This window comes from Nicotiana sylvestris, chromosome 3, assembly GCF_000393655.2.
Source record: "Nicotiana sylvestris chromosome 3, ASM39365v2, whole genome shotgun sequence".
NCBI lineage: Eukaryota > Viridiplantae > Streptophyta > Magnoliopsida > Solanales > Solanaceae > Nicotiana > Nicotiana sylvestris.
This window is the reverse complement of record NC_091059.1, coordinates 54,593,339-54,737,517: the sequence shown is the minus strand read 5'-3', so window position 1 is coordinate 54,737,517 and position 144,179 is coordinate 54,593,339. Positions and strand designations below refer to the sequence as shown.

General features: G+C 39.8%; 5 protein-coding genes across 5 annotated transcripts; all 5 read right to left on the bottom strand.

The window, feature by feature from the left end:
- Window positions 1-65,269: 65,269 nt before the first annotated feature.
- On the bottom strand, window positions 65,270-67,854 carry LOC104213710 (uncharacterized). The gene is made up of 3 exons (XM_070169127.1): window positions 66,532-67,854; window positions 65,668-65,913; window positions 65,270-65,551 (listed from the first exon to the last, which is right to left on the bottom strand). The coding sequence occupies exons 1-3, from the start codon at window positions 67,852-67,854 to the stop codon at window positions 65,270-65,272; spliced, it is 1,851 nt and encodes a 616-aa protein (XP_070025228.1).
- Window positions 67,855-72,809: 4,955 nt separating this feature from the next.
- Window positions 72,810-98,835, bottom strand: LOC104213705 (probable E3 ubiquitin ligase SUD1). The gene is made up of 9 exons (XM_070170770.1): window positions 98,386-98,835; window positions 77,760-78,452; window positions 76,648-77,415; window positions 76,348-76,559; window positions 75,864-76,217; window positions 75,132-75,304; window positions 74,880-75,043; window positions 74,651-74,797; window positions 72,810-74,065 (listed from the first exon to the last, which is right to left on the bottom strand). Exons 1-9 carry the CDS (start codon window positions 98,659-98,661, stop codon window positions 73,967-73,969), a joined length of 2,886 nt encoding a protein of 961 aa, XP_070026871.1. The 5' UTR covers window positions 98,662-98,835; the 3' UTR covers window positions 72,810-73,966.
- On the bottom strand, window positions 73,577-73,936 carry LOC138887382 (probable E3 ubiquitin ligase SUD1). Its single transcript, XM_070169126.1, has one exon. The coding sequence runs from the start codon at window positions 73,934-73,936 to the stop codon at window positions 73,577-73,579; it is 360 nt and encodes a 119-aa protein (XP_070025227.1).
- A 6,960-nt stretch (window positions 98,836-105,795) lies between the features above and the next one.
- LOC138887381 (uncharacterized) lies at window positions 105,796-109,269 on the bottom strand. Its single transcript, XM_070169124.1, has 3 exons — window positions 107,330-109,269; window positions 106,465-106,692; window positions 105,796-106,399 (listed from the first exon to the last, which is right to left on the bottom strand). The coding sequence occupies exons 1-3, from the start codon at window positions 109,267-109,269 to the stop codon at window positions 105,796-105,798; spliced, it is 2,772 nt and encodes a 923-aa protein (XP_070025225.1).
- Window positions 109,270-128,189: 18,920 nt separating this feature from the next.
- On the bottom strand, window positions 128,190-130,427 carry LOC138887380 (structural maintenance of chromosomes protein 3-like). The gene is made up of 5 exons (XM_070169123.1): window positions 130,024-130,427; window positions 129,667-129,918; window positions 129,524-129,569; window positions 128,779-129,435; window positions 128,190-128,327 (listed from the first exon to the last, which is right to left on the bottom strand). The coding sequence occupies exons 1-5, from the start codon at window positions 130,425-130,427 to the stop codon at window positions 128,190-128,192; spliced, it is 1,497 nt and encodes a 498-aa protein (XP_070025224.1).
- Between the last annotated feature and the right edge of the window lie 13,752 nt (window positions 130,428-144,179).

Below are 144,179 nucleotides of genomic sequence, written 5' to 3'. Positions count from 1 at the left end.
AGCCAGTGGATTCCACATCAATATTGTCAAGACCATTAACAACTTCAATATCATTAACTTCAGTCAGCAAGTTCCCAAGAGGATTCGCATGCTCCTTATCACTGTCATTGATCACAATTACCCCTTCCTGAATCATTCTTTCTATTTCCCTTTTCAAAGCATAACAATCTTCAATGCTATGCCCTAGGACATTAGAATGGTACATGCATCGTATAGTAGGATCAAAACCTTTTGCATATGGGTCTACAATATAGCCGAGGAGTGGCTCAATCAGGCCAGAATACTTTAACTTTTCAAACAAGCTTGTGTAGAACTCCCCGATTGGCGTGAAACTATTTCTTTGACTTTTTTCCCCTCCCTGCCCCTGTTTTCTAGGGTTGTTGGGTTCTCGAAAATGTTGTGAAGGCAAGAATGCATTATGCGGTGCTGGCGCTCGCCATAGGGAGTGACCTGGTGGTTGGACGGATGATCGGACATTGTTCGGAGGATAATACTGAGGTGGATTATGTGGAGCTCGGGGATAGGTTTGGGGTTGGTATTGAGGCTGGGTATATTGGTGAGGCGGACCCTTTGGACCATGTCCTGATTCTGAAACAACTATGGCAACATCATTGTGTTCCTTCTGACCCAGCAAACTTCCAGTGTCGTTCTGAATTGTTTGCGTTGTTGCTTTTAAAGCAGAATGACTCATGATCTTGCTCGACTTCAACCCATCTTCTACCATTTCTCCCACTTTTACCACATCATTAAAGGACTACCCACAGCCGTGATCAAATGCCCAAAGTAAGTTGGCTCTTGAGCTTGAAGAAAGTACTCGACCATCTCTTTTTCTTCCATCGGGGGATTGACTCTGGCAGCTTGCTCTCTCCATCTGAGCCCATATTCCCTAAAGCTTTCATTAGGCTTCTTTTCCATCTTGGTAAGGGACATGCGATCGGGGACGATCTATATTGTACTGAAAGTGTTGGGCATATCATCCCATATGTACCACTTGCTAACGTCTTGGTGGGTGTACCACTCCAGAGTTAATCTACTCAGACTCTGACTGAAATACGCCATCAATAATTTGTCTTTCCCACTGGCGTCTCTTATCTTACTGCAGTAACCTCTCAAATGGGCTACGGGATCTCCGTGCCCGTCATACAAATCAAACTTTGGCATCTTAAACCCAGCAGGCAGTTGGACGTCAGGAAACAAACACAAGTTTTTGTAAGACATGCTCATTTGGCTCCCTATCCCTTGCATGTTTCTTAAAGATTGCTCTAAGATTTTCACCTTCTTGGATATCTCATCTTGCTCCACTGTCTTAGCAGGCTCTTCAGTTTCACCGGGAGGCTCAAAATAAGGAGCGAGAGAGTATGGATCCGAGACTTTAAAAGTTGGTTCTGCAGCATAGTGTTTGGCATCGGGGACTTTGAACACAACCTCGTTAGAAGATCGAGGAAAGGTAGCAGGTGGATAAGCTACCAAAACATGAGTGGTCAAATGAGCGAGATATGAGGTGGTTCTGGGGGGTGAAGTGTGAAAAGGTTGTGGGGAGATATCAGCAGCAGTAGGAATCTGGATTTGTGATAGTGGTGGGATAGTTGCAGGGTTTTCAGTGTAGTTATTGGGGAATGAAGATGGAGGATGCCCCCTGATCCAAGACTGATATATTTCTGCCATCTACTGTTTCAACATTTGGACCTCCCCTTTCAGTTTAGACTCCGACTCCACAAACTCCCTCGACGGGTCAACAACTCTTGTGTCCAGGACTTTGCTAGTCATGGCTTCCTTGCTCTTTGACCTTGTGTTGTATGGATGAGTTACCTTAAGAACCACAAACCAACCACCCATCTTTCAATGAAGATAACAAAAGGAACAAAATGGGACATCCTGTAGAATTAGGGCATTTAACAATTAAAAATATCACATTGCGTGCAATGCACCTAGCAACACTTAACAGTTTTAGAATAACTTTTAGGGTCACAAGGTCATTTGGCATCATCCCAATTTGTTCACTTCAATCTTCTCTTTTCTTTTCTTTTCCTTTCTGGCACTTCTTGGCTTGCTCATTTTCCTTCCTCTCTTTTTTTTCTCTAATTGCCACTCTTTTCTTTCCTTTCATTTCATTTCTCACATCCCATAATTTCACCTCTTTTTTTCCTTCTTTTTTCCTTTTTTTTAATAATACAAAAAATGATTCGATCGAACCCTATGTAGGTTGCCTACGTATCATGACGCCGCATGAATCAGATCTTTGCGTAGTTCGAAAAAATCGAGAATAAAGGAAACAAACTAACGCTCTCTTTTTCTTTTTTTCTTTTTCTTTTTTATTACCTTAATGACTATTCTGATGAGAAAAGAGAAATAAAAGAAGCAAAACTTTTTTTTTTTGAATTTTCTAGCCTTAATGTTCTATATCCTATTCTAAACTCAAGCTTAAACGAGCAAATATTTTTTTTTGAAACAGATACTCTATGACAAATTATTAAGGAGAAAAAAACCCAGAAGAGAAAAATGTTTTTGATTCTTTTGTTTTTAGGAAGGAAATCTAAAGAATGAACCAAAGAAAAATATTTTGAATTTTCACTTGATATCCTGGAAAAAAAATCGGAACAAGTAATGAAAAAGGTAAAAAAATATTTTTTGGATTTCTGTTTTGGTTACCTAAGGGAGAAAATCTAAAGATAAATCAAAGATAAAGTATGTTTTTTTTCTTCTATATACAATTTCCTAAAGTTCTAGTAAATTTTGTTTTTTTTGTTAAATCATGTTCATTAATTTCTCAAAGAAGAACCTCAAAAGAAAATCATTTTGGATTTTTGAAATTAATATCTTAAAGAAAACTTTTAAAGAGGTACTAAAAGGAAATTCCTTTTTTTTTTTTTTTGAATTTTTAGTCTTAATGTACTAAAAGGAAATATAAAAGCAATTTATTTTGAGTTCTAGATATTAATTTCTTAAGGAAAAACACAAAGATTTTTTTTGAACTTCCAGAGTTAGTATTCTAAAGAAAACATCTAACCGAAATATAAAAAAGCAAAATCTTTTGTTTTTTTTTTGGATTTTTGACTTATTACACATCTTTTTTCAATACAAAATAGGAAATACAATAACAAAAGACTCGACATTACTGTACAAACTAGAAGGTAAAAGACGACATAAAAAGAAAAACAGACTCAAAACATAAAAAGAAAGATCTCCTTAAGCAACTCCTGAATGAGCAATCATGACTCGATGGTCCTAAGACGTCTGTCATGCCCAAACACCGGTAAATAGATTCACGACTGTATGAGAAAATTAAGAAAAAATAAATTTAAAGATCTAGAATGCTAGGTGAGACAATAACCTTTCCTGCTGGACACATGCAAGACGCGATTGTGACTATTTTTTAAAATTAACCTATGTGGCTAAAAGTAGCTAAAATGCAAGATTTGGCTAAGACCCTGCGAAGCCAAGCTCACTCACTAGGAAGACCGGACCATATGTGGGTTGCCTACGTATCACGCCCCGAAAGACGAGAATCAGGTATGTGTAGTTCAGGCAAATTGGATACGGGTGAGAATTAAAAAAAAATAATTGATTTGGAGAAAATATATTTTTTGTCTTTTCTTTTCAAAAATGATTAAACATGTAAACTCTTTTTGGATTTTCTTTTTCTTTTTCTTTTTATTTTTTTTTATTTTTGGAAAATGATAGGAAAATGCAAAATCTTTTTGAATTTTTCATGCTTTTTTTTCTTAACAAAAATGTGACAGAAAATATAATCGGGCCCTACTTACTTTATTTTTCACATTTCACCCTCTTTTTTCTTTTTTCTCTTTTTCATTTGCCCTCAAGTATCATTGGTCCGCCAAATGACCATTTTACCCTTGAAGAAATGCAACATGTAGCACATAGGATGCATCAAGATGGTCTGTTATTTTGGGCACACCTGTCCTAGACGGACCCAACCCATGTGTTGAGTCCCCAAAATCAAATGCACGAGATGCAACAAACGTTCCTACTAGGGATTCGGCATGAGTCTATGTTATACTATGTTTAAAACCTGGGTTTATTTGTTCTAAACCTGGCTTACCCGAGCGGACAGCTCTAGCCGAGGAGGGCAGCGTACCGGAAATACAGAAGCTCCACCGGCTTTGCAACTTGTCCGAACCTCGTTCTAAAATTGGGATATGACTCTAACAGAAGAGAAGTCACACGAAGTACACACTTCCCAAATGATTTAGAAGACTCAGAGAGAGGAGGGTTTCGTAATAATTTATATACAGTTCAACAATATCAAAGCGGTAAAACGCAACATTTAGCACATTAGGCCCAAGCATGTAAATAAAATCAGATAATAAATAAAGCCAAATATAACAATTATTCTAGGCTCGAATTCTTGAACCCTAAACCAGAAGTTCTGGGTTCTTGTCCCCAGCAGAGTCGGCAGAGCTGTCACACCTCCTTTTTCACACCCCCGGAAGGGTATATAAGGGAGTTTTTTCCAATTTAAGTGACAATTGAAACAGAATTATTTTTATTTATTCAGAGTCGCCACTTGGGATAATTTATGGTGTCCCAAGTCACTGGTTTAGAATACCGAATCGAGGAAAGATTGACTCTGTTTTACAGTCCGCGAACAGAGAAATCCAGATAAGGAATTCTGTTAACCCGGGAGAAGGTATTAGGCATTCCCGGATTCCGTGGTTCTAGCACGGTCGCTCATCTATTATTATTGGCCTATTTATCTGATTTTGAAACACTTTTAAACTTATGTGCATTATTTTAACCTTTTAGCTGCTTTTAATATTTCGGGAAAATTCAAGGTTATTTAAAAACATCGTAAGCCACGCTACATGAAATGCACTCGTGGTTCACGACACGTTCTATTTAACCTTGTTGAAAATTAGAATCGGATCACATAAAATGCACACGCGAATTTTAGAATTGTGTATCACAACTATGTCACGAAAACCGTACCCGTAGCTATGATACTTTATTTGATTAAAGTGACTAAAGCATACTACGATATCCAAATATTATTCAATTGAAGCTAGCATCGATTAACAACCCCATTTCTCTATTAACCCTTCGCAAAATACATTTTAAGCAATCTTATAATACTTTATCTTCTAAATCAATTGCACCACCCAATACAATACTACTTTCATATGCACCAAATAAGTCTAACACAGCAGTAGCATAACATGAATAACTAAACTTAGCATGGGAAGACAGAATATTCACAGGATTAGAGATCTACGCACCTCAAGCTTATTCAAACAGAAATCTACTAGGAAATAAGACTTAAAGGAAACATAAACAACATAACAGAAAACTAAGTTAAGAAGAAATTAAACAAACTCGGAGATCATTAATGGCGCAATCTAAACAACAATCGACTTGTTCTGAGTGTAATCAAATAAAGAGGAGAAAAGTGGAAAGGGAAACTGTACGGCCAGAACGTTTCTTAACAACTGAATATAAAACACTCGGCTACAACGTTTAACTCCGGAATCCAACTAAAATCAGCCACAAGAGTCAAACAAGACCGCGAATCGCAGCGGACTCGAACGAACACCACTCCGATCTCAAGAACCCCATCACATTTACGAAACCCTTTGAAAGAGCATCGACTGACAGTGTTTTCGTCTGTTGACAAATAACAGAACCATAAACGACCAAAGTTAAAAAAATCAGAAATGACTGGATTGAGCTACTGTTTGCGTGTAGAAAGAGCTGGAGACAGGGGTGGTTGATTTCTGGCAGATCTCGGAGAAAAAAGGGCGGCTCTTCGAAGTTCAGAGGTTGCTGATGGCTTAGGGCGTGGATGAGATGGCTCCTTCTCTTTTGTATGTTAGCTTGAAGAAGGAGATGATTAGGGTGTGTTTTTACGTTTGAAAATGGCTGCTTCTCTTATGTCTTCATGAAGAAGACGGTGACGCTTGGCTGGGGTTGTTTTGGGTGTAACAGCGAGTCTGTTTTGGCTGAAGAAGCGAAATGACTCGATGGGGGTGGGGTTATTGATTTTTGCTGAGAACGGCGCTGATTGTCCCTATCCTAGGTCTCCTTTTCTTTGCATTTTTCAACTTTTTTATTTTTAGGTCTAAGTTTCTTGTCTTCTATATTTTTTTTGCTTAGGCATTAGCCTAGGTCTTTGTCTATTATTTTCTATGTATCTGCTGAAGCCCCTAGCGTGCATATATAGCTCTTAGGTCTTAGGCTCTTTTTTATTCATTTTTTTTTTCCAAAAAAGAGTCTATAAGAGTCCATAGGGTTAACTTGATGGGTATTGGGTATTGAGCTTAATGGGTTAATCTGAATTGGGCCCAAAATTGGGCTCTAAAGCTCCTAAAATTGTAGTCCAACACCCTAATTGAGTCATTTTAAAATAAGACAAAAATACTACACAATACAAATGCTAATACTAATTAATTAAACTAAACTATATTAAAACATGAAACTATTATATATATTGTAATTTCAAAATTATATAAAGATAAAAATAAGGTAATGTTTTTGTATTTTTTTTTTAAATTTTTGAAAGACACATAAATTAAAATCTTTTTGTAATTTTCATTTTTCTTGTAATAAAATAAAGTAAAAGCGTCAAAATTAGTTGAAATAGCGATATTAGGCCTAAATTAATATTTACATGCTAAAATATAAAAAAATTTGGGGAGGGTCAAAAATCACATGTCTACAATCATCTTACTGGAAACCATGATTGATGTGTTGGACAAAAAGGGTCGAGGACACGGGGTTCCTTCCTCACATTGGTCTGCGACCACAATTTCAAAAGCTTGGTAGACTATGTGCTCGCTACCTTCTTTAGCCTCCAAACATGAGACTGACGGGTCCTTGTAAATTGATTTCTCATCTTCTCCATGAACCACAATTTCTTGGTCTTCATGCTCAAACTTAACCATCTGGTGGAGAGTAGAAGGTACGGCCCCCTCCGCGTGGATCCAAGGCCTTCCTAGGAGAAATTTGTAGGAGGTGTCCATGTCCAAAACCTGAAATGTCACTTCAAAATCTACAGGGCCGATGGTTAGGGTCAAATCAATCTCCCCTATTGTGTCTCTCTTGACGCCATCAAAAGCGCGTACACAAACATTATTAGGCCTATCTTTTCAAAGTTGAGAGAGGGCAGATGTCAACCCCAGATCCGCCATCCAGCATGACTCTTTTCACGTAGCATCCTTCACACTTAACAGTCAAATGAAGATCTTTGTTGTGGGCATCCCCTTTCGGAGGCAAGTCATTTCGGCTGAATGAAATCCGGTTAACTTCAAAAAATCGTTGCGCCATTCTTTCCAATTGTTCAACAGTGGTCTCGACCAGAACATATGCCTCATTAAGGGTTTTTATCAGCACTTTCTGATGTTCACTCGAGCTTATGAGTAGAGACAAAAGTGAGACCTGGAAAGGAGACTTCCAGAGTTGGTCAATTACATCGTAGTCCACAGTTTTCATCTTTCAAAAAAATTCCTCTGCCTCTTCGGCACTGACTGTTTTTTTAAGCGGAAAACGCTTCTGTTTGGCATTGTTTACTTCTTCCAGATTGAGGTATTTCCCAGACGGGTTTGTTTCATTCACTTCCCCCATGATTTCTTTTCCCTTGTATGTTACTAACGCTTTGTTGTAGTTCCAGGGGATGGCAGTGGGATCCTTCATGGGCTTCTGTAGTGCGCGGCTAATAACCACGGGCTCAGTTAGCCTGGGTAAAATTACCGGCCCCGCTCCACATAAATCCCCTTTGGTATGTACATCGTTGGTACCATCAGCGTGACCTTGTTTTGCTCAAACCTTTTGTGGGGACTCAACACAAATTGTTCTTTCCTGGGTGCCCTGGGAACATATAGAATGGTATCTTTAGGAGGTACTGCCCCGGTCTTGGTTTCCACAACCTTTTCTACGCTTTGAGGAATGGGATTGTTTTTCTTCTCATCCTTAGCTTGCTTTGATATTGTTTTAGGCTTCTTTTCAACATCGGTAATAGCAATGATAGCTTTCAAAACCTGGTCAAACTCTTTATCTTTACAGATCATCCCAATAACCAGCCCGTTATTATGAGCTGGTAATGGGTTGTTGGTTACACTGGGGACCTCTTCATCCCTTAGCACTACTCGTTTTTGTTCTATCAGGTTTTCAACCACCCTTTTTAAGGTCCAACAATCCTCAGTGTCGTGCCCTTGTACCCCTGAATGATAAGCACATCGAGTACCATGTCAGTAGGAGGGTGACTCTGGATTTTGCCTATTTAGAGGTACGGGCAGCAACAGACCCATTTGGACAAACTTTGGGAAGAGGCTGGAATATGACTCCCCAATGGGTATGAAGTTGTTCTTTCTGGGTGGCTCAGGGGCACGAGCGTTATATGTAAAGTTATTCTCTGGGAGACGAGGATTATATGGAGCTTGGTGAGGAGGGTTATTTTTGGGAGGTGGAGCTCGATTCTGGTTATACTGTTGTTATGGCCCAGCGTATGGCTGGGCATTCATCACTGCATAGAGATGAGGGGTCATGGCGTATGTTGCATCTTGGTGAGGGTAATAATGTTTCAGGGTGCTTGAGGAGGAACCAAAGTAACCTCGGGGTTGATGGGGGTTTCTCAGACCTGAGGCCATCATTGCCACTTCTTCTTTCTTTTTCCGGTTTGTTGCTCCCCCTGACCCGCTCTGGATTGTTTGAGAAGTAGCTCTTATAGCCGACTGACTCAGGATGTGACCCGTTTTCAAACCATTCTCTACCATTTCCCTAATCTTTATGGCTTCGGCAAACGACTTGCCCATAGCGAACATCATGTTTTAGAAGTAATCATCCTCTTGGGCTTGCAGGAAGACACTGACCATCTCGGTCTCATCCATTGGGGGTTTCACCCTGGCAGATTGTTCACGCCACATGACAGCATACTCTCGGAAGCTCTCCGTAGACTTTTTCTTTAAATTAGACAAAGAGTTTCTATCTGCAGCTATGTCCACGTTGTACTAGAACTGTCTGACAAAGTCTCAGGCCAAGTCATCCCATATGTGCCAGCGGGAGATGTCATGGTCCAGATACCATCCGAACACAATTCCAACTAGACTTTCCCTGAAGTAAGCCATTAGGAGCTCTTCTTTTCCGCCCGCTCCCCTCAACTGATTGCAATACCTCTTCAGGTGAGCTATGGGTCCCCATGTCTGTCATACTTTTCAAACTTGGGAGTCTTAAAATTGATGGGTAGATGAACATGCGGGAAGATACATAAGTCAGCATAGGAGACATTTTTCTGACCACTCAGGCCTTGTATATTCTTGAGGCTTTGTTCCATTCTTTTCATTTTTCGAGTGATATCCTCTTGCTCGGGATTTTTGTAGCTCTCTCTTGTCCCACGGTAAACTCATACTGACGTTGTTAAGGGTAAGAATTGGGGGTGAAATGAGCCGTGTCTGATGGAAATGGTGGTATTTGGAAAGTAAAAGGATGACGGCCCAAAGCTTGGCCTGGCAATGCTGGTTGTGCCGTAGCTGAGGTTGGTGGTGCAGTGAATATGTTAAAAGCCACTTCCGAAATCAATGCCTGGGGGCGAACCTCAAAAGGCATTCCAGGGATATAGGCTGAGATGGTGGGATATCCGAGCGGGGTGTTCGGGTAATTTATAAGGATGTTGGAGGTTCCACTTGTTCTGGGAATCAGCTCAGGAAAACCCAATATTGCGTTAGGCAGCTCTTTACCGTTAGACCAAGTGTCCCACATTTCCAACATGTGGAGGCGCAGTGCCCTATTCTCTTCAGTAGCTGCTGACTCTGACGTCGGAATAACCGACAATGGGCTGTCATCTGAGGGGGTAATTGTTGGTAGCTGAATTTCTGACGTTATTTCGATACTTCCTTTGGACCTTGTAAAGTACGGGTGCGAAGCCAGGTTACCACAAAACCAACCACCTTAAAAATAAAACCTGGTCTCAAAGCATACACAACAACGATTAGTTTGAGACAATTAACACATAGGGTATCACATGTTAGGGAGTGCAATGCACCTAAATAGTTAAATGTGTTTCTACATGTTTTGCAATGGTTGCGTGTCTCATCCCGGCTTTTTTTTATCTCTTAGGTCTTTGCATCCTTCTTTTCTTTTTAGCGCTTTTATTATTTGCTCTCTTTTCTTTGTACTCTCTCATTGTTTTCTCTCCTATTCTTGTTTCCTTTCTTATTTTGTTTTCTCTCTTTTTCTTGTTTCCTCTTTTATTTGAGTTATTTAAAACCATGACCGGATCCAATGGGTATTTCCTACATATCACGACGCCGCGTGAATCAGATCATCACGTAGTTCAAGGGATAAATGCGAAATAAATAAACACATTTTTTTGGTTTTTCTTCAAATTTTCATTTAAAATAAAAACTCCTAATTTTCTCTATTACACTCGACTCCATCATACCTACCTAAGAATTGAAAAACTAAAACAGACTCAAAACAGACTCTAGGAATGAAAATACAGACTCGAAAAGAAAAAAGAAAATAATCAAGAGTATATAAGTGCCTTCAATCCTACTCTAGGGACACCAGTTGGTCTTGCCGCGGGCCTACGTGCCATGTGTTCCTGGAGGCGATAGAGGTCATCCATTATCTGGCGAACAAAGATCATTACTGTGGCAAATAACATGGACTTGGTCATGTCCACGCATTCTTTGCACTTCATCACAATATAGTCGGTGATTCTTCTAACCCTTTCCCTGATGATGCCCTTCTCTTGTAACAACCGCCTAATTTGCTGAGATCTGGCCTCCAAAACCTCGGTGGCCGTATGATTCTGCTCTTGCAAATGCTGTAGGTCTTCCTCTAGTTATTCCATCAAAGCATAGCAATGTTCTCTTTCGGCTTTGAAGCTCTTGGCTTGTTTAGTCATTTCACCCTCAAGGATATTAAGCTTTTTTTTCCAGCCCATGACTCCTCTGTCATATCTTTCCTTCAACTGTTGAACGAAACTTGCCCGTTCTTCTGCATTTCTTTCCAACTTTGTTCGGGCTTTTGCCAGCTCAACCTCAGTCTTTTGCAAATCATCCTCATAGTCACGTACTTTCTGCGTAATGCTGTAAATGAGCTTTTCATCTTTTTTGCTTCTGACTGGGTTCTCAACTGCTATTTTCATCTTCCGGATTTGGGCTCGGAGAGCTTCATTTTCTTGGGCCAACCTTCTCCTTTTACCTTTAGCTTCTTGCTCTTGTATATCATTATTGAATATGATGTTTCTCAATTTTTCTTCCAAAGTGTGAATGGTGACTTGATATTTTTTCTCCTTTCTCTCCCCAGGCCAACCTTTCCCGGACCTTATCATCAAAAGCTTGAACATGAGATCTTTTGGCGGGCCTTTCAAGCTCGGGCTCGGGCTATGGCTCATTATTCGCATTAGACCTTCTCACAAACCACGCAGCATAACCTGGATCCACTTCTCCTCTCGTAAGATCTAGTACCTGGGTGTCACTTTTCAAATATCGGAAACCATTCCAATCCCATTGGACTAAAGCCTCAGGTAGTGTTGCTTCTGGGTGTAGCTCACTGACTTGGGTACTCAAATCTACATCTTCAAGTACCACTTGATATCTTCTCAGTTGCCTTAGAACTCTTTGCAGTGTGTATGGTTGGATACTCCTTAGACCCATCATCAATAGGTAGCCTTTTGAAGCCATCATGTGTATGACTTCCGTTACCGGAAGCCATCCTAGGGTCCATTCAATCTGACTTGCCTTTAGAGTTCTTAAGTGGGATACCCAAGCTTCAAACCCTTATGGAGAATTGTAGTCTTTCACCCTTTCCTCATAACTCTTGATGAATTTGTCCTTGCTCGAACCATAACTCATGAACTTGGGGTGACGGTGGAGATGCTCGATCAACCACATTTGAAGAAGAAAATTACAACCTTCAAAGAATTGAGCCCCATATTTACACAAGGTTAATGCTCGATAAATGTCTGTCAGCACTAACGGAACCAATGTGTGATCTTTTTTAGTAGTGAGGATTTGTGCAGTTCTGGCCATATGAGTATCTATTGTCCCTTCTGCATTCGGAAAGACCATAATTCCAAAAACGCTACAATGAAAGTGAACCGATGATGAATTTTCCAGACGTTCTTATCTTGTCTGTTGTTTAATCCCTTTTCATGTGTTTCAAACCCAGCTGAGTGCCCGAACTTGAAGTACAAGAAGTAGAAAGAACAACATCCTTTGTTTATATGGGATTTCTTCATTTGCTTACTGATATTTGAAAGATCAAAGAACTTGTGCACAGAGGGAGCCCTTGGGAATATAAGTTGTTGTTTTCTCAAGTCCCCGTCAAAGTGAATATATCCGGCCATTTCCTCCAGAGTGGGAGTGAGCTCAAAATTCGAGAAATGGAACACATTGTGGACAGGATCCCAAAAGGTTACCAAAGCCTTGATTAGATCCTCCCGGGGTTTATTTTCATAATTTATATAAGGGCACCCAACTGCTCTTTTACCCAAATCCTGACCATCTTCATCTAAATTATTCCACCACATACGAAGCTGGAGCTGAGCCTGCTCTATGACCAATTGTGACAGGTTCTGGACAGTGTTCATTTGAACCTGTGGATGGTTAAGGTTAGGGTTGACTCTGGTGGACTCCTTTGTGAAACAAGTTTTCGATTTCCAAAAAGAGAGAAAAAAATGGCCCCCTATGCTATTTTAGCAAAAGTGGTGGTTTTTGTAAACGTGGCCCCTTCACAATTCCAAATAAATTTTGAGGTCGGGGGAAGGTACTTTGTGGAAAAAATGACATCTTATTGACCGACTTGCCCGTTCTTCACGAAAATAGCCTTTCGACAATTGAAAGATAATCTAAGGCTATCCCGGTAAGAACGGCTTAAGACATAACCGAAGTTGGGCTAGCTTGTTCTTTTGACCAAACCCCCAAACTACATTTATTTGGTTATTTTTTGCAAAAATGAGGCCGAACCTTATGTAGGTTGCCTACGTATCCCACATCCGGTGAGAATCAGACCTGTGTAGTTCAGTCAATTTTGACATAATTGGAAAACATGATATTGACTCACTTTTATTTTTTGAAATACATTTTCCTTTCTTCTTTTTTTTTTCCAAAAATTTTGGTAGAGTTTCGAGGCATTTTCAAATAGGGGAATTTTCAGAACCAGGTGAATTCTCTATCCTACCTCACTCTTGATTTTCTTTTCCTAGCCGGTCAACATGCAAGCCGAAACAAATAAATATTCACATAGCACGTAGAATGCATCAGGATGGTCAGTTGTTTTGGGTATACCTGTCCTAGACGGACTCAACCCCTGTGTTGAGTTCCCAAGGTCAAATGCACGTGATGCAAATAAACGTTCCTACTAGGGATCCGACATGAGGTTACATTATTTTAAGTTTAAACCTGGAGTTGTGTTCTAGATATGGCTTACTCGAGCGAACATACTTGAGCCGAAGAGGGGGCAATATACCGAGAGCACAAAAGTCTGCCCGGCCTTATTGCTTGCCCATCCTCGTTCTATTTGGTATAACTTCTAACAGAAAAAGTGGGCCACGCGAACGTGTGCACCATTTTTAGAAGACTCAGAAGGGAGGCGTAAGAAGACATTTAAATACAGTAATATCAACAATAAATAAAGCCAAATAAAATCACATTAACAAGCTCGAATTCTTGAATCCTGAACCAAAGATTCTGGGTTTTGTATCCCCAGTAGAGTCACCAGAGCTGTCACGCCTCCTTTTTACCACCCACGATGGGTCTATAAGGGAGTCTTAATTCAATTAAAGTGACATAATTCGAAATGGAAATATTTTATTTAATTTCAGAGTCGCCACTTGAAATTATTTAAGGTGTCCTCATTGGTTTATTTTTTAAAATTCCAAATCAAGGAAATTTTTGACTTTATTTAAAAGTCTGCGAAACCAGAAATTCTAGATAAGGAATTTTGTTAACTCGGGAGAAGGTGTTAGGCATTTCAGGGTTCCGTGATTCTAGCATGGTCATTTAGCGATTTATACTTGGCTTAAATTGTCTAATTACTCATTTTAGAACCTATGTGCATTTACCTTTTACCGCTTTTAATTGCTTGATTATTCGTAATTAAAGAATTGAGTCGCGCGTACGTGTACCCATTTCGTTTGGCGCATCAAATATCATGTCACATGAACGTGTCCACAATTAATAACACTTTGTTATTATTAAGAAAGTTTGATCAAATTTGCGTGAACGCATACTCCGATTTTATTTTTAGAATCGTAATTATGCCACGCGAACTTGTCCACAATCACGACGATATATTAAACGTGCCTAAAGTAAACTACAAGCATTCATTTTTAATATCTAAGTTATAATACTAATAAGAGGTCCATAGGCGATTCAATTAGGATGGCACACCTCAATCCATTTAAAAGAATTACACTTAATTAGGCCTAATGATATTCTTACTTACAAAAGGTTTGAACTTAATAAATAACTATTAGTTGTAAGAAAGTTTGGGGTACATGTGTTGGGCCTTTAATTTTTAAGCAAATCCTGGTTTAAGCTTAACCCAAAACTATTTAGAAGGAAACTGGGCTCAAAATTGATCCTAGAAGTGAAGCCAGACAGACGGTCAATGAGTTCCAAATGGGTCAGCAAACGCCAGGCCCAATTCTGCACAACCATACCTTGGGCACTAAGGCCCACATCCGTTATACCAAGCATACAGTTTAGATATAGAAAAAAAACTAAATACAACAAAAGCTTGAAATTGAGCCCATAATATGAATCAAATAATAATCAAAACTCTAAATCGGACTTAGGCCATGCTGCCTCATCTGGGCCGCTGTCAAGCCCAAACGAAGCTTCAGCTCTTTCGAGTCAGATGTAACCCAAATACTTTAACAGACCAGTAAAGATCCAGAAACTGAATTTATTTACCAATGCATCTGAAGCCCAAAAAGTGAAAAGAAAAACAATGAAACACATTTGAATCTAATCCCAAGCGGACCACCTGATATGGGCCAAGGTTAGGCCCAATAGCCTCTAACAAAAGATGGCCTTCAACATTAAGGTCCTTTTAGGCTTAATTCCCCTCACTTATGACAAAACAATACAGCAATTTTGGAGCATTAGAGGTATATGAATGTCCAGATAATAAACTAACTTTAAATGACTTGTTGTTAATAATAATAGTGTGGGCAATTTACATATACCAACTAATTTTAACCAAACCTAAAATGATTCAGCACCATGAATACTAATATGAACTTATCATACATTGTCCTAGCCTTAAATAATATTAACACTTATCATGACTTAATTGAAGACATTTATCCATACCAGCGTGTACAAATAACATACAATCACAAGTCTAACACAGTCCCCAAATATTACAGTTCTCAAGCAGTAACAAAATTATTCAAATACATATGAAACACTAAACCAACTTAAACTTTTAACCTAAACATTAAGACTGACTGAAAAGAAGTAAACATCAAATTTAAAGAAAAACAGCTTAAACAAATGGAAAGAAAACTCCAAACAAATGAAGAAAAATAAAGAAAAACATTAAACAAGAAATGGATCTGGAGTTTTCATTCTCCAGCCAGCATATTATAGCTTCATGTTTTTGCATTTCATTGTCTGTGAAGGTACCTGGATACAACAATAACAAAAATAAAAGAAAGCTCTGGAATCAGCCAAGATGAACAATTAACAAAAAACTAACAGCAAGGAGCAATAGTGATAATCAAAACCACAGCTTTAATAACCAGCCATACTTCAGCTTAGAAAACAAGAAATTGCCATGAAAACTTTTTAAGTTCTTAATGAAAGAAAAATCAGAGAATAATTCGAGCTAAATTTCAGTGAATGTAATGCAGAAGCTCTTTGTATTTTTCTAGGGTTCTAAAAATCTGATTGTGTGTTTTCAGAAACTTTTTATGCTAAAAATGCTGATGAATCTCTATGTGTGAGTATGAATGAATACTTTTCTTTTTATAGAGTGCACAAAGGAGGCATCAAAATAGAATATTCTAACCTAAATTCTGAAATTTCAGAATAGTACAACATCTTTTTACAGCTGTCTGTCCCTTTTCCCACCCATTATCAACATTTTCATGCTAAGGATAGGGACAACTGCCAAGACCTAGAACCTTCTGATATTTACCCTATGTAAAACCCAATTTTAACCTTTCAATTACTGATTATTGTAATTTTAATCAATTTGACCTAAATTTTGATTGTTTGATTACCCCTTAACCCCCTCTAGAACCATCTAGGCCATTCTAGCCTTGGATTCCCTGAATTGGTTTCCAATTAACCCTTTAAGGTTTTCAATATTACCCTTTCAAACCCCCTTCCATTCCACTTGGAATTCAAACCTCTAAACTAAAACAATTAAGGCCAAATCAGAGATAGACCAAAACAAAACAATCTGAAATAGAAGCAATCCCTTAATTAATCTACCAAGCTGAACAGGACTGATTTAACTAACCTAAGCACATGTAACTACACTTAATCAATGCAATTAACTAAATAAGCCTATTTTATTAAAATTTAAACGAATCAACAAACAAAACAAACAAGATTAAAACCTAAATGAAAAAGAAAAATGAAGAAACAGAAACAAAGAGATATGAGGAGGAAAATATACTATTTTGGCCATGAATGTGACGACGAACGAGGCAAGCCAATGAACGACGAAGACGATAAAGTTTGGTCGGCCAGTGGTGAATTGGTCAAAAACTATTGACTTCGAAATGAACTAAAACTAATGTCAATTGATTGCTCTTATTGAAAGCAATCGATTAACGTCAGTTCTAGGTCAAAACGAGTTGAAATCGCGCAAAAATCAGAAAAGGAAAAATTAGGTTTCTTTGGAATTTTTAGATTCAAAATTTGGGGAAATCTATTGGGATTCTTGAGAAATTAATGGTAGGGCATTGATTAGGAGGAGCTAGGGATTATAGGGCTAAATTTTGGGGTGGTTTGGAGTATCGCCGCCGCCGTGGGGTGATTTTCGACGGCGGCCAACGGCGGTGGTTCAGAGGGGTAAGAGAGAGAGTGAGAGAGACGAAGTGAGGGGGTTCTTTGGGGTTGGGGGGGGGTATTTCAGACACTAATATAGCAAGGGGCTAATCAGTTCCCAGCCGTTAGATCTAAAGTGATCAATGGCTGGGATAAAAAAAAGTGATACGATGCCGTTTTGGGGAGGTAGGGGTGGACCGGATAGGTTGATTATTTGGGCCTAGGTGGTTTGGACCAATTTTGGGTATTAAAAGGGGCCTAAATTCAAATTAAAACCCTTTTCTTCAATTTCTTTTCTTTGTTTTTTTCTTTTTCTTTTTCTTTAATTAAAAAATCCTAAATTAAATTCCTAAATTAATCTAAATTATAAAATTAAGCTAATTATCTAACTATAATATTTATATAAATTAGTTGATCTTAAAAAAAGAAAAACAATTAATAATCCCAAATTAACAGCTAAGAATGTGAAAATGAGTTTTTTTGTGATTTTTAATTAATAAAGTAATTAATTAATTAATTAATTAATCCTAAAATGCGAACACAAAAAATGCAATGCATGATATTTTTGGTATTTTTCATGATTTTAATAAAAGTAAACATGCACAGAAATGCAAACAATTAACAAAAAATCCTACAAAAATCCTATAAAAATGGCAAATAATTGGAAAAAAATCTATTTTCTTTGATTTTATAGGAGTATTTCATATAGGGCAAAAATTACAAGCTCACACCACCGAGCTATAATCGATAGGCAGGCCCCTAATGGGCAACCTCTGATAAGACGGTAAGTTAAATACCGAGCCTGCTGTGGACGAGTGCCTATGAGCGATCCCAGTTGGTCGAGATACAGAGCCTAGTATGGTCGAGCACCTATGAGCAAGCCTACTACGACAAAACAGTTATATATATATATATATATATATATATATATATATATATATGTATGTATGTATATACCGAGCCTTATAAGACCGGACAACTATTTTACTTACTATATTGAGAGAGTTGAGTCAGTATTAGCAGGTTAGCATATATTCAGATTATCTTTGACTCCCAGTTGCTTTCAGTTATTATATTATTAGTTCAGTTTCAGCTTCCAGTATATTACCTTACATACTCGGTACATTATTTCGTATTGACGTCCCTTTTCTGGGGGCGCTGCATTTCATGCATGCAGGTTCAGACAGATAAACGGGTAGATCCCATCATTACGTGTTGCCCTAGTCAGCTTGATCGGTAAGCTCCATGCCTTTTAGAGTTGTCGGGTCTAGAACCTTATGTACATCTTGTATAAATATGTATATATGTTATGAGTAGGTCGGGGAGCTGTTCCGATCATAATATATCCATCGGTAGAGGCTTGTAGATATATCCTGTTAGTTAATGCAGTATGTTGGGCTTGCAGACCTTGTATGCATATTTGGTTGGTTTTTCAACTGTAACTATTATGACAGCCTTGTCGGCCCAATTTTATATTGATACCTAGTCAGCATTCGCAGTTGTCTTGCAATGTGGCCCATGGCCAAAGTATGATATTATATGTTTAGAGTCCCTTAGTTGCAAGTTGATACACAAGGATAGGTGAGGCACTGGGTGCCGGTCTCGCCCCCAGGTTCGGGGCGTGACATGTATCATACCAAATGGTGTAACACTTTGAGCAAGATACGAATGAATCTATAACAAGAGTCCATATGGGATTGCATTATGTAATAGCAACGTGATTTGTAATTCTAAGGGAGTACAGTACAATCTTCCTCAAGAATATCATATGTATTTTACCCTACTTCGATCTGCCGTTACGTGTTGTCACAATTGACGTGTGTTAGAGGGATTGTCAAGAGAATCAACTCAGATATGTTAAGGCTATCCCTTCATTCTTTTGGCGTGATCCACACGATACAAACAAAATGAACAAATGCACAACTTCCATAAATGACTCTATTCACAGAAATGCTAGAGATGCTTATGTTCTTGATTCCCCATGTGTCCTATTATTCTATCATCTGTTCATGGGTCTCAGAAAATACATAAGTTGATAAAGTTTACTTCATGATATTAATCAAAGGCAAAATGGTCTTATGACACTCCAAAAGATTTTATTGATGTACTTCTCATGCATTGCATTCATTTATACATGCACATTGACCCATGACCAGATAGCGTTATATACGCGTATATATGTATGTATATGTATATGGGAAAATGGTACAGCATTATATATGCACCATCACCTGATCAGCTGGTATACATTGATGATTTTTCCTACAGTGGTCGAGATGATATGCTGGGATGCCCTCAGAGGCTTGATAATGTTATGAACACATGTACCTATGCACGACATGACATTCATATGCATATGCATAATACTATAAGTATTTCAAGATTTACATGGTTATCCAGATATACATGTCGAGTCTCTTACTCCGTGTTTCTCTCATGTCTATTATTTACTGATTTTCATTCCTTACATACTCGGTACATTTTTTGTACTGACGTCCCTTTGCCTGGGGATGCTGCATTTCATGCTCGCAAGTCCCGATAAATAGGTTATGAGCCCTCCAAATAAGCTATCAGCTCAGCGAAAGGTGGTGGTGCGCTCTATTTGCTCCGGAGTTGCCTATTTGGTCAGTATGCATTGGACACGTATAGATTGGTATGTCAGGGCCCTGTCCCGACCTTATGACGTTTATGTACTCTTAGAGGCTTGTAGACATATGTCATATATATACAATTGACATATATACAATCTTCCATATATATGACAGAGATATATGATATACAATCTTTCATATACATACAATATGGGTTGGTGAACAAGATAAACTAAATATGAATTAGGGACTGAGTGTTCTGATAATAGTCGGTATCATGAGAATTTCATATCGTGTTCCAGCGATAATGGAATGGACGACCGAAGAATAATCTTTAAAGGTCATTCAGGAAGACGTTTCCCTAAAGCAAGCAATGTGAGCAAAGTTAAGCTTAAGGGACTGTATGTGCCAATTATGCTAAGTGTCACCCTCGTGAGCAAGGAATTTTGTTATCCTTGGTACAGGAGGATTACTGTCAGGCGAGTAATGGTCATCGACGATGTGAAAAGACGCTAAAGATAAAGAGGTAAAACATCTATAGGTAGATCATCGTGGCTCCAAATCTTAGTACTTCCCTAAAGGAGGAATATGGATTGGTATGGCATTAAGTCATAGTTAAGTGGTTCTAGTAACTATGGAATGGTAAAGGAAGAATGCGATAAAAATGAGAAAGGGATGAGATTACACTTATTCAGATCCTACAAATATGCTATGATAACAGAACATTATGCAAACACGACGCCAAAGAGAGGAAGTAAGGGTTCCTGCAGAAATGTTATTGATAAATAAGGAGTCAGTGCAAGACATAAGTTAAGACAAAGGAAATAACCCAAGAAAGATTACGGGAATATTGATATGAGAATAGGCCAACGAGTAGGTAATAGTTGATTCAGGAAGAGCCTAGTTATGGCTAGATAAGAGGATACAAACAAATCAACAGATCGTGCAAGATAAACATAGTGAACCCGAACATGGGGAATTCAGTCTCGCAGATATGACATCGTGACCCTTGAGAAATATTCATATAGGAGTTGGGGTAGATAAAGATACTATATGAGTGTTATAGAAACAAAAGAGAGTACTACTGGGAAGATAGTCAAAATTTAAGTTCAAAAGTAACCCTACAAGCACAAGGCATGGAGATAAGTAACTACGGATAATTATAGGCGAGGAAGAACATCAAAAATTCCGAAGAGTATACAACATAATAAGCTCACACCTTTACAAGAGTCAGAGGGTCTTACCTAAGTACTACAACGAAAGACTAGCTGAGTAAATAAGGAAGAAGGCTTCAACCTAAGCACATTGACCTAAAGAGGAAATGGTCTTGTAACAATAGTTTCACAACAACATTGTAAGCACTCCAAAATAAAGTGGCACCTACCGTGGAAAATAAACGGGAAGTAAAATCAGAAGTGATATTCAAGAACATATGAATTGTATAGAATTCCAATATGTGTGGGCACTAAGGTAAGCTAAGTATGCACGTAACAAGGGGCAGAAAGACCAGGAAAAGTAATTGCTTACATTTAAAGAAAGCTGAGAAGGAACGAAAAGAATTATTCAATTAATAACCTAGAGTACGTTATGAATGCACTTAAGAGTTCGGAGTTTTATACATGCAGCATATACGTTAACAATCATACAGATGTAGAAGACCCATGTATAAGTTAAAAGAAAGAATTGAGCCGAGGGCATAGACAAAGGATTGAGTTGTTAGAAGATTGTATCATGGATATTCCATAACGCCCATGAAAGGCTAAAGTAATAACTAATACCAGGAGCCGCAGATCGGAAGATAGCTTAAGCCTACATAAAGGCTGATCAGAAGGAAGAAGAAACTAAAGAGTTACATCAATTAAGTAAATCAGGAATCTGATTATTGGACCCAAAAAAAATTATAGACATCATGATTGAGAATATTGCAGAATCACTCTTAATATCAAAGGTATACGAGAGATAGTACAGTAGCCATATTTAATAATGGCTCTACGATAAAGCATGTTAGAAGAGTATCAGCCTCATAAGAAGTCAGTATGAAACTCCCACCGGATTGTATGCACCAGAGGTGCAAGTATTATAATAGAGCTTCAAGTTATAGATGTAAATTATACCTATGTGGAAGGGAGGTTATGAAAGAAATAAAAGATGTGATGCAAGATTTCAAGGCAAGTAAGGTAAAGGTGAACAAAGTACGAGATACGCAAGTGCAAAAGGTTGTGAATGGTCCATACTTCAAATAGAAGGTTAGAAGCTCCACGATTCAGTATCCAGGAATGATAGCGGCATCGTCAGTGGCATATCTTCCAACCTATGGTTTCTAAGCATTGAGAGGTCTAGCTAAGAGAGTAAAGGGGAGTTAGAGACGATGCGATGTCTCACTTGATGTTCCAGAATAACACAAGGAAATCTATGGTGAAAGCAAGTTAAATGAAGATTGCAAGTAGTATAAATAGATATGTATAGGTCGCAAGCTAAAGTATGGTAAAAAGACAAGGTTTTAGGAAGACATGAGTAAAAATAAGAAAAAGGCAAGTGTGAAGATGGTAAAAATGGATAAGTCCTCGAGTTTAAGCCCGTGAAAACAAGAGAGCTGATAGTTTCTCTAAGTTATGGAAAGTTTAGAATAGCCTGAATGAACTCAAAGGAGTTTAAGACTAATAACATTTAGAAGAGATGGAATGATGCCCTGGTGGTAGAATAAGGGTGTAATTGTGATAAATAAAGGATGACGTTTGGGCCTTCGATTGAGTAATGAGTTCATGAATTGTACAAGATTAAAATACCCACGTAAGGCGAATCACATTAGGATGACTATGATATGAAATAGGGTTATGGAAGTACAGTATTGCCCCTAGGTGGATCAGGAAAATCACTTCAAATATTCCACGATGCAACGTAAGCCCTAGTAGAAATATATTACTTAAGAAGTTTCAAGTTATCAATGGAAGATTGTAGATCAACATTGAGGTAAATCAACAATGGATGGGTAAAAGTTGCAAGGTACGAGATGAGATTAGGCCTGTAACGAACCGATCAGTCGTTTTGAGCTCTAGCACGTCGTTCAGCAGTTTGAAGCCATGAGCAGCTTCACTTCAGGTATTATGACTTGTACATGGGGTCAGAATTGAATTTCGGGAAGTTCAGAGTCGATTTGGAAAGAGAATTCTCATTTCGAAAGCTTTAAGTTGAAAGAATCGACTAAGATTGGATTTTTTAGTAAACCACCTCGGAATAAGGATTTGAAGGTTTTAGCAGGTTCGTATGATAATTTCAAACTTGGGCGTATGTCCGAATCGGGTTTTGGAAGACCCGGGAATATTTCGGCACCTATGGTGGGAGTTAGCATTTTTGGAAGAATTTTATAAGTTTGGGTTGAAGTGCATTTCTGTGTTATTAATGTCCGTTTGGGATTTCGAGTCTGGGAATAGCTCCGTATGGTGATTCTGGTGTTGGGAGCACGATCGGAAGTGAATTCGGAGGTTCGTGGGTCATTTTGGAGTCATTTGGCTAAAGATAGAAATTTGAAGGTTTTTGAGGAGTTTAATCGGAAGTGGACCTTTTGATATCGGGGTTGGAATCCAATTCCGGAAATTGGAGTAGGTCCGTAATGTCGAATACGACTTATGTCCAAAATTTGAGATCAATCGGACGTGTAGCATCGAATTAGAAGTTCGAAGTTCTAAAGTTCATTAAGCTTGAATTGGAGTGCAAATCATGTTTTAGTGATGTTCAATGTAATTTGAGGTATCGACTAAGTTCGTGTCATGTTATGGGACTTGTTGGTATACTTGGTTGGGATCCCATGGGGCTCGGATGAGTTTTGGAGGAGTTTTTGGAAGAGTTTGGCATTTTGAGCATACGCATGTAATGACCCAAAGGTCCATTTTTAGTTCTAGAGATTGAAACTCGATTTCGAGACTTTCGGGATTTTGATAATGAATTATAGGAGTGATCTGGAAGTTTGGTTTAATTTCATCAAGTCGCAATTGAGTTTTTCGCGCAAAACATGAGTTAATTGTTTAACGAGCGAAATTGATATCGCATTGAGTAAATGAGCTCTGAGTTGAATTTCGATTGAAGGATAGGTTCGTATTATTATTTGTGACCCATAGGAATAAGAATCGTCGAATTCCGAGTTCGTATGATGGAGTTAGGGAATTTTTAGTGAAATTAAAAGTTGCTAAAATTTCTGGGCAGCTGCCGTGTTTTTCGCAGGTGCATGAACAGTAACCGAAGGTGTGTGAATAGTACCGCACCTACGTGAACAGTAACCGCAGGTGCGAAACTGCTGGACAGTGTATAAATCGAGCAGTCCAAGATTTTTACTCATTTTTGGAGCTCTGGAGCTCGGATTAAAGCGATATTTGAGGCGATTTTCACCATATGGATTGGGGTAAGTGTTCTATATCCAAAAGTAATTATATTTAATGATTCCATGGTTATTTTCATCAAATGTTAGTGAATCAAATGGAATAAATTGGAGAAAATTTGTAAACTTTTCAAAAACGAAAATTCTCGATTTGGAGGTCGATTCGTTATCGGAATTTGATAAAGTTGGTATGGTTGAACTCGTATTGGAATGGGTCGTTGGATTTTGTGAGTTTTTTGGAATCCGGGCACGTGGGCCGAAGGGCAATTTTGTCAACTCTTCGAGCGGAGTTAGAAATTTATCTAAATTGAATTGTTGTGAATATTAGAGCCTATATTTATGGATTTTCTCATTTCTTGGCTAGTTTTGGAGCGTTGCGCATCAATTTGAGTCGTCGGAAGGGCTTGAAAGCCAGTTATGGAACCTCGGAGCGAGGTGAGTCTCCTTTCTAACCTTGTAAGAGGGAATTGTCCCCATAGGCGATATAATTGGTTATGTGCTCCTATTTGTGGGGGCTACGTACGCACGAGGTGATGAGAGTCCGTGCGTAGCTACTACTATGTGTAAGTCCGGGTAGTCTAGGACCCAAAAGCATGCTATACTTGGAATATCTGTAATCTTGTTGGCAGTTGAATTGCTTCAATCTTATCGAATTGGTTAATGAATTTCTAAAAGGATTAAACTTCATTTTCTTAAATCTCTAAAAGAGAATTGGCTTTTATTTGGATAAACATTCCCCGATAAAATTCTTAATTTGTTGTTTGAGCATGTATTTCTATGTGTACCTGCGTCGCATGTATGCTTCACGAGCAGGGTGTTTGTTTATTTATGTTGACCGAGTCGCATGTATGATTCGCGAGCGGGGTAATAGATTCATCTATGGTTTGCACCGTTCGACCCTCGATAGTGCACATTTTACATTTATGTTGGATCGGGCCGTACGACCCCGACATGATTTGCGCATGCTTGTATTGCTTGCCTTGAAAGTTATTGATATTGATATTTACTCTCCCTGACTTGAGATAATTGTTAATTAATGGATTATGAATCCGGAGACATTTAATAAAAGAACTCTTACCTGTTTTAAGATTTTCGAAAGAAATTCCAGGTGATTTCTCTCTATTTATCAGTTTTTGCAAGTGATGGGCGGCTATAATTCCATAGTTTTGTACATTATTTGCCTTGCATTTTATATGCTTTAATGATAAATTACACTTTATTTGAGTGTAATAGAGTCTATTTTATGTGTAGGTAAATTGGAGATGAAAGTAAAGCAAAAAGGATACTTAAACGTTGAAAGTGTGCTCGAGAACAGTGAAAAGGAGAGGCCAGGCAAAGGCCAGCTCAACCAGGCTTTAGCCTAGCGAGGCTAGCCAAAGGCCAGGATAAGGAAGGCGTTAGGTTAGTGACGCCAGGCCTAGGGCGAGCTCCATTCTGAGTTTTGAAGATTTATTTCGTTTCCTGGTTTGACTAGGACTTGACCTACACATTTAGGTCTGTTCCTACACATATAAATAGACCTAAAAACATCACTTTGGAGACAATTTTTAGACCGAGACAGAGGGAGACGGTCGAGGGATATCGAGATTGGACAGATTTGAGAGGGGATTCAACCTAAGGAGGCAAAAACACACTAGGAGCAAGGCGGAGAATTCTTCTACGAGTTTTTCACTTCCTTCTTCATATTTTCATTATTGGTTATGAATTCTAGTATTATAGTTATGCATACTACTATGAATAGCTAATTTGTTATCTAGCATTTTGATAGAACCTATTAGAGGATGATTTTCCTATTACGTTAATATAGATTTGCTGTAGCTTTTTGTCTAATTGTTCAACTACGTTTATATTGAAGTTGGTTGAAGAGCTCTCAATCGACTGTGCCTTTTTAGTGTGTATTACTCGGGAGAGAGTTCATATTTAGGTAGTTGCTGAATAATATCACTCCTAACGTATATAAGAGATCAATACAGAGAGTTTAAAGGTAGGATTAGGGATAACGAAACCTTGGTGCGATCCGAGTGAGTCGTACTTAATGTCAGCTAGCGTAATTTGGGAGAATATGTCTAGTAAATTGTGGTGGTTACTTGGGAGAGAATTACAACACTCAGAGCTCTCATGATCGATAGAGAAAACTTAGGCAAATTTATAGAAAACATAGCGAAAAGGATTCCGACAATAGAGGAAATCATAACTCGACCTCCTTAATCTTGTCTCCAATCCTTATCCTTGTTAATTGATAGTTTTACTGATTTCTAGTATTTATTATTTAATTATATAAAAATAATAATTATAATCTTTATAATTAGGAAATTGTTTGGACTTGTGTTTGTTAGCGATATTGAACAACTATAGCTGAGCCTTAGTTCTTCGTGGGATTCGGCTCCGGACTTGTAAACCGGATTATATTTGCAACGACCGCTTAGTCCTTTTTATAAGGAATAGTTGGGCGTGATCAAATTTTTGCGCCCTTGCCGGGGAACTAACGGTGTAGCTGTAGGTGTGCATATTTCTAGGTTGCGAGTTTGAACTTTTATTTTTGTTTTCTTGTATTTGATTTTTTTTAAATATTTCTGATTTGAGAGACATGGACTCGTGGAATTTTGAGAGTTTCGATGTTGGTAATTCTACTTTTGATCCTCCTTATGCATATTGTGGAGGAAACCACCCATTGCAAAATTGTCAAAATAATTCCGAGAGCGAGTTATGTGCACCAACTCAATCTTATGTGTGGAATGTGTGTGATATGTGTGGTGGTCAAGATGGTCACTTTCATGGTTGTGATTATATGTATTATCCTCCCCCAACCTCTTATTATGATGGTTCTACTTTCTCTTGTAAAGTTAATAGGAACAAAGAACCCAGGGAAGCTGATCTGAAGAAGATCGAAGATATGTTAAAGCTGACCATGGATATGTTACAGTGCCTTGTGGAATAAAATAGTAAAATACAACTACAGATAGAAAGGCAAGAGGAAACTATTCACAACTTGAAAGTTCAAGTGAGTCAACTGGTTGAAGATTTTAATGATCAACAAGCCAATTTTGTGAATAGTATCCAAGAAGAGCGTGAATTAGATACAGAAATTGAGCTGCTAGTGGAGAAGGCTATAGTAGAACACCAACAATCAATCGAACTAGATTTTGAGGATGTTGATGTTGTAGAAGAGATATTAGAGTCAACCAAGGACATTGATGATACGTATTTAGTTGACTCTAGTATCATTGGTGTTGAGGATGTTGACAGTCCCAATGTTCATGCAGTTGAGCGCATTGGTCCACACTCCAAGCATTTTTCCACATTGTATTAAGATGATGATATAGAAATAGAGTCATTCGAGCCACTTGAGGAGTCAAGGAATGAGGAACAAGGTGCCTACATTCTGAAATTCTTCTTGCCAGAAAGTCGGGATTACACACCTCATCTAAAGGCCGAGAACTGCAGAATATTACATTGTTTTATTGGGATAGTTAGATTCATTCCACAACCCCAGGATCATGATCATAGAGCAGAATCAAAACTTGGGGTCCAATTCATAAGTTCGAAGTGGAGGCAGAAAGTGATTCGCGTCGTGCCGCGACGCTAAATCAAGCGCTTGTTGGGAGGCAACCCAATTTTACTACTTTATTTTATTATTATTATTATTTTTGTAGTGTCAATTTTTAATTTTCTAGGAGCATGAAAAGAAAAGCTATTTGAAGGATGCAACAACAAACCAGATGGTTGGAACTAAGTGTGAGGTACCCGCACGAAGGACCAAGCCTGGGAGAAGTCTGAGTACCCCATGAGTTGCTAGTGCTTTGGCCTTTGGCCAACCAGGGAGTTTCTTTTACCCTCTTATTAGTTATGGTGTGCATTGAGGACTACACATAATTTTAAGTGTGGGGTAAGGAGATTGTCTGGGTAACTTTCTATGCTATTTTAGTTGTGTTAGTTTAATTAATTATTTTTTTCCCTTGAGGGATTTAAGTCTAAAAAAAAGATTTTCTTTGTAGATAGTGTAGTAATTTTCCCTTGATTTTTCTTTGTACCGCAGTTCTTTTCCAAGGGTTTTGCTTGAACCGGGTAGTAGTTTTTCCTATTACTATTATTTTTTATTTTTAGAGTAGATTATAATTAGGAAATAAATGGATGAAGAAAGATGAGATTCCTAGGCGCCCTTAAATTGTTTGATAGTAGCATATTTAGGCTTTGGCATCCGTAGTATCTTCCCTATGAACTAAAATTGCTTATGATGCCTTGGTTATTTAGATAGCATGTTTTGTGCCGCCTACATCTCATTTTCTTGACTTATGTTCTCTTTGTGCTTAATGCTTAATATCTTGTGGCTCTGCGAATACTTGCATTAGTTTGATAATAGGAATGAAACCGTCCTTAGTGAATCATGCGCCACGTGTGGTGAGATTTTGTATAGTTCATGTATTATAATTGTCTAGAACTTGCCCGGTATGTGAGTTGAACCGAAATTTTAGGTGAAGCTCGGTGTGAAAAATGATTTTAGTCTTTCTTTGATGTCTTTTCGAGTGTTATCACTATCACAAATAAAATTTGTCCCTAGATAACCCTTTTGAGCCTATAGACTTTTATTTGGCACTCATATTACAAGACTATACCCTTTTTGTTCTTAATTGATATTTTTTTTATCCTTTTACCTCTTAAAGCATGTTAATTCTGAAAGCGCTAGAAGAAGTAAGGACTAAGTGTGGGGTGGCTTTCGAGTGGAACCAATGAAAGGAAGAAAGGTGCACTTGTTCTGTAAAGTAATACATCACTAGCGAAAACTGCAAAGGAAATTGAAAAAAAAAATGTTAGGAAAAAAGAGAAAAAAATTTGGAAAAAAAGAAGGAAAAATGGAGATGAATAAATTGTTGTCTTGTTCTTGCTAGTGGGTATGAATTAAAGTAGTGCTTAAAGAAGAAGAGAATATTTTTGGGGGATGATCTTGTTTGTGAAATTGAAGGGGATTGAGGAATTTGTGTATAAAGATTATTAAGTGATGTGTAAAGTGCTTAGGAGGGTGAACCGCTATTCCTAAATATATCCTACCCGTTCCTTAGCCCACATTACAACCTGGAAAAAGTTCTAAGTGATTTTAGATCGAGCGAGCTTACATTAGTAGAGATTTACATTATGGGCAAGCCTATGGTACCAATTGCATGCATGTGGTTTCTTTTGTGAGAGTGATTGATATTCTTTGATATATATGAGTCCTTAAAATATATTTGAGCATTTGATTTGAATATGTGGATTAAACTTACTCTCTTATTATTGTGGTGATGGCACATGGTTTCACGAGGGATAGGTAACGTTATTAGACTTCTCTATATGATGTTGGGTGTTCAAGCCATGAGTGCATTGTGACATTGAGTTGGCTTTTGAGGTTAAGATTATTAGGAGCATGTTGTCTTTGTTGTGAATATATGTGAAGTATGGCATAAGAAAAGGGAAGTGTATGTGATTGCATATGCTAGAGTTTAATTGTTGCTATAAACCATGGTCATTGGTGTGGTGTGCCTCAATTGTGTAAAAACAAAGTGCTCAAGGTTGTGTCTATAAGTGTAGTTTGATTGCTCGAGGACGAGCAATGTTTAAAAGTGGGGTAGTTATGGGTGGCTATAATTCCATAGTTTCGTACATTATTTGCCTTGCCTTTTATATGATTTAATGATAAATTATATTTTATTTGCGTGTAATGGAGTTTATTTTATGTGTAGGTGAATTGGAAATGAAAGTAGAGCAAAAGGGATACTTAAACATTGAAAGTGTGCTTGAGAACAGTGAAAGGAGAGGCCAAACAAAGGACAGCTCAACTAGGCTTTAGCTTGGCGAGGCCAACCAAAGGCCAGGCTGAGGCAGGCGTTAGGCTGGCAACGCCAGGCCTAGGGCGAGCTCCATTCCAAGTTTTGAAGATTTATTTCGTTTCCTGGTTTGACTAGGACTTGACCTACACATTTATGTCTTTTCTTACACATATAAATAGACCTAAAAACGTCAATTTGGAGACAAAATTTAGACCGAGATAGAGGGAGACAGTCAAGGGAGATCGAGATTGGACAGATTTGAGAGGGGATTCGACCTAAGGTGGCAAGAACACACTAGGAGCAAGGCTGAGAATTCTTCTACGAGTTTTTCACTTCCTTCTTTCTATTTTTATTATTGGTTATGAATTCTAGTATTATAGTTATACATACTATTATGAATAGCTTATTTGTTATTTAGGGTTTTGATAGAACCTATTGGAGGATGATTTTCCTGCTACGTTAATATAGATTTGCTATAGCTTTTTCTCTAATTGTTCAACTACATTTATATTGTAGTTGGTTGAAGAGCTCTCAATCGACTGTGCCTATTTAGTGTGTATTACTCGGGAGAGAGTGCATATTTAGGTAGTTATTGAGCAACATCACTTCGAACGTACATGAGGGATCAATATTGAGGGTTTAAAGGTGGGATTAGGGATAACGAAAACTTGGTGCGATCCGAATGAGCCGTACTTAATGTCAGCTAGCGTAATTCAGGAGAATATGTCTAGTAAATTGTGGTAGTTACTTGGGAGAGAATTACAACACTTAGAGTGCTCATGATCGGTAGAGAAAACTTAGGCAAATTTGTAGAAAACGTAGCGAAAAGGATTCCAACAATAGGGGAAATCATAACTCTAGACCTCCTTAATCTTGTCTCCAATCCTTATCCTTGTTAATTGATAGTTTTACTGATTTCTAGTATTTATTAGTTAATTATATAAAAATAAACATTATAATCTTTACAATTAGGAAATTGTTTGGACTTGTGTTTCTTAGCGATATTGAACAACTGTAGCTGAGCCTTAATTCTCTGTGGGATTCGATTCCGGACTTGTAAACCGGATTATATTTGCAACGACCGCTTAGTCCTTTTTATAAGGCATAGTTGGACATGATCAACAACCATTTTTCCAACTGTGGACCGTATGGAATCACTTCCTTGGAAGAGGATCATATTATACACCAGAGAGATTAAACATGTTACCTACAAACAAGTGAGAAAATGAATATAAGAAAATAAAATTGGTTTCTTAATGAGCACCAAAAGCTAATTTGAACATTATTGATTTCCAATTTCCCGACTACGACGACAAAATAAACACAACACGAAAATTAATGCTCGCTAACTAAAAAAAGTATAGTTTATTATCATCTCCACAGGGATTGAATTTAAATAGTATTCAAGTGATTTCTAGTTAACTGCTATCTATAATGATTAACAATTTTATTGTAATGATTAAGGGCTAAAATTAAACTAATTAATGATCGATCACGGAAAGAAAAGAGTTGGACAGCACATAAGTAATCAATGGGAGAAAGAAGGGCTATTAACTAGACATGTGCAAGATTACCATCTCGCGATAAATTTTTTATTTTAGTCCACTTATAAAATACTAATGATTCTCACGAATTTACTAGATAGTCAGTTTATACTCGAAGTTAAAGTTCCTCTTCCGATTATATTTCAATTCCCAAAAAATAGCCCAATTGAAATCACTGTGAACAGTTGCTACGAATGTAATAATGGTTTTAGTCTAAAGGGTAAGTTATCACGAATATTTTTTTATTTTCTAGTTCAATTAATAATTTAAGAGGCTCTTTATATTACCTAGAAGAATCACAAATTTAACTAGAGCATAAGATACAAATAAATTCAATAGTAATACTCCTATTTCAATTAAGCAAAATATTGAATAATTGTACAATACAAATTAAAATCCCATCATTAATTCATGCAAGTACTAATATTTGAATCCCTAATATATAATCAATACACCATATTTATAAAAACACTATGGGAAAATGACTCCATAACAGTAGAAGAAATCATCACAAAGAGAGGGAACAAGAAATATTAAAATCCAAACTTGAGTGTGAATTGATGAATGGATGATGAATTTATGTGCCTTAGAGTATTCAATGTTGTTCTAATTTTCTGTAGATCAGAAGTCCCCTAAAAATGTGCCTTTGATATATTTATATTGTGTATCCACGAACTAGGACCAAACTGCCCTTAATGAGACATATCGAAAAAACCTGGTAGTGTTTTGCATTGATGTGTCGCACAATGCTATGTCGGGCGCGGTATATTAATGCAATTCCCCAGTTGTCAACTTTCTGAACTGCTGAAATCTCTGACAATTTTTTGTGCAAGTGCATTGTCTGGTGCTACATACCATGCACTTGTCTAGTGACCCTTTCAACTTTTGATAATGTTTCCTACTAATGTATCACATTGTTTGACGCCAAGTGCGTAGCTCCAGTTCATTTGCTTTGTTACTCACTTTTTTTGGTTCCAACTTCCATATGAAGTGTTAGTCCACAAACCCCGAACATGATCCCAGCTGATTATTTGGGATTTTACTTAGACTTCAAAGTTCCATACTCGGTTTTAGATCAAATTCAAGTTCATCACACACAAATCAAGTATTAAGTACAAAATCTTCACAATTAAGGTCAAACATGGTTGAAATATAGTCAACAATAGATGAAAGGAAGACCAAAATTTTTCTAGCCTAAAAAACTATCTCCATGGAAAATTAGCCTTGGAATCCCAAGATTGCTTACTACTTCAGTGGCCCAGGAAAAGAAAAAGTCAACAACAATGCAATTAGAATTATGTTCTTCAAGGAGCTGTTGAAGTGGTTTGTGAAGCAGGTACAGGGCCTTGCAAAATTTTGAATATTCATCTGATAAAGAAATGGAAGCAAGGTCATCGTGACCGTCTAGAAGTCCAACTTCCATAGAAGGAAATTTTATGGTCCGTAAACTAATTTTGGCTCCTTGTTCTATCAGCAAGTGAAGTATGAGCATCAGAGACCGGGTGGGTTACTTCAGAGGCTAGATATTCCCGAGCGAAAGAGGGAGCGTATCACTATGGATTTTGTAGTTAGGCTTCCACGGACCTTGAGGAGACTCAATGTAGTGTGGGTCATTATAGACAGACTAATCAAGTCTGCTCATTTCATTCCAATCATAACTACCTACTCTACAGAGCGGCTGGCTCATATTTATCTTCATGAGATTGTTTGCCTTCATGGTGTGCCCATGTCTATTATCTCCTATCGAGGCATGTAGTTTAAATTGCATTCTGGAGAGTAGTGGAGTGTGAGTTGGGCAAACAGGTCTAGCAGAGTACGGCATTCCATACCCAAACGAATGGGCAGTCCAAACTATTCAGATATTGGAGGACATGTTACGAGCTCGTTTCATTAATTTTGGGGGTTCATGGGATCATTTTCTATCGTTAGTAGAGTTTGTCTACAACAACAACTATCTGTCAAGTATCCATATGGATCCTTATAAGGTTGTATATGGGAGGCGATGTCGTTCTCCGGTTGGTTGATTTGAGCCTGGAGAGTCTAGGCTGTTAGACACTGATTTGGTCCTTTATGCTTTGGAGAAGGTGAAGTTGATCCAGGAGAAACTTCGTACAGCGCAGCCAAGCAAAAGAGTTATTTTGAGTGGAAGGCGCGTGATATGGCATATATGGTGGGTGAGAAGGTTCTAGTCAGATTTTCTCCCATGAAGGGTGTGGTGAGGTTTGGGAAGAAGGTCAAATTGAACCCTAGGCATATTGGTACTTTTGAGGTGCTAGAGAGAGTTGGGGAGGTGGATTACAGACTTGCCTTGCCACTTGGTCTATCAAGAGTTCACCCAATGTTTCATGTTTCTATGCTCCGGACGTACTATAGGAATCCATCACATGTATTAGACTTCAACAAGGTGTAGTTGTACGAGGATTTGACTTATGATGTGTAGTCGGTGCCTATTTTGGACCGACATGTACAAAAGCTGAGGTCGAAGAATATAACATCGGTGAAGGTTCATTGGAGAGGTCAGTCGGTTGAGATAGCTACTTGGGAGACCAAGCAAGAGATGCGGAGCAGATATCCTCAGCTTTTTGAGACTCCAAGTATGATTCTAGAGTCCCTCGAGGACGAATGTTTGTTCAAGGGGGAGAATGTAATGACCTGGCTGATCGTTTTGAGTATTTTTACCACGTTTCCCCTACTTGATGTTTTTCATATGTGTATGTATTGTTATGTGACTTGTGAGAATGTTTGGTTCGTGTTCGGGGAGGTTTTGGAGTGAATAGGGACACTTAGCCCCAAGGTCGGAAGCTTGAGTTGTAAGAGTTGACTGGAGTTTGACTTTCTTATAGATGACCCTGGAATGGTATTTTGATGATTCTAATAGGTTCGTAAGGTGATATGGGACTTAGGAGTATGTACGGATTAGGATTTGGAGGTTCCTACGTTGATTTGGTTCTATTTAGCGAAAGGTTGAAACTTGAAGGTTTGGAAGGTTGATAGGTTTGACCGATAGTTGACTTTGATAATATTCAGTTCGGATCATGGTTCCGAGAGTTAGAATAGGTTCATTGTGTCATTTGAGACTTGCATACAAAATTTGATATCATTCCGAGTTATTTAGGCTAGTTCGGCGTAAGTTTTGAAATTGAAAATTTGGATTAGTTTCTTAGGCTTGAATTGAGGTGTGATTCGTGATTTTGATATTATTTTGTGAGATTTGAGGCCTCGAGTAGGTTCATGTTATGCTTTGGTATTTGTTGGTGTGATTGGACGGGGTCCCAGGGGTCTCAAGTGTGCTTGAGATTGATTTCAGATCATTTTGAGTTATGTTGGCTTTGCTGAAGAGTGTTGAGTCTAGTTCTTTTGCATCTATGGAATTTTAGTTGTAGATGCAAGTCCACAAATGCGGGCTTAGGTCCGTAGAAACAGATTGGGTTGGATGCTAGGGAAGATTTGGGTCGCAGAAGAGGTCATGCAGATTCGGATGAGGGACTACAGATGCGGGAGGTCGAGGTTGAGTGAAATGCACAGATACATTATTGTGACTGCAGAAGCGACACCGCTGATGCAATTAAGTGTATGTAAATGTGGAAATGCTGGAACTTATATTTTGAAAGGTTTGGCTATTTCCTCATCTTTGGAGTTGTGGAGCTCGGCTAGGGGCGATATGTGGATGGCTTTTCATCATAATTGAAGGTGTAAGTAATCCTTAATTGATTTTGGTGCTAGATATTGATTACCCATAGATTTGGGAGTTTTGGACTATGATTTTGGAGAGTGAAAATTGATAATTTGAGGATCCATTTAAGGTTGGAATTGGAGGAAACACATATATTTGGACTCGTATCGGAATGGATGTTGGGGATTTGTGAGTATTGTCGGGTTCTGGGGTGCAGACTAGGGGTTGAATTTTGGTTTGACTTTGCATACTTGATTAAAGATCTTATATTTATTGTTTCGAATTGTTTCCTATGGCTTTTATTGATGATATGGAATTATTTTGGCTACATTCGAGTCGTCCAGAGGTTGTTTCATGCGGGAAGGGCTTCTTAGAGTACTGAGTTAGCTTTCTTGAGGTAAGTATCTACCTAAACTTGGTTGAGGCACTAATTTCCTGAGTCATTTGTGATGGCTTTGTGCAATGGGTGGCGCACATATACGGGGTTGAGCCTATATGCGTGCACCAGGGTATTATTCATGCTCGGGATGGTGCTTAGGTTATGATATGCCTTGAATAGATTGATAAGCTTTATGATGTAATGGTTCTTATATTTGTACCCTTGTTGTAAGCTAACCATGTTTGAGGTTACATAAAGGTTAATCTCCTGATTTGAACCTGATGATTGCTACTTTTGTGATGAAATTGCATGATTTGAGCTATGATAGCACACTTTGCACATGCATATATCTTAGCATGTCACACATACTAGTCTAGGGGTATGAAATTTTATATACATTAATCATGTACATGTAACCTTGTATATCAGCCTTCTGTGTGTTATGGGTTGGACAGGTAGCACATGCATTGGTCGTACGGTTGTGATTATTAGCACATGAATTGGCCGTGCGGATGTGATTACTAGCACGTGAATATGTTGTGCGGATGTGATTATTAGCATGGGAATACCCAGTGCGATTGTGATTATTAGCACATGACAACACCATGCGATCGTGATTATTAGGGTCACCCTCTCATGCAGTGGATGGATAAGGATCCATCCCCCTAGGGTCACCCTCTCATGTTTCTCTCTTGGTGGTGTACATGTAGTATGAGGAAAGACTAGCCAGTTTATGATTCAGATATTGCATTCCTTCTTTAATTGCAATTTCCTTGGTTGTTTACCTATTTCATTGCATATCTTCTTTATATGCGATATTTTCAACTGAGCAGAGTATGTTATGTTATCTTGTGCGTCAAGTGGCTTTATCTCTGGTTCATGACTTAATCATATTATTGTTCTATACTTATTACATTTATGAATTGTACAAGTAAATAGCGAGTATGTTTGATAATTTTTGTTGATATTACCTCGCCGAGGTTAGTTATGATACTTGGTGAGTATATGGGGTCGGTTGTACTCATACTACACTCTGCACTTAATTGTGCAGAGCAAGGTGTTGGACCGATTTGTGGCTAGTTGTAGGTTGTTGCTGTAGGCATATTCGAGAGACTAGGTAGAGTTGCATCTTGATCGCAGTCTTGGCGTCTCTTTTCATTTTAGTATTGTCTTCATAAGGCTTTGGCTCAGATCATGAGTGTATACACGAGCTTGGCTCAGGCAGGTATGATACCAGTTGCACCAGCCACCTCACAGGCTGGGGGAGGAGTCCAAACTCCCATCGCCCGTACACCAGAGCAGGTAGCTCAGGGTTATCAGAATTTAATGCATTCTTGTCGTGCGGATCGGGCAGGCAGGCACCTGTACCACCAGTCAGGGCCGTGGGAGGCCGGTCTGCGGTAGATGCCGAGTTGGGGCTCACATTGCAGCTAGAGCAGCACCTATGGGGTCACCAGTTAATCCAGTGGAGGAGCAGGTTCCGGATATTGTTGAGCCGGTGGGACCAGCTCACACACCAGCGGTACCTAAGTGTGCACACAAGCTTGGCTCAAGCAATTATGATACTAGTTGCACCAGCCACATCACAGATTGGGGGAGGAGTCTATACTCCCACCGCCCGTACACCAGAGCAGCTGGCTCAAGGTCATCAAACACCATAGGTGTTACCAGTTCAGCTAGTTATTACTGCTCAGGCCAAGGTTGGATTATCTATGACTGATGAGAAGCAGAAGAGATTAGAGCAATTTCAGATACTATGGCCTCCCCAGTTCAATGGAGGAAAGTTAGAGGATGCTCAAGGTTTTCTTGATCAGTGTCATTGGATTTTTTGCACAACGGATATGTTGGACACCTGTGGAGTTGACTTTACTACTTTTTAGTTGACAGGGCTAGCCAACAGGTGGTGGCAGACCTATGAGTCAGGTAGATCAGTTGTCGCAACACCACTTACATGGCATAAGTCTTAGTTCTCTTCCTAGAAAAGTTTATTCCACAAACTCGTTGAGAAGAGTTGTGCAGGGAGTTTGAGCAACTATGCCAGAAAGGCATGTTTGTGACCCAGTATGAGATGAGATTCACGAATTTGGAACGTTATGCAGTATGGTTGGTTCCCACTAAGAGGGAGAAGATCAGGAGGTTTATTGATGGCCTCAACTATGGGCTACGATATTGTTTGGCTGGGGAAGTCGAGACGGATGCTAGGTTTGACCAGGTGGTTGAGATTGCTTGGCATTTGGAGCATGTTTGTAGGCTTGAGAAAGAAGAGATGGAGGCCAAAAGGCCCCATGGTTCAGGTGGTTTTGGTGGTGCCTCGTCTAGAGGCCAGTCACATTACAGTAGAGGCCATCCTTTTAGACCCACTCAGGCAGCTCATTAGATTCCTCGTGTATCATCAATTAGCTACAGTTCATATAGTCCAATTCAGTATTCATGAAGTGTATTATTGGCATAGGGTTCTTACCATGCTCCATCTACTCAGGTTTCCACAGACAGCTTTTTGGGTTATTAGGGTCAGTAGCTTCGTAGGAAGGGTTGTTTCAAGTGTGGAGGCTTGAGCCATCTCAAGACAGATTGCCCTAGACTTTTGAGTAGAGTCCCATAGTAGAGCACGCAGCCTATGATTTTAGCACCATTAGCTACACCACTAGCATAGCCATCCAGGGGTGGGGCTTAGTCAGTTCGAGGTCACCCCAGAGATAGAGGTTAGTCAGGTGGTGGTCAGACCCAATTTTATGCATTTCTAACTAGGACAAAGGCAATTGCTTCTGATTGTGTGATCGCAGGTATTGTTTTAGTGTGCCACGAGGATGCCTCAGTGTTAATTGACCTTGTTACCACTTACTCCTACGTGTCATCCTATTTTTCTCATTATTTGGATATGCCTCGTGATTCTTTAGATATGTATTTTTATGTATCTACACCGATAGGTGATTCTATTGTGGTGGATCATATATATCGGTCGTGTATGGTTAACGTTGGGGGTCATGAGTGTAAAGTTGATCTTTTATTGCTTAGTATGGTTGATTTTGAGGTAATTTTGGGAATGGATTGGCTATCTCTATACCATGCTATTCTTGATTGTCATGCTAAGACTATGACGTTGGTAATGTCGGGGTTGCTTAGGTTGGAGTAGAGAGGTTCTCTTGGTCACACTCCTAGTAGAGTGATTTCATATTTGAAGGCTCAACAGATGGTTAAGAAGGGATGTTTGTCGTGTTTGTCCTTCGTGAGAGATGTTAGTGCTGAGACTCCTACTGTTGAGCCAGTTCTAGTAGTGAGGAGGTGTTCTCAAATGTGATTCTGCAGACTTGCCGGGCATGCACCCGATAGGATATTGATTTGGTCTCGAGCACCCAGCCCATCTCTATTCCACCATATCGCATGGCAATAGTAGAGTTGAAGGAGCAGTTACAGGAATTATTTGGTAAGGGTTTCATCATACCTAGTGTGTGAAGAAGAAAGACTGTTCTACGAGGATATGCATTGACTATAGATAGTTGAACTAGGTTACTCTCAAGAACAAATATCCACTACTGCGTATTGATAATTTATTTGGTCAACTTTAGGGTGCTAGGGTATTCTCAAAGATTTATTTGAGATCAAGGTACCATCAATTAAAGATTCGAGCTTTAGATATTTCGTTGACAGCCTTCAAGACCCTCTATAACCACTATGATGTCTTTAGGTTGACCAATGCCCCAGCAGCTTTTATGCACTTAATAAATATCATGCTTCAGCCTTATGTTAATCCCTTCATCATTGTGTTCATTGATGATATATTGGTGTACTCTCACAGTTGAGATGAGCATGACCAGCACTTGAGGTTCGTGCTCCAAACGTTGAGGGAGAAGAAGCTATATGCTAAATTCTCCAAGTGCGACTTTTGATTATACTCGATGGCACTCTTGGGCCACGTGGTGTCTAGTGAGGGGATTAAGGTGGATCTGAAGAAGATTGAGACAGTTTAAAGTTGGCCCAGAACTTCTGCCACTACTGAGATCAGGAGTTTTCTATCTTGCCTAGGTATTAATGTTGCTTCATGGAGGTTCTCTCGTCGATTGCATCTCATTTGACTAGATTGACCCAGAAGGGTGCCCATTCAGGTGGTCCAACGAGTGTGAAGAGATATTTTGGAAGCTCAAAACTGCCTTGACTACTACTCCAGTTCTGGTTTCGCCTTCAGCATCAGGTTCCTGTACAGTCTATTGTGATGCTTCATGGGTTGGCACTGGGTATGTGTTGATGTAGGAGGGTATAGTCATTGCTTAAGCTTCATGTCAATTGAAGCCTCATGAGAAGAACTACCCAGTACACAATTTGGTGTTAGCAACCATTGTTTACATGCTCAATATTTGGAGGCATTATCTTTATGGTGTGTCTTTTGAGGTGTTCACGGATAAGATGAGTCTCCAACAATTATTCAAGAAAATGGATTTTAACTTGAGGCAATGGAGGTGGTTAGAGCTACTAAAGGACTATGATATCACCATATTTTATCACCCGGGGAAGTCCAATGTGGTAACCGACACTTTGAGTAGGAAGGCTGAGAGAATGGGGAGTATTGCTTATATCCCAGTTGGGGAGAGACCATTAGCATTGGATGTTCAGGATTTGGCCAATAGGTCTGTGAGGTTGGATATTTTGGATCCTAGCAGGGTACTTGATTGTGTTGTATCTTGGTTGTCCTTGTTTGATTGCATCAAGGTGCGTCAGTATGATGATCTACATGTTTTTCCTAAGGGGCACGATACGCAATGGTGATGCTAAGGAGGTTACTATTGGTGATGATGGCGTGTAGAGGCTTCAGAGTCATATTTGTGTGCCTAGTGTGGATGGGTTGCGAGAGTTGATACTTGAGAAGGCCCATAGTTTGCAGTATTCAATTCATTCGGGTGTCGCAAAGATGTATCATGATTTGAGGCAGCACTATTAGTGGAAGAGGATGAGGAAGGATATTGTTGAGTATGTTGCTCGGTGTTTGAACTGTCAATATGTGAAGTATGAGCATCAGAGACCGGGTGGGTTGCTTTAGAGGCTAGATATTCCAAAGTGGAAGTGGGAGTGTATTACTATGGATTTTGTAGTTGGGCTTCCACGGATGTAGTCTGGGTCATTGTGGACAAACTGACCAAGTCTACACACTTCATTCCGGTCATGGCTCCTTATGAGGCCTTATATGGGAGGCAATGTTGTTATCTGATTGGTTGGTTTGAGCTTGGGGAGGCTAGGTTGTTGGGCACTAATTTGGTCCAAAATGCTTTGGTGAAGGTGAAGTTTATCCAGGAGAGACTTCATATAGTGTAGTACAGGCCTAAGAGTTATACTGACCGGAAGGTGTGTGATGTGGAATAAATGGTGGGTGAGAAGGTTTTACTTAAAGTTTCACCCGTGAAGGCTGTGATGAGGTTCGGGAAGAAGGGCAAGTTGAGCCCTTGGTATATTGGTCCTTTTGAGGTACTAGAGAAAGTTGAGGTGGCCTACAGACTTGTCTTGCCACCTAGTCTATCAAGAGTTCACCCAGTGTTTCATGTTTTTATGCTCCAGAAGTACTACTGGGATCCGTCATATGTACTAGACTTCAGCACAATGTAGTTGTATGAGGATTTCACTTATAATGTGGAGCCACTAGCCACTTTTGGCCGGTAGGCTTGAAAGCTGAGGGAGAAGAATATAGCATCAGTGAAGGTTCATTGGAGAGGTCAGACAGAGGAAGCTACTTGGGAGACCGAACAAGAGATGCGAAGTAGATATCCTCACCTTTTTGAAACTCTAGGTATGATTCTAGACTCGTTCGAGGATGAAATGTTTAAGAGAGGGAGAATGTAACAAACCGGCCGGTCGTTTTGAGTATTTTTGCCACGTTTCCCCTACTTGATAATTTTCATATGTGTATTTGTTATTATGTGACTTGTGGAGATGGTTGTTTCGGGTTCGGGGAGGTTTTGGAGTGAATTGGATAATCAGTCCAAGGTTGGAAGCTTGAGTTGTATGAGTTTACCTGAGTTTGACTTCTATGTAAATGACCCATGAATGGTATTTTGATGATTCCAATAGGTTTGTATGGTGATTTTGGACTTACGTGTATGTCAGGATTAGGATTTGGAGGTTCCTATGTTGATTTCATTCTATTTGGCGAAAGTTGGAAAGTTGAAGGTTTGGAAGGCTGATAGGTTTGACCGAGAGTTGACTTTGATGATATCAAGTTCGGATTGTGGTTCTGGGAGTTGGAATAGGTCTGTTGTGTCATTTGGGATTTGCATGCAAAAGTTAAGGTCATTTCGAGTTCTTTAGGCAAGTTCGACGAATTTATTGAATTTGAAAATTTGGATTAGTTCCTTAGGCTTGAATTGAGGTGCGATTTGTTGTTTTGATATTATTTTGTGTGATTTTCCTCGAGTAGGTTCGTACTATATCTTGGGATTGGTTGGTGAGATTGGACGGGGTTCCGGGGGCCTCGCGCGTATTACTGATCATTTTGAGTTATGTTGGCATTGATGGAGACTGTTGAGTCTGATTTTTTATATCTACAGAATTAGTCGCAGATGTGGGCTGGGAGCCACAGAAGCAGATTGGGTTGGAGGATAGGGAAGACTGCAAATGCATAACTTGGGTAGCAGAAGCGGTCTCGCAGATGCAGATAAGGGGCCACCGCAGATACGGGAGGTCAAGGTTGAGTGAAATGTGTAGATGCGTTATTGTGATCGTAGATACAGTTAAGTGTCCGAATATGAGGAAATATTGGACATATTTATATTTCGAAGGGTTTGGCTATTTTCTCATTTTTAGAGTTGTGGAGCTTGGCTAGGGGAAATGTTTTGAGGGATTTTCATCACAATTGAAGGGGGAAAGTCGGCCTTACTTGATTATAGTGTTAGATGTTGATTACCCATTGATTATTACACCAATTTATGTGGATTAAAGGTGGAATTTTGGAGGTTTTTGGAATATAATTTTGGAGAGTGAAAATTGATAATTTGAGTGTCGACTTGAGGTTGGAATTGGAGGAAACACATATATTTGGACTCGTATCGAAATGGGTGTTCAGGATGCGAGCTCGAGATTGACTTGGCATAACAGATTCAAGATCTTAGTTTTATTGTTTGGAATTGTTTGCTACGGCTTTTATTGATGATATTTAGTTATTTTGACTAGATATCAGCCGTCCGAAAGTTGTTTCACGCGGGAAGGGCTTCTTAGTGTACTGATTTACCTTGCTTGAGGAAAGCATCTTACCTAAACATGGTTGAGGCACTAGTTTCCTGAGTTAATTGTGATGGCTTTGTGCTATGGGTGGCGCACATGTGTGGGATTGAGCCCATATGCGTGCACCAGGGTATTATTCATGCTCGGGGTAGTGCTTAGGCTATGATATGCCTTGACATGATTGCAAAGCTTCATGTTGTGATGGTTCTTATATTTGTACCCATGTGTGTGACCTATTTGAACAATAATTGAGGTTATGTAGAGTTTAATCTCCTGATTTGAACCTGATGATTACTACTCTTGTACTAACTGGTTTCTCAGCAGCACCTGTATTCTGCCTCTGAGCCTGAGCAGCTACCAAGCTAGTCAATAACTGTAAAGCACTCCGCATATCCTGGTCTGGAGTGCCAGATGGAGGAACTGGAGGCGCTGGGTGCCTTCTAATATCCTCTGGAGGAGATGGAGTAGATAAGGTATGAGAGGCCATCTCACTCTAAGCCTCACTTTGTCCTGTTCTGACTTGGGGCACCTGACTGGTACCCTATCCCGTTGCTGTATCAAGTCGTCTACTAATCGTGTGCTTCCTAGTCGAAGGCATCACTGAAAAAAATAAGGTGAATATTAGAGACGAACACTTACGACTCAACTCTACGCACGATCTAGATTCAGGAAGAAGGTAACAACCCTAGATGTCATGTAGCCTCCTGATTATGAATGTGGCGCGCTACACATCCATAATCAAGACTCTACTAGACATGGCTCATAGACAACCCCTAGGACAGACTTGCTCTGATACCAAGTTTGTCACGACCCAAACTAGAGGGCCATGACTAGCATCGGACCACACTTGCCGAGCACCAACGTACATTTCATCTAACCTTCATTATTATCTTTTAGGGCTGACGAGATCAATATAAATGGTAGACCTGGATCATGGACAATCAACAATAAAATATGACGGCATGAACATACAAAGTAGGGGATGACTAGACAATCAAGAAACTACATATAAGGTATGAGCTACCACGCTACTATGAAAGACTATACAACAAAAACTAGCCGACCAGGCATACCAAACTATACATGAGTCGACACCTGTCTATGAGCCTCTAAAGGAACGTAAGTGCTGCAACATAGCCGGAATAGAGCCCCGATATACCCATAATGTCTATAACAAAAATGCATACCAAGACTAAGGCAAGTCCGGAGAAGTGATCTCGCCAATCACCGCTGAACTGGACAACCTACTGTGGTGGGGGAGCTGCACCTGCCTGTCTATCAGGACCTGCAGCACGACATGCAGCGTCCACAAATAAAAGGACGTCAGTACGATTAAAGTACTGAGTATGTAAGGCAGGGAACCATGAATTCGATCAGTAATGTAAGCAAGGATAGAGAATATACAACCTGTAACATCTTAGTACCTCTGAGGGATACTTACATGAAATGCATGATACATATGTATAAATACATAAACCTTTAAAACATTCGCCTCTGTGGGCATCATCATCATCATATCGTACCCGGCCATAATAGGCTCGGTAAAAAAACGTACCCGGCCATCATAAGGCTTGGTAGAATCGTACCCGGCCACGTGGAGCTCGGTAAAACCTAACTGATCAGTGGTTGCACAATAGGTGTCGTACCCGGCCAACTATAGCGTGGCTCGGTAGAGTAAAATAGATACATATATATAATGCATGCTCGACTCATGGAATCACATTCTAAACCTTTCGGAGTGACGTAAGGTCGGTATCCTCTGTACACGTTATTAGGACTAACTCTTCACTATGAACCTTATAAGATTTAGGAAGTACGAACAACATTGATAACATAAGAATAAGAGAAGCAACATTAACATCAATCGTTCCATAAGAGGGAAAACAATGTAAGTACTGCTAGCTTCTAAGAGTAGAGTATCTTGGAAGCTCGTTCATTACATTATGTACAATCGGAGTCGTGCAAAAGAAGGAAAGGGATAGCCTCACATACCTTGTATATACTTCCCCAATCTCAAGCTATGCAATTGTCAAAACTCCTTAGTCTACAATAAGAGAAACGATACTATCGTTATCATTTAAGCGTCATAACTATTATGTATCGACCACAACCTATTTTACGATGAAACGGACAGCACCTCCCCTATATATATGACCTCACACCATTCAAAACAGTCACCAAACAGCCCAAACAACATCAATAATAAACATATTGAGCCTCCCAAAATAGTCCACACACAGCCTAATCACTCCATACATACGACGACCACCGTAGTCGTGTCAAACAACCTGGAAATGTTACGAATAACTATCAGCCCATAACCCTACATATATATGGTGTTTCTCCACACCCTTCCTCCTCCAAAACTCCACAAGATAGTAGTAAAATACGCAGCCCAACAACAACGCAAAACAGTCCACAAAACAATAACATTACTACCAAGCCTTTCGATATATATTTCACAAGTTCTAGCTTCAATGGCTTAGCCGCAACTTGGATAATCTTAAATACATATAGAGTAAGAGGTTCCTTACCTTTATACAGAAATAACAACTCCAATTTGACCTTAAATTTCCATGAAATATCCCTCCAATGCTGCCACAACAACAAAAAAGCGAAACTAGCGATCAATTAGTGTTTTTCGGCACTAGAATCACTTTAGAAGGCTTGAAATCACCTAGGATTGATATTAAGAATATGAGGGAGTATTTACAGAACATAAACCCTTTAAAACAACCTCCCACACGAGCTGGAACGACACAAAAATGAGCAACAACAAGAAGAACAAGAGACTTACTAGCGCCACGGAATTCCCGACACTTGATTTGTGTTGTTTGCCCCTTTTTTGGGTCTTGAATCTTGAGAGAACCTTGAGAGGATGTTCCTAGGGTTCTAAGGTCTGAAAATAGTGAGAAGAAATGACTTAAAACGGGTTGGAGGCATCCTATATAGGTCCAAATATCTTAAACCGCCTTAGTGGGCCCCATAGAGAGGTGCTTGGCGCAGTCTCGCGAAAACGCGAATATCTCTCTACTCCGAGATCGTATCGATGAACGGTTTAATGAATTGGAAACTAGACTCATAGATCTTTAATATGGTTGGTAGATCACCCCGTAATTCCTTGTAAATTATGAGAAAAGATTAGAAACATTTGACCTAATGTTTAAGTAAAATTATGAACCTAAGTTGCGACAACTTTTGTCGACTTTTGTTTCATAACTCGTTTGACTTCAAGACTTATGATACGGATATTATATGATTAAAATACCTTAATAAATGACCTCTTGAGTGTATTAAGCACCGCTAGATTACCTGAAAATACGAGTTACAACATCCTTGATTCGTTTAACTTCTAATACTGGTTAATCACCCTTATACACTCTTGTATCACTTAAGACCAATAGGATTGACTTCTTATCATCTCAAAGATAATTCCTTCTTGGATTTATGTTAACTAATATATGGCATGAACTAACACATGTGGATATGGGTTGTAACACCCTCCCCCCTTAGGAACATTCGTCCTCGAATGTAAGGGTTTATGGGGAGTTTAAATCATCGTGGATTCCAATGGAAATTTCCGATCAATTTTCCCCTATAAAATGGTCACTAGCAAAACTTGCAAGTAATTAAGCCCAACATATGGCTTCACAAGGCTACACAAAGCATTATGCGTATTTACATTATCTACATATCACCATTTTGTATTAAGGAGGAGTATTCTCAAATTATTGCTTACCTCATAGAGCCGTTTCACCTTCCAATGTATCCTGTCTTCCACCAGCATCCTTGTTATCTTCATTCTGGAATAAGTAAGGGTATTTAGACTTCATCTCCTCTTCTGCTTCCCATGTCATTTCTTCCATATTTTTGTTCCTCCACAATACTTTGACGGAAGCTACATCTTTTGTTCTCAGCTTGCGGACTTGCCGATCTAATATCGCCACTGGCACTTCTTCATATGATAGGTCCTCTGTAACTTGTACATCTTTGATAGGGACGACTCGAGAAGGGTCTCCAATACATTTTCTCAACATAGATACATGGAATACCGGGTGGACAAATTCCAATTCGGATGGCAATTCTAACTCATAAGCAACCTGTCCAATTCGTCGAAGAATTTTATACGGCCCGATATACCTTGGACTCAGCTTACCTTTCTTCCCAAAACGCATAATACCCTTCATTGGTGAGATCCTCAGGAAAACCCAATCACCAACCTCAAACTCTAGATCACGACGTCGGACATCAGAATAAGATTTTTGCCTGCTTTGTGCCGTCCTCAATCGCTCCTGTATCACTTTCACCTTCTCAATAGCTTGGTGAATCAAATCTGGCCCATATAATTCTGTTTCACCGACTTCGAACCATCCAACTGGTGATCTACATCTCCTCCCGTATAGTGCCTCGTATGGGGCCATTTTAATACTGGAATGGTAGCTATTGTTATAGGCGAATTCTATGAGTGGAAGATGATCATCCCAATTCCCCTTAAAATCTAGAACACATGCTCATAGCATATCTTAGTGTCTGAATGGTACGTTCAGCCTGTCCGTCAGTCTGCAGATGAAATGCAGTGCTGAGATTTACTTGTGTGCCTAAACCCTTCTGGAAAGACCTCCAAAAGTTAGCCGTAAATTGAGCTCCTCGGTCTGATATAATAGATACGGGCACACCATGAAGCCTAACAATCTCCTTGATATACAACTTCGCATAATCTTCAGCCGTGTAAGTTGTCTTCACTGGCAGAAAATGGGCACATTTTGTAAGTCGATCAATTATCACCCAGATGGAGTCAAACTTATGATAAGAGCGAGGTAATCCAATAATGAAGTCCATATTAATCACCTCCCACTTCCAGGTCGGAATCTCTATATTTTGAAGCAATCCACCGGGTTTCTGATGTTCTATCTTTACTTGTTGACAATTGGGACACTGGGCTACAAATTCTGCAATAGACTTCTTCATATTATCCCACCAATACTGCTCCTTGACATCATGATACATCTTTGTCGAGCCGGGATGGATGGAATATCGGGATTGATGAATCTCATTCATAATCTTCTCTCGCAACCCTGCCACATTAGGCACACACAATCGGCTCTGGTATCTCAGTGCCCCGTCTTTTCCGATCCCAAAAGCCATACTTTTACACTGTTGAATGCTTTCTCTTAATCGTACTAAGATAGGATCTTCATATTGTCGTGCTTTTACCTCGGCTACCAAAGATGATTCTGATGTATTCTATACAGTAACACCTCCGTCATCAGAGTCTAACAATCTGATTCTCATATTGGCTAGCTGATGAAGCTCTTTAATCAACCCCCATCTACCTGCCTCAATATGTACTAAGCTTCCCATTGATTTACGGCTGAGAGCGTCTGCCACAACATTGGCTTTACCGGGATGATACAATATCTCGACGTCGTAGTCTTTCAATAATTCAAGCCACCTACGCTGCCTCAAATTCAACTCTTTCTGCTTGAAGATGTATTGTAAACTCTTGTGATCTGTGTAGATGTCAACATGGACGCCGTATAAGTAGTGCCGCCATATCTTCAAAGCATATATTACTGCAGCCAATTCCAAATCATGGGTTGGATAATTCTTTTCATGCTTCTTCAATTGTCTTGATGCATAAGCAATCACATTCCCACGCTGCATCAATACGCACCCCAAACCTATACCTGAGGCATCACAATATACCACATAACCTTCTGTTCCTTCAGGAAGAGTGAGCACTGGTGCAGATGTCAATCGATTCTTCAGCTCCTGAAAACTACATTCACAAGTGTCAGACCACTGGAATTTGGTAGCTTTTTGTGTTAACTTAGTCAATGGTGATGATATAGAGGAAAATCCTTCTACAAACCGCCTATAATATCCTGCTAGCCCTAGGAAGCTGCGGACTTCTGATGGTGTTGTAGGTCTCGGCCAATTCTTTACTGCATCGATCTTCTGAGTGTCGACACTAATACCCTCATCAGATATCACATGGCCAAGGAATGCTACTGAGTTCAGCCAGAATTCACATTTGGAGAGCTTAGCATATAACTTACGATCCTGAAGCATCTGTAATACTATCCGCAAGTGGCCCGCATGTTCCGCCTCCAAACGAGAATACACTAGAATGTCATCAATGAATACAATCATGAACACATCAAGATAGGGCCTGAATATAGTATTCATGAGATCCATAAAAGCTGCTGGGGCATTTGTTAGCCCGAACGACATCACCAAGAACTCAAAGTGCCCATATCTTGTCCGGAAGGCCGTCTTTGGAATATCCTTCTCCCTAACCCTCACCTGATGATACCCTGAACGTAAATCAATCTTGGAGAAATACTTGGCACCCTGGAGTTGGTCAAACAGGTCATCAATTCTTGGAAGTGGATACTTGTTCTTTATAGTAGACTTATTCAACTGTCGATAGTCGATACACATCCGTAACGACCCATCTTTCTTCCGCACGAATAGGACTGGTGCACCCCAAGGTGAAGTGCTAGGCCTAATAAAGCCCTTATCCAGCAAGTCCTTCAACTGCACCTTCAACTCTCGCAACTCTGCCGGGGCCATTCTGTATGGAGGAATAGAGATCGGTTGAGTGTCAGGCAACACATCAATGCTAAACTCAATCTCCCTTTCAGGAGGAAGGCCTGGGAGTTCATCTGGGAAAACATCTGGGAATTCGTTGACCACAGGGATTGATTGTAAAGTAGGCGGTTTCGCCTCCGCATCCCTAACGCGAACGAGATGATAAATGTAACCTTTTGAGATCATTTTCCTTGCCTTAAGATAGGAAATAAACCTACCTTTCGGTGTAGCAATGTTCCCTTTCCATTCAATGACGGGTTCACCCGGAAATTGGAACCTAACCATCTTCGTACGACAGTCAACATTTGCATAGCATGAGGCCAACCAGTCCATTCCCATTATCACATCAAAATCAACCATTTCTAACTCAAATAAATTTGCCGAGGTTTGACGACTACAAATCATCACAGTGCAACCTCTATATACCCTTCTAGCAATCACAGAATCTCCTATCGGAGTAGATACCGCGAGGGGTTTACTTATCAATTCAGGTTCAATGCCAAACTTATTAGCCACAAAGGGTGTAACATATGATAATGTAGATCCCGGATCAATCAACGCATATACATCATAAGAAAACACAGATATAATACCTGTAACAACATCTGGAGACGACTCGAGATCCTGTCGACCTACTAGAGCATAGGTTCGATTTTGAGCACCACTCGAACTCGGCACTGCACCTCTACCCCTACCACGACCTGTCGACTGCTGAAAACCCCGTGCTGGAGGTCGAACTGATGAGGAAGAACCAGACACAGATCCAGTCGGCTGAGCCATACCATCACCTCCTCTATTAGGACAATCCCGCATCATATGGCCAGGCTGCCCGCACGAATAGCATGCATCAGAACCTCGACGACACAGTCCAAAGTGGGCCTTGCCGCACTGATCACAATGTGGTGTTGGGGGTCTCATCTGACTAGTATCCCTGTGATGTTGCGAGCCAGATGCCCGCGAACTCTGACCTGGACCAGAATAGGATCGATCATATCGAGGCCTCTGAAACTGTGGAGGAGCACTAGCTACAGGTGGCGCCGAACTCCTCGAAAACTGTGGCCTGATGCGGCCTCTGAAGTCATCAGAATACCCTGCAAATCTCGCCCTCTTATGCTGGCCCCTATCCTGCTCCCTAACTGCCCTCTGCTGGCGCTTACGATCCTCTAGGGTCTGGGCATAAGCTTGAATACGGGAAATATCCATGCCCTCCACCAAGGAGGCTGTCGTACACTCATTTATCAGATGTGGTCCCAACCCATTCACGAACATATGCACCCTATCACTCATCTCGGCCACCATATGGGGAGCATACCTTGCCAAAGAATCAAACTGCATACTGTACTCTCGCACACTCATATTACCTTGTCTAAGGTTCAAGAACTTATCAGCTCTAGCTCGTCGTATCTCAACTGGCAAGTAGTGACGAAGAAAGGCCTCAGAAAATTCCTTCCACACAGCTGGAGGAGGGTTCGGACCCCTGGATCTCTCCCAACTATCATACCAGAGAACCGCTAAATCCCGTAGCCGATAAGAAGCCAACTCTACTGCCTCTGTATCACTAACATGCATAACCCGAAGTGTACGATGAACCTGGTCAATAAAAGTCTGTGGGTCCTCCTTGGGGTCTGATCCGGTAAACACTGGAGGGTCTAAATTAATAAAATCACGAACTCTTGTACTAACTGGTTTCTCAGCAGCACCTGTATTCTGCCTCTGAGCCTGAGCAGCTACCAAGCTAGTCAATAACTGCAAAGCACTCTGCATATCCTGGTCTGGAGTGCCAGATGGAGGAACTGGAGGCGCTGGGTGCCTTCTAATATCCTCTAGAGGAGATGGAGTAGATAAGGTATGAGAGGCCATCTCACTCTGAGCCTCACTTTGTCCTGCTCTGACTTGGGGCACCTGACTGGTACCCTATCTCGCTGCTGTATCAAGCCGTCTACTAATCGTGTTCTTCCTAGCCGAAGGCATCACTGAAAAAAACAAGGTGAATATTAGAGACGAACACTTACGACTCAACTCTACGCACGATCTAGATTCAGGAAGAAGGTAACAACCCTAGATGTCATGTAGCCTCCTGATTATAAATGTGGCGCGCTACACATCCATAATCAAGAATCTACTAGACACGGCTCATAGACAACCCCTAGGACAGACTTGCTCTGATACCAAGTTTGTCACGACCCAAACTGGAGGGCCATGACTAGCACCCGACCACACTTGCCGAGCACCAACGTACATTTCATCTAACCTTCATTATTATCTTTTAGGGCTGACGAGATCAATATAAATGGTAGACCTGGATCATGGACAACCAACAATAAAATATGACGGCATGAACATACATAGCAGGGGATGACCAGACAATCAAGAAACTACATATAAGGTATGAGCTACCACGCTACTATGAAAGACTATACAACAAAAACTAGCCGACAAGGCATACCAAACTATACATGAGTCGACACCTGTCTATGAGCCTCTAAAGGAACGTAAGTGCTGCAACATAGCCGGAATAGGGCCCCGACATACCCATAATGTCTATAACAAAAATGCATACCAAGACTAAGGCAAGTCCGGAGAAGGGATCTCGCCAATCACCGCTGAACTGGACAACCTACTGTGGTGGGGGAGCTGCACCTGCCTGTCTATCAGGACCTGCAGCACGACATGCAGCGTCCACAAATAAAAGGACGTCAGTACGAATAAAGTACTGAGTATGTAAGGCAAGGAACCATAAATACGATCAGTAATGTAAGCAAGGATAGAGAATATACAACCTGTAACATCTTAGTACCTCTGAGGGCTACTTACATGAAATGCATGATACATATGTATAAATACATAAACCTTTAAAGCATTCGCCTCTGTGGGCATCATCATCATCATATCGTACCCGGCCATAATAGGCTCGGTAGAATCGTACCCGGCCACGTGGAGCTCGGTAAAACCCAACTGATCAGTGGTTGCACAATAGGTGCCGTACCCGGCCAACTATAGCGTGGCTCGGTAGAGTAAAATAGATACATATATATAATGCATGCTCGACTCATGGAATCACATTCTAAACCTTTCGGAGTGACGTAAGGTCGGTATCCTCTGTACACGTTATTAGGACTAACTCTTCACTATGAACCTTATAAGATTTAGGAAGTACGAACAACATTGATAACATAAGAATAAGAGAAGCAACATTAACATCAATCGTTCCATAAGAGGGAAAACAATGTAAGTACTGCTAGCTTCTAAGAGTAGAGTATCTTGGAAGCTCGTTCATTACATTATGTACAATCGGAGTCGTGCAAAAGAAGGAAAGGGATAGCCTCACATACCTTGTATATACTTCCCCAATCTCAAGCTATGCAATTGTCAAAACTCCTTAGTCTACAATAAGAGAAACGATACTATCATTATCATTTAAGCGTCATAACTATTATGTATCGACCACAACCTATTTTACGATGAAACGGACAGCACCTCCCCTATATATATGACCTCACACCATTCAAAACAGTCACCAAACAGCCCAAACAACATCAATAATAAACATATTGAGCCTCCCAAAATAGTCCACACACAGCCTAATCACTCCATACATACGACGACCACCGTAGTCGTGTCAAACAACCTGGAAATGTTACGAATAACTATCAGCCCATAACCCTACATATATATGGTGTTTCTCCACACCCTTCCTCCTCCAAAACTCCACAAGATAGTAGTAAAATACGCAGCCCAACAACAACGCAAAACAGTCCACAAAACAATAACATTACTACCAAGCCTTTCGATATATATTTCACAAGTTCTAGCTTCAATGTCTTAGCCGCAACTTGGATAATCTTAAATACATATAGAGTAAGAGGTTCTTTACCTTTATACAGAAAGAACAACTCCAATTTGACCTTAAATTTCCATGAAATATCCCTCCAATGCTGCCACAACAACAAAAAAGCGAAACTAGCGATCAATTAGTGTTTTTTGGCACTAGAATCACTTTAGAAGGCTTGAAATCACCTAGGATTGATATTAAGAACATGAGGGAGTATTTACAGAACATAAACCCTTTAAAACAACCTCCCACACGAGCTGGAACAACACAAAAATGAGCAACAACAAGAAGAACAAGAGACTTACTAGCGCCACGGAATTCCCGACACTTGATTTGTGTTGTTTGCCCCTTTTTGGGTCTTGAATCTTGAGAGAACCTTGAGAGGATGTTCCTAGGGTTATAAGGTCTGAAAATAGTGAGAATAAATGACTTAAAACGGGTTGGAGGCATCCTATATAGGTCCAAATATCTTAAACCGCCTTAGTGGGCCCCATAGAGAGGTGCTTGGCGCAGTCTCGCGAAAACGCGAATATCTCTCTACTCCGAGATCGTATCGATGAACGGTTTAATAAATTGGAAACTAGACTCATAGATCTTTAATTTGGTTGGTATATCACCCCATAATTCCTTGTAAATTATGAGAAAAGATTAGAAACATTGGACCTAATGTTTAAGTAAAATTATGAACCTAAGTTGCGACAACTTTTGTCGACTTTTGTTTCATAACTCGTTTGACTTCAAGACTTATGATACGGATATTATATAATTAAAATAGCTTAATAAATGACCTCTTGAGTGTATTAAGCACCGCTAGATTACCTGAAAATACGAGTTACAACATCCTTGATTCGTTTAACTTCTAATACTTGTTAATTACCCTTATACACTCTTGTATCACTTAAGACCAATAGGATTGACATCTTATTATCTCAAAGATAATTCCTTCTTGGATTTATGTTAACTAATATATGGTATGAACTAACACATGTGGATATGGGTTGTAACATCCGTGTGTTATGGATTGGACTGGTAGCACATGAATTAGTCGTGTTGTTGTGAATATTGGTTGTGGGGTTGTGACTATTGGCACGTGAATTGGCCGCGCGGTTATGATTATTAGCACGTGAATACATCATGCGGATGTGATTAGCATGTAAATACGTCGTGCGGTTGTGATTGTTAGCATGTGACTACACCGTGCAACATGTGGATAAGGATCCATACCCCTAGAGTCACCCTCTTTTGTTTCTCTCTTGATGGTGTACACGCGGTATGAGGAAAGACTGGAAAATGTATGATTCGGATATTGCATTTCTTCTTTAATTGCAATTTCCTTGGTTGTTTACCTGTTTCATTGCATATCTTCTTTATATGTGAGATTGTCAACTGAGCAGGGTATATTATGTTATCTTGTGCGCTGAGGTAGCTTTATTTGGTTCACGACTTGATTATATTATTGTTCTATACTTGTTAGATTTATGAACTGTACAGGTAAATAGTGAGTATCTTTGATAATTCTTGTTTCTATTACCTCACCGATTTAGTTATGATACTTGATGAGTACATGTGATCGGTTTTACTCATACTACACTATGCACTTAATTGTGTAGATCAAGGTGTTGGACCGATTTGTGGCTAGCTATGGGTTGTTGTTGTAGGAATCTTCGAGAGACAAGGTAGAGCTGCATCTTGACCGCAGTCTTTGCATCTCTTTTCATTTTAGTACTATTATTTTCATGTATACAGCATTGTTATTTTGTATTCCAGACTTGTACTTCTAATTAGAGCTCATGACACTGTATTACAAGTTCTGGGGGATATTTTTATTTCAATGCAATTATTTACGTTATTGGCATTAAACTTGTACTATTTCTACTATTTTGTTATTTATGTCTTATTTTCTATATGTTCGGCAAGACTCGCAAGTGTCTTAGGCGCCATCATGACTAGATGGTGGTTTGGGCCGTGACAAATTGGTATCAGAGCCCTAAGTTCATAGGTTTTGCAGGACATAAGCAAGTTAGAAGAGTCTTGTGGATCATTACGGAGACGTCTGTACTTATCTTCTAGAGGCTACCGAATTGTTATCAAACTTCACTTTCTGGCATTCTTGTCGTGCATATTTGCTATTTCCGAAGTTTGAACCTTTACTCTTCTATTCTCTCACAGATGGTAATAGCACATTCAGCCAGGAAAACTTTACTTTCTTGCATTCTTGTCATGCAGATCAGGCAAGCAGACACCTATACCACCAGTCAGGGTTAGGAGAGATTGGGGCCAAGGTAGAGGCTAGGGCTAGCATTGCTGCTGGAGCAGCACAAGTAGAGCCACCAGTTGCTCTAGTTGAGGAGTAGGTTTCGGATACTGTTGAGCCAGTGGGACCAGATCAAACACCTGCAGTACCCATTGTTATACCTTGTCTTCAGAAGGCTTTGGCTCATATCTTGAATGTGTACGCGAGCTCCGCCTTAGGCGGGTATGATACCAGATGCACCAGCCACCTCATAGGCTAGGAAAGGAGTCCAGACTTCCACCGCCTATACACTGGAGCAGCTAGCTTAGGGCTATCAAACTTTCTTGCATTCTTGTTCTGTGGATCGGGTAGGTAGGCAGTTGTGCATCCAGTCAAGGCCATGAGAGGTTAGGGCTGAGGAATAGGCCAAGGTAGGGCTTGCACTACAACTAGAGCAGCACCTATGGAGCCACCAATTGCTCCAGTAGGGGAGCAGGTTTTGGATTCTGTTGAGCCGGTGGGACCAGCTTAGACACCAGCAATACCTATTGCAATATTTGGTTTTCAGAAGGCTTTGGCTCTAATCTTGAGTGTGTACACGAGCTTGGCTCAGGCGGGTATGATACCAGTTGCACCTAGAACTTCATAGGTTGGTGGAGGAGTCCAGACTCCCGCCGTCCATATACCAAAATAGCTAGCTCAGGGTTATCAGACATCAGGGGCGTTACCAATCCAGTTTCTTGTTGTTGTTCAGGATGAGGTTGGACCATCTATGACCTAAGAAGAGCAGAAAAGGTTGGAAAGATTTCAGTTACATTGCCCTTCTTAGTTCAGTAGAGGAGAGTTAGAGGATGCTTAAGGTTTTCTTGATCAGTGTCATCAAATTCTTTGCATAGCGGGTATTGTGGACACCAGTGGAGTTGACTTTACTACTTTTCAGCTGACAGGGCCATCCTACGAGTGGTGGCAGGCCTATGAGTTAGGTAGACCAGCTGGCGCAGCACCACTTAAATGTCACCAATTCTCAGTTCTCGTCCTAAAAAAGTTTATTCCATAGACTCGCAAAGAAGAGTTGCATAGGGAGTTTAAGTTTCTACACCATGAAGGTATGACTATGACCCAGTATGAGATGGGATTCATGGATTTGGCACATTATGAAGCATGGTTAGTTCCCACTGAGAGGGAGAAGATCGGGAGGTTCATTCATGCCCTCAACTACGGGCTACAATATAGTCAATCTCAGGAGGTCGAGACGGATGTTAGGTTTAACCAGGTGGTTGAAATTGCTAGGTGTTTGGAGCATGTTTGCAGGCTTGATCGAGAGGAGCGGGAGGCCAAGAGGCCCCGTGGTTCTGGTGATTTTTGTAGTGCCTCGTATGGAGGCCATTCACGTTACAGCAGAGGATTTCCTTTCAGGCCCGCTCAGGCAGCTCGTCAGATTATTTGGGGTTAATTAGTTAGCCATAATTCAGATAGTGCACGCCCAGTTTAGTCTTCATTCAGTGCGCTCCAAGCATAGGGTTATTACCGTGCTCTATCTTCTCAGGGTTCCACAGGTAGCTATTCGGTTTAGTGGGGTCAACAACCTCATATGAAGGTTTGTTTCGAGTGTGGAGACTTGAGCCATCTCAAGAGAGATTTCCCCAAACTTCTGAGTAGAGTCCCACAACAGAGCGCACAACCTATGATTTTAGCACCAGTAGCTACACCACTTGCACAACCAGCTAGGGCTAGGGCTCAGTCAGTTTGAGATCGCTCTAGAAGGATAGGTTAGCCAGGCGGTAGTTAGGCTCGTTGCTATGCATTTCCCACTAGGCCAGAGGTAGTTTCTTCCAATGTCGTGATCACAGGTATTGTTTCAATGTGCCACAGGGATGCCTCAATGTTATTTGAACCTGGTTCCACTTACTCTTATGTGTCATCCTATTTTTCTCGTTATTTGGATATGCCTCGTGATTCTTTAGATATGCATGTTCATGTATCTACACCGATGAGTGATTCTATTGTGGTGGATCTTGTAAATCGGGCATGTGTGGTTACCATTGGGGGTTAGGAGTCTAGATTTGATCTTTTATTTTTTAGTATGGTTGATTTTTAGGTAAGTTTTAGTATGGATTGACTATGTGTGTACCATGTTATTCTTGATTGTCATGCTAAGACCATGACGTTGGCAATGCCAGGTCTGCCTAGGTTAGAGTGGAGAGGTTCTCTTGGTCACACTCTCAGTAGAGTTATTTCATATTTGAAGCCTCAACGGATGGTTGAGAAAAGATGTTTGGTGTATTTGGCCTTTGTGAGAGATGTTAGTGTTTAGACTCCTATTGTTGAGTTAGTTCTAGTAGTAAGGGAGTTCTTAGATGTGATTCCCACAGACCTATCAGACATGCCATCCGACAAGAATATTGATTTTGGTATTGATTTGCTGTTGGCACCCAGCCCATCTGTATTCCACCATATCATATAGCACCAGTAGAGTTGTAGGAGCAGTTATAAGAATTACTTGATAAGGGTTTCATCAAGCCTGGTGTGTCACCTTAGGGTGCACCGATGCTATTTGTGAAGAAAAAAGATGGTTCTATGAGGTTGTGCATTGACTATAGGTAGTTGAACAAGGTTACTATCAAGAACAAGTATCCACTATCACTTATTGATGATTTATTAGATAAGCTTCTGGGTGTTAGGGTATTCTCGAAGATTTAATTGAGATCAAGTACCATCACTTAAAGATCTAGGCTTCAGATATTCCAAAGACGACCTTTAGGACCCGCAATGGGCATTATGAGTTTTTGATGATGTCTTTTGGGCTGGCCAATGCCCTAGAAGCTTTCATGCACTTGATGAATAGTGTGTTTGAGCCTTATCTTGATTCCTTAATCATCATGTTCATTAATGATATATTGGATTACTCTCGTAGATGAGATGAGCATGAGCAACACTTGAGGATCGTGCTCTAGACATTGAGGGAGAAGAAGCTATATGTTAAATTCTCCAAGTGTAAGTTTTGGTTAGACTTGGTGGCATTCTTAGGTTATGTGGTGTCCAATGAGGGGATCAAGTTGGATCCGAAGAAGATTGAGGTAGTTCAAAGTTGACCCAGAATGGTGCCCTATTTAGGTGGTCTGACGAGTGTGAGAAGAGCTTTCATAAGCTCAACACTACCTTGACTACAACTCCAGTTCTGGTTTTGCCTTAAACATCTGGTTCCTATATAGTCTATTGTGATGCTTCACGGGTTGGTATTGGTTCTTTGTTGATGCAAGAGGGTAGAGTTATTGCTTATGCTTCGTGTCTGTTGAAGCCTTATGAGAAGAACTACCCAGTACACAATTAGGAGTTAGCAGCCATTGTTCACGCGCATATTATTTGGAGGCATTGTCTTTATAGTGTGTCTTATGAGGTGTTCACATATCACAGGAGTCTCCAGTACTTATTCAAGAAAACAAATCTAAACTTGAGGGAATGGATGTGGTTAGAGCTACTAAAGGACTATTATATCACAATTTTATCACTCGGAGAAGGCCAATGTGGTGGTCGATGATTTGAGTAGGAAGGCTGAGTGCTTGGGGAGTCTTACTTATATCCTAGTTGGGTAAAGGCCGTTAGCATTGGATGTTCAGGATTGCTAATAATTTGTAAGGTTAGATATTTCAGAGCCTAGCAGGGTACTTGCTTGTGTTGTAGCTTGGTCTTCCTTGTTTGAGAGCATCAAGGTACGTCAGTATGATGACCCCCACCTTCTTATCTTAAGGGACATAGTGCACCACGGTGATGCCAAGGAGGTTACTATTGGTGATGATGGGTTTAGAGGGTTGGATTTGTGTGCCTAATGTGGATGAGTTGCGAGAGTTGATATTTTTAAGTATGTTGCTCGGTGTTTGTACTTTCAACAGGTGAACTATTAGCATCAGATACCGGGTGGGTTGCTTCAGATGCTAGATATTCCAGAGTAAAAGTGGGAGTGTATCACTATTGATTTTGTAGTTAGGCTTCCACAGACCTTGACGAGATTTGATGCAGTGTGGGTCATTGTGCACATACTGACCAAGTTTGCAATCTTCATTCCAGTCATTACTACCTACTCTTCAAAGCAGCTGCTCGGATTTATCTTCATGAGATTGTTTGACTTCATGGTGAGCTCGTGTCTATAATCTATTACCTCGGATCAAGGCACGTAGTTATATCACATTTTTAGAGAGTTGTGTAGCGTGAGTTGGGCACACATATCGAGCTGAGTATGGCATTCCATCCCCAGATGGACGGGTAGTTTGAGTTTACTATTCATATAGTGGAGGACATGTTACGAGACTATGTCATTGATTTTAGGGTTTCATGGGATCAGTTTCTACCATTAGTAGAGTTCTCCTACAACAACAGCTATCAGTCGAGTATCCAGATGGATCCTTATGAGGACTTATATGGGAGGTGATGTCGTTCTCATTTGGTTGGTTGGTTTGAGCCTAGGGAGGCTAGGTTGAGCACTGATTTGGTCCATGATGCTTTGGAGAAGGTGAAGTTGATCCAAGAGCGATTTTGTACAGTGCAGTCTAGGCAAAAGAGTTATGCTGATATGAAGGCTCGTGATGTGGCATATTTGGTGGGTGAGAAGGTTCTATTAAGAGTTTTACCCATGAAGGGTGTGATGAGATTCAAGAAGAAGGGAAAGTTGAGCCCTAGTTATATTGGTCATTTTTAGGTGCTAGAGAGAGTTAGGGAGGTGTCCTACAGACTTGCCTTGCCACCAAGTTTATCGGGAGTTCACCTAGTGTTTGATGTTTCTATGCACCAAAAGTAATGTGGGGATCCGTCACATGTATTAGACTTCAACACGGTGCAGTTGGACGAGGATCTGACTTATGATGTGGAGCCGATGTCATTTTGGACTAGTAGGTTCAAAAGTTGAGGTCGAAGAATATAGCATCGGTGAAGGTTCATTAGAGAGGTCAGCTGGTAGAGGAAGATACTTAGCAGACCAAGAAGAAGATGCGGAGCAGATATCCTCATATTTATGAGACTCTGTGTATGATTCTAGACTCGTTCGAGCAAGAACGTTTGTTTAAGAGTGGGAGAAAGTAATGACCCGGCCGGTCGTTGTGAGTATTTTTACCTACCATATTCTTTTCATATGTGTATTTGTTTTTATGTGACTTACGGGGATGGTTGGTTCGGGTTCGGGAAGGTTTTGGAGTGAATGGAGACACTTAGTCCGAAGGTTGGAATATTGAGGTGTAAGAGTTGACCGAAGTTTGAATTTTATGTAGATAACTCGGAAAGGTGTTTTGATGGTTCCAATAGGTTTGTATGGTGATTTTTGACTTAGGCATATATCCGGATTAGGATTTGGAGGTTCCTAGGTATATTTGGTTCTATTTGGCGAAAGTTGGAAATTTGAAGGTTTGGAAGGATGATAGGTTTGACCGTGAGTTGAATTTGATTATATCGAGTTTGGATCGTGGTTCCGGGAGTTAGAATAAGTATGTTGTATCAATTAGGACTTGCATACAAAATTTTAGGTCATTTCAAGTTGTTTAGGCTTGTTCGGCATAAGTTTGAATTTGGAAATTTGGATTAGTTCCTTAGGCTTGAACTGAGGTGTGATTCATGATTTTGATATCATTTTGTGTGATTTGAGACCTCGATTAGTTTCTTGTTTTGTTTTGGGATTTTTTGGTGTGATTGGACGAGGTCCCGCAAGCCTCAGGTGTGTTTCAGATTGATTTTGGATCATTTTGAGTTATGTTTGCAATGTTGAAGACTACTAAGTTTGGTGGTTTTGCATCCGCAGAATTTTAGTCACAAATGTGGGCTTAGAGTTGCAGAAGCTAATTGGGCTGGAGGCTGGGGAAGACCAAAAATGCGTAACTTGGGTCATAGAAGTAGTCCTGCAGATGCGGATGAGGGACAACAAATGCGGGAGATCGGGGTTTGAGTGAAATATGCAAATGTGGTATTATGATTGCAGATGTGGCACCACAGATGCGGTTAAGTATCGAAAAATGCAAAAATTCTTTACATATTGATATTTCGAAGGTTTTGTCTATTTTCTCATTTTTGGAGTTGTGGAGCTCGGCTAGGGGCAATATTTGGAGGGATTTTCATCACAATTGTATCACGCCCCAAACTCGGGGAGTGCGACCGGCGCTCAACCGAGTGAACCCGTTCAAGCAAGCCTGTTAGATACTTTCTACCCAAACTCACTCATGAACAAAGAGAAGACATATTTTCATTAACTAGACAATAGAGAGGTCATGTATACAATACCAAAACATTTCCATTGTTTACTTCTTTTTTAATGTCTCAAAATACACACACTTTCATAGTCTGAAGTGGAACAATGATTCAAACATAACATGAATTTTTGATTTTCCCCAACACCAACATACAACCTACACTATGTCTATGCAGCCTCTAATAGATACAAAGGACTACAATGATAGTGCCGGCAACAAGCCTCCAGCTATACCTCAAAACATAATAACATAATGAACAAAAGATACATGACCCCGGAATGAGGTGGAGCTCACCAAGTCTGCTGGAAGGAGGGTGTAATGCTATCACTGATCAATGCTGCCTGCTGTGGAACCACCTGCATCCATAAAAGATGCAGCGCCCCCGGCCAAAGGGACATTAGTACTTTCGAATAGTACTAGTATGTATAACTAAACACCATCTCAATAGAATGAATAATAATACAAGGGGGAACAATCATGAAATCAATAGGAGCCTCAAACAATACCAAAATATCAAGTTAAGAACCACATAAGTTTTCGAGTAAATTTCCATGTTTTAAGTTAGGAGATCTTTAGTACTGCTATACCATCATTCACTATACCACCGTACTTTTACACGGAATCCGATCATGGCCTAACCGACTAGGTTGCCTCATTTGAGACATCAACCACAATCACAATTTCAATTACAATTTCCAGCACAATCAACACCATGTGTGCGGCATGGCGTCTGATCGCGGCCCGATCGCCTAGGCTGTCTCGCCCGAGACATTACCCTTTTCTATCAATCATCTCACTTCATACGTCTTTCACATATACATGTGAGCAATTTAGAATCTTAGGCACATAGAGACTTTTCACATAATTTGGCATAACAACCTTCATTCAAGCTTGATTTGAAGTCTTAACATTTTTAACACACATCCCATACTTTGAACACATCCTCGAATGATAAGATAACATGATAAAAGCATTTGTAATATATATTGAACATATATCTTTCAACACAAGCATATTCGGAATGGCCAATTTTATAATGATCAATTTGGGACTTACATAACTTACATGAACACTATGGAATTTAATTCTAAGAAAAGGGGTTTAGCAAACATACCTCAATTGAGCTTCCTTAAACTCTAAAATGTTCCGAAATTCTTAGCAACTTCAATCTATTCTAGAAATATAACAAATTGAACTAAAATTTGGGAGATAATCATGGTTCTAGCTCATTTGAGCATTCTATCAAATGCTATAATATGCATTAAGGCTTCAAGACTCTTTTTATGGAGGATTCCATCATCCCGCAACCCATTCTTTACCATTTTTAGCTCACAATCTTCCTACACCCTTTGTTAACACATTTCATGCAAAATAAACAACTCCCACACCCAAGAAGTGTCCTGCTAATTACCCATTTTTAGATATATTTTTGAAATTAAGAATTAGGGTGTAGAATCTTACCTCTAGGATGAAGGCCTAGTTACTTTCCTTGTTAATCTTCCAAGATTTGAGTGGGAATTGGTGGGTAAAGTTTAGGAACTCCCTTTCTCACTCTATGCCACTCCCTTTCTCTAGAAACATATGATTTTCCTTCTAAAATGATCCCCAAAGGTGTTTTATTGGAATGGGGTCGGATTTAAAAATTAGAAAAATAGGAGCCCCAACACAGGTCTGCGGTCGCATATGCGACCACATAATGCTTCTGCGGTCTACGAAATGGGCTGCGAGAAATGGCCCTCCGAAACTAGGAAAGTCTGCCCCACTTTACAGCCATTATGCGGTCCACAGACTTGTTCTACAGCCGCATAATGCACCGCAGAACCTCCCTCCGAAAATTTTCCATGCTGAATCTACAATCAATGTGCGGCCCGCAAAATCATTGTGCAGTCGCATAATGGATCGCGAATTTGTGCACAATTTTTGCTCAAGTTTCTGCTTCCCTCTGCAGACCGCAGAGTGATTCTGCGGCCGCGTAGTGGGCCGTAGAAGTGCCTTCTTCTACCAACATTTTCCTTTAACTCTTCAGTGCACTGTTCAACCCAAAAACTCTATACCGCGGCAAAGAAGAATCTATACAATCTTTAACATATAATCCTATCTCGGCACCGCAAAATTCCAGGCTTTTAGGTAAAATTTTACGGGGCCTTACATCCTCCCCCACTTAAAATCATTTGTCCTCGAATGAGGGCCAATGTTCACTATTAGCATCCGATGTAACTCAACTGCCACACTACACACCAGCAGTCCCAAATTTTGGACTAACTCCCAAAATTTCCAAAAGTTTCGCCAGAGTTTTCTTTTGTAACTGGGCCTATCCACCTGCCAAAGAACCCCAGAAATGCATCCTAACAACATATACATAATCCAATGACGTAACATAACACAAAACAACACTAATCGTGGCCTCATAAGCAACATATAATCAAAAAGAACACCTTTACATCAATTGAACAAGTGATACAAAATTCATAGGCGACAATTTCATAAAACGATTACACAGCTATTTAAACAAGTAATGATACTTCTTCTTCATCTCTTCCTCGTCCTCCCAAGTAGCCTCTTCAACCTGTTGGTTTCGTCATAGCACTTTCACGGAGGAAATTCCGAACTTGTTTATCAAGAATGGCAACTGGAATTTCTTCATATAATAGTTATTCATTAGCCTTAGTAGTTTCAACTGGTACGATAAGCGACGGATCTCCGACTACTTTCTTCAACATAGACATATGAAATATTGGGTGCACTAATGATATCTCAGGTGGTAGCTCAAGCTCGTACGCCACCTGACCAATCCTTTGAATGATTCTGTACGGTCCGATACCTCGGACTCAACTTCCCTTTCTTTCCAAGCCGCATTATGTCCTTCATGGGAGAAACCTTCAAGAATACCCAATCATTTTCTTTGAACTCCAAGTCTCTGCGATGAACGTCCGAGTAGGACTTTTGATGGATCTGGACCATTTTCAACCGCTATCTAATGATCTTAAACTTTTTCATCGCCTGATGCACGAGGTTTGGTCCTATTAATATGGCCTCCCTAATTTTAAACCACCCGATGGGAGATCTACATCTCTTACCATACAACGCCTCAAATGATGACATCTGAATACTAGCATGATAGCTATTGTTGTAAGCAAATTCTATGAGTGGAAAATGATCGTCCCAACTACCCTTGAAGTCAAGAACACAATCCCGCAACATATCCTCAAGCGTCTAAATGGTCCACTCTACCTGCCCGTCAGTCTATGGATGAAAGGTTTTACTAAGATTCACCTGAGTACCCAAACCTTGCTGAAATTTCTTTTAAAAGTTAGTTGTGAACTGTGCCACGATCCGAAATGATAGAAACTGGAGTGACATGTAACCTGACTATTTCCTTGATATACAACTGAGCATATTATTTCGTTGTGTCAATAGATTTAACTGGCAAGAAGTGTGCTGATTTCGTGAGTCGATCCACAATCACCCAAATTGAGTCAAACTTGCACAGAGTGCATGGTAGTCCTACCACAAAGTCCATGTTAATCATTTCCCACTTCCACCTTGGAATTTATGTGTTCTGTGCCAACCCGCTGGACCTTTGATGCTCAGCCTTCACTTGCTAACAATTTGGACATTCTACCACAAAGTCTGATACATTCCTCTTCATGTCATTCCATCAATAGACTTCCTTGAGATCATGATACATCTTCGTAGAACCTGGGTGCACGGAATACCTAGAAGTGTGAGCTTCAGCCATGATTCTCTCCCGAAGACCATCTCCATTTGGAACACATAGTCGCCCTTGGTACTATAGTGTGCCATCATCCATGACAACAGAAACATTTGTGATCTTATGTTTATGAATCCCCTCCTTCAACTATACCAACAATGGATCGTCGTATTGCTTTTGTTTGACCTCCACCACAAGCAATAATTCAGCCCTATTTTGTACAATCACCCTACCTTCACTAGAGTCCGCAAGATGAACTCCCAAGCTAGCCAACTGATGAACCTCCCTAGCCAACGGCCTTTGACATGCCTCCAAGTGAGCCAAACTATCCATAGATTTTTGGCTGAGAGCATCCGCCACAAAATTGGCTTTTCCCGGGTGATATAGAATATCGATGTCGTAATCTTTGAGCAACTCCAGCCATCTTCTCTGCCTCAAATTTAATTCCTTCTATTTGAAAATATACTAAAGACTCTTGTGGTCTGTGAATACATCCACATGACCCCATATAAATAATGACGCCAAATCTTCAATGCAAAAACCACCGCTGCAAATTCTAAGTCATGTGTTGGATAGTTCTTTTCATGATTCTTGAGTTGCCTAGAAGCATAAGCTATAACCTTGCCATATTGCATTAATACACACCCAAGCCCGATCCTTGAAGCATCGTAGTATACCACAAACTCATTTGTACCCTCTGGCAAGGTCAACACCGGCGCCGTAGTTAATCTTGATTTCAACTCCTGGAAGCTCCCTTCACAAGCATCGGACCATTGAAACTTAACCGCTTTCTGCATCAATTTAGTCAACAGAGAGGAAAGAGTAGAGAACCCCTCCACAAACTTCCTGTAATACCCTGCTAAGCCCAAGAAATTGCGGATCTATATTGGAGTTGTAGGTCTAGGCCAATTTTTCACCGCTGCAATCTTTTGAGGATCAACCTTAATTCCTTATCTAGAGACGACATGACCCAAGAATGTAACAGATTCAAGCAAAAATTTACATTTCGAAAACTTTGCATACAATTGGTGCTGATAAAGAGTCTGCAGAACTGCCCTGAGATGATCGGCATGGTCAATGAACATTATTACAAAGGAGTCAAGAAAAGGCTTGAAGACTCAATTCATAAGATCCATGAAAGCTATTGGGGCATTTGTTAGCCCAAAAGACATTAACAAAAATTCAAAGTGCCAGTACCAGGTCCTGAAAGCTATTTTCAGAATATCCTGCTCCCTGATCTTCAATTAGTGATACGTGGACCGTAAATCAATTTTGGAGAAGTACCTAGCACCCTGTAATTGATCAAACAAATCATCTATCCTTGGTAGTGGGTACTTATTTTTTATTGTGACTTTGTTGAGCTGCCGGTAGTTAATACATATCTGTAGCGACCCATCTTTCTTTCTTACAAAGAGAACGGGTGCGCCCCAAGGCAACACATTCGGTCGTATGAAGCCCTTCTCTAACAAATCCTTCAATTGTTCTTTTAGCTCCTTCAATTTTGTCGGTTCCATTCTGTAAGGTGGAATAGATATAGGCTGCGTGCCTAGCATCACATCAATCCCAAAATCATTCTCTCTATCTGGTGGGATCCCAAGGAGCTCATCTGGAAATTCATTCACAATAGGCACAGACTCAAGTGTAGGTATTTTGGCATCGGTGTCCATAACCTGGGCCAAATAGTAAATACACCCCTTTTTAATCATCTTCGTAGCCTTAAGGTAAGAAATAAACCTACATTTTGGCACCACATTATCCCCCTTCCATTCAACAACTGGCTCATTTGGAAATTCAAACCTCATAGTTCTAGTTCGACAATCAAGCTTGGCAAAACATAAATAAAGCCAATCCATTCCCATTATTACATCAAAATCAACCATCCCCAATTCAATGAGATCGGCTATGGTATCCCAACCATGCACTGTGATAACATAATCTCTATAAGCCCACGTGGCCACAATAGACTCACCAACTAGAGTAGATACAGAGAACGGCTCATGCAGCTGTTCCGGATCTATACCAAATTCCATAGCAACACAAGGAGTGACATAGGACAAAGTGGAACTGGGATCAATAAGAGCATACACATCATGAGATTGGATAGTCAATATACCTGTGACAACATCTAGAGCAGCTTTTGCACTCTGGTGACCACTCATGGCATAGAAATGGTTGTGTCCTCCCAAACTCTGTGTACCACCCCTAGCTGCACCACGCCCTACGGGTGCTTGAGTGCCTCGAGCTGGATAGGGTGCAGAGGATGTAGCAGATGCAGAATTGGATGGTTGTGTTGTGCCACTGCCCGCACCCTGGCAGAACGAAAGATACTCTCTTTGAATATAACCTCTCAATCTGCACCCGTAGCATATGGGTAAGTTCATGTAACAGATCCCCAAGTGCATCTTCCCACACCTGGGGCATGGGGGCCTCTCCTGCTGCTGGAATCTCCCTCCTGACTGTCCCTGCTGGTGGGGTCCCCTGTTGCCCTGACTGGGTCTAAAACGACTCCAATGTTGTTGACAGGGCCCTGATGGCGGTGGACTGGCTGAAGACTGAGCAAAAGATTGGGATGGACCTGATGACCCTCCCCTGAATGCTAACATACCACCACCAAATGAATCTCCAAGGTTTCCAGCGAACCAGGCCTTACTGCTACCCTCTTGCTCCATTTGTTTCTTTAACTTACGGTTCTCTGTAGCTTGAGTAAATGCCACCATCTTCCCATTGTTCATTTCAGAATTTAAGGCAGTCGTAGCGGCCTCCTAAATAACCAAAGGGCTAAGGCCCTGCACAAACCGGCGCACTCTAGCCTCCATGGTGGGTAACATGTGAATAGTATACTTGGACAGGCGCGCGCACTCCATGTGGTACTCCCACATACTCTTACTACCTTGCTTTAGGTTCTCAAACTCTAGCCTCCATGGTGGGTAACATGTGAATAGATATTGATTACTCATACATTTGGGAGGTTTTGTAATATGATTTTGGAGTGTGAAAATAAATTATTTGAGGGTCGATTTGTGGTTGGAATTAAAGGACACACATATATTTGGACTCCTATCGGAATGGGTATTCGGGATTTGTGAGTTTTGTCGGGTTTCGGGGTGCGAGCTCGGGGTTGAATTTTGGGTTTACTTTGCATAATTGATTCAAGATCTTAGCTTTATTATTTGGAATTATTTCCTATGAATTTTATTGATGATATTAAGTTATTTTGACTAGATTCGAGTTGTCCCGAGGTTGTTTCACACGGAAAAGGCTTCTTAGAGTACTTATTTGGCTTGCTTAAGGTAAGTATCTCACCTAAATTTAGTTGATGGACTATTTGCCTGAGTTATTTGGGATGGCTATGTGCTATGGGTGGCGTACATGTGTGGGGTTGAGGCCATGTGCATGCACCAGGATATTATTCATACTCGGGGTAGTGCTTAGGCTATGATATGCCTTGAATTGATTACTAAGCTTCATGTTGTGATGGTTCTTATATTTGTACCCTTGTTGTGAGCTATTTGAACCATATTTGAGGTTACATAGAGATTAATCTCCTGATTTGAACTTGATGATTGTTACTTTTGTGATGAAATTGCCTGATTTAAGCTATGATAGCATACTTTGTACATGTATACACCTTAGCATATCACATATACCAGTCCACGAGTATGAAATTTGATATTCATTGATCATGTACAAGTAGCCTTGTATATCTACCTTCTATGAGTTATGGATTGACTGGTAGCACGTGAATTGGTCGTGCGGTTATGATCATCAGCACATGAATACGTCGTGCGAATGTGATTATTAGCACGTGAATACGCCTTGCGGTTGTGATTATTAGCATATGACTATGTCGTGCGATTATGATTATTAGCATGTGAATACATTGTGTGGTTGATATTATGGCACGTGACTATATCGTGCAGCGTGTGGATAAGGTTCCATCCCCTTAGGATCACCCTCTCATGTTCTCTCTTGATGGTATACATGTGGTATGAGGAAATACTGGCCAGTGTATGATTCGGATATTGCATTTCTTCTTTACTTGCAATTCTCTTGGTTGTTTACCTATTTCATTGCATATCTTCTTTATATGCGGGATTGTCAACTGAGCAGAGTATGTTATATTATCTTGTGTGCCGAGATGACTTTATCTGTGGTTCAGAACTTGATCATATTTTTGTTCTATGCTTGTTACATTTATGAACTGTACAGGTAAATATCGAGTATCATTGATAATTCTTGCTTCTATTATCTTGCCGAGGTTAGTTATGATACTTGCTGAATACATGGATTTGGTTGTACTCATACTATACTATGCACTTGATTTTGCAGATCTAGGTGTTGGACCGAGTTGTGGCTAGATGTGGGTTGTTGTTGTAGGCATCTTCGAGAGACAAGGTAGAGCTACATCTCGACCGCAGTATTGGCGTCTCTTTTCATTTTAGTACTGTTATTTTCATTCGGATAGTATTGTTATTTTGTATTCCAGACTTGTACTTCTGATTAGAGCTCATGACACTGTATTACTAGTTGTGAGGGGTTATTATATTTTGACGCAGCTATTTATGTTAACGGCATTTAACTTGTACTATTTCTATTATTTATGTCTCGTTTTTGTTATGTTCGGTTTACCTAGCAAGTGCGTAAGGCGCCATCACAACCCGGTGGTAGTTCTGGGTTGTGACAAGAGCTCGGACTAAGTCAAGATGAGGTGACACGTGTTCTGCTAAAAATGGGTTTTAAACAAGAAATATTGGTAGTTTTGAATATTTTGATCTATTGAGGTTCAAATCTTAGCAAATGTCTTAGTTTACTTAAAACAAATAGCATAGAATTTGTAAAATATTGTTTTCTTGCTTGACCATTGAAATATCCCTACATCCGAAGTTCATAACCTAATTTCAATTAGTTGCTTTCAGGTCAAGCATGCAGTTTGAGCTGCTGCTATATGATCCAGTGTCACAAAATCTCACTTTAATAGATGAAGACCCAACACATTTGTTTAGACGTAAAATATACATCTAGTAAAACATATGGGTCATCCAAGGAGGCCTATTTAAGAATCAAAAATAGTCCAAATATGCCCTTGAACTATGCAAAATTGAGCGAATGTGCCTGTCGTTAATACATACACAAATGTTCCCCTACCATCCAATAATTGCTTGAAATATACCTTTATTTTAAACGGCCTCATATGGATAGCATATTTTGTCACGTGCAGACCTTAAGGGCATATTTGGTCCATTAAACTTCTTAAGATTTTATTTTATTGAGTTATCTTGTTTAGTTCATGATAATATATCAAAATCTTGTAATGATAAAATCCCTCTCAAATCGATTGATTTCCTTCTATATGTCTTAAATACGAATAAAGAGAAGCAAAGTGTAGAAAAACCTAAACTATTTTGTTGGAAGAGAAACCTATACAGTGGCCCTAAAACTTGAGAGGTTTCTCTTCCAACACATGGTTTAGGTTTTATACTTTGCTTCTCTTTGTTCCCAAACCATGCTTCTCTTTGTTCCTAAGCAAAGTATTATCATGTTTTGTTTGTACGAAGCGAGTAAGTAATTATTTTTTAAAAGGGTCAGAACTATTTATATTATGTGCTAAATAATTTATAGAAACTTGCTCCATCTATCAATTTAACAATACATATGACATCCATCTAGCAGTCCAAAAATACACACTATATTTTTTTATTATCAAAATTACCCCTATATTTAATAGCAGACTAGGTGGACCTTCAAATTAATGTGTTGGAACCTTTTTATTAGGCCACGTGGCACTCTTATCCAGAAATTAAATTAGGATTTAGTTTTGACTCATTAACTGGATCAAACCCTAATTTTGTTATCACGCCCACTCCAACTCACCTGACCACCCCCTTCCTTCTTCTCCAGCCATAAACCTCATATTAATGGCGTTTGCCAACCATACTGAAAGATTCTGATCATGTTCATCACTATTTGCCGCTATTTGTTACCATTTTCGGCGAGGAGATCCAGAGGTCGCATCGCCGGTAGTGGAGGAATGATGTCGGCAGTAGCACCCTGGAGAGGGAGATTGAGAGAGAGAGAAAGAGCGGCAGAAAGGTAAGGGTAATGCCGGGTTTTCGACGATGGCGGCGATTGGCCGGTGGTAACGCCATCAGTGGTTGTGATGGAGGAAGAGACGCTAGGACGAGAAGTTTTTTGGGATTTAGGTGAGTGTGTTGGGTGATAAGGAAGAAAGAAGAACCCCAACCCCGTTAGTCATCCCATCAATTACTCGTCGATCAAAAAAAGGAGTAAATTCAGCTAATCCTCTTATCCCACCAACTAAGAACCTTGTATAAAAAACATCTATTTAAGCACGATTATATGACCAATCATATATGCCATTTATAATTTTTTCCCAAAGAAAAGGAGAGAAAATAATAAGGCGGTCAAATAAATGGGGGGGGGGGGCGGTATTAAATCCATGCCTGATTTCATCCCGAGATTGCCACGTGACCTAGTAAGAAAATGAAACGTCATTAAATTGAAAGCATGTCGATTATTGTTAGCGTGGGGGCAATTTTGTTAATTGATTAATATTGTGTGTATTTTTGGACTAATAGATAGAAAGTGTATTTGTAAACTATTTAGCAAATAATAAGGGTAGTTTTAACTCTTTTCCGTTTATTTTTTGCTACTTAGTTGAGATTCGACACATTTAAATGATGCAGTTGATTCGTTTATTGCCTATGGTGGCAAAACTTGTTTATTGTATTAGTTTTTATAGTTATAATACCGAGAGTGGCTATTTACTGGTATTTTGAGGCATATGGGACCATGGAGATATTTATTGACATAGGTGTTCCGACAAATGATTTAAGTTTTTCTACGGTTTGCTTCTCTTTGTTCGTATTTAAGATTTACATAAGGAAAGCAATCGATTTGAGGGGATTTTATCATTACAAACTTCCATTTGCCATGAACCAAACAAGAAAACTCCATAATATAAAAGTTTAAGAACTTTATGGGTCGAACATGCCCTGAAAATATGCGCGTGGGACTACATATGCCCTCCATATAAGGCCTATAAAAATAAGGACATATTTGGAGCAAGTATTGAATGGCAAGGGCATGTTTGTGCCAAAGTATTAACGACGGGCAAATTCGCTCAAGTTCGCATAGTTCAAAGGCATATTTGGACCTTTTCCGTTTAGAGATTAATAATCCTATGATTGTTCTCCCACATCTAGTGTAGGTTAGTTAATATCACCATGTTAATATAAAATTTGTACTAGTATTTGGTAATACCTATAATTAAACATAGGATAAATATAAACTCAAATTCTATTCCGGAATTATTATCTTAATCCTAATAACCAAACAACCCCGTCGTAATTCATTTGGCAATACGGATTCCTGAAAGAAATAATAGAAAAACAGGATGTGTTTTACCTATTTACGGCATAAAAGATGTTTATATAATCATATTACTTAAAAGTCGACTGTACGTAAACGATTATATACAAACTATGGGTGTCATAACAGTGTACCTAGGCTAAACATTACTAATAGAACATGATATGTGGTCTTCCGAAGCAAATAAAAAAGTAAGACTACCACTATTAGTAGTTCGTATTAATCATTAAAGTGATGAAGTCGTTGTTTTAGGGTCCCAAATCTCAACCAAATGACATAAGATTAAAACCAAGTGACATAAGATTAAAATAATGATGAATATAGATACTCAATAACCATCTCCAATGACTTGCTTCCGCAATGGGTAAATACACACGACAGAAGGAATTAGAACAAACCAGCCCCTAAATCTGAACGGGTCCCGAGAGAGAAAAAAAAAAAATAATAATAATAATCAAGAAGAGGTGATGTCTTTCAGCTCGTATCATGTACACACATAAAAATTTTATAAAAATATGTAAATATACAGACAACCTAATTCCGAATCTGCCTGTGGTCAGGAGATGCATAGCCAAAAGATTCAGTAAGGAATAAAAGACGCTCCAAATCCTGCCTTTTTACCGTTTCCGCATCCATTCTTTTTTACATCCGGAAACAAATTTTAATGTTGCAGCGGATGTAGAATAAACGAGACGAACCTTAGCAGCCTCGTGTAGACATGCGAGACAAGGCACTCACTTTTTTTCCACGCACATATACATTTTCAAGTGATTACTTAAGATAAGCTTATATTTCTCATATCTTCTAAACGTACAGTCCAAAATAAAAAAAGAAACTGTACTCTCCTAACAAAATGAACACTGGTTAGCAAGGGGTGCAGGCACGTATTAACAAGCACTTATATATCACCATAGAGAAACTGCACATAATTAGTACGACTGTGTTCCCTCTTAGGTTCTGCAAGAGACCATAGCTAGATCTGCTAGCAATTTACATACCTCTGCTCCCACAGTCAAAAACATCCTTCTCGAGGAGCAGCTTAAGGGGCCACAATTGGCACAAAATTTAAGCATCTTGCAGAATAGCATGACTCTGTCTTAACCCTACATCAGCCTCCTGGTCATCTCTATCCACTCTTGAACTGCTTTCTCTTGACTCCACTACTTCCTTTTCCCTCTGCTCTAACTCTTCCCCATAATCGTGAAGTCTACGACCAATCAAATAACGGTCATCACGTATAGAATTGTGGAGATTGGTGAACCATGCATGGAAACGCTTTGCACAGAACCAGACGAAACTGAAGCCAAGGCTACCGAGCCAAGCAAATCTATAGACAGCAGAGTTAACAAGTAACGGGTAACCAAATATTGGAAATACACCCTTGGCTAAAATGTAAGGGAAACACAATGCCGTAAGCAGCTTCATGATAATTGGAACAACAATCTCGCGAAGCACCTAAAAGACTCGCAACCTAGAGAAACCATCTTCCCTCACCCTCTCAAATTTCATTCTCCAACTTCCATCCACCAGTGGCATCATATGATCTAGCATAACCTGGTAGCACAAATTAACTCCCAATATGAGTACTATGGAACAAAAATCAGCCAAGGGAAATAAAAGATGACAGCCAGGAAAGCGCTGAGGTTTTAAATCTAAACACAAAGAAGGGAAGGGCATTCTTGAAAACTCTCTTTGAACATTTTTTTGGGAGGTGGTGCAGTCAAGAGTTCACTTCTCTCCTTATTCTTTTTTTAACAACTCAAGCAGTCAAGAGTTTTGAACTTTAACACGGTATAAGAGGTCCAAGAGAAAGCATGCTTGCTGTTTTTAAAACAATGTTAACTCCTGGAGACATGGCGATGAATGTGAAGACACGACCATCCTCTATAGGGGAATAGTTGCTCCAGAATTAGTATTATGCACACAACATACATGGCTCGCCAGAAAAAAAAAAGAAACAAGGAAATTATCAATTATCAAGGGGTGAAAAGGTAGCAGAAATGCAAAGCGGAAGCTCCACATCCATTAACTAAAAACAAATACTCAACTGCAAATCTGGCTTGCCACATACATTCTCGTTAAATAAATGAAACAGAATAAAGGTAACAACTAAAGTAGATTAAATGACATGAAACTTACCAGCCTAGTCCAGATTTTTAGAAAGATTAATCCCAAAGCCCAATCCTGATATAGAAGGAAAACTGGGCTTTCATCTATAGGCACTCGCATAGGCACAATGACCAGAAGTTCAAAAAGCAGCCCAATCAACAGAGGGATGATAAAAATCTGGACAGAGAATCAGTGAATGAATAACAATATGAAAAAGAAATCATGGCATAACTCTTGAAACAGGAAATTTTGACATTACCCATATTGACAACAGTGCAGAACTCTTCAGAACAATGACACACCATTTCCAAATTTGGCCCATCAAAACCGTAGCTCTCCTCTTCCTAATTTGTTCGATGGAGTACCTTGCCCCAGCAATAGCGGTCCAAATTGCATAGCTTCCAATTACAAATGCATACAAATCTAAGAGGTTAAAGCAACAACAAGGTCAATAATTATTGTCAAACATCAAAAAACAATATGCTGTTACTGACTTAGGTAAGTCCAATACCATTGCACTTGATTCCATGTGTTACTGGAAGATGTGGGAGGATACTGAAGAGCACTCTTCCAAGTGAAATCGGAACTATTATCAGGGCAGAATTAAGCACGAGGAGAGTCATCCAAGCTACAATCAACAACAACACAATACGAAGCACAAAGGCGGACCTGCTAAAAGATGTTCTTGAACAACATAAGTTGCTTGTTAAAAAATTCATAGTAAGCTTAGTATTGGTAATTATGACTTCTCTTTCCTTATGCTTCCACAGACTAACAAGAAGAGCATTATAACTGAACAGAACAGGGGTGTGTATCCGGATTTTTGGCAAAAGCTAATGTTATCAACTTCCATATTTTAAAACAACCAAAGGACAATTAATCATGTAGGCTCCACTAGAAAGAAATAAGATCAAATGAACAGAGAAATTAAGTTTAAAGTATTTTAAAGAAAATAGCACTTAAAATCTTTGTTGACAAGATGATGCGCTTTACCAAGAAAGAACAAGCATTGCTCTGCCAATTTTGGTGCTACTTATTATTCATTACCAAGGAAAATAGCTTTATCTGATCATATTTTTAAGTAAATATATACAGTAACAGGTCTAGAAGGTATTAGTGAAGTAATTGAATTACCCAAGATGTAGATAGATGGCTGCAATAGAATGCAAGTCCAAAGTACGATAGTATAAAATCCATCGTCCAATAAGAGTGGATTAACATTCTGGGGCATAGTTCAACTTACTTAGGATCTGTTTCTTCATCACCATCATACTCCAGAAAGTTCGCATTCACTGCATGCCTAGCTCTATTCACATCATCAGGAGCGAGTCCCACCAGCGCCCTATCAGGTACACCATGTGGTGCATGCATCCTTTCCAGCCTTACTTGATCACCATTACCATTCTCTTGGCCACCATTATACTTGGGATGGGGCAGTAAGAAATCAGTTAAACCAAGAGCCCATCCAATAGCAGTAAACCAGTAGCAGAGAAGAGACTTCATTGTTGTACGCAGCTTAAAACGCTCAATCGCAAAAGGAATACAGATTTGAAAGAGAAGCATGTCAGCAGGAATTTCAGTAAATGGATCAGAAACACTGCAAAGGCCAAAGAAAATGATAGTTCCATGAGTTAACGACAGGGCTGAATGTTGAAACACCACTTCACATATCAATTACACACTAAAACCAAAATCAATAGAGGGAGACAGCATTCAAACAATCTTACGAAATATCAAGTGGGAAAATGGAAGGAGTCATTTGCATGGCAAGTTTGACAGGTAAAAATACAAGCATCACTATTAAACTTCCATAGACAGCCACTGATAAAAGAACTCTACAAGCATGCTTGTGAACAGGATCATCAATCAGATCACGGAATGGGTTGTAGTTGGGATCTGCTGGATCTCGCAGGAAGTAAAGAACCCCTTTACGCAGAACCTATATAAGTATAGTACATAATTAGTAAAAGAACATTTAGCAGTATAAAGATGGAGACTTTAAAGACTACAGTTAACAGAAAATTTACCCCTCGAAGAAGGCTAACAAAGATACTTATTTGTAGCATGTAGACAATCCCTACAACCCAATGAAGTAATGAACTCGCCAATGGAGAGACAGAAAAAAATTCAACTCTTTGGGTGATCGATTTCCGAAACATTCTGATGGTGCAAATATCCAGCCACCATCCACACATCAGAGGGAAAACTCCAAGTTCAATGACAAGAAGGAACATAACCTTAATCATAGTCATCAGATGCCTCATCGCTGCCACAAACTGCCTGAAGAGGGAGGGGATGGTTTCTGCAATGGAAGCAAGGCCATAAAATCTTCCCAATGTCAATGGCTCTCCGCGAGTGTACCGAATTAGAGTGAGAATTCCAAGGTAGAAAACTACTAGAGAAAATATAAACATATAGCCAACAGCAAGAGTGGTAACATCAGAAAGCCTGGATCCCCAAAGGGATGATCCTTTCAAAAGGTCAGCTGACAATGTTGCACGGAGGTTATCTGATGCTGCACTCAGATCGGTGGCATTTCCGTTCAATATTTCAGCAACTTGACCAAGCAAACCATTTTTTTGGTCGTCAGCTGTCAAATTTGCTACAGCAGTCAATGCACTCTTCAGAGTAATATTGGCCAAGAAAAGTGCTGTTTCAGTAAGTGGCATGAAAGTTGACAATACTGGATTACTGGCGGAGGACAGAAGCCAAGACATATAATAGAGTATAATTCGCCCTAATGAAAAAGGAACAAATATTACTACTCCAAGAAATATCATATTACTGGCAAGAACCTGCATTGATAGGAGGGCAAACCGCCATATCAGTTAATTCTCCAGTATGGACGACAAAAGCAGAGCAATTAAAGAATACATTAGGAGGAGATGGGGGCAATCTTGATGAGTAGAGCATGAATTGTAATAACAAGAAAAGACCCTTCAGAATTGGAGCTTGGAGTCTTGCTGCAGAAACAAAACTCACTAAGTTAAAGTAATATAGTATATTTACTGGGTGGATGTCAGGGCATTGAAGATGCCTAAAGAAAATGATAATTTACAAGAAATATAAAGCAAGCATGCCAGATATTGCAAAATAAGTCCAAAAGTAAAGAACATTTCCAACTGAACAATGAACTTACAGTAAATGCATTTTCAACCAGATGAAACACAGGACCATGCATGCCAACAAGCTCATCAAAAGGAACATCCTCCGCGCCATCAGCATCATCCAAACCATCAAACATCTGCTCGACATGAGCCTCAAGCCGTGCTGCTTGCATCTCCCAATGGGCTGCAACGTTTTCTGCATTTCTTCTGATTAGTTGACCAGCTCCAGCAGCTCCTTGTGCACCATTGGCATCTTCACCATTCGGATCAGCAGCAAAATTTCTATCAGCTTGACCAGGAGCTCTTATTGCAGCATGAACTGCATTTCTATCTGCATCTTCCTCCCTGTCAGCTTCTTGTCCCCCAAATTCACGCAAATGTCTGAAGTGGTCTCTCAATGATGTTGCCCCAAGAAAGATAAACACGATGCTTGCGGAGAGTAAAAAACCATGCAGACAGTCAGTAAGCATAATGGCTGTAGATAAGTGACTCAAAAAGAGTCTCGGAGCTTCTCCAAAACTTCTTACAAAAGTCAATCTCCATATCCAGAATGTAATAAAAGGTATTATGAGCAGCCACACAGAGAGCATAAAGCTAAGACGAAGGAAAAACTGCAGGACTTGACATGCTTTCACAGCCATCCCGACAACAATCTCTTGAAAAGGAAGCCTGGCTGGAGCGTTGTCAGCATAAACTGGGGAAAATGAGAATGCATGTTTGCACACCTGCGTTCGAAGATAAAGAAATTAATGAGATTCGACGATCACCTTAAGCAAGCATAGAAGAGAAATTTCAGAAAAAATAAATAAATACATATATAAAAACCAATTGCCACCCAATGGTGTGGTCATGCTGTCAACAAGTGAGACGAAAATCATGGGAGATCAGGGTTCAAATTTCAATAAAAGCAAAAGATATTGGATGATTTATTCCCGACTTCCCAAACCTTGGAAAGTTATCCAATACTTGTATTGGTGGGAGATACCAAGTACCCAGTAGAATAGTCGAGGTGCGTGCAAACTGGCCCAGACACCAGGCATAACTTATTAGTTTAGGAACACCCGTCAAAAAATAGAATTCGTTTGGAAGGATTTTTCTCTCTCTTGGGAAATGAACCGACTTTACTTTCTTATCACACGATGCTCCGACGTGGCCTTTCTCCGGTGACTCTGCTTTCTCTCCTTCTTAACCATGGGAAGAAAGATCTTTTCTTCTAGCGAAAAATCCTTTCATTTAATAGATATCACAAGCTCTCTTTTGGAATCAAGTTAGAGTACTAAAAAAAAAAAAAAGAAGTCAAAAGTTCCATGTCCCTATAAGGTAAAAATTGGAGCAATTTCTTTTAGAAAGTTCATTTCAAAAGAAGAAAAAAAAAAAAAGAAGAAAAAGAAAAAGAGAGAAAAGAAGGGGGAAAAAAGAGAAAGAAAATAAAGAAAAACAACAAAATAAAACAACTTTAGTTTGAACAACGATTGACCTGATTCTTGTATCAACAAAATACGTAGGCATTTTTACTCTGGGGTTCGGTCACACCAAGTCAAAAATTCAAAATTCTCTTATGTCAAAGAAATTGGAGCAAAAATTTTGTCGATTCCAAAAGTTGTAAGTTTAAACCCTTCTGTTTTAGTTATTTTGAGCCTTCATGATATCCTTTCTTTCTAACTTTGTCCAAAAGCCGCACTACAGTCCAAAAAGACCTAATAGATCATCTTTGAAAGTGCCAAGTCTGACATGCAAGGAGCATATGATTTTTGTACCGCACCATCACAAGCACCATAAGGCGACAGTAAGTTGAGAGAGAACAAATTAGAGAGGCTTGTTGGTGAAAACCCTCTGGGGCACCACAAGTCGAATGAGGATCGTGAATCTGATAGAACTATTGGAGCATTGAAGCCAGTTTCACAGCTTGAAGGTATAACAAGAGTTGAAGATTAGACTTGTTAGACATATCAGGACGCTCAATCCAAAATGCATGCCATGGTCAGTGGAGTCGGCCGCCATATCAAATAAATTTCTACTTTTCTACATAGAAATTTTCTTGTTAAATACAATTTTTCCATTTTTTTTTCCTCTCTCCTTGCTTCATTCCTCTGGCTTTAATTGAGTCCCTTTCGAATATTTTTTCCGGAACAAGCGAGAAATGACTTCAAAATTTGCTACAAGTTTTACAATTGCACAAAGCAGAGTCGGGCTAGAACATCAAGGTGACATAAGCCAGGGAAGGATAGTATGCATGCGTAGTTGATGACAGTTCACGCATGTTGGGATTCATGTAAAAAACAAATGTGCAGTAAATTCTAGATGGGTACAGTGCATCAAATAAAGGGTATTGCAATTGAACGAGTCAGATATATTCTCCGTGAGAAGGGTTGTCCGGAAGAGTGGTTAGCCAATAACGAGCATTGTCTTCCAAGTTGAAACTAAAATTAATCATGGCAAGTGCAGGAGCAATCGCCTTCAAAGTCAAGGCCACAAACCAACCACCATGTTTTAAACTCACAAGTTTTCTTTGCTTGAAAAAGGGATGAAGACTATGTGCAAACTTGAATTTTCAATTCTGTTAGCACAAAGGTTGTGTGAGAAGAACTTTATCTCCTAAGCAATTTCCTAGTTGGGAAGAACCGTACCTTCTAGACATACCCCTAGTCTCAGGGTTCCGCCCGGAGAATAGGGTCAGTTTTAGTTTTCTTAAGTTGTTAATCCTTAGTTTTACTCGAGTTCAGGGTCCCGTCTAGAAAATAGGGTCACACCTTAGTTTTTCTTAGGGTTAGTTTTTAGTTTTCTTGAGTTATTAATCTTTAGTTTTCCTTGAGTTCAGGAGTCCTGCCTGGAAAATAGGGTCGCATCTTAGTTTTTCCTAAGTTGTCAGTTTTAGTTTTCTTAAGTTGTTAATCTTTGCTTTCCTAGAGTTCAGGGGTCCCGCCCAGAAAATATGGTCAATTTTTAGTTTCCTTAAGTTGTCAATCTTTAGCTTTCCTTGAGTTCAGGAGTCCCGCCTGGAAAATAAGGTCGCATCTTAGTTTTTCCTAGGTTCTGTTTTAATTTGCTTAAGTTGCTAATTTTAGTTTGCTTCGAGTTCAGGGATCCCGCCAGGAAAATAGGGTAAGTTATTATTTTAGTAAAGCTCAATTTATAGTTTTCCTTAAGTTCAATCTCACATCTAGGATACATACTTCCTAGTTTGAGTCATCCAGGTCACATTTTTAGGAGTCGCACTTCCTATTCTAAAGTTTGTCAGTTTTACCTCTAGGAGACGCACTTCCTAATCTGGGTCTTTCAGATTTTATTTTTGGGAGACACATTTCCTAATTTTAGGTTACAAGTTTCACCCCTACGAGATGCACTTCTTAGTCTGAGTCTTTTTTGAGAATGGTAACAAATTTTATTCATCAGTACAAAGATTATGCTGGCAATGGTATTTACAGGGTACTATCCTTGTGAACTTTACAAGGCTTCTAAAAATTGTAGAATAGATTCTACATCTCCTACGGAAAACTCTTTACACCAAAAGTGAAAATTTAAAATACAATTCATTTTAACTACTTGTATGGAGCTACTCCAGTCTTCAAAACATCAGTTATTTCTTTCCTTCCATATGGTCCACCAAATGCAAGCTGGGATAGTCCTCCACCATTTTTCTAACTAGCCATTTTACCAGCATAGTTCCAAGCTTTCAGTAGATCACATGTGTTTCCCGCATTATCCATTTCAAATTTACCAGGGCCAAAAATAGATTCCATAGTTGGGAAGTGAAAGCACAATGGAGAAAGAGAGGGCTATTGTTTTCAGATTCAGCTTTGCAGAGGAAGCATAAAAGGCAGCCCGATGCACTACCCTTTTTCTGAAGAATATCCTGAGTTAGACAAGCCCTCCTTGCTACTAGCTATGTAAAACAGTTAACCTTGTAAGGTATCTTAATCTTCCAAATTTGCTTCCAAGGCTAGTTGATGTTCTATTGTCCATTATTGGAGAAATAAGTATATGCATCTCTTACTGTGAATACCTTACTACCCCTACCATTCCATACCATGGTGTCCTCATTGTCATTGGGTCTTCTCAATCCCTCCATAGTTAGATAGAATGCAGTCACTATCCCCTTTCCCAATTAAATAATCATTTAATGCTCTCCTGAAAGTGAGATTCCATTCATGTTGGCTCCATACTTCACTGATTGTTGACTTAGGCGGAAGTGCTAACCTAAATATTTCAGGGAACCTATCTCTTAAAGGTTCATGCCCTATCCAAACCAAAATGCTATTTTTCTGCCATTCCCATGGCAGAATTCAGTATTAGCTGTAAAGTCTTCCATGGACTTCCAATTGCTCACCCCATAGGCTGTGTTGATAGGTTTGGTGCACCAATGACCCATTTTCCCATATTTTTGAGTTACCGCCTCTTTCCACAGGTTATTTTCTTCCATGTCATACCTCCATAGCCATTCACATTAAGCTCTTGTTATGAATTTTTAAGTTCCTTATTCCCATGCCACCTACTATCTTACTTGAGGTTACTGTTTTCCATCTCACCAAATTATACCCTTTCTTTTCTGTGTTTCCATGCCATAAAAATTTTCCGCATAGCATCCAACCTTCTCCACCTTGGCACGAAGTGGAAATAACAACATAACATATGTAGGCAAAGCAACCAACACAGTATTTATCAAAGTGGTTCTGCCACCAAGTGACAGATACTGTGTCTTCCATCTAGCCAATTTCTTTTCACATTTGTCTAGTACATCATTCCATATCCACATTGCTTTGTACTTGGAGCCTAGAGCTAATTCCAGATATTTAGTGGCAGAGATCCCACCTCACATCCAAGGATACCAGCTAGAACCTGAGTTTCTGCACCTCCATTTACTGGATATAACTTGCTCTTCTCCTAATTAATATATAACCCAGAAACAGCTTCAAATAGGATCAAGTTTCCGGTTATACTTTTAGGAGACGCACTTCCTAAATAGAGGTTTCACCCTTAGGAGACGCACTTCCTAGTATGGGTTATTCAAGTTTCATCCCTGGGAGACGCACTTCCTACTTTGGTCATACAAGTTTCACCCCAAGGAGACGCACTTCCTGGTGTGGGTCTTTCAGATTTTATTTTTAGGAGACGCGCTTCCTAATTTTAGGTTACAAGTTTCACCGCTAGGAGCTTCCTAGTTTGGGTTATTCAAGTTTCATCCCTAGGAGACGCACTTCCTAGTTTGGTCATTCATGTTATACTTTTTAGGAGGCGCACTTCCTAATCAAAGTTTGTTAGTTTTACTCTTAGGAGACGCACTTCCCATTCTAATGTGTCAGTTTTACTCCTAGGAGATGCACATCCTAGCGGGGTTCTTTGATATTACTCCCATCAGTGTATTTTATAGTTTATGATTTTTCTAACACTCACGAAATTTTTCCGATGCAAATCGGGGTAGAAATTTTTGTTTGTTTTGCCTTGTTTATTTTGATTGCAAGCACCCACCTAGAGAACGAGGGTCAATATTTCAAATTTTGGTTTTAGGTTCAAGTCAGAGCAGCAGGAGCCCGCCTGAAGAACAGGATCAACTTTCAGTTTCCTTCAGGTTCAAGCAGCAGGAGCCCACCTGAAGAACAGGGTCAGCTTAATTTTCGAGTTCTATAAGAAAGAGCTCGCCTAAAAAATGCAATTTCCAGTTCAAGTCAGAAGTACCAGGAGCCCGCCTGAAGAACAGGTTCAACTTTAAGTTTTCATGTTCAAGTCAGAGGCAGCAGGATCACGCCTGAAGAATAGGGTTAACCTCCAGTTTTTTTAGTTCAAATCAGAAGTAGGACGAGCCGCCTAAAGAACAAGGTTCGCAAGCTCAAGTCTACTCCAAGTTCAAGTTTATTTCAAGTCCAAGCAGCAGGATGCGCGCCTGAAGAACAAGGTCAAGCTTTCAGTTTTCTTCAAGTTCAAGTCAGCAGGAGCCCACCTGAAGAATAGTGTTGATTTACTCTTCGGAAATTTCATCTTTATCACAATCCTAATTTTTATATTTTTGACACTCGCGTACACAACATTCTCAGAGGGCACCACACGTTTTCTTGGGGTCTGATTTCTTTCTTTCCAAGACTTTGGATGCAAAAGGCACACATTGCATAATTGAGAAGGGGAAAAAGATCAGAAACAGTAGGGGATAAAAAAACCCTAGCGCCGCTTAAGTCATCTTCCTCACCAAGATTCCAACACCCAAACCCAAAAACACACTTAAACACTCATCTTCTCTCTTGATTTTCCTTTTTCCCATAGCCACATAAGTACTAACTTGAGGTCATATAAAAGCCAAAACAAAGCTCTGTCACTTTCATTTTTGCTGGCAACGAGCATCGCCCTTTTACCACAACTGCCGGCGAACCATAGTCCATCAGCTTCTTCCTCCTTGTCACCACCATTCCCCCAAACTTGCACGGTCACAACTACTGCAAATTCACTATTTTCATATCCAAAAGGCATTAGATATTTTAAGGTTTCAATTTCTGGTTTAGTTCGAGTTTTCCCGCGAGCTTCGAGGTTTCATCAGCAAGGTCTCCGGTTCGAGGTTCTATTTTCCAATCAAGGTTTCAGTCGCACGTCGAGGTGTTGTCCGTTAGTTTCCAATTCGAGTTCCGTCCACTGTTCCTTCCATTGTTGGGTTTCAAGACAAATAGCGTCTTCAATTTTGAGGTCCAATTCTCTCTCTGTCTTAATCTTTTATTTATTGAAATGAAAATGGCATGAGTTTTAGTAAACTGGGTGTTTTGATTGAGTTACTTATGACTTGTTACTAATTAGATTATGTTGGTGCTGACAATTACTCACTTGTTGATTGAATTTTGTTGGTTGAATACAAGTTACGATTATCAACTAATGGGCCATAGGTTCCAGTTTAATAATATAAAATAAAATCGGGTCCTAATTAGTCAAGTTGGTCGTGGGGGTTGGGTCACAATATTTAGAACTTAAACATTTTATTGCTTCTACTTATTGTTTTATCACTCGTTTATATGGCTAGGAGCATGCCTAGGTCGTTAATACTTGGGTAGGCAAACTTTAGGTCTTTGTTTTTATTGTATTCGAGCTGAGAGGTCGTTCCCTTTAGTTTATATCCAGGGGAATGCCCGTAGACTCTGTAAATATTTTTATCAGGGGAATGCCCCGAACTGAATGTAAAAGGAGGCTGAACTGCTAAAGCGACATCATCATGGAGGCGTAGTAGGATAATTAGATTTGTTTTTGTTATTTTCTTTTCGTTTCTTTTATTTATTAGGTGGGGACGACCTCGAACCACTTTTGGTGTTTATTTTCCTTTTTGTGTGCTTTCTATATCAATTTGAGTATTTTTAAAGCCAGCTAGATCATGTACGCAACCGTGACTATCACGGGACTTGGGAAATGCCTAATACCTTCTGCTCGAGTCAAATGAACTCCCTTATTTAGAGTTTCTGGTGCAGACTATGTTTTAGAGTCTAAATGTGTTTTAAAGATAAAATCATATTTTTAAAACGGTCGTGACACACCGAAACAATTGTCAAGTGGTGATTCTGAAAAATCCTTTGAAATACGAATTGTCACTTTCAAATTAAAAACCCTTTTGAACTTTAAAAATCACTTTATCTATTTTTAGAGGGGCTAACGTGAAAAAAAGGGGTGTGACAGTTTTGGCGACTCACAAGCAGTTTAAAAAATGACAAACAAAACCTTCGGTGGGCTTGTGAGGCTGTACAATAAGCTTCAAGGGATTCAGTGGATCTTTGCAGAAGATGGGGAAAGAAAATAGAGGTTTACTTATACTAAGTGTACCAAAATTTCAACAAATATGGCCGATTCATTAGGATAGTATCTTGGTTGGGCGATACAAGTTCTGCAATTATCATTTCGGAAGATGATTACAATATGGGGTTGGGTTCATATAGTTGCAAAAATCCTTTGATTTCTGGGGAAACCTTTTAACCACAAATTTGATTAGTTTGCAAATATTGAAACGATTAAAGATATACTCGGATGCTGCTGATTCCCATAAATGGCCAGCCAAGGTAACTAAACCAGCCATGGTAGAAGGTAAAATAATCAAGATTAGTAAAGAAGTATATAAATGGCAATATAAGGTAACTCAAGTGTCTGGTCAGATGTTTCAATGATATATTTAGTTCTAGCCCCACAAACAATATAAAGAAATGTATATGCAGGACTTAAAGTGACACCCCTATCACACAATCAATTTTTCTTCGAACTCCCATCGAAGTAGGAGGCAGTGCAAATTAAAGACAACAAATGATTCTGAAGCTGGAACACTGATCACTGATGACGGGATAGAACTTGCTAGCTATAGAACATGAAAGTTTTAGGTCAAAGCTTTTGGCATTCCTCTCCAAGCTTGGTCTTCATACACTTTCAGAGTCATCAGAGCTTTTATAGGGAGGCTGCATCAGAGTGTATCAAGATATGAAAAACAGAAATCACCTTCTCTGGGCGCGAATCTGAATTTAAAATTCTTAAATTAAGCCCCCTCCCACAGGTCAGAAGTGGAAAGAAAACTTGGGGACTACATTTGTGCCCTCGAGTTAGGCAACCGCTCCTCTTGTCCATCCACATGGACAAAAACATGAAGGGGGCCCAACTCATTTGAATTTCATGGCGTTACGTGATACAAAACATACTACTTTTGAGGGTAATGGCTCAAGTGTTTCCAAAAGCATGCAAAGAAATAGGACTAAAACCCATTGGGCCGACTTTAGGAGCAATTGTCTTGTAGAAAAGAGTGCTTAGTCCAAAAAAGGGGGAAAAGGGGACAACAACCAAGCAAATGTGGAAAGCCATTGGTTTTTAAGAAACACTAGCCCTACAAATATTATTTCTAAAACAAGCCAAACAACGACCAACTAGTCACGGAAGCCCAACCCAATTTTTAAATAAAAGAGAGAAGCCCCAATAAAATTTTGATGGCATCTCAAATCCCAAATTCAGAGGCGGACGACGAAGCGGAACCACCAAGCCCGAGATTTTCATTCCTACAAATAATGTTACTAAAGCAGGAGTTATCACTGGTAAGCACTTCTAGAAAGAGATTTCTCATCCCAATCAATCAGTGATACACTCTCTTTCTTGGTACAAGGATGACACAACAAACATGCAACTAATGCAAAACCCCACTTTGATCGAAACTTTAAAATTGACAAAGCTAGTGATGAGTGGACATGCAAAGCTTTCGGGGTTAACATAGCGGGTTTTGAGAATGAGATTCTAGCATGGTACTAAGGATAGAGAAAGGAGGCAACTTCATATAAAAGCGTAGAGGCAAAAGAAATACAAAGGGAAAAAGAAGAAAGGGGAAGCTGAATTCCTGAAGTTGATATACAGCCACAACTTCGAGGGAAATTTTTTAATGAAAAGGAGTAGGCCATACAAAGCCTTTTCTGAATGAAGATAAAATACCTTAGATGGAACATAAGAACCGAACTGAATTCATTGGTTAAAAAATGGAAAGCAGATGTGCTTCGTCTGCAAGAAACAAAGATTGAAGATTAGCATGTCATAATGGTTCATCAAATCTGGGGGAATAGATGGGTAAGCTAGGTTGAACTGAGCTGCTGAAGGCAAGTGGAACTAGGTTGGTATAATTATCAAGTGGGATAAAAGACAGTGGAATTGTGTTGAAATTCATGAAGGAACATACTGTGTCTCCCTCTTATGCTGGAAAGTCTTTAAGAGGAATTTAGATGGTGTCTCACAAGGGTCTATGGCCCTGATACCAATCCGAGAAGGGAAGAACTCTGGCATAAACTTGCTGCATTCATGGATTTATGGAATGTGCAATGGGTAATAAGGGTGACTTCAGTGTGCAGGTTTGCCAATCAAAAATATAACTGTATAAGGAGATCCAGGGCAATGAAGAGCTCTTCTAATATTACACAAGACCTAAACCTAATTGACCTGCCACTTCAAGGGGCTTTTTACACATGGGTTGGCAGGAAAGAGGCTATGCAAGCTCTAGAATTGACAGATATTTACTCTCTCCAAAATGGGACGAAAGCGTCAAAACAGTGAAACAAGTTGCACTTCTAGAGTCGTATCAGATGTCAAGCCTATCCGATTGGAAAGTGGGGAACGGGAAGAAACCTCTTCTATTTCAAGTTTGAAAACATGCAGCTTCAAGTTGATAGTTTCCTTAAGAAAAGCGATGGTGGCAAAGTTGTGATATTGGGGGCATTGATTTTATACTACTACAGAAATTGACGTGTCTGAAAAAAGATATCACTAACTGGAATAGGGAAGAGTTGGTAAGGTAGAAGCTCAAAGAAGTAAGAAGCTTTAGATGAGGAGCAAGGTACAGAAAACAGAGCGCCAACTCAGGAGGAAAAAATGACCTCTTTGTACCTCAAATTATAACTTCAACAATTTGCTAAAGCTGAGGAAGTTTCCCGGAAACAAAAATCATTTGTTTGTGGTTTAAGAAAGGTGACAGGAACACTAAATACTTCCAAAGGGTTGTCAATTCACACGGGAGGAATAATTGGATTACTGAGATGAATGTGTGGCCACATTATGAGAGATAGGGTCAGAAATGAAGATTCGGGACAAGATGGGGTTGGCCCCCTTGGTGGAGATGCAGGAAGCGAGGCTGAGATAGTTCAGCCATGTGAAGAAGAGATGCACGGATGCTCCAGTGAGTAGGTGTGAGAGGTTGTTAATGGTGGGTCCAAAGAAATGTAAAGGTAGGTCGAACAAGTATTGGTGAGAGGTGATTAGGCATGATATGACAATCTTCAGCTTACTTACTGAGGACATGACTCTTGATAGGAGGATGGAAGATTGAAAATTAGGGTAGAAAGTTAGTATGTAGTCGAGCGTTTTTCCTTCTCATGCCTGTAGTTTTGTATTATTCTCATATTTCCTTATTCTTAGATTGTCTATTACTACATGATGTTGCTTCTGCTTCAATTCTATTATAGAGGGTGTTTGGTTAAGCTTATAAGCTGGTCAAACTAGCTTATAAGCACTTTTTGGCTTATCTACGCGTTTGGTAAAATTAAAAGTGCTTATAAGTTAAGTGCTTATAAGCCAAAAATAAGCCAAAAGCCATAAGTTGGTCTGCCACAACTTATCAAATTTCAGCTTATAAGCACTTTAAGTTTGACCAAAATATTTACTATTCTATCCCTAAAATACTTCTTTTTAAAGCAAAACTCTTCGTATACTCAGTTCTTCAGCTGCATATTATTAATTTCAGCACTTTTATCCAAACAGGTAACTACTTATTTTTTAAATTGGTTTCAGCACTTAAAAGTGTTTTTCAGCACGTAATGCTTATCAGCTACTCTAAATTAGCTAAGCCAAACGGGCTCATAATCTTGTTGTTGTTACGACTTCTTTTTCCTTAACTTCTTCACTACTGCATTTACTTTTCTAAATTGTAGTGTTTATGCTTGCCTTGAACCAAGGGTCTATCGGAAACAGCATCTCTACCTACACAAAGTAAGGGTAAGGTTTACGTACACAGTACCTTCTCCATAACCTACTTGTGGGATTAGATCGGGTATGTTATTGTTGTTGTTGGCGTTGCCAGACTCAAGGTGGGAGGTGATGTTATTAAGGATAAAGAACAAATCAGAGAAGAAATTCTTGATTAATATCAAAATTTATATACTAAAAACGAAGTTCGAAGGCCTACAACTATTTTGAGGATCTGGCGGCCAGCATCTCTGGGGAGGCAAAAATTGGCTTGACAGAACTTTTGAGGAGATAAAGGTTTAGAACCTGATAGCTATAGTATGGGCTTTTTATCGGAAATCATGGGAATTCATTAGACAAGAAGTTCTGGATGCACTTAATCACTTTCAAATATTATAAGGTGAGATCTTGCAATGCTTTATTTATTACATTGATACCTAAAGAGAAGGGGACAATTGAATTAAGAAACTACAGACCTATTAGTCCTATAGGCACTGTATACAAAATTGCAGCAAAGGTTCTAGCTGAAAGAATAAAAAAGGTCATTGGCAAACTAGCCTCAGGGCATAAAAATGCTTTCATCAAGAATATGCAAATCACCGATGAAACCTTAATAGCTAATGAAGTTCTGGATTGGAGACTTAAAAGTGGTGCCCCTGGTATTCTATGCAAACTAAAAGTGGAAAAGGCTTTTGACCAAATGAATGGTTCATATCTCTTGACGATGTTAAGGAAGATGGGGCTTGGGGAAAGATGGATAAGGTGGATAAAGTTCAACATCACTATAGTAAAATAATTGTCTTGGTAAATAGGAGTCCTGTTGGCTCCTCTCTCCACAAAACGAATTTAGACAGGGGGGGGTCCCCTCTAAGCCTTTTTTCTAATTCTAGTAATAAAGATCTAAGCAAGATGCTTGACAAAGCAAAACAACTGCAGTGGATCAAAGGTTTTGAAGCTGAATCATCATCAGGGGACATTCAGTTTCTCATCTGCATATAGCAGATGATACTCGTGCTACTCATATTTGATGCCATATCTAGCCTTCACAACAAAAAAGCTGAAGAGTATTATTTATCCAGTGAATGTTGTCCAAAACATTAAAGAACTGACAGAAATTATGGATGTAATATTGGCTCTTTTCCTGCAACATATTTGGGCCTCCCACTGGATGCAAAACTCAAATCTGCAAAAGATTGAAATGGGATCATTGAAAATTTTAAAAGAACACTTAGCATCACGGCAAATGCAATATCTCTCAATCGGACTATTTCATGTAACTATTCCCTATCCCTACAAGAGTTTTGAATCAACTAGACAAGAACAGAAGGACCTTCCTTTGGGAAGGTAATAGTTAATGTCATAAATTTCATTTGATTAAATGGGATTAAGTCACTCAACCAAAACTCAAAAGTGGCTTGGGGTGAGAGATAGCATGCCACAACAAGAGCCTGCTGGTGAAGTGGTAACAGAGATATGGTTCAGATGAACGTGGGATCTAGAAAGATATGATCAAGGCAACATATGGTGCACAGGATCACTGGTGCACAAAAACACCTAGATCCCCTCATGGTGTAGGACCCTGGAAGTATATAAGTATACTATGGGATGAGATCTCTCAAATGATCAGCTATAAAGCTGGAAATGGAACTCATATCAGGTTTTGTAAGGACAAATGGCTGTACAATGCCTCACTGATGGAGATTTATCCCAACCCTTTTCAGATAGCCACTAACCTAATCAACTACTTCTTAGAATAAAAGTGGCAACACTTGGACCCCAAATCTGAGAAGGAATGTACATGACTGGGAGCTGGAAGATCTTCTTGACATGCTGGGAAGATTGAGAAATCACCACACTGATGACCAAGTTGAAGATAGACTAATCTGGGTGAATCAAAAGGGTGGTTATACACAGTAAAAGCTAGCTACACCCACCTCAGTGCAGATAATCAATCGCAAGTTTTGTCCTTAGAGAGTATTCTGGAGAACCAAAACATCCGCCAAAGGTCATACGTTTTGTCTTGAGTCTAACCCATATAACCTTAGCAGAAGGAGCACACAGCTAGTGAACAGATGCTACATGTGCTCCAACAGCTCAGAGAGTATCAGCCACCTATTTTTGCATTATACAATCGCTAGTGATCTATGGAACATGTTCCATTCTATTTTTCGACTCATCTGGATCATGCCTTTTAAAAAGATGCCTATGAAAGCTGGTGCTCAGAGAATTGACAGAACCATCCTGAAGATCTGGATGATTTGGACAAAAAAACCAAGATGCTTTGATGGAATTTCAACTCCAAACCACTCCTTAAGAGCTAGGTGTCTTCTTAACTTATTTTGTTGGAACAACCTAATCCCTGTAATTAGTGATGATCAGATTTTGGACTTTGTTAGCTCCATATCTCTAGCTTAGAACTAATGTATTGGAGCTAGCATCTCCATATCACTTTTGTTCTACTGCATCTTCATGATGCCTTTTGATGAAACATCTTATTTCATCAAAAACTGGCCTAGACACCAAAATTATCCCAGAAAAAGAAGATCCAATCCAACTTGCTATATGTGAAAATAATCAAATAACAGAAAGATGAGCTAGACAGCTCAAATGTTACAACTTACAAATAGTAAAACATGTCTAAATCTTCGCATCTAACAGAAGAACCTTACATCGTTCATATTAGTTTGGTAGTTAAATATTTACATGTAAATAACCCTAATCTCATATGTGGTAGGAGTAGAACATGTATTATATATATAGGACTCATTGTATCATTGTCAATAATCAATAATATAACTTCTCGGTGTATTATTTCTCCCATGGTATCAGAGCGTGAGTGAGACACATCCGAAAAAGTTGGACAATTACCGTGCGTCAAATTCCGGCGACTTTCTAGGGCGGATTTGCGTCAGATCAGTCTCTGTCGGTGTTGTGCGAAAATCAACACCACCACAGGGTCCCAAGTCTTCCGCAAGCAAACCCCATAAAAGATCTCCGGCAACTGACCTCTTACGAGCGGATCGGAAGTCAGATTTTCCGGCATGTGGAGCCTTTTACAGGCCAGATTTAAATTTTTCTTGTAGATAGCTTGATCACAAGGCCTTTCCGAGCCTACCCATCCAAGTTTCACCCAAATCCAATGATTTTTTTATTTTCCGGCGTAAAACTCCAGATTTCGGCGACTGTTTCTGATTTTTTCGGCAACAGTATCCAACTTTGGACTTGCTCTTCTGCTATTTGCTGATATTTTGCTAGCTCTCTCTTCAATCCAACCATGTCTCTCGGACTTAATGTTTTTGGTTCCAAAAACAGTGGAGTTGGAAATTCAGTTTGATGATTACTTCTGACCCCCTACTTGGGAGTTCAAATTATTTATCTTGGGCCTCGTTTGTTGAGTTGTGGTGTAGAGGTCAAGGTGTTCAAGATCACTTAATCAAACAGGTTAGAGTGAGGGAGATGAAAAGGCCAAAGCATAGTAGGAACTCGATGCTCAGTTATGTAGTATCAAGTGGCGATCTATTGATTCTAAATTGATGTCTTTGTTTCGCCCATTCCAGGCATGTTATTTAGTTTGGGAAAAGGCTCATACTTTATACACTAATGACATATCTCGTTTCTATGATGTGATATCGCGAACGACAAGCTTGAAGAAACAGAAATCGGATATGTCTACTTACTTGGGAGAAGTACGGGCAGTCATGGAAGGATTTGAGAAGCTGGTGCCAGTTTCTGCTAGTATTGAAAAGCAACAAGAGCAACGACAAAAGATGTTTCTAGTTTTTACACTCGCTGGACTTCCTAATGACCTTGATTCAGTTCGTGACCAGATTTTGGCTAGTCCGACTGTCCCTACAGCTTATGAATTATTCTCTCGATTACTTCGCCTTGCTGCAGCACCAAGTCACCCAGTGATCTCATCACAGACACTTGACTCGTCTGCTCTCGCATCCCAGACGGTGGAAAATCGGGTATCTCTAACTATGGAGAATAGACGAGGAGGATGTCGTTTTAGAAGATCTAGACATAAGTGTTCTTATCGTCATAAACTTGGACACACTCGTGAAAGTGTGCTATTTTTTACATGGTCGACCACCCAAAAATGCTTATGTTGCTCAGACCGAGACTACAGGTAACCAAGGATTTTCTTTATCTGAATGAGAATATAATGAGTTCCTTCAGTACCGAGCACGTAAACAAACATCTCCACAAGTAATCTCTGTTACTTGGACTAATACTTTTGTTGCTAGTAATTCTTTTGCTTGTGTTTCCCAGTCTAGTACTCTTGGACCATAGGTCATGGACTCAGGCCCTTCTGATCATATCATTGGTAATAAATCACTTTTGTCAAGTATTGGGTATTCACAGTCTCTTCCCACTGTTACTTTAGACAATGGGTTTCAAACTAAAGCAAAAGGAGTTGGACAAGCTAATCCCCTATCTTCTGTCACTCTAGATTTTGTTCTTTATGTCCTTGGTTGTCCTTTTAGTCTTGCATCTGTTAGTCGTTTGGCTCGTGCCCTCCATTGTGGTATATGTTTTATTGATGATTCTCTTATTATGCAGGACCACAGTACAGGATAGACGATTGGCACAGGGCTTGAATCAGAAGGCCTTTACTACCTTAACTCACTCAATCCCCTCCGAGGCATGTCTAGTTACAGATCCTCCAGACCTAATTCACAGACGTTTAGGACATCCAAGTTTATCCCAGCTTCAGAAGATGGTGCGTAGTTTGTCTAGTTTATCTACATTAGATTGTGAGTCGTGTCAGCTCGGGAAACATACCCGAGCCTCTTGTTCTCGTAGTATTGAGAGTCATGCAGAGTCTTCTGTTTTTTCTTTAGTTCAATCTGATATATGGGGTCCTAGTAGAGTCAGTTCAACCTTGGGATTTCGTTATTTTGTTAGATTCATTGATGATTATTCAAGATGTACTTGGCTTTTCCTAATGAAAGATTGTTCTGAGTTGTTTTCTATATTTCAGAATTTTTGTGCGGAAATCAAAAATCAATTTGGTGTTTCTATTCGCACTTTTCGCAGTGATAATGCCTTAGAATATTTATCCTCTCAATTTCAGCAATCTATGACTTCTCAAGGAATTATTCATCAGACCTCTTGTCCTTATACCCCTCAGCAAAATGGTGTTGCAGAGAGAAAGAATAGATATATATATATATATATATATGCACACTTCTCAATGAATCTCATGTTCCGCTGTGGTTTTGGGGCGATGCAGTCCTCACAGGTTGTTATTTGATTAATCGGATGCTTTCATCTCCCATCCAGAATCAGATTCCGTATTCAGTCCCAATCACCCTTATACTCTCTTCCCCCTCGTGTCTTTTGGAGCACTTGTTTCGTTCATAACTTAGCCCTCGGGAAAGATAAGTTAGCTCTTTGTGCTCTCAAGTGTGTCTTCCTTGGATATTCTCGTGTTCAGAAAGGATATCGTTGTTACTCACCTGATCTTCATAGGTACCTTATGTCAGCTGTCGTCACATTTTTTGAGTCTAAACCTTTTTTACCTCTTCTAACCGCCTTGATATATCTGAGGCCTTACCTATACTGACCTTTGAGGAGTTTACCATAGCTCCTCCTTCACCTTCCGCCATAGAAGTCTTACCCATTCCAGCCGTTGAGGAGTTTAGTGTTGCTCCTCCTAGATCCCAGCTACAGGAATACCACTCTTGACTTATCATCGTCGTCCGCGCCCAGCATCAGGCCCAACTAATTCACGTCCTGCACCTGACTCTGCTCCTACTGCGGACTTGTCTCTTCTTAGTACAGTGATTGCACTTCGGAAAGGTATACGGATCACACTTAATCCTAATCCCCATTATGTCGGTTTAAGTTATCATCGTCTGTCATCACCTCATTATGTTTTTATATCTTCTTTGTCCTTTGTTTCCATCCCTAAGTCTACAGGTGAAGCATTGTCTCATCCAGGATGGCGACAGGCTATGATTGACGAGATGTTTGCTTTACATACAAGTGGTACTTGGGAGTTTGTTCCTCTTCCTTCAAGTAAATCTACTGATGGTTGTCGTTGGGTGTATGTAGTCAAGGTTGGTCCGGATAGCAAGGTTGCTCGACTTAAGGCCTATCTCGTTGCCAAGGGATACATTCAGATATTTGGATTCGATTACAGTGATACTTTCTCTCCCGTGGCTAAGACAGCACCAGTCCGCCTTTTTCTATCCATGGTTGTTGTTCGTCATTGGCCTCTCTATCAATTGGACATTAAGAATGCTTTTCTACATGGTGACTTTGAGGATGAAGTTTATATGGAGCAACCACCTGGATTTTTTGCTGGGGGAGTCTCGTGGCCTTGTATGTCGCTTACGCCAATCACTTTATGGTCTAAAGCAGTCTCCTCGAGCTTGGTTTAGTAAGTTCAGTACAGTTATCCAGGAGTTTGGCATAACTCATAGTTAAGTTGATCACTCTGTATTTTACCAGCATTCTGCTTCAAGTCTCTGTATTTAAATGGTGGTCTATGTTAACGATATTATTATTACCAGCAGTGATCAGGATGGTATTACTAAATTGAAGCAACATCTCTTTCAACACTTACAGACTAAGCATCTGGGTAGACTAAAGTATTTTATGGGTATTGAGGTCACTCAATCTAGCTCAGGCATTATGATCTCACAGCGGAAGTATGCCTTAGACATTCTTGAGGAAACAGAAATAACAGGTTGTAGACCGATTGACACTTCGATGGATCCGAATTCTAAACTTTTGTCAGGACAGGGTGAGCCACTTAGTGATCCTGCAAGATATAGGCGGCTGATTGGTAAATTAAATTATCTCACAGTGACTAGACCTGACATTTCCTTTCTTATGAGCATTGTAAGTCAGTTTATGGATTCTCTATGTGATAGTCATTGGGATGCAGTTGTCCGCATTCTTCGGTACATAAAACCAGCTCCAGGCAAAGGGTTATTGTTTGAGGATCGAGGCCATGAGCAGATCGTTGGATACTTAAATGTTGATTGGGTAGGATCACCTTCTGATAGGCATCTACGCCTAGATATTGTGTTTTAGTAGGAGACAATTTGGTGTCTTGGAAGAGCACGAAACAGAATGTAATTGCTCGGTCTACTGTAGAAGCAGAATATCGAGCAATGGCTATGGCACTATGTGAGCTAATTTGGATCAAACAATTGCTCAAGGAGTTGAAATTTGGTGAAATCAGCCAGATGAAACTTGTGTGCAATAATCAAGTTGCCCTTCATATTGCATCAAATCAGGTGTTCCATGAGAGGACTAAACACATTGAGATTGACTGTCCATTCGTCAGAGAAAAGATACTCTCCGGAGATATTGCTACAAAATTTGTGAAGTCAAATGATCAGCTTGCTGATATTTTCACCAAGTCCCTCACCGGTCCTCGTATTAGTTATATATGTAACATGCTCGGTACATATGATTTATATCCACCGTCTTGAGGGGGAGTGTTACTTTGGTAGTTAAATAGTTACATGTAAATAACTCTAATCTCATATGTAGTAGGAGTAGAACATGTATTATATATTTAGTTAATTTTCCATGGACAAGCTTCTTTTAATTGTAACACCCCAATAGCTGGGAGCACTAGTCCATGAGGTAAGCAAAACTATCAATAACTCTCAATAGTTTAAACATTTCCCTCAGTGTAGCATGCTACAAGACTTTGCCAAAAAGAAGAAAATTGACCCGTCAATAAAGGACGAGTAGCGACATCAGACTGAGCAATTATAAGTTATAATCCAACTTAAGTGTGTCTCAACCCCAAACTAGTTAAAATTGGCTCTAACAATCCATTGTGAAATTTTCATTCTATTTGGATCCATTTCATTCCAATACTAAATTAAAGCTACCATTCCTAGGAGAGGAAGTTTTAAGTATCTTCGGTCTGTTATACAGGGGATGGGGAAATCGACAAACATGTCACACATCGTATTGGGGCGGGATGGATGAAATGGAGACTTGCTTCCTGTGTCTTGTATGATAAGAAGGTGCCAGCAAAACTTAAAGGTAAGTTCTATATCCCATGTCCACAAGATGAAGGTAGCAAAGATGAGGATGTTGAGATAGATGTGCGGGCACACAAGGTTAGATAGGATTAGGAATGAGGGTGTGGCCCTAATTAAAGACAAGATGAGGGAAGCGAGGCTTAGATGGTTTGGACATGTGAGGAGGCGGAGCAAAGAAGCTCCGGTCGGGAAGTATGAGAGGTTGTCATTGGAAGGCATAAGGAGAAGTAGAGGTAAGCCGAAGAAGAATTGGGGTGAGGAATAGGTGAGACATGGCGCAGCTTCAGCTAATCGAGGACATGACCCTTGATAGGAAAGTGTGGAGATCGAAGATTAGGGTAGTAGAGTAGTTCGTTTAGTGTTCTCCCTGTCATACCGGTAGTATTAGTGCGTACTTTAGTATTCTATTGGCATTAGATTTCTATAACTACCAGTCATTTCTTTCATTGCGGTTACCTGATTATTTGGTTGTTATTTGTGTTGCTTTTGCATGGCTTCTCACTGTTGTGCTTCTTATTTTTCTATTCTTTAACATGGTGCTTTTACATGGCTTCTCATTGTTGTGCTTCTTATTTTTCTCTTCTTTTACGTGGTGCTTATGCTTCTTACTGTCGAGGGTCTATTGGAAACAGTCTCTCTATCTCCACAAGGTAGGGGTAAGGCTGCATACACACTACCATGACCCCACTATGTGGCATTATACTGGGATTTTTGTTGTTGTTGTACTAAATTAAAGCTACGTATTCTCTAAATCTCATGCAGATGGGCAGAGGTAGAAGTAACTTATGGGTTCATCAAAACCCAATAGCTTTGACTCGGACCCTGTATATGTGTTAAAAATTCACTAAATAAGTATGAATAATAGATTTTGAACCCAGTAAATTAAATAAGTTGTGGTAGAAATCCCAACTCGAAACCGTATGTTCAATTTCTGGATCCGCCTCTGCGCCCGCATATGATATATTGTGATACAAGTCTGTAATTCTTGCACACACCAGACATAATAAAGGTGTAGAAATAACTGAACCTTAATCTTCACCACTAATGGTCATTAAATTTATTTCACCCCATCCAAATAGCAATGTAACCCATATTCCAAATAATAGATTCATTGATCGCTTAACCTTTTCATGTAATTCCCTAACTAATACATTTATCAAAGAAGGAAATTACATACTCAAAAAGCTGAAAGGGAACTCTAACAACGAACCTCACATTGGCGAGCATTGCTGTGATTAAGCCATTGAAGAAGGCAATCTTGGTGAACATACTTGATGCTACCGCTACAAGCGCATGGATACCGCAATGGATTATCTGTGTCACCGGGGTTACGACAGATCCGGCAAACATCCTCGTCTTCATCATCGTAATTGTTCGCTACAGAATCCGATAAAGCAGATGAAGACGAATTGATCGCATCGACGGTGGAGGTGTCTGCAACAGAATTTCTCAAGCCACTGTCGTGCCCCGCCGGTGCAATCTCCATAAACGATTGAATTCGAGCGCGGTAGTTTCAATTTTACAAGGTTTTTGAGGTCGTGCGGATGTGTGAATTTACTTCATGAAGAGGTGGCGTTACGGGCTGGAAGATGTGATTATGGATGTGGCAGATGATGATTTTGCCCTTCCGAACGTAATTGTGTTTTGAAAGACGGGGTCGTTTGGTTAGCTTACGGGCTGGAAGTTATAAACGGAATTATAATACAAGGATTAAATAGTGAATATAAGTATTATAATACAGAATTATTTAGTAGATATATTTTTATTGATAGGGTTATTTTTACTAAAAATATAAATGGTCTACAATATAAAATACATGTTTGGTATATACCAAGTGATAGTTTATATGAGTCCACCAAACTATACAGCACCAGGTCCTCTATGAGTTTCCACTGAGAATACTAATAAACTAGTAAGTAAATAAGATAGGAGTTTTACGTGGAAAAATCCCTGCTCAAGGGGATAAAAAACCACGACCTACACTGGTAGGATTTCAATTTCACTATGAGCAACTTTTAGATTACAACATATGCAATCTAGGAATTAAACTCGTAATCCCTCACTAACTCGTAATACACCTATTACAAGCCACTTTGCAATACACATATTACAAAGACTTCAACTCATGACTAACTCTAGTCATGACACAAACTCAAATGGTTTATGGTTTTACAAAGGGATTCCTAAGTAACGCTTCTAGCTAAGCAATTTAGGAATTACAATGAGAACAATGAAATAGTTACAACTCAACTAAGGACAACAAAATACTAGATTTAGGAACTCGTCCGTAGCAGTGTTTAACTTTGTTCTTCAGGCTCTTGAGAATTAAGTTCACTGTTGCAGAAGGCTTGAATGCTTGAAGTGATTCTCGAGTATTCAAATGATATTCTGTTATAATGCTTTTGTTAATACACCATTGATGACATCACTTAAATGATGTAAGCACTTGGTTGGTCAAAGGATAAGTGACCGCTGGAAATAGTGCAGGCAGTCACGTCGTTTTCCAGCTGTACCCAATTGACTTTGTACTACTATAAGGGAACTGATCACGCCCAACTATGCCTTATAAAAAGGACAATGCGGTCGTTGCAAATATAATCCGGTTTACAAGTCCGGAGTCGAATCCCACAGAGAGTTAACCTATCAATCACAATCTTTAGACCCACTAAACTCTTCAGAACCAGCTTCCCAAATGTTTGAATCACAAGTTGATGGTTTCTTTAGTAACTAAGATTGCAAGTAAATTAAACAGGCTGTAAACTAAAACGCTAAAGTTGTAAACAATGATGAGATAAAGCTAAGGTAAAGATTTCCCCTATTGATGGAATCCCTTCTGTTTATGCTTCATACAAATGTACCAACACTTCTCTATCAATCATGAACGCTCGTCTTACCATAAATCTCTCCCGAGTAATCACAGTAATATACTATTGCACTCTCCCGAGATACACTAGCTAGCTTTAATTAACACAGTTCACTTAAGATTGCACCCAAGGCTTCGTTATCCCTAATCCCGCCTTTAAACCCGCAGTTATAGATTCCTCTTATACTTTAGGAGTGGTGTTATTCAACAATAACCTAAATATGCACTCTCTCCCGAGTTATGCACACTAAATAGGCACAGCTAATTGAGGATCCTGTCAATTAACTACAACAAGAACATAGTTGAATAAATAAAGATTGAAACTAGCAATTTGTATTCACATAAACAAGAAGTTCATCCCCCAATAGGTTCCATCAAAACCTTAGACAAAAGATTTAGCTACTCATAACTATGGGTAAACAAACTAAGATAAGATCCATCATAAACTACCAATCAAAATCAAAGAAAAGAAGAAAGATGTTTTGGGTGATCTCTCACAATTGTTTTTCTTGCCAAGATACTCTAAAAATCAATACATGCCTCTCTTGGGCGAAGTCTAGTGTTTAAAATAGGTTTTAGGGCTAAAAATCCCGTGTTTACACTTTAGTCCCTACACTTTTCTCGCGCCTGCCGCGGTTCTACCGCGGTCGCGGTGGAACCGCGACCAAACAGCTCCTCTGAATCTCCTTCTGTCCGCGAGTATCCTTCACCGCGGTTCTGCCGCGGTCGCGATGGAACCACGGCAGAGTCATTTTTCTGTTTCTTCAGCCTGTTTTTGCGTGGTTCACTTGGGACATTTCACGGTTGGCCTCTCTTTCTTCATTTTTTTGACTCCAAAAGTGCTCCCTAGCCTTCCCTAGTCATATATAACCTGCAAATCATGAAAAGCACTAATAAGAGCATTTTGTTATCACTTTTATTATTAAAACTATGCAAGAAGGCGGTTATTTAGGGCCTGAATATAGTTAAATTCACCTATTATCAACACCCCACACTTAAACCCTTGCTCGTCCTCGAGCAAGCTAATCCACACTTAAAAGCCTAACCGTTTGATGCTTTACCCCAAATATGTCACACCCACCATTTTGACGGAACAACCTAAGCAATGTGCCGGTCATACCCCAGATGCAGACTCTACTGCCATGACACACTTGCGCTCACTCTAGTTACTCTAACAGAGGTGAAGACTTACTTTTCCTTCCCGAGTCACATTCCCTCACATCAAAAGTCTGAGAGAAGTTCCACACGTATAAAATTCAAACACAAGGAACTGAAGATAGAAAGAATTCACTCACTCTCAGCAAAGAACATTCACATGCCGCACAGACATACCATAAGCTTGCCCCTAGTGTAGTACTCTACTAATCGAGCTGTTTTAGTCAAAGATCAAGAGGTCTTTATTTGGTTGTAATGTAGGCTAAGGGACGGGTAGGATACATTTGGATGTAGTGACTAACCTCCCTAAGCACTTTTAATACACACTTCCTTTTATCTCAATTTCCCTGCTCAGCCTAATCATTCCTCCACATTTTTGTATCACAAGTGACCCCTACTTTCCTTTAGGTGCAACTGGCTTTTTTTTTTAAGGTACCAGTGCACCATTCAAATAATTCATTCCTGATTCCCCATTTTTTTTCGCTAACTCCCTACCACCCCACACTTTGACTTTTGTATGTTCTTTAGTGATTCAAGTGCTTTTCGGAGGTATAGGTTCAAACAATCAGCTATTCAAACACAGGGATATAGGTCATTATAGGGTTATCAGAGAACAGGCTTCAGGCTCAAAGGGGTTAACTATGGCAATATAGACAGGTGGATTCACCATTATATGTAGGCTTACACAAAGAAATGCCTCAATCATCTCTAAAACCCAACAACTTCTATTTCGCTTTGCAAACACACAGGGCAAGTTCTAGGTATCGCACGCACGCACAGAATGCAAGTAAAATCTCACACACACTTAGCATGTAACTCGTTCGGGATCAGTCTATCAACACACTCATACGAGCGTTCAAGCAAAGCAAGATGTGCAAAATTAAGGCATAGATTTACAAGTCCACAACTAAGCCTAGACGTCACACTCTCAGGTTCATTTTAGTTGGTTGCAGGTGTGTACATCAGAGGTAGCATTCTAGCCTTTACCCATCTTAGTCTTAACTATAAAAGAAAAATCTACCTAACCCGGTTCAAGAAAAACCCTTGGAAAAGAACCGTGGCCAAAAGAAAAATCAAGGGGGACTTACTACACTACCTAAAAAGAAAAATAAATAAAATAAAAAAATCTTCATGGACTACTTCCCTCAAGAGTACTGTCCTAGTGGTCCGTCCTCAGGAAGAGTCCTCTACCTTTAATTTTTTTTTTTTTGATAAATATATCCGACTTGGACCCTCAAGAGACCCGTCGACAAGTGTCCGTAGTTGGGCCAAGTCAGACTCCTAATATAATTACAGTCAATTATATACAGCAACATCAATTTCATACTACAACACACACAATGTCTATGTACAGTACACATATAACTAGAGCAAGTCTCCCACCCCACACTTAAAATCATGGCATGTCCCCATGTCATATCAAGAAAGTAAAGAGCAGAAGGGTAAGAAGACTTCCCTGAGACTCAATCAGAGTCGGAGACTGTGCTGGGGTCTACATGGCAAGCTCTCCCTAAAGCACGGAACCAGGCCATGAACCTGTTCTCAGACCGGGCCTGCCTCTGAGACATGGCATCCATCCGTGTGTGTAGGCCATCCACTGAGGTGCGGAGATCCGCGACCTCTTCCTCTATGGAACGCATCATAGGCCTGGTGGACTGAGATCTGACAAAGCCTGCCCCAGTATGGGGGTGCCGAGAGGGTCCGACACTGTCATTAGATCTCCTGGATGGTGCAAGAGGAACCGGGTCATCAGCCTCATCATCTAGCACAATTGTTGTACGTGTGCCCCTGCCCACTCTGATGCGTGAAACTCGGAATGGTGCTTCAGGTGCCAATGCTCCATCAGCAGGATCAGTGGGGACCCTCCTCTGCAAGCACAGTACAGTCACCAAAGTAGGGAAGTAAAATCCCTTTGACAGCAGCGGTCCCCGCAGGACCATTTCGTCACCAATTACCTGTGCTGCATCAAAATCCTTCTTCGTCACGAAGCACCAAGTCAATAGGGCTCTGTTGAAGTTCACGTTTGTGGTGTTGCTGGAGGGCATGAACCGACTGCAGATGACAGTCAACCAACACTTAGCCAAGTGCGTGAAAGAGTTGGAGTTCAGGGTGATGTGGTCCTTGATCCAGGTTGGTCGCCCACCAGCACAAACTACATCAGTCATAACTTCCCACGTGACACCTGGTCTGTCGTGGTAGTAGTCAATATCGCCCGTGAACCGGGGTAGCCTCAATACCTGGTGGATAGTTTCAATTGAGGCATCTAGCCCTATGCCTCGCACAGTCACCTCCCGCAGCATATGTGCTGGGCAGTTCGCGTAGAACTCCCTAACCATCATCCGGTTTGTTGGGCCGGGGTCATCAAAGAGGAATTCCATTTCGCGCCTTCGAATTTCTTCATACATTTCCTCTTGTTCCACGCGGAGGTATGCCCGGTCAATTTGCAACTCATGAATGAAGTTCTTACCAGCCTTGGCATGAAAATCGTCCTCCGCTCGTTCCGATTCAAACCTGGACTCATCATATGTCGGCTGTTGGGATGTGCCTGCCCCTCTCTTTAGTTTTTTACGGGCCATAATACCTGCAATGAGTTAGGAAAATTCATAACCATCAAATTCATCCTAATTAGTGTCCGTCAGATGGGTACTCAGACTTTGCCACCCGATGGCACTAAAACACCATCCCCATTGAGTTCTTCTTGGCAGACTAGCCACACAAGAAAGGTAGGGAAGGTTACAATCTCCACAGAGGCCTCACAACAGAACTACGTACAACATTCAGCCTACACCACTCCACACTACTCCTGCACATATTATCAAATAGTGACAACACCCCCAATCACCAAGTATAACACCCCCTAATTAAGAGTGGGTATAACTCGCCCCATAATATCACAAAAACTCCAATATTTCGACCCACATGGTGCATAATAAAACCTACACCCCAAAAAAATGATTTTTGGGCTAAAACATCATAAACACCATGAAGGCCCACACACTATGACACCAAACAATTTCACAACAGTACCATACAACAATAAAAACTATGAAAGAAAGCAAAAATTGACAAAAGTTATACTAACCCTACCTAGGGTTAAACTAAATACAATTATGCTAAATTATACTAAGTTAGAAGATGAAATAGAGAGAGAGAAAGAACAACTTACTTGTTTGGTTGAGGGAAAGTGGATAAAGAAGGTGAATAGTAGGGGAGGATGATAATGGAGTGATGTGAAGATGAGAAGAGAAGAGAGAAGATAGAGAGAAGTGGGAGAGGAATTAGAGAGAAGGGAGTGGGGGGGTGTTTTGCTGAATCTGGGCGAATTGGGGGGGGTTTAGTGGTAGGTGGGGGGTATTTTGGGTAAAAGGTGAAAAAGAGAAAAAAATTAAAACGAAAAACTTACCTGGACCCCGTTTGCGTCTGCCGCAGTCGCGGTAGGACCGCGGTAGACCAAGTTCAGAGGGTCTCCCTTGCCGCGGTTTTACCGCGATCGCGGTGTAACCACAATGGCCTGGGTTCAAAGAAGGGTCAGTACCGCGGTTTGACCGCGGTCGCGGTGGAACCCTGGTCTGACTGCGTCTCTGATTCTGACGTTTTTTTTATGTTACACTTACAACAATTTCGCGGGTTGCCTACCACGTAGCACCTGATTTAACGTCGTTGCACGACGCAGGAAGAGCGCATTTAAGGCTCGCTCGACCTCTGTGGTTCAGTCAGATGCAGTTCAGTCCCTTCCTTAGGCTCGCTCATACCCACATACAACTTCAATCTATGACCATTGACTCTAAATGTATGAGAGTCATTCTCAGTGGCAACTTCAACCGCTCCTGACGGGAAAACTTCAACTACTCGAAATGGTCCAGACCATCGTGACTTCAGCTTACCCGGGAACAACCTCAGTCTTGAGTTGTATAGCAATACCATGTTCCCAGGTTTGATGTTCCGCTCAACGATGTTCTGATCATTTAGCCTCTTTATTCTCTCTTTGTACAGCCTTGTGCTCTCAAAAGCAAGATACCGGAACTCCTCAAGCTCATGCAGTTTTGTGACCCTTGACGTGCCCGCAGCTTCCATGTCTAAATTTAGTTGTTTCAGTGCCCACCACGCTCTATACTCAAGTTCTACAGGTAGGTGACAGGCCTTCCCAAACACTAACGTGTATGGTGACATACCAATTGGTGTCTTGAAAGCTGTCCTGTAGGCCCAGAGTGCATCATCTAACTTCCTCGCCCAATCAGTTCTCGTAGCGTTCACAGTTTTCGTTAACACACTCTTGATTTCCCTGTTGGATACCTCAACCTGTCCACTAGTCTGCGGGTGGTAAGGAGTAGCCACCTTGTGGCGCACATCGTATTTTGTAAGCAACTTCTCGAAGGCTCTATTGCAGAAGTGAGTGCCTCCGTCGCTGATAATCGCTCGTGGTGTCCCGAAGCGGGTGAATATGTTCTTCTTTAGAAACCCCACCACCACTTTTGCATCATTGGTGGGCAATGCTACAGCTTCCACCCACTTGGACACATAGTCTACGGCAACAAGGATGTATTTATTACCATAAGAGCTGACGAAGGGACCCATGAAATCAATCCCCCAGACGTCGAACAGTTATATCTCCTGAATTGGGTTCATGGGCATCTCGTGGCGCCGAAAAATGTTCCCGGTGCATTGACATTCATTACAACCCTTCACCCATGAGTGGGCATCTTTAAACACAGTCGGCCAGAAAAATCCGGCCTCTAGCACCTTTGCTGTTGTCCTGATCCCTCCAAAGTGTCCACCATAAACCGATGCATGACAAGCCTGCAAAATAGAAGATTGTTCTATCTCGGAGACGCATCTCCGGATCATGTTATCCAGGCATATTCTAAAGAGATAGGACTCGTCCCAATAGTACAAGCGACTTTCACGAAAAAATCGCTTCCTCTGGACCGATGAAAGGTCGTGAGGAACTATACCACTGGCCAGGTAATTGGCCAAGTCCGCATACCATGGCGCTTCCTGATGAGTGATGGCGAGCAGTTGCTCGTCTGGAAAAGTTTCCAGAATTTCCTCAACTTCAATTGCATTTTCAGCTCCCTCAAGTCGTGATAGGTGATCAGCGACTTGATTCTCAGTGCCTTTGCGGTCACGTATTTCAAGATCGAACTCTTGCAGCAGAAACACCCAACGAATCAGGTGTGGCTTAGAGTCTTTCTTTTCTATTACGTACCTGAGAGCAGCATGGTCAGTGTATACAATTACCTTTGATCCTATCAGGTAGGGCTGGAACTTAACACCACAGCTAGCATCTCCTTTTCAGTCACCGTATAGTTCAATTGAGCTCCACTCAGCATTCGACTGGCATAGTAAATTGGGTGCATCAATTTGTCCTTCCGCTGGCCCAGCACTGCCCCCACTGCATAGTCACTAGCGTCACACATTAATTCGAACGGTTGCTCCCAATTGGGGGCAACAATGATGGATGTTGTGACCAGCTTCTGCTTCAACTCCTCAAACGCTAACCTGCAATCATCAGAAAACACAAACGAGTGATTTTTCTCTAATAGCTTACAGAGAGGGTTGGTGATTTTGGAAAAGTCTTTTATGCCGCCGGTAGAAACCGGCATGTTCAAGGAAACTTCTGATTGTTTTGACCGAAGTTGGTAGAGGCATCTTTGCTATTACATCAATCTTTGCTCGATCTACCGCTATTCCCTTGCTAGACACCCAGTGCCCCAAGACTATGCCTTCTTGTACCATGAAATGACACTTCTCCTAGTTCAGCACCAGATTAGTCTCGATGCACCGTTTCAGCACACGCGTCAAATTCACCAGGCACTCATCAAATGAACTCCCCACCACTGAGAAGTCATCCATGAAAACCTCCATTATATCCTCAACCATGTCAGTGAATATGGCCATCATGCACCGTTGGAATGTGGCGGGTGCATTGCATAGGCCAAAGGGCATCCTCCTAAAGGCATAAATGCCATAAGGGCATGTGAAGGAGGTCTTCTCTCAGTCCTCAGGTGCAATGGAGATCTGATTGTACCCTGAGTACCCATCCAGAAAACAAAAGTGTGACCTCCCTGCCAATCTATCCAGCATTTGATCAATGAAGGGAAGTGGGAAGTGGTCTTTCCGGGTGGCTAGATTCAACTTTCGATAATCCATGCAAATTCTCCAGCCTGTGACGGTTCTCGTTGGGATTAGTTCATTGTTGTCATTCTTCACAACCGTCATTCCACCCTTCTTAGGCACACATTGAACTGGGCTCACCCAGTTGCTGTCAGAGATTGAGAAAATAATTCCCGCATCTAACCACTTTATCACCTCCTTCTTCACCACTTCCTTCATATTTGGATTCAGCCTCCTCTGATGTTCCCTGGAAGGTTTGTGCCCTTCTTCCAGCAGAATTTTATGCATGCAGTAAGTGGGGCTGATCCCCTTGATGTCTGCCATGGTCCACCCAATGGCAGATTTGCACTCTTTCAATACCTGTAGAAGTTGTTGGACATACACATCTAACAAACCAGATGAGATAATAACAGGTAGAGTGGAGTCGGGTCCCAGAAATTCATACCTGAGGTGGGTTGGCAGTGGCTTTAGTTCCAGCTTCGGTGGTTCTTTAATGGATGGCTTAGCTGGAGGAGTTTCTCTCTTTCCTAAGTGTAGGGGCTCGAACTCTAGTTCTCTATCCCAGAACCCTCTACCTTCCAATGCCAATACCCATTCTGCCAAGTCCTCACCGTTCACTTCCTCCAAATTCGTCAAACATGCAGCGAGGGGATCCTCAATCGTCAACACTTCATCATCAGACTGTACGATTACATCCACGACATCAGTAAGAGAGCAATTTGCGAACTCACTTGGGCGCCTCATAGATTTCTGTATATTGAATATAATCTCTTCGTCATTGAGCCTCATCTTAAGCTCCCCAGTCTCACAATCAATAAGAGCTCTCCCTATGGCCAAGAAAGGTCTTCCTAAGATGATAGGAATTTCTTCATCCACCTTGCAATCCAATATTACAAAATCTACAGGGAACACGAATTTCCCCACCTGAATAAGTACATCATCCAGGATCCCAAATGGACGCTTCATAGTCCTGTCAGCCAGCTGTAGCAACATAGAGGTGGGTCTAGCTCTCCCAATGCCCAACCTCTTGTAAATGACCAGGGGCATAAGATTAATGCTGGCCCTTAAATCACAGAGTGCTTTCGCAAAAGCAAAGTTTCCAATTGTACATGGAATAGTAAATTTCCCTGGATCAGAGAGCTTTTCAGCAACAGGTCTAGTTACCACTGAACTGCACGTCTGAGTAAGTGTCACTGTAGCCAAGTCATGGAAATCAAATTTCCGGGACATTAAGTCTTTCATCATTTTTGCGTATCCAGGCATCTCCTTTAAGGCTTCAATCAATGGAATATTTACTTGAATTTGCTTGAGCATCTCAAAGAACTTTTTGTACTCCTCCTCCTTTTGATGCTTGGCTAACCTCTGTGGAAATGGTGGAGGAGGGATTTTCTTCCCAATCACTTGGGACTTTTCTTTCTCGGCTACTATCTCCACTACCGGCTCTTCAACTGCTTCAACAACTTTCTCGGTCTCCTGCGGAGTATTCTTTTCTTCCTGAGCAGGCTGGACTGTCACATCTGTCAACCTTGTGGATTCATCCAGCTCAATGGGTACCTGAATGAGTGTCTCAGCCTGTATATTGTCACGAGCTCTCTTTTGCTCTTCGTCGAGATCCCTGCCGTTACGGAGACTCACTACCATCAGCTGCTTCGGGTCCTGATCTTTAGGATTGATTTGGGTATCTGTAGGTAGCGTCCCTTGAGGACGATTGTTCAGAGACATTGAAATTTGGCCCACTTGCACTTCAATATTTTTGATAGCTGCGTCATGTGCATCTACTCTCTCATTTATCTTCGCAGTGGACCCAATAACCTGCTGCATCATTGCTTCCAGTCTAGCAAACCCATCGTCCTGTCTTCCACCATGCTGCTGCTGAGGAGGGTGGTACCCCTGCTGCTGATTGTTGTACCCCTGTGGTCTAGGATATGGTGCCATGTTGTTGGGGGGTATCATACGTCCCATGTTTCCGGCGTTATATTGTGGCTGAGGTGGTCTGTACTGCTGCTGAGTCTGCTGACCCCAGTTCTGATTTCCCTATCTCTGACCCCCATAGTTAGCAACATAGTTCATATCTTCAGGGTGCTGCTGATGATGATCAAGCTCTGTATTCCAAGGATTACCAATTGGCTGACTAATGCAAGATGTGCACAAGCCCCCATTGGTAGTATCTACTATGTGTACCTGTTGCTTCTGCCCTGATTCCTCCACCTTTTTGGTGAGGATGCTCATTTGTGTTAGGAGAGTCGCCATATTTTCAGCCATAGTGTTTGAAGGATCAAGAGGCACTGAGTGCACCACTGGAGTGATGGGTGCATTCCTGGATGTCCAACCCGAATTCTGTGCCATTTTATCTAGTAAACTCTGACCTTCACTCCATGTCTTGCTCAGGAATGCCCCACCAGCTGAGGCATCCACAATATTCTTCAACCCATCTGACAGTCCCATATAAAATCGTTGTCCCAACATCTGTTCTGGAATACCATGATGTGGACACATAACCAACATTCCTTTGAACCTGCCCCATGTTTAATGCAGTGTCTCCATCGGTATCTGCTTGAAGCTCATGATCTCATCAATTTGTTGGGCAGTTTTGTTAGGTGGATGAAACTTGTTATGAAACTGCTTGACTAACTCATCCCACGTTGCTATAGAATTTATGGGGAGTGAGTTTAGCCAAACCTGTGCAGCTCCTGTTACCGAGAATGGGAACAATAATAGCCTGATAGCCTCTGGAGTGACATTGGGCTGCCTCTGGGTCTTGCAGATTGACAGGAAGTTCTTCAGGTGTTGCTGAGGATCTTCAAGTTGTGTCCCAGAGAAGAGTCCCTTGTTTTGCAACAAGTGCAACATGTTATTTGTGATCTGGAACGACTCAGCTTGTATTGCGGGCACAACTATGACAGTAGCCAAATTGTCAGATGTGGGTTGTGCCCAGTCATACAGTACACCCTCGGGCACCAAAGGTGACGCTTCTCTAACATTCAAGTTGACTTGCTCATGCCTGCCGTTTTCGTTGGGGTCGATTGCGTCTCCCATGTCAATTTTGAATTTGTCTATTTGTTGAGGTGGTTGAAGTCTTCTGTTGGCACGGTTCAATGCCCTGAATATTTTCTCAGGGTCTGAGAGTCCTTCAAGTAGTTCTCCAGTCCTGGTAGAGTTTCTAGGCATACACCTGTGCAACCAAGTCAACAACCGTCAAAAGTTTCAATCAAAAATTGGGTGTAGAGAAACTGCCTACACTAAGAATTTTTGTATTTCTATCAATGGTAATTGATAATTCCGTTAACTCCCAGGCAACGGCGCCAAAATTTGATCACGCCCAACTATGCCTTATAAAAAGGACAATGCGGTCGTTGCAAATATAATCCGGTTTACAAGTCCGGAGTCGAATCCTATAGAGAGTTAACCTATCAATCACAATATTTAGACCCACTAAACTCTTCAGAACCAGCTTCCCAAATGTTTGAATCACAAGTTGATGGTTTCTTTAGTAACTAAGATTTCAAGTAAATTAAATAGACTGTAAACTAAAACGCTAAAGTTGTAAACAATGATGAGATAAAGCTAAGGTAAAGATTTCCCCTATTGATGGAATCCCTTCTGTTTATGCTTCATACAAATGTACCAACACTTCTCTATCAATCATGAACGCTCGTCTTACCATAAATCTCTCCCGAGTAATCACAGTAATATACTATTGCACTCTCCCGAGATACACTAGCTAGCTTTAATTAACACAGTTCACTTAAGATTGCACCCAAGGCTTCGTTATCCCTAATCCCGCCTTTAAACCCGCAGTTATAGATTCCTCTTATACTTTAGGAGTGGTGTTATTCAACAATAACCTAAATATGCACTCTCTCCCGAGTTATGCACACTAAATAGGCACAGCTAATTGAGGATCCTGTCAATTAACTACAACAAGAACATAGTTGAATAAATAAAGATTGAAACTAGCAATTTGTATTCACATAAACAAGAAGTTCATCCCCCAATAGGTTCCATCAAAACCTTAGACAAAAGATTTAGCTACTCATAACTATGGGTGAACAAACTAAGATAAGATCCATCATAAACTAGCAATCAAAAGCAAAGAAAAGAAGAAAGATGTTTTGGGTGATCTCTCACAATTGTTTTTCTTGCCAAGATACTCTAAAAATCAATACATGCCTCTCTTGGGCGAAGTCTAGTGTTTAAAATAGGTTTTAGGGCTAAAAATCCCGTGTTTGCACTTTAGTCCCTGCACTTTTCTCGCGCCTGCCGCGGTCGCGGTGGAACCGCGGCCAAACAACTCCTCTGAATCTCCTTTTGTCCGCGAGCATCCTTCACCGCGGTTCTGTCGCGGTCGCGGTGGAACCGCGACAGAGTCATTTTTCTGATTCTTCAGCCTGTTTTTGCGTGGTTCACTTGGGACATTTCACGGTTGGCCTCTCTTTCTTTTTTTTTTTGACTCCAAAAGTGCTCCCTAGCCTTCCCTAGTCATATATAACCTGCAAATCATGAAAAGCACTAATAATAGCATTTTGTTATCACTTTTTTTATTAAAACTATGCAAGAAGGCGGTTATTTAGGGCCTGAATATAGTTAAATTCACCTATTATTAGGTACTACAAGGGTATCAGGTCTATCACGCCCTAAACTCGGGAGGCGCGATCGGCGCTCAATCGAGTGATCCCAACTGAGCAACACTTTTTAACACTTTCTACCCAACTCAATATGATTAAGGGAACCATGCTTTCATTTACTTAGGCAATAGGAAAGATTGTACATTCAACATTGATAGATCATTTCATATTACAACCTTAAACCGTAGTTAAGTTCCAAGATTACATACAATCACAATTTAGAGAAACAAGAGTTTGAGATTACAACTTAGTTCATAGACCTATCCAACACCCATACATAACCCACACAAACGTCTACGGAGCCTCTAAGGATACAAAAGACAATTATGACAACGCCGGCAACAAGGCCCCGGCTATACCTCAAAAGTGAAAGTCCATAACAAAAGATGTGCAATATAACCCCTTGGAGGATAAAGGGGCTCACCAAGACTATGTGAGGAGGATACTCCGATATGCGCGATCGGCACTGTTCGATATGGAGCCACCTACATTCATTTAAAAATGTAGCGCCCCCGGCAAAAGAGACGTTAGTACCATGGAATAGTACTAGTATGTATAACTAAACACCATCTTACTAAAAAGAACTATCATACAAGAACAAGGAAATCACAAGAGACGATCAAAAGCTTTAACCTAGCACCACATCATCACATAAAAGAATCATATGACTTTCACATCATTTCCATAGCTTTAGTTTGGGGCATTTCATACTGTTCATCATTATTCACATACCACTGTTATCATGAGCGAAGTCCAATCACGACCCGATCGGCTAGGTTACGTCATTTGAGACATATACCTCAATCACAATCTCATTCTCCTTTTCCGGAATTCAATATCATCACATTACCACCATGTGTGCGGCATGGTGTCCGATCACGGCCCGATCGGCTAGGCCGCGTTACCTAGGTGTTGTTCCTTTCTCATTAATCATCTCATTTGAATATTTATTTCACATATATCATATCAATTCATTGGCACTAGGGCCACAATTATTACATCATTTCCACTTTCAATGTCAACCTTGCAATTTATGATCATAGGCACATACAAAAGCAATTTAAGTTGCAAGCATAGGAAGGATTTCACCTTGTTAGCATGACAATCTCAGTTTTAAATCTTGACGTGAAGTCTAGGCAATTTCAACAAATGGTTCATATTCTTTGCACATCTTCAAATATCTAGGATAGTACTTCGCACACATTGAGGCACACCTTTCATGTTTATATATACAATTCCAAAACCAATTCATGTAAAAGAACAATCAATACATCAATCAAGTTTTTAGTCTTATCACATTTGCACACACACATACCAACGAAGCTCAATATCTAATAAGAGGGGGTTTTAGCCATACATACCTCAATAAAGCTTTCCTTAATTTCTTACAAAATTCCGGGACTCTTAGCAACTTCAATCTATTTTATGAAAATTATAAATTAAAACAAGAATTAGAGACATGATTAAGATTCTAGCTCATTTGAGCACATTATCAAGCACTAGGCGTGCATTGTGATTATAGGACCCTTTTGTAAGAGATTTCTATCATTTTACACCCCAATTGCTATCTTTTTAGTTCAACACCTCCCCATACCCTATTATCTTTTATGCATGAGAGAAAATCCATTCTTATACCCATGAACCCCCAAGCTAATTACTCATTCTAGTGTGAATTTCGAAACCAAGGGTTAGGGCTCAAGTTCTTACCTCTTGGGGTGAAGGTCTAGCAGCTTTACTTGATAATCTTCAAGGGTTTAGGCAAGGATTGAGTGGAGACTTGATGAAGATCACCCTCTCCCTCTAGAACTCCCTCTCTCACTCTATTTACAGCAAAATAACATAAAAGGGGTCTAATGGGGTATTTTTAATAGGATGGGGTCAGGTTTTAAAAGTTAGAAAATAGGCGCCCGACGAAATCTGTGATCGCATATGCGATCGCATAATGGACATGCGGCCCGCGAAATGGACTGCAAAAATGGTCCCAAAAACCTGAACAAATTGTTTAGGCGTGCGACAAAAATGTGGTCTGGATACCTGTTCTGCGATCGCATAATGCACTGCAGAACTGCTTCTCACAAAAATTCTAAGGGGATTATGCGATGACTATGCGGCCCGCATATCGATTATACGATCGCATAATTGGCTGCATAGTTGACCTCAAATTAACCGTCGCACTGCCTGACTATGCAGCGACTATGCGATCTGCATATCTATTATGCGACCGCATAATGGACCGCAAAAACACACATTTCTGGAAAACATAATTTCTTAACTTTTTAATGCACAGATCAATCCAAAAGGTTCCGAACAGCTGGCACCACGAGATTCGGTTTTTTGAGCAGAAATTTCACGGGGCATTACAAGGTCCTTGTGTTGGTTCTCAATCTCCTGAAGCTATAACAGTTCACATTTAGCTGGAGTCCGTTGATTGGCAATGTAAACCAAGTGTGTCAGGTTCCCTATTTGGTTCTTGACAGTAAGTTTGCTAGATCATCAAAACATAAGGCTAAGACATTGAAAACCTATCAATTTCCCCCTTTTTGATGATGTTAAACTTAGACATTGATAACACATTTTTTGAACAGAAATAACTAGATGAAGCAATAGGAACTTTGCAAGTTCCCCCTGACTTTATGTTTCCCCCTTGATCGAATCACTGTTTCAGTTATACTTCCCCCTTTTGGTATTATTAAAAATACATAAGAAAGCAATCAGCATAAAGAAGTCTAGCCTAGTTAACTCTTGCCACATATGTGCACACAACATGGTAGAAGAGAGAAACAGAGAAACATAAACATTAGATAATAAAAAGAGGATAGTTTTTATAGATAAAACATATGCATTTTCTAAGCAACGACAAAGAATGGATTGTTACCATCGGGAGCAAAACTGATACATCACATCCACATCAAAAACAAAAGAAACAAATACAACTACCAAGTCATTAAAACAACAAAAAACAATCAAGAATCTGGTCACTGAAAAGGTTTCTTAGGGGGCAGTAGGAGTAGAGGCTTTGGAAGCTGCAATAAGAGTTTGGAGAACTAGGTCTATTCGGGCATTTGCCGACTTTTGCTTATTGAGCAGTCTGCTTTCAGGTTCTCTACTTGTGCCCTGAGATCAGCATTCTCTTTTGTCAAATGAACCACCTCCTCATTTGACTCAGGAGCCCCTTGGGTCTGCTGACCTTCCAAGATAGCATTCCTCGCCTTCAATCGTCGAATCTCCTTAGTTGCACTATTCTGAGCATTGATGAGCTAAGAGATTGTCGATGTACTGCCTAACCCCCCCCCCCCATTTTTCTCGATGCACACATATTCTTCAAAGGTTGTTTGAGAAAAGGTTTGCTTTTTGGTCCCTACTTTGCTTTGTCCCAGTGACACTTTGAAAAACTTAAACACTTGCGTAAGTAGAATCCCATAAAGACCATGATTGTCATCCTTGAAGGTTGCTACCTTTTGCATATGTTCGATCATGATAGCATGCAAGTTCATAGGGGTAAAGCCATCCAGTTGCTCCATTTGAAATGGGTTAGCCTTGGAAGTCATGGACCTCATCTCAGCACGAGGCAACAGAACTGTGTTCACCAACTCGAAAAGCAACTAATAAATAGGGAGTAATGCCTTCTTGTGAATCTGGTCCCCCTTTTGGTTCGCATTATCCTTTACCACAGCATTCCTGAAGTTAGATCCACACACATATTTCACACTAGACACACCAACTGTAGGGACTTTAAGAATATACCCAAGTAGACTCATATCGAACACGATATCCACTCCATTCACCAAGGCACAAATATGGTCAGTATCAACAGGAAAGAGGCTGGCAAAGAAGCTTTGAACATCATACTCATACACCTTAGGTGCATCCATTTGGAATAGATGCCCCTATCGTTGAAACTCAACCATCTTAAGAACTTGTCGCATACCAACCATATTAGAGATTGCTGGGTCAAAAGTGCGACCCAGCAGGACCTTTTGGTGCCTCAAACGTTTTGAATCAGAATTGGTTTTACCTCTCACCCTTTTCGCAGAAGCAGGTTCCTTAACAGGTTCAGACTTTCTCTTGCCAGACTTCACTACACTTGATTTTGCTTTTCCCTTAGACTTGATCAACACATCCTCATCAAAAACTGATGGTTCACTCACAATATCTTTCAACTTTGAACTGGGGGTTGAAACTTTCTCTACTAAAGTAGGGTGTTTCTTTTTTTGGGACCTTCTCACCAAGGAACCAGGTTCCTCTGGTGTTTCCTCTTTCACTTCTACCACATGGACATCTTTATCACATACTACTACATTGTTTTTCACTAGTTTCCTCCTTTTCTTTTGACTGCTCTTTCTGCTCTTTTGAATGGCAGAATCATAGGCTACCTTTGTCTGTAACCTTGTAGTAGGTTGCTTAGTAAAAGACTCAGGGGTGATCACTTCCCTTCGCTTGACTAGGAATGCATCAAGAGGAATGTTGTCTTGATCCTCCTCATCACTAGACCTCGTCTCAGGATCTAGAATGTCCAAGGGCTCAACAGCAAATGGAGGAGGAGATGTAGGAGCAGAACTGGCCTGGGAGTGAGAACCCTGACCTGTTTCCTCCGGAGAGGGGTTAGGTTCCTCACTAGAGGGCCCAGTAGTACCTGCTGGTGCAAAGCCTTCAACAGTCACCATAGCTCCTTCTCCTGCCAATCCCTGTATCTCGTTCCTCTGAGACATGAGTGCACCAGAAATTATCTCTTGTAATACTCCATCAGTAGATACCACAAAAATGGTTGTGATATTTTCATCCTCGATAAGCTCCATAGCCACCACAGAATCTGAAGCAACAATGGCGGAAACCTCTGCGACCTTAGGACCTTTACCCCGTTCTCCATTTTTCCCTTGATCAATAGGAATCTTAGAAGATAGAGAATATGAATCAACGATTTTAGGGTTTTCTGAGATAGTCGCCTTAGAATTGGAGGGTGACAAGAAATCTGGGTTAAGAGTGATTTCAATGATGAGGATATGGATGGTTACAGAGGACTCATCGGAGACGGAGGATTCAATGGTTTGTTCAGGGTTAGTGCCTACTGGGCAGGAATTTCGAAGTTTGTGTCAGCCATTGAAGAGATGGAGAGAAAATTCTTTGGAGAATTTCTAATGAAGGACTATGGTCTGTGAAGAAGGGAGAGGGTTTTAATGTGAGAGGATAATTATAGAGAGAGATATGGGAACCGATTCTGAAACGACGGTTGTGCTTGGAGAGTTGCAATGTTTCAGAGGGAGATGGAATGATTTGAAGTGAAAAGACGTGATAGCAGAATCTGAAAAGGTGGATGACATGGCAGTTGATATTTGTACCTTTTCAAGACGTGTATTAAAGAATGCACAGTCCTACTAACCTTTGGTACAAGAACCAGGTTCTTGACATGTCATTGAAAATTTCAATCCTCTTTTATCACCCATGCAATGCATCTACATCTTCTATAATCATCATGTGTGTTTAACTGCAATGGTATTGAAGTGAGTTAGACTTGGCCAGAAAATACTTTAGCTAATTTTATGTCACGACCCAAACCAATGGACCGCGACGGGCACCCGGTACCTTACTCAACTGAGTACCAACATAACATATCTTTTCATGTCATACTATCATAAATAACTGAGTCGGAGAGGCTGTCGTGAAATAGGTAGGATACAACATGCAATACCAATCTATGCATAAGACTATGGACATGCAGGCCCAAAATAACCACTCGTACCCTGAATATAGGCCGACAAGGCCATACAATATCTTACGTACATGACATTTGTCTAAAAGCCGCTAAGAATATGAAATTTTCATAAAGGTCAGGACAGAGTCCCGCCATACCAAACAATACACGTCAAAATTATACCAACCAAACAAGTAACTCCGAAGCAAATGGAGCGCACCAACATTTTCTGCTAAGCTGATAACCTACTTGGAGGTCTCTCAACCTGTCTATCGAGACCTGCGGGCATGAAACGCAGCGTCCCCAGGCAAAAGGGATGTCAGTACGAATAATGTACCGAGTATGTAAGGCACGTAAATAAGTACATAACATACATGGAAGAAATATAGAGTAATTGACTCAACCTGTAAGTCTGGATAACTCTGTAAATCATGAAATACTTTTAGCATCATGCATATGCGTATGAATGTCATGTCGTGCATAGGTACATGTTTCATAACATCATCAACCTCTGAGGGCATCCCATCATATCATATCGGCCATTGTGGGCAAAATCATCAACGTATACCAGCTGATTAGGTAGTGGAGTATATAAAACGCCATAACCTTTCCCATATCCCATATACATATATATACATACATATATACGCATATATAACGTCATCTGATCACAGGTCAATGTACATGAATGCAATGCATGAAAAGTACGTTAATAAATTCTTTCGGAATGTCACAAGACCATTTTGCCTTTGAGTAATATCATAAAGTAAACTCTTTTTAACTTTCATATTTTTCTGAGACCCATGAATAAATGATAAAATATTATGACACCTGAAAATTCAAGAACATAGATGTCTCTAATACTTTTATGAATAGAGTCATTTATGGAATTTGTGCATTTCCACGTTTCGTTCATATCGTATGGATCATGCCAAAAGAAAGAAGGGATAACCTTAACATACCTATATAATCTCTTCCTTATTACACAACCAAGCTCAACACAACTTCTTGCATCTACAACAAGTGAAATGATATTATCGTTAACATATAATATTGTACCATCGTATTTGGTTAGTCGTATGACTTAAGAAAAATCAGGCAGCAACTCCCTTTTTTTTAATACATCCCAAAGACCACTAAGGGTCATAAACAACACAACAACAAGAACTATAACCAACACTAGCAACAACAACAATATAATCCAATATGAGTTTCTCCGAAGTGCGGCAAAGTGACTTGGTGACCCTAGTTTAAAAATCCATATTTCTCTACCCCGATGTCGTATGAATAAATGGTTTGGACCGTTGGAAACTAGGTTACAATACCTTAATTTTGGTATGATTTGTGTACCAAAATGACATCATAATGTGTACGAATTTAATTTCTCAAAACGGCTCGTTACAAGGCAAATCTTAACTCGATTTTTCCGTAAGTTAAATCCAATTTTTTCCCAAACATTATATTTTATATCCAAACATCATATATAGTCATATTAAGGCTTTGCTCTTATTAAATCACGATTAAAAAGTCTCATATTCATTATATGTCACCTTAGGACGCACAGGGTGTAACACCAAACTTGTCGACTTTTGACAAAACTTATCTCCTTCAATTCGTTTAGCTTCTAAGCCTTCCAACTATCTTGGTACTTGTTATTCATGATCTTAAATATTATTAACTTACCCAGTAATATGATTAACTTACTTTATAAATTTTTCAAAGATGATTTCATTTATGAGCTTACATGAATTGACTTACGATGTACTCTCAAGTACAAAAACATGGGGTGTAACATCATTCCCTCCTTTGGAACATTCGTCCTCAAATGTTGACTGATGCGCTTATCAGTCTTATACCTCATAGCTCTTATGAATATTTAAATATTGTCCTTGCCATCTAGCTAACTTCTTTGTGAACAAATCTAAAGGCCAGGGCATTCCTCTGTTATGCCTCTTTCTCACACCACGACTTGTAGTCGGAATCCTTCATCATGCAGCCTGTACCACCTTTTTCCTTGTATGTGCGCCTATACGACTCTTCCCTCCAGCTTTTTCCTCAAGTTTTTACCCAATCTCTAGGCCTCACTTTTTAAACATATATAGAGCTTGACAAGATGTCCGTTTGGACATCTATAAGTATACTGAAGTTCTTCACTTGGTACTTTGATGAACCTATGAATATTGCTATACCTTACTTCATGGACCCGGTTATCCATCCATATGACTTTACCGCATCTAGGTAGGTCATACTGTAATTACTGAGGCCTGCCACCAAACTCCAGGTTATTCTCGTTGCTTATCTTATATGCATAAATCTAAGTCCTTTAATGCTCCCTCATTACTGTTCATCTTAATAACGACGGCCTAATCTCATCTTATACTTTATGACTTTTGTCCATTCATTGTTGATTCACCTCACGTGGGTGTGTCAATCCTGTACAATTCATGAAATCTCCCTTTTTTTCCAAATAATTACTCAATTAAAGGCCCAAACATCATCCCTTAGTTATCACAACTACATCCTCATTCTACTACCATGGCAGCATTCCATCTCTTCTAAATGCTACTAGTCTTAGACTCATTTAAGTTCTTTCAGGCTATAATGAGCTTTTTATAACTTACCGAAACCATCAGCTCTTTTGTTTTCCTGGGCTTAATTCCAAGGACTTATCTATTTCTCGTTACCTTCTTACTCACCTTTTCTTGTCCTTACTCATGTCTTCCTAAAATCTGTTGCTTCACCATACTTTAGCTTGCGACCTATACATGTTTATTTATACTACTCGCAACCTTCCTTCAACTTTCTTGCACCATAGATTTTCTTATGTGATTGTGGAACATCAAGCGAGGCATCACATCGTCTATAACTCTTGTTTACTCTCTTGACCAGATCTCTCGGTACCTAGAAACTATAGGCTGGAAGATATGCTACTGATGATGCCGCTATCAATCTTGGATAATGAATCCCCGCGCTTCTAGCCTTTTATCCGAAGTATGGTCTATTTACAACTTTTTTCATTTGAGTATCTCGTACGTTGTTCACCTTTACCTTACTTACCTTAAAGTCTCTCATCCCACCTTCTATCTCTTTCGTGACCTCCCTTCCACATAGGTATAATTCACATCCACAACTTGAACTTCTATTATAATACTTGCACATCTTTACATAATTTGGTGAGAGCTTCACATTGTCTTCTTATGAGGCTAGTACTCTTCTAACTGGCTTTATTGTAGAGTTGTTATAAAATATGGCTATTGTGCTATCTCTCTTACACCTCTGATATTAAGAGTGATTATGCAATGTTCTCAATCACGATGTCCATAATTTCCTGGGTCTAATAATCGAACTCTTGATTTACTTAGTTGATGTACCCCTTTAGTTTCCTCTTCCTTCTGATCAGCCTTTATGTATGCGTAAGCTATCTTTCGATATGGGGCTCATGGAATTTAGTTATTACTTTAGCTTTTCATGGATGCTATGGAAAACCACAATACAATCTTCTAATAATTCAATCCTTTGTCTATGATGTAGACCCAATTCCTTCTTTAACTTATACCGGAGTCTTCTACGGATGATCATAAATTTAATAATTCCTTTCGTTCCATATCAGCTTTCTTCAAACATAAGCAATTGCTTTTCCTAGTCTTTTTGCCCCCTTGTAGCGTGCATACTTAGCTTTTCTTAGTTCCTATGCATGACGAAATTTTCGTGCAACTCACATGATCTCGAATCCTACTTTCTTATAGAGTGCATACAATGTTGCAGTGAGACTACTGTTATAAGACCATTTCCTCTTTAGGTCACTATACTTAGGTTGAAGCCTTCTTCCTTATTTCCTTAGCTAGTCTTTTATTGTAGTACTTAGTGAGGACCCTCTGATTCTTGAAAGTTTGTGAGCTTATTACATCACTTACCCGGAGGAATTTTTGATGTTCTTTCTTACTTGTAATTATCCTTACTTACTTACCTTCATACCCTTTTGCTTGTAGGGTAGCTTCTAAGATGATATTTTGATTATCTTCCCAGTGGCACTCTCTTTTATCTCCATAACACTCATATGATACCTTTAACTACCCCAACTCCTATCTTAATATTTCTCAAGGTTACGATGTCATATCGACGAGACTGAATTCCCCATATTAGGATTTACTATGTTTATCTTGCATGATCTATTGATTTGTCTGTATCCCCTTGTTTAGCCGTAACTAGGCTCTTCCTGAATTATTTGCTAACTACTCGTTGGTCCATTCTCATAATATTCTGCGTAATCTTTAATTGGTTATTTCCTTTATCTTAACTTACCTCTCACACTGGCCCCTTATTTATCAATAACATCCCGGGCAAGAACCCTTACTTCCTCTCCTTGACATCGCGTTTGCATAATGTTCTGGAATCGTAGCTTCCCTTTTCTCATAGGGGGGATTTGGATAAGTGCAATCTCATCCCTTTTCTCATTTTTATTGCATTCTTCCTTCACCATTCTAAAATTACTAAAACCACTTAATTTTGACTTAATGCCACATCATTTAATATTCCCCCCCTTTAGGGGAGTACTGAGACTTAGCGCTACGATGATCTACCTATAGATGTTTTACCTCTTCATCTTTGGATCATCGATGACCCTTCAAGGCTTCCAGTGCCTATCTTTGTAGTACTCATATCTAGCTATACTATTCTAGAGTGCACCATCTGGGTGTCTCACAAGGAGATCTATTAGCACATTTGCAATATCCTTTGGAAATGTCAACTAATGCAAACAATCCATCTATCATTTTAGGTTACTCTAACCCCAGCCGGGTCCTAATATCCCGTCCTTCTCTTAAACCATATATGTTAGCTCCCATAGGGCATAACTAAGATCGATGTGGCCAATTGTACATACCCCTGCTACTGTTGAAGGTAACTCAAAATGCTTATATCTCTCTTCCTGATTTGTAGATAATGTTCATCTTTACTAACTGGTTACCTTGTACCCTTCTTCACCTTGCTTCTTTTACTTATTGAAACTTGTACCTTCTGATTCTCTCGTTGTTTTCACCATATGGGTGGACAAATATTCATACCTTAGGGCTCCTTAACAAGAAGCTTACATGTCTTAGTACACACATGATCTACTGAAGACCTTACATTTACTCATTATAAGCATCAAAATCAAGTTCCTCTGACTCAACTTTCCATAACTAAGTTCAATCCCTTACCAACCGTCTTTCTAAATGTAGGCATCATTGTATTATAAATAACATATGGTTTAGGAAATTGAGTTCTTACAACTGAGCTCTACTACATGATCTAGAGTGAGAAGAAAGAGTGACATTCCTAAATGCCCTGTAGCCTCCTGCTTATAAGTGTGGTGCACAACACACCCATAAACAAGACTCTACTAGACACGGCTTGTAGACTCCCTAGGACAGAACTGCACTGATACCACTTTTGCCATGACCCAAACCAATGGATCGCGATAGGCACCTGGTCCCTTACTCAACCGAGTACCAATATAACGTATCTTTTCATGTCATACTATCATAAATAACTAAGCCGGAGAGGCTGCCGTGAAATAGGTAGGATACAACATGTAATACCAATCTATACATAAGACATACAGGCATATAGGCCCAAAATAACCACTCGTACCTGAATATAGGCCGACAAGGCCATACAACATCTTACGTACATGACATCTGTCTACAAGCCTCTAAGGATATGAAACTTTCATAAAGGTCGGGACAGAGTCCCGCCATACCAAACAATACACGTCTAAATCATACCAACCAAACAAGTAACTCCGAAGCAAATGGAGCGCATCAATATCTTTCGCTGAGTTGATAGCCTACTTGGAGGGCTCTCGACCTATCTATCGGGACGTGCGGGCATGAAATACAGCGTCCCCAGGCAAAAGGGATGTTAGTAAGATAATGTATCGAGTATGTAAGGAACATAAATAAGTACATAACAGACATGGAAGAAATATAGAGTAATTGATTCAACCTGTAAGTTTGGATAACTCTGTAAATCATGAAATGTTTTTAGCGTCATGCATATGCATATGAATGTCATGTCGTGCATATATAGGTACATGTTTCATAACATCATCAACCTCTGAGGGCATCCCATCATATCATATCGGCCACTGTGGGCAAAATCATCAACGTATACCAGCTGATTAGGTGGTAGAGCGTATATAACGCCATAACCTTTCCCATATCCCCCCCCCCACACACACACACACATATATATATATATATATATATATATATATATATATATATATACATATACATACATACATATATACACGTATATAACATCATCTGGTTACGGGTCAATGTACATGAATGCAATGCATGAAAAATACGTTAATAAAATCTTTCGGAATGTCATAAGACCATTTTGCCTTTGAGTAATATCATAAAGTAAACTCTTTTCAACTTTTGTATTTTTCTGAAACCCATGAACAAATGATAAAATATTATGACACATGGAAATTCAAGAACGTAGATATCTCTAATACTTTTATGAATTGAGTCATTTATGGAATTTTTGCATTTGCACGTTTCGTTCGTATCGTATAGATCATGCCAAAAGAAAGAAGGGATAGCCTTAACATACCTATATGATCTCTTCCTTATTACACAACCAAGCTCAACACAACTTCTTGCATCTACAACAAGTGAAATGATATTATCGTTAACATCTAATATCGTACCATCGTATTTGGTTAGTCGCATGACTTAAGGAAAATCGGGCAGCAACTCCCCTATTTTTAATACATCCCAAAGACCAATAAGGGTCATAAACAACCCAACAACAAGAACTATAACCAACACTAGCAATAACAACAATATAATCCAATATGAGTTTCTCCGAAGTGCGGCAAAGTGACTTGGTGACCCTAGTTTAAAAATCCATATTTCTCTACCCCGATGTCGTATGAATAAATGGTTTTGACCATTGGAAACTAGGTTCAAATACCTTCATTTTGGTATGATTTATGTCCCAAAATGACACCATAAAGCGTACAAATTTAATTTCTCAAAACGGCTCGTTACAAGGCAAATCTTAACCCGATTTTTCCGTAAGTTAAATCCAATTTTTCCCATACATTATATTTTATGTCCAACATCATATATAGTCATACTATGACTTTACTCTCATTAAATCATGATTAACAAGTCTCATATTCATTATACGTCACCTTAGGACGCATAAGGTGTAACACCAAACTTGTCAACTTTTGACAAAACTTATCTCCTTCAATTCGTTTAGCTTCTAAGCCTTCCAACCATCTTGGTACTTATTATTCATGATCTTAAATATTATTAGCTTTCACGGTAACATGATTAACTTACTTTATAATTTTTTCAAAGATGATTTCATTTCTGAACTTACATGAATTGACATACGACATACTCTCAAATACGAAACACATGGGGTGTAACATTTTACCTGAAGGTGATTTCATTGCCAGCTGACTGGGAATCAGGTTCTCAATTAGGCTTCAATAGCCCCAACTTCACCATGTTTCTTTCAAAATATTCCCTACTCAATGCTTTGGTTAAGATATCTGTAATTTGATCTTCAGTACTGTAGAACTTCATACAAATCATTCGTTTCTCCACATTGTCCCTCAGAAAATGATATCTCACATCAATGTGCTTGGTTTTTTTGTGTTGAACTAGATTCTTGGTCATGTTGAGTGCACTGGTATTATCACATAGAAGAGGCACACAATCAGTAAATACCCCATAATCCTCCAGTTGCTGTTTAATCCATAGGAGCTGTGCACAGCAGGAGGTTGCACCTACATATTCTGCTTTAGTTGTTGAAAGAGCCACTGAGTTTTGCTTCCTTGTGACCCAAGAGATGAGACATGATCCTAGAAAGTGAGTCATTCCAGAAGTGCTTTATCTATTCAAAAGATAACCTGCATAGTCAGCATCAGCATACCTAATAAGGTTAAAACTATCACCTGAGGGGTAATACAGGACCAGGTCCTATGTTCCCTTGAGGTATCTCAAAATTCTTTTAGCAGCCTTCAGAGGAGATTCCTTGGGATTTGATTGAAACCTTGCACATAGCCCCACACTGAAGACAATATCGGGTCTGCTGGCAGTGAGATAGAGAAGAGACCCAATAATGCCTCTATACATAGTTTGATTCACAGGAGATTCCGTTTCATCCATGTCTAGTCGAGTAGCTATAGAAATGGGAGTGTCTATCACCTTTGATGCTTCCATATCAAACCTCTTCAAGAGCTCCTTAATGTATTTCTGTTGACAAATGAATGTATCCTTTGTGGACTGCTTCACTTGAAGACCCAAGAAGAAACTCAGCTCCCCCATCATGCTTATTTCAAACTCACTTCCCATGAGTTTTGCAAATTCTTCACACAGAGAATCAATTGTTGCCCCAAAGATGATGTCATCAACATAGACCTGAACAATGAGCAGGTTCCTTCCCTGTTTTTTCAGGAACAAAGTGTTGTCAATTTTCTCTCTTATAAAACCATTTTCTAAGAGGAACTTTGACAACTTTCATACCAAGCTCGAGGAGCCTGCTTCAACCCATACAATGCTTTGTCCAGTTTAAACACATATTCAGGGTGTTCATGACATTCAAACCCTGGAGGTTGCTTTACATAGACATCTTCCTTAAGAAGTCCATACAGAAATGTACTTTTGACATCCATTTGGAATAGAGTGAATTCCATATGAGATGCAAAAGCGATTAGGATTCTAATAGCTTCCACGCAAGCAACCGGAGCAAACGTATCATCATAATCGATCCCTTCCTCCTGATTGTAACCTTGATCCACTAGCCTGGCCTTGTTTCTTGTAGTGTTTCCATGTTCATCAAGCTTATTCCTGAATACCCACTTGGTTCCTATAATGGTTCGATCTGAGGGTCTAGGTACCAGGTGACATACATTGTTCCTTTCGAACTGATGTAGCTCATCTTGCATGGCTGTAATCCAATCTGCATATTTCAAGGCTTCCTTGATATTTTTGGGTTCTATTTGGGAAAGAAAGGTTGATAAGGCAAGTAAATTTCTGGCTTTTGATCTGGTTTGCACTCAAGAATCAAGAGGGGTAACTATGTTGTCAAGAGGATGAGAGCTTTTGTGTTTCCAGTTGGGCATTTGAGGTTCATTTAAAGAGGTTCTTGGTATATCTAATTGGTTCCCTTGTGTTCTTCTCTCAGGTACTTGTGGAGGACCCTGTGCTACATCAACCACTATTTCTTCAGCTTCGGTGGTTGTAATTGAGGTACCTGGTTCCCTTGAAGAAGAGGCAGCATTGTCTCCACTTGGCTCCTTCACTTGGCTCATTATGTCTGCCTTTCCATTTGTCATGTCAATGACTTCACCTGGAACCAGTAAGGGCTCTCCATCTTGATCATCCTTGGTACTCTTCTCACATGAGGGGTATGACTCGTCAAAGATTACATGAACACTTTCCTCAACACATTGAGTCCGCTTGTTGTATATCTTGTAAGCTTGGCTTTAAGAAGAATACCCTAGAAAGTTTCCTTCATCACTCTTGGCATGAATTTTACCAAGCTGATCCTTTCCATTATTGAGAATATAGCATTTGCACCCAAATGTTCTTAGGTGAGTCAGCTTGGGTTTCCTTCCATTTAGTAACTCATAGGGAGTTTTGTTTAGGAGAGATCTGATCATGCATCTGTTCACCAAATAGCAGGCAGTGTTGACAGCTTCAACCCAGAAGTTCTTTGCTATCCCAATATCGATCAACATTGTTCTTGCCATTTCTTCAAGAGTTCTACTCTTCCTTTTTGCAACTCCATTTTGCTGGGAAGTACTTGGAGCTGAGAAGTTGTGGGTAATGCCATTTTCATTACAGAACTCATCAAATTTGGCATTGTCAAATTCTGTTCCATGATCTGATGATACATGCTACTCTAGACTCCATCTTTACCTGAATTTTCTTCACAAAAGCCACAAATACCTCAAAGGTTTCATCTTTTGTTCTAAGAAACAGAGTCCATGTGAATCTGGAGTAGTCCTCCACTATCACGAAGATGTATCTTTTTCCTCCTCTGCTTTGAACTCTCATGGGGCCACACAAATCCATATAAAGAAGATCAAGTGGCTTTGAGGTGCTGACATCCTTTTTAGGCTTAAAAGAGGACTTCGCATGCTTTCCTCTAGCACATGCATCACACACTTTCTGTACTTTGAACTTTGACATGGGCAGACCACAGACCAGGTCCTTTTGAATTAGTTTATTCAGAATGGAGAAGATTGTGTGCCCCAATCTTCTATGCGAGAGTTCAGCATCATCATCAACAGCTTTCAGACAACTCAGATCACCACTTTGTATAGACTCAAAATCAGCAACATAGATTTTCTTGTATCTCTTGGCCACAAGTACCACTTCAACAGTTACCATATTAGTAACTGTACATATCTTGGACAATAACTCTACCTTGTTTCCTTTATCACAGATATGAGAGACACTCAAGAGAGTGTACTTAAGACCATTGACATAGTACACATTCTCAATAGAGTAAGTGAGTGATCTCCCAACTTTTCCAACTCCAAGAATGTACTACGTTTTCCCATTGCCAAAGGATACACTCCCTCCTTGTAGTGCTTTTAGTGAAAGGAAGTCCATAGTGTTCCCAGTCATGTGCTTTGAACATCCACTATCCATGAACCATTGCTGACTGCTTCCTTTTACTGTTCCCTGTACAAGGAAATCAAAAGTTAGTTTTAGCAACCCAAACAAGTTTGGATCCCTTGTAATAGGCAAGAGGATGAATAAGAGCTCTCTTAGTCCATGTAGGTAATATAAGTTTTTTGTGGGTGGCACCTGGTCCCTTTTTAGTAGTTACATTTTCAGCAAGCACTTTGTTTTTCTGAATACACTGGACACTGGCTTGGTAATTTTTCTTGAAATGTCTATTGTTCCCACAATGGGTACACAGCCAGTTATCCGGTACAGTAACATACTTGCTATGGGGGTTGTAAGAGGTTTTCTCCCTTGGGAACCCTATTCCCTGTCTGTTTCTACCATTATTAAAATACACGGCAGTGATAGCTTTTGAGGACCAAGTCCACTTTAGGGATTTTCAAGATCATTTTTTACTCTTTCCAGTTCAGTTTGGAGATGCTTATTTTTCTTAGTTTCAACGCACATCCTTCAACTCATTTTCAAGCCTAATGTGTGCTTCACTGGATACCTCTTTTCCTTTTCTATAATTTCCAGGTTTAGACTCAGTTCCTAGTCCCTCTATTGTTTCCCTCAGGTCTGCAACTACTACCAAGATATCATCTCTTTCTTCCTCAATCTCACCCACTCTCTTCACTAAGGCCTCTTTTTCTTTACTAAAGTTCTCAATGGTTTCCTTATGGTCAACGACTACAACCACTAGGTCATCTCTTTCATGCTCTATGTTAGCAATTTGTTCGGTTAAAACGCATTCATCTTTCTCCAACTCACAAATGGTTTCCTTCATATCAACTACACACACTACTAGATCATCTCTAGTTTGTTCAGCTTCCCTTAGTTCTAAGGTCAAAGAACACTTATCTTCCACAAGACTATGATAGGCATCAATCAATACATTAGCTAAAGACATAAGTTTCTTAGGAGAGTAGGATTTCAGATTTCTCTGAACATCCCTGAAATTTACCTCATTGTTGTCATCGTCTTCACCATCATCTGATTGGGCCATCAAGGCGAATATTGAATCATATTCATTTTCCTCACTTTCAACTACCATCATGGAGTTGTCACCTGCATCAGTTTCATCTTCAGACTCACTAGAGGAGTCTCCCCAAGCTACAAGAGCCTGTTTCACCACATTGTCAGCAGATCTCTTCCTTTTGAAGTGTTTGTTAGGAACCGAGTTCCTCTTGGCTGCTTTATCAGGGTTTTACTTGGAGTGTTCTTGCTTCAGGAGAGGACAATCTTTGATAAAATGCCCTGGATTTCCACATTTGTGGCAGAGATCATAGTTTTTGGTTTGCTGGAGTTGCCCTTTTTCAGTATTCCTCCATTTTTTATGACCATCTTCTAAAACCTTTTGGTTAAGTAAGCCATGTCACTGTCCTTCTCACTCGAGTCATTGCTTTCAGCTTTGAGTACCAGGTTCTTTTCTTTCTTTGGTTCTCTTCTTTCACTGTCTATCTTTCTCTTCATCTCATAGGTCTTTAGATTTCCAACTAGCTCGTCTATGGTCAGCTCTTGTAGGTCCTTTGCTTCAGTAATAACATTCACATTGCTTTCCCAAGAACTGGGTAGGATACTAAGAATTTTCCTCACTAGCTTGTTCCTAGGAATGATTTCACCAAGTGAGTGTAACTTATTTATGATAGAGGTGAATCTTGTGTGCATATCTTGAATAGATTCATCATCCTTCATCCTAAAGAGTTAATACTCGGTGGTGAGCATATCAATCTTAGATTGCTTTACTTGAGTGGTTCCCTCATGTGCTATTTGCAGAGCTTCCCATATCTCCTTGGCAGTTTCAAAAGCAAAGATTCTATTGTATTCATCATGTCCTACTCCACACACCAAAATTTTCTTAGTACGAAAATTTTTCTCCACAAATTTCCTGTCTGCATCAGTGTATTCTTTTCTGGTTTTTGGAATTGTCAATGGAAGGTCTCTAACTACCTGTGTTGGAATGTAAGGACCATCACATATGACATTCCACAACTCAGAATCTTCAGCCATGATAAAATCATGCATTCTTGTCTTCCACCACCCATAGTACTTCTCATTGAACTTGGGTGGTCTATACGTAGATTGACCTTCTTTAAAATTTGGTGGAGTAGCCATACGGATCCTTCCTAAGTGTTAGCCTGATAGGAAGAACCTGCTATGATACAAATTGATAGTTTATATGAGTCCACCAAACTATAGAGCATCAGGTCCTCTATGAGTTTATACTGAGAATACTAATAAACCAGTAAGTAAATAAGACAGAGAGTTTTACTTGGAAAAATCCCTGCTCAAGGGGATAAAAAATTACGACATACACTGGTAGGATTTCAACTTCACTATGAGCAACTTTTAGATTACAATTTATGTAATCTAGGAATTAAACTCTTAATCCCTCACTAACTCATAATGCACCTATTACAAGCCACTTTGCAATAAACCTATTACAAAATCTTCAACTCATGACTAACTCTAGTCACGACACAAACTCAAAGGGTTTATGGTTTTACAAAAGGGTTCCTAAGTAACGCTTCTAGATAAGCAATTTAGGAATTACATTGAGAATAATGAAACAGTTACAACTCAACTAAGGACAACAAATACTAGATTTAGAAACTGGTCCGTAGCAGTGTTTAACTTTGTTCTTCAGGCTCTTGAGAATTAAGTTCACTGTTGTAGAAGGCTTAAATGCTTGAAGTAATTCTCAAGTGTTCAAATGATGTTTTGTTATAATTCTATTATTAATACACCTTTGATGACATCACTTTAATGATGTAATAACTTGGTTGGTCAAAGGACAAGTGACCGCTGGAAAAAGTGCAGTGCAGGTAGAAACAGTGCAGGCAGTCACGTCGCTTTCCAGTTGTATCCAATTGACTTCGTACTGCTATAAGGGAACCACGAGGGTATTAGGTCCTTTTGTTGGTTCTCTATCTCTTGAAGCTATAACAGTTCACATTTAGCTGGAGTCTATTGATTGGCAATGTAAACCAAGTGCGTCAGGTTCCCTATCTTGTTCTTGACAATAAGTTTATTAGATCATCAAAACATAAGGCTAAGGCATTGAAAACTCATCACTAAGTAAGTTGGAATAAACTTTATTTTCAATTTAACCTTTAATTTTTTTTAAAAACTTTTGGAAGAATGTTAGAGAAGGGCATCTTTGTTATTATAGTATTTATCTCTCTTTTTTATAATAGCATTTTATCCTAGAATAGTAATTTCAGGATTATTATTTTGCCTTCAATGTGAGATAGAATAATACCATAATTTGATATAATTATTCACGAAATTGATAATTTTGGATTTGAAATTAACCAAATGTGAAATAAAATAATTTCGCATCTAATACCGAGATTATTATCTCTTATACCACCAACCAAATCCCTAATAGCTTGATCTTCGCCTTGTGCACGAAAGATAAAACTGATAACGATGATACTGTCAAGATGCAAATGTTTGGAAATGATCAAGCCTTGCTACAAAGTTATGGAGGTTACTATATAGCATAAGAAATAGGATACAACGTGTAACGACCCCGCCCGTCACTTTGAGCTTTAGCGTTTTGTTTAGTTGTTTGAGACATTGAGTAGCTTCTTATGATGCATTATAATTTGCATGTGTGGTTGGTTTTGATTTCTGAGAGGTTCGAGATTGATTTGGAAGAGTAATTCCTATTATGGAAGCTTTAAGTTGGAAGAATTGACCAAGGTTTGACTTTTGAGTAATAGACCTCAGAAATAGGATTTGGTGGTTTCAGTAGATTCGTACGATGATTTTGGAATTGGGCGTATGTTCGAATTTGGATTCGGAGGTTCCTAGAAGGTTTTGACCCTAATTGTTGAATGTTGGCAAGTTGAATAATTGGAGAGTTCTTAAGTTTGACCGGAAGTTGACTTTGGTGTTATAAAACTTTGATTGTGGTTTTGAACCTTGGAAGAGTTCATTTAGTTGATTGGAACTTATCTGTGAAGTTTGATTGTAATCCGGATGTCTAAGTGTGATTTGGACGCATTTAGTAAAGTTGGAATGTTTGAAAGTTAAGAGATGGATTTTGATCTTTGAGTCTTAGTGTTATCATTATTTTTTTTATGTTTTGAGCCTTGAAGTTTGGATAAGTTATTTGGACTTGCTAGTATGATTGGTCGGGGTCCCGTGGGGTTTGGATGTGTTTCTGGGTAGTTTCTGACCATTTTGGATGAGGTTGCACTTCTTGTTTTCTGGTGTCTCTGATGAGCTTCGCAATCGCAGGAGGTGCATTATGATCACGTAGAGTATTGGGGAAGCTGGGAGCTTGTTTTTCGTGTTCGCGTAGTGTTGGGAAAACTGTTCTCTGCATTTGCATGAGTTTGCATATGTGAGAGGGAGAGTGTGGCTGGGGTATTTGGTCATTGTGTTCACGGAGCAGATGACACATTCGCGATTGAGTGGAAGCAACAGACTTTTGCGAGCATGTAGGCAGTGTCGCGATTACGTAGGAGGAACTTGGGCAGCAACATTTTTGTGCTTCGCCAATGCGAGGCTTGTTCCGCATTCACAAAGGGTACACTGGAGCCGACTTTATATGTTGAAAATTTTGGAGTTTTCCTCATGCTCTCATATTTTAAACCCTAGACTTGGAGCGAGGCTATTTTTGCAAGAATATTTTCATACCAGGCAAGAGGGTAAGTGATTTCTACTGATTTGTGATTATATTTCAAGAATCTATAAGGATTTCTAACCCCTATAACATGAAATTTTAAAGAGAAATTGGGGTTTTTGGTATGAACTTAAGATAGTGATTTTGGGGGTTTTGGTTATAAAATTAGTCCCCGTTTTGAAATCTAATCATATATTTGGAATCGTAGAATTGTAAGTGAACTATATCTATGATCAATTTTGGGGGTCCGAGGTTGACTTTTTATTGACTTTTTAATTCGGGCCAAAGATTGAACATTTTAAATATGGAATCAATTCATAAAGCTTGTATTGACTAATTTGAGTAATGTTTGACCAGATTTGAGTCGTCTTATGTTGGATTTGAAAAAAAACATAGTTGTTGTTGATTGAAGCTTGCCGAGTGGAGGTAAGTCTCCTGTCTATCCTTGTAAGAAGGAATTCTCCTCATAGATGATCTGTTTGCTAAATGTTGCTTTCTTTAGGAGCTACGTGTATGTGGGGTGACAACCGTATATGTGTAGCTAAGTTATGACCATATCTAGTAGAGTTTGACTTATGATTATGTCTTGTTTGGAATATATGAACTTATTATCCACATTTCGTTGATTCTATGGCTACATAATGATACATAATTTTAACTTAGAAGCATGCTTAAGGTTAATACTTGTTGTTAGAGACTAAGCGTTCACCAAACTGTAAAGAGAACCGGATTCTCTATCAGTTCCCACTGTAAGCAACAGACTGTACAACCAACCAGTATAGGGATCCAGTCCAATATCAGTTCCCACAGCGCTAACTACTGAACTAGTATGTAAATGAGACACAAGATAAGTTCCTACTGTATAAAGATCAGGTTCTCTAATTGTTCCCATAGTAGCTCGGCAGTAAATAAAGAACACAGAGGATTTTTACATGGAAAAATCCCAACTCAAGGGGACAAAAACCACAACCTACACTTGTAGGCTTTTAACTTCACTAAATTATAAACATCTATTATAAGCCACTTTGTAATGACTCTGTTACAAAGAATTCAACTCAACTAACTTGTGGTACTCTTACCACAAGCTACTTTGTGATTCCCTAGTTACAAAGACTTTAACTAACTTGTGATGCTCTCACCACAAGCCACTTTGTCACTCTATAGTTACAAAGGCTTTTACTCACTCTAACTTGTTATAACACTATTTGTTGGCCCAAGTAAAGGTTAGTTTTGAAGACTGACAAAGGAGCTCAGGCATGAACCAGGTTCATCCCTCAAGTGCACAAAAACGGGCAGATTCGAGCATGTGGGTTGCACGTGAAGGAGATAGGCTTAACTTGGTGTATTTAATATCTCCCGATCGAAAAGGTTGCATAATTGATAAGGAGAAGGACTCCTTAATCAAAGAGAACACTATCCAAGATAGGGAAGGAGTTAGAAGTTGAAATCAACTTGAACTCTTCCACCAAGGAAGAGTTGCATCAGAACTCTAATTATTTCTTCATCTACTAACTCTATAAATTGCAGGATGTTCTCATATTACAGTGTTGCACAAAAACTCAGAAGTTAAACGTGAATTGAGAGCAAAATAGTAAGGATTTTTGCAAGCAGTTCGTGTGCGATTCAAGTGTGCAAACCTGAAGCTACATGAACCAGATTGAAGAACCAGCTCCATAAAGAGTTTTATGTGTCTTTCTTTATTTCTAGTTAAATTGTAGGAGGTGTTTTAATATTATACCTTTCAGCTTTATTTAGAAGCAATTGTACTAGGTACTTTGAGTATTCAAGTTAGAGTTAACTTGAAGTTGTCGCAACAGTTAGAGGTTTGTTGTTACAATGGGATTAGAGGTAATCCTTAGGTTTACAAAGAGTTTTGTAAATGCTGTTTTGGCTTAGTAATTTAGTGAAGTGTTGGGGAAAATCCTACTGAGTAGTAGGTCGTGGTTTTTTCACCTTTTGAGCCAGGTGTTTCCACGTAAAAATACTTGTGTTCTTTACTTTCTACATTTATTATTTCGCAACAGTAGCAGAAGGAACGCATAGAAGAACCAGGTCCTTCCATAATCAGTTTAAGCGAAAAATTGGACACCACACAAATCACCACCCCTCTTGTGTGGTATTGATGTATAAAATATCAATTGGTATCAGAGCAAGTTATCCTTGAAGAGGCTAACAGCTTAGGAACAGATCAAGATAAGCGCACCACCTGGAAACTGGGAAGGGTAATCCACTTATAGGCCTCCACTCTTTAATGTCCACTACTACTATTGGTGGAAAAACAGGATGAGAGATCACATCATCGGAGAAGACCATCAGCTATGGGACATTGTCACTAATAGTCCCCTGGCTACCATGAAGAAGAATGCTGAAGGAGTAGATGTGCCAAAAACAAGAGCTGATTGCAACGCTGAGGACTTGAGGAAATGAGAAAAGAATACTAAGGCTAAGAAATGGCTTGTGTGTGGACTTGGTCCAGACGAGTATAGTAGAATTTAAAGCTGTACCACTGCTAAGGAAATATGGGATACTTTGCAAGTGGCTCATGAAGGAACTCCTCAAGTGAAGAGATTAAGAGGAACACTGCTGCATTCTCAATATGAGAATTTCACCATGAAGGAAGGGGAAACCATCCAGGAGATGTATACAAGGTTCACCACACTTACAAATGAACTTAAGTCTCTTGGAAGGGTTATTCTTGAAGAAGACAAGGTTGAGAAAATTCTGACAAGGGTTTTGCCTGTTACTTGGGAAAGCAAAATCACTGTTATTCATGAATCAAAGAACATTGCCACTCTTAAGTTGGATGAGCTAATTGGAAATCTCACTGCCTATGAACTTAGAAGGCAAACCATAAAGATGGATGCACCCAAGAAGGAAAGGAGCCTGGCATTTAGAATCACTAAAGGTGTTGATCTAGAGGAGGATGAAATGACCATGATCACAAAGGACTTCAAGAAGTACCTGATGAGAGGAAAGGGTCCTTCAAGAAGTGGAAGCTATAGCAAACCAGGGGTTCCAGAAAAACAAACCAATGAGGGGTGTTACAAGTGTGAGAAGACTGATCACCACATCAAAAACTACCCTCAATGGGAAATTGAATGGAAGAAGGAAATAGCTGAACGAAGGAACAGGAAAAAGGAACAGGTTCAACCCAAGAAGAACAAAGGATCAACAAAGGCTATGGTTGCTTCCTGGGGAGAAAGCTCAGATGAGGACTCAGAGGGTGAAGATAGAGATGAACAAGCACTTATGACAATTGGAGAATCCGATAAGGAATCTGAGGTAAGTATAATTCATCTCAAAGACAAGATTAATTTTTTGTCTAAAGAAAGGCTATCTGAGTTACTCCTGGATTTCATTGATGAATCTGAGGATCTAAATAGTGAAAAGGAACATCTATCTAAGGAGTGTGTGATTTTGAAAGCTAAGTGCAAAAATCTGGAACTTAGGGCTAGAAAGTGAAAGTAAAAATGCTGAGTTAAAAAACCAGGTTCATGAACTTGACACCACTATCCTAGAGCTTAGATCTGAAAATCTAAAATTGAAATTAGGAACTGGTAAAAAGAAAGTTGATCACACACAACTCACTTTAGAAGAAAATGTAGCAAAAATGAAAGATGAGTTGTACAAAAGAGAAGAGCAGATAAGAGTTCTTAAGGAGGATCTAAACAAGGTTACGCACGAGCTAGACATAACTTGTAAATGGAATAGGTCCTCCGATGCACTTTCATGGCTACATGAACACCATAGTAGCAATAAGAGGGGACTTGGCTACAGGACCTCTGCACCTAAGTGGGATCCCAAAAGCAAGTATCTCACACTCCCTGAGAACATAATTTATATACACTGTGGTAAAACTGGTCACTATAAATCTGAATGTATTGCAAAAGAAAAGGCTAGTCAAAAGAATAAAGAATTTGTTCATGGGAAAAATAGGCTGCCATGTTGGGCTAAAAGGAATCTGATTCACCCTTTTGCCTATAGAAAGGGACCCAAACTAGTTTGTGTTCCTAAGACTAACCCCTGATTTCCTTTTGTGAGTCCAAGTGAAGGGGAGGAGCCAAATATGGTACATAGATAGTGGCTGCTCAAAGCATATGACAGGAAGCAAGAACGAGTTCCTTTCACTTGAGGACCTCAAATGAGGTAATGCCTCCTTTGGAAATGGGAAGAAATGTGAGATCATTGGGTTGGAAAGGTAGGTAAGACTGATTCTCACTCTATTGAGAATGTCTACTTGATAGATGGCCTAAAATACAGCCTAATAAGACAATCACAATTGTGTGATAGAGGTAACTTGGTAGCATTCACCTCTACTAAATGTTTTGTGATTAATCTTACCACTAACAAGATTGTTTTGCAGGAAAAAAGAGTAAACAATACACACATTGTAGATTTGTCCACACTTTCAGAAAATGAACTCACTTGCTTAAGTGTGTTGGACAATGATCCCCTCCTTTGGCACAAGAGACTTGGATATGCAAGTTTGAGTCAACTCAGCAAATTAGTCTTCAAGGATTTGGTGATAGGGCTGCCTAACATCAAGTTCAAGGAAGACAAAGTTTGTGAAGCTTGTGCAAGGGGGAAGCATGTAAGATCCTCTTTTAAATGCAAGAAAGTGGTAAGCACCAGCAGAACGATGGAACTGGTCCATATGGATCTCTGTGGTCCAATAAGAACATTAAGGAGATGTGGTAAAAGATATGTGATGGTGCTTGTTGATGATTACTCTAAGTTTTCTTGGACATTGTTTTTAATATTTAAAGATGAAGCATTTGACATGTTTACTTCTTTTGTTAGAAAAACTCAGAAACAACTAGGTAATCAACTTGCATCAATTAGGTCTGATCATGAAATTGAATTTGAAAATACTAAGTTTGCTGAAATTTTGCATCATAAATAGTTGCATGACTAGACATCTTGTTAAGAAGACTCCCTATGAGTCACTTAAAGGGAGAAAGCTAAATAAATCTCATCTTAGGGCATTTAGATGCAAGTGCTTTGTGCACAATAATGGCAAAGACTCCCTAGGTAAGTATGATCCCAGAAGTGATGAGGGAGTATTCTTGGGATATTCTTTACATAGTAAATCTTATAAGATATACAGTAAAAGAACTATGTGTGTAGAAAAAATGTATATGTTATTTTTAAAAAAAACTAACATTCTTTCTAAGAGGCAGGAACAAGATAATGAAGAGATTGGGCTGATAAGAAATTCAAATGGTGAAACCACAGTCCAGCCTGAAGATGCATCACAGGAAGGAATAGGTGATGGAACAGGTCCTTCCACCCAGGGCAACATGACAGGAGGGAACTGACTAGAGAGGAACTGATCCTCAAACTTCGAGGGAACCTGTATATGAACCTATTCCTCAGTAACAAAACTAGGAAGGAACATCCAAAGAAATTGACACTCTTATTACAACATCCACGAAATTGGATATAGATGAACGTGGTTCATCTGTTGATCAGAAGTTGTATAGGGGAATGATTGGTTCTCTTTTGTATCTTACTGCTAGCAGACCTGACATTGTTATCAGTATAGGTCTTTGTGCTCAATTTCAGGCAAATTCAAAGAAGTCCCACTTGACTGCTGTCAAGATAATATTGAGATACTTGAAAGAATCCACTGACCTTTGCCTTTAGTATCCAAAAGGTAGTAATTTTAACCTAGTGGGATATGTTGATGCTGATTATGCAGAGTTCCTTGTGGATAGGAAGAGCACCTCAGGTATGGCACACTTCCTTGGTTCATGTCTTGTGTCATGGGCTACTAAAAAGCAAAATTTAGTGGCCTTATCTACTGCTGAAGCGGAGTATATTGTTGTTGCTTCATGTTGTGCTCAATTGTTGTGGATCAAAAAACAATTATTGAACTTTGGAATTGATGTTGGTTGCATCTCTATTTTTTTTTAATAACACTAGTACTATTAGTATGACAAAGAAACCAGTTCATCATAAGAGAACTAAGCACATAGATGTTAGGCACCATTGTTTGAGGGACAACTATGAGAAAGGCTTGATCACTATGGAGTTTTGTGCTACCAACAAGCAAATTGCTGACATCTTCACAAAAGCCTTAAGTAGAGATCACTTTGAGAGGAACGGATTGGAATTAGGGATGATTAAGATCACCTAAAAGGACCAGTTCAAGGTTAAACCAAAAGAATTTTTTTGGTTAGAAAGTCTGTAAATTGTGTATAATTAGATTAAATGTTGCTCAGTCTCATACTTTCCATAGTATACTCTTGTGCCATGTGCTAAAATGACTCATTAATCTCTAATGATATTTTCTTTATTTTGGCAAATTTAGACTTACACAAGAGAATTTTCAATGAAGAACCTGGTTCATCAAGATAAATAGGTATGTTTTCTACACTCTACATAATATGAAACAACTATATTTGGATCATGAGCAGAGTCCTACCAAATACCAAAGTTCTTGTGAACTTATCCGTTACAAGTGAACCAGTTACGTTCAAAACTCCTGACCATATTAAACTACCTAGATTCTTTTAAGTCTGCTACTCAGGGGGAAGAAAGTGGTTCTTCTAAAACTGAACAGGTATCTTCTGATTCTAAAGTTTCTCCTGAGACAATTTCTAAAGTTGCTGCAAATTTGGAAAATAGATTTGTAGGATCTATAGCAGGTGTTGAGACTACAGAATCTGGAGAAGTTGATGGTAAAAATGAAGAAAAAAAGAGAGCAAGGGTGCTAGGAGTGCTGTGAGGGGAAAAGGGACAAGAGCGGTTGATTCTTCACCTACCCGTGTGAGCTTAACCAAAGACGCAGATGCAATGGTTGTTTGGGGAGATGAACCTGGTTCATCTGTAGAGGAAACCCTCCCACACCTGCTGAAGAAAGTGACTGAAAGCTACAATTCAACTTCATGATAGAGTTATCAATGGAACCAAAACTCATACCATTCCCTATGGCTTCATTCTCACAACTGTGCTTGCACATTTCAATATACCTATGAAAAAAGTGGGAGGTTAGGACAAGCATGGATCATTTTTGGGTTAATACTCTGCTTGCTTCCGATTATGACGTCAATGTCACTCCTAACGAACCTAGTTCATCCAAAAAGGTACCAGTGAATAGCAAGGTCAGAGCCGTGGTACAAGAAAATGGGGCTAAGGATGCTGAGATTGAAAGGCTGAAGAAGAGGTTGGTTGAGATGGAGACTAAGAGAGATGCTCTCAGACCTGAGCTGGCAAGAGAAAAAAAGAAGAATGATGGCATTCTTCAAGGTATGCTGAAACTCCTCCAAGTCAAAAACCAAGCACCTAGTTCTTCCCAGCCTTAAGCCTCCTAGCCTAGTGTAGATCAACTAGTGACCCAGTTCGGGACGTTTTGTTTCTTTTGCTCATGTTTTAAGTATTTTTATTTCTTCTTATGCTTTGTGGTAGAATCTTATCATTCATCAATAAAATTCACGGTCTTTTGCTCTAACTGTTTGTTTATATTTCTTTGATGGTTAAAATTCTTAGCTTGATCTATGATGATTAATCCATGATTGCATTTGAAGTAGCCTTAGTGGCCATGAGTAAGTTTTAAAATATGGTTATCTCACATTTTATGCAACTTTTCAATGATGCCAAAAGGGGAAAAAAATTATGCTTTATACTTTGAACAGTGATGTTTATAACCTAATGTACCGGTCCTTGATGATAAGTGAAAAATTTCTAACTTTGTATTGATGTTGAGCTGAGTTCTGGTAGGGCCTAAGTATATGAAAAGCACAGAGTTTGTCATCATCAAAAAGGGGGAATTTGTTGGCCCAAGTAAAGGTTAGTTTTGAAGACTGACAAAGGAACTCAGGCATGAACCAGGTCCATCCCTCAGGTGCACAAAAATGGGCAGATTTGAGCATGTGGGTTGCACGTGAAAGAGATAAGATTAACATGGTGTATTTAATATCTTCTGATCGAAAAGGTTGCATAATTGATAAGGAGAAGGACTCCTTAATCAAAGAGAACACTATCCAAGATAGAGAAGGAGTTAGAAGTTGAAATCAATTAGAACTCTTCCACCAAGGAAGAGTTGCATCAGAACTTTAGTTATTTCTTCATCTACCAACTCTATAAATTGCAGGATGTTCTCACATTATAGTGTTGCACAAAAACGCAGAAGTTAAACGTGAATTGAGAGCAAAATAGCAAGGCTTTTTGCAAGCAGTTCGTGTGTGATTCAAGTATGCAAACCTGAAGCTACATGAACTAGATTGAAGAACCAGCTCCATAAAGAGTTTTATGTGTCTTTCTTTATTTCTAGTTAAATTGTAGTAGGTGTTTTCATATTGTACCTTTCAGCTTTATTTAGAAGCAATTGTACTAGGTGCTTTGAGTATTCAAGTTAGAGTTAACTTGAAGTTGTCGCAACAGTTAGAGGTTGGTTGCTATAACGGGATTAGAGCTAATCCTTAAGTTTACAAAGAGTTTTGTAAATGTTGTTTTGGCTTAGTGATTTAGTGAAGTGTTGGGGAAAATCCTACTGAGTAGTAGGTCATGCTTTTTTCACCTTTTGAGCTAGGTGTTTTCCACATAAAAATACTTGTGTTCTTTATTTTCTACATTTATTATTCCGCAATAGTAGCAGAAGGAACACATAGAAGAACCAGGTCTTTTCATAATCAGTTTAAGCGAAAAATTGGACACCACACAAATCAGCCCCCCTACTTGTGTGGTATTGACGTATAAAATATCACTATTACAAGCCACTTTGTAACTCTCTAGTTACAAAGACTTTAACGTATGACTACAATAGTCACAACATAAATTGGAGAGTTTACGGATTTTGGGTTTCTTAAAAACAGCTTCTAAGAAAGCAAGATAGGAGTTACAATGAAGAACAATTAACGAAGACTCAACAAACCTAAGGACTTAAGATATCTTCAATCTTGGATCCGGTCCTTGAGGTTGCAACAACTTTGTTCTTGAGAGAGGTTGTTGCTAGCACTTGAGAGAATATTTCCTTTTCTGATTTTGCAAGTGTTTGGAATGTCTTGTGCCTTGCACCAGGTTTATACTACAAAAGACATCACCTTAGTGATGTCAAATCTTGGTTAGTACATGCCTTTTATCAATGGAGTGACTGCTGCACTATTGCGTGTACAGTTGCAGGCAGTCTCTTTCTGCAGTTGCTTTCCAGCTGTACAGTTGACTTATACTTATGTCAGGAGAACACCAAGGGATCAGGTCCCTAATCTGGTTCTTATGAATCTAAGGGCACACTGCCTAGATTATCTTGAGTCGATTAACTTAAATGATTGTACCAAGCATGCTTTAGGTCCTTTATTTTGTTCTCTCATGAAGTAAGTTGTTTTACCTTCCTTGATTGTATTTATACATGTGTGACATCACTTAAAATGATGTAAGCAAGGTATGTAAAAAGCCTTCCATAGAAAGTTAACTACTGCACTATTCCTGTGTAGATGGCTATGCAGACAACAACTTTCCTGCTAGAGAGTTGACTTCATACCGTCTCCTCGGGAACCGGTAAGGACCTGTTCCCTCAGCTGTTCCTTCCACTCTAAAGAGTTGAGTTATATCCCATGCTGGATCCCAACCCGGAACTTTGTAATCTCAAGGTCTTGTAAATGTGTAACAGGTTCCTTATCTGGTTCTAGATGGTAAGTTTATTAGATCATCAAAACATAAAGTAATGTACTTGTGCCCAAGGTACTTGTAACCTATCAATTTTCCCCTTTTTGGTAAAGACAAAATTAGAATTGATATTCCCCATAAGAACTAGATCTCCATATTGTTCTCCCTACGAATCAGCCATATTCCCTATGAGAACCGAACCCAAGGAGCTGATCACAACTGGTTCCTCAAGTCTGTTTGGAAAATCATCAAAACTCAAAGTTCCATGACTTATCAATTTCCCCCTTTTTGATGAATGACAAACCCAGAATTATTCCCCCTGAGAATCAGATTCCTTACATGCACTGATCACATCTAGTCCATACCTAGTTCCTTGAGAACGTTTGTCATCATCAAAACATGACATAGTATAATTTATATCAATTTCTCTCTTTTTGATGATGACAAACCCAAAATTATTATTCCTCTTGAGAACCAAATTCCTTACATGTTTCCCTACGGATCAGACCTATAATCAACATATTATCAGCAACATTCCCCCTGTGAAGCAGATCCATCTTTCATGCACAACTATCTTCCACCATGCAGAGCTAACTTTCACACCCATGTTGAAACCTATATAACTTTCCCCTTTTGGCATTATCGAAAAAAATAACAGAAGAAGCACAACCAAAAAGAAGTTCAACAACATTAACTCAAGCCACTTGGGCAACACATCATGAACAATAACAAGAACAACAAGTGAATGTCAGTGCACAAATTAGAGTGATTGCCCATAGTGGAATAATGATAATAACATCACAGTAGTTTCAACAATACATAATATGACAATTTAAACAACTGAAGTACCAATGTCATCAAATATAGGGATCAAAGGAAGATAAGAATTCAAGGGAATTTAGAAGGAGTGAAATACATGGATCACTGGGCAGGAGGAAAAGTAAGGGGCTAAGGCCTTGATGAGCTTGTTCATTCGTTCATGTACTCTCCTTTGATCAATGATCATCTGCTCTCTCAGTTCCTCCACCTGTTTCCTCAATCTTTCATTCTCACCCTTCAACTTAGTATTCTATTCTGCCAAGGGTCCTCGAGGACCAGCTTCTCAACCTATATGAGTAGGTTGAACCATCAATCAGATCACCAAGAATCTCCCCAAGCTTTGTCACATCAAGAAAAGACTCAGTCCCATGCACATATAACATCATAGTATAACGTAAAACATAGAAGTTTTTACTTCTTCTTCAGAAATAATGGGACTTAGAGGAACAAAGAGGTGATTCTATTTTTGGAACTCAAGAATGTCAAGAAGTTCCTCCATTTTTCAGCAATATCAGAGTCAACACTCTGCCTTATAACACTTTTTGAGACTTCAACATCTTCTCCCTCTAAACCTAATGGCTCAACCTTTTGCTTCTGTAAGGAACCAGGTTCCTCACTTACACTACCCTTTCTATCCTTGAGCAACCATGTCTCCCTCTTCTTCTTCTCAATCTATTTACCCTTATCATCTGCTGCATCTTTCTCAGCCAACCTTTTTTTAAATTCTTTCTCACAGGTAAAGATTTCATTTCATTCTCTCTTCCACAATCACATCAGCAGGTCAAACTACTTCATCATCAATCAAC

Excerpts from the sequence above, each read along its gene's own strand:
- LOC138887380 (XM_070169123.1), bottom strand. The coding sequence starts at position 130,427 with ATGGCTACTCCACCAAATTTTAAAGAAGGTCAATCTACGTATAGACCA. Across the intron at positions 129,436-129,523 it reads CTGAAGCAAGAACACTCCAA|GCTCTTGTAGCTTGGGGAGA; the intron begins GTAAAACCCTGA and ends GTGGTGAAACAG. Across the intron at positions 128,328-128,778 it reads TTGAAAATGAGTTGAAGGAT|GGAACAGTAAAAGGAAGCAG; the intron begins GTGCGTTGAAAC and ends TTCCTTGTACAG.
- LOC138887381 (XM_070169124.1), bottom strand. The coding sequence starts at position 109,269 with ATGGGACGTATGATACCCCCCAACAACATGGCACCATATCCTAGACCA. Across the intron at positions 106,693-107,329 it reads ATTTGCATGGATTATCGAAA|GTTAGCGTTTGAGGAGTTGA; the intron begins GTTGAATCTAGC and ends TGATGATTGCAG. Across the intron at positions 106,400-106,464 it reads AAGGAGATGCTAGCTGTGGT|GTACGTAATAGAAAAGAAAG; the intron begins GTTAAGTTCCAG and ends TGCTGCTCTCAG.
- LOC104213705 (XM_070170770.1), bottom strand. The coding sequence starts at position 98,661 with ATGGAGATTGCACCGGCGGGGCACGACAGTGGCTTGAGAAATTCTGTT. Across the intron at positions 75,305-75,863 it reads GATGAAGAAACAGATCCTAA|AACATCTTTTAGCAGGTCCG; the intron begins GTAAGTTGAACT and ends ATGTTGTTCAAG. Across the intron at positions 74,798-74,879 it reads CTGCACTGTTGTCAATATGG|ATTTTTATCATCCCTCTGTT; the intron begins GTAATGTCAAAA and ends TTCTCTGTCCAG.
- LOC104213710 (XM_070169127.1), bottom strand. The coding sequence starts at position 67,854 with ATGAACAATGGGAAGATGGTGGCATTTACTCAAGCTACAGAGAACCGT. Across the intron at positions 65,914-66,531 it reads GGGGCGCACCCGTTCTCTTT|AAAGCGGTTAAGTTTCAATG; the intron begins GTAAGAAAGAAA and ends AAATTGATGCAG. Across the intron at positions 65,552-65,667 it reads ATGACTTAGAATTTGCAGCG|AGAAGATGGCTGGAGTTGCT; the intron begins GTGGTTTTTGCA and ends AATTTGAGGCAG.
- LOC138887382 (XM_070169126.1), bottom strand. The coding sequence starts at position 73,936 with ATGAAGCTGCTTACGGCATTGTGTTTCCCTTACATTTTAGCCAAGGGT.